The following is a 121,896-nucleotide window of genomic DNA, read 5'->3' as shown; positions in this document are numbered from 1 at the left end:
CCGCAGAGCAGGAGATTTTCCCTGAGCGTGTCTAGTCAACCGAATGTCTGTCGTTACCGACTGAACTCCGTCTCAAGTTACCCGTGACATTCCCTCGATGGCACGGCCCAGTCGGTGGTCTCTGTCTTCACTCCGCAAAGCAAGCCAGATCCTTAGCCGTGCACGTCGATGCGCACGAGGAGAGATTGCGTGTGTTTGTGTGTCGAGAGAGTAACGACTGCGTGGACCCCTCTGGTTTGGTTTCCGTCTCAAGGTGTCTTCATGCACCGTCAGTAGAAGCAGACATGGGCTAGTGGAGGGAGTGCACCGAGCAGATGGGTGGTCTTGGTAGGGGACTGAACAAACACTTGGCTAGGCTGTGTACCAAACATCTAATCAGTCAGGGCGAGTGAAAAGCGAGAGTGTCGAAGCTGATAGGTCTAATTTATGTTCACGGATGAATCACGCCTCACAGCCAGGGCATGCATGACTTGGCCCAAATGCGGCATTTCTGCCAGAGACTTGCATATTTGTCTTAGCTCGACAAGCCTCGCAGCTCTCTCGACAACAACAGAGCTCTCGAGCGTGGCCCTGCTAGTCTTACTCTGGTGTGCAATGCAGGTTTGTTGACATTAACACGAGTGACTGTCCAAACACGGAGGAATAGAACCTGGATTAATTCCAACCCTACCCATGTTTCTCTCTCTTTGCCTCTCATTGTCTCTCCTTTTCTTTCTCTTTCTCCACTCTGCTCCTGTCCTTCAAAGCAGTTAGGTTTAACTTAGGGCCAAACTAAGCTTGGCATTAGGCGTATCTCACAGCTTCAAGCCTGAAGCCTTCTCGCAATTTACGACTACTGTAATTCACTTCCTTTATGGACTACTGTATATATCATCATGAATCATGAATGTCTACTGTACTTTCAATTGGATTGGGTTGGCTGCCCAAGCTGCATTTAACCCACAGCTATGTATCCTTGCTTCAGCATATGACTTGACAAGGGCAGTCGATTTATCATGGAAAGTGAAATAGAGAAGAACCAAAATAGTTACTTTAAACTACAAGAATGAAATACATGGGACACAAAGAAAACCGGAAACAACTGTAATGTGTTTAATTGACCAGAGGGTGGCAGTCAAAGACCACTTGTCTTACTTTTGATTTGTTCCTTCTTGTAATCGTTTCATTGAAATCATTATTTTGGATATCCAGGATTGGCTGTCGATACATACTGAAACAATTATACATCCAACGATCAAACTCCCATGAATCCTTGGACGTTTGGAATCACAAATCCATGCTTCCTTTTTAAATCAGTTGATGTCAACAAATATAAACAGTAAAAAAACTGAACTACAGTGTGTTAATCTGTATTTAGGGAAAGTTTGGTTTACCATGATGAGATCCCTGATTCTTTAACCCTTGTGCTGCCTTCGGGTCACATGACCAAAAGGTTCATAACGAACCATCGTTGTGTTTACCCAATTTTACCCAATACAAAAGCAAATAAAAATAATTTTATTTTAACCTTCGCAATGTGGGGGGTCTGAGACAGCCCAACGGTTAAAAGAACATGCTTCACTTTGTTTTTGTATGCGGTAAAGTTGTCGCAAACGACGGTGGGTCACAATGACTAATGGGTCAGAATGACCCGAGGAGAACACAAGGGTTAAATATATTGATGGCATTTGATGTTGACTGTTCCCTGGTCATCTTCACTCCAATATTTCCGAGAACTACAACAGCCAGGGGTGGTTTGCTTCATAACTCAGACCTTTATTATAGTTAACAAAAAGCACATCTTTTGTTTTACACTCCATTCAAGTATACTGCTAGAATATGTAACATTTGCCATTCAGCCGTCAAAATGTAACTGAGCCCTCATAAAACAGAGGGGGCAGTTATGTAGCACCAATTTAAAAAAAAAAAATACAATGAAATAATCTCACACACATATGAAAGTAAAAACTAAAGAGAACAAAGTTCTATCAAAATCCCTGACTTTCACAACAATAAGTTACTAATAAGATGTTTGCTGGAAAATAAGAAATGATTTGGGAATGAAAGTAATCCAGAGGAGAAAAGAATAGCTTTATTTCTTTCACTGTAAGGCAGTGAGGCAACTTTAAATGAAGTTCTTCCTTTACCTTACTCGTTGTGGTGAGGAGTGCTCTGTGTGGAGGAGTAACCCCAACTCTTCTTCCGAGTTCTTACTGTCAGTCCCAGTCTTGAGTGAACATGAAAGTGAACTACTCTGGCACTTTGGTCTAATTTGGTCACAGATACTAGCACAGGAGAAAACACCATAAAATAACTTAAGGAAAATGTGTCAACCACAACAATGAAGAGTCTGACCTAAGATTTAAAAAGAATCATTAATGATGGTGTGATCGCCACACTTGTCTCCCTCACCAGTACGTTGTCACTAGAATGTTGTTATTTTTCTATGATTAAAAGAAGACAAAAAAGAAAAGAAAAAAGAGGAAATAATCATACACAAAAAAATGTATTTGAGAGCACTTCAGAACTACAATTGCATGAATCAGCTATTAGTTGCTGCATCCTTAAGCATCTTGAATAAGCTATTAATAGGGTCATTATAATAAGAGTTCCCAAATATCTGTCCTAACAATTCTGCAAAGTTATCAAAACTCAGTACAATGATCTTAGAAATGTGGTTCTGAATAGTGCAGCAGGATTCCCTTTGATGACTGCACTTCAAGGATACACTGAATGTATCCTCAAAGACAGTGGGGAACCACAAGAGACAATCTCATCACTAATTCACAAACGGTCTCCAAGTAGCGGGGGAGGGGAGACATAGAGAGAGGGGGGACGGGGGAGAGAAGAGAGAGAACGAGTTTGATCTCGATCTCACCTTGAGATCTGAAGCTGCAAAGCTGTTTTAGTACTGGAGTCGACCGCACGTGGGAGACTCGAGTGACAGAGGTGATGGCTGGGAGCGGTGAGACTGCTTCTCCTCTAGACATGTTCAATAGGTGCTGCTGCAGTCTTGGTGGAAGACGAAAGGGTTCACCCAGGCTTGCTTGCAGGGGCAGACACTGAGGAGTGTCTTAGTGGTTGGGGGGGGGGGGGTTGCGTTTCTCTTGGATCTCTTCGGGGGTGCTGCTGATGGCTGGTGGTTCATCTGATCTCGGTGGTCTTCAAGGTCATTTACCTGTGGACCACCTGGTTGTTTAGGAGGCCGGGGAACGTGTCCTCCGTCTCTGTGCTTAATGATCCACCTGGACAGGAGGGGAGGAGAGGAATAAGCCAGGCCCCATGTAGCCATGGATGGCACACACCACACACCAGCTTCTGGCATCGTGACCTACCGTTATGGCAACTGTACATCCATACGCGATGGCCGTCGTATCGACATCTGCATTTCATGACGTTGTTGGTGTAGTCCGACTCCGCCACCTCATAGTTGGGGTTGATAACCACCTGTAAGGGACAGCGAAATAGTTAGGGTCCTAACCAAACTGTCAAACACTAAGATAAACACATCAGAACTTCGCAGAACACAGCAGGACCAAAAAGTGAAGAACTACAAATGTAGAAAAAGACTGATGTTAGGGAAACCAGGGAGGTGACCTGGAAGATGTAGTCCCCAGGCTTGATGTCTGTGATGTCGACCCACTGGCAGTCGATGTCATGTCTGTAAGTATCCCAGCATCCCACCGTGATCCCTTGCTCTCCGAAGTTGGCACACTCGTATCGCTTCTCGATACCTGGTTATAACCCATAGTAAAGCCGTTTGATCAACTGATGACTGATTGTGGAAAAAAACGATGAAATTGCTTGATACTCCGTCATACATATTCAGTTACGTTTGAAGAGAAAATAAAGCGCTCTATTTAGTTCAAGCTATAATACACACTTAGAGGTACAATAGGTAAGATTTGTCAGTAAAAAATACGGGTTTTTTCCCCCTATAAACATGTTGTGCAAGCTAATGAGCTTACATAACAGGTAATAGTTTAGCAAAACAGGCAACTCAGTGCCAGTTGAATGTCAAATCAATTCAGCAATCATGTTCCTGCCAATCGCCTTGGGCAAGGCAGCACTTTCTCCATGATTTATTTTGTGAAAAAAAAGTCAATCCAACTCGAGCTGGAGGAAAGCACGGAACTTCAGACGAGAAGCGGGGGCGGTGTATCTGATATTTAAATACATGTTATGTTACCTATTACAGCTTTGTAAATACAAGTTATGCTCACCCTCGTCGCACTCCGAGTCCTCCAGACAGAAACTGGCTTTGTGCCCCTCTGCCACTTTTGTGCCGTTGAGACTGAGCAGATCATAGTGAGTAAACACCTCCATGCTGTGGTAATGTCTGAAGAGCGAGGAGAGACAGAATAGAGAGAGAGACATTGAGACAGAGAGAGAGAGAGAGAGAGAGAGACATTGAGACAGAGAGAGAGAGAGAGAGAGAGAGAGAGACATAGAGAGAGAGAGAGAGAGAGAGAGACATTTAGACAGAGAGAGAGAGAGAGACATTGAGACAGAGAGAGAGAGAGAGAGAGAGAAAAAAAATAAACATTACAGCACATCTCCCAAAATAGTGTATGTTCAGCCCTTCAAGGTGCAGTGCAAACCCGCAGGTCTCCTGGAGATGGGCCTGTATGATTGAGGGCTGGGCTAAATGATGCCAGGGTTCGGCCCTGATGAGAACTGCTCCCAGTTTGATGTGTGTTGAGCGGCTGAGTGTGCAAAGCTGCCAGCACAGCACCATTCGTCCAATGGTGCAACCACAAAAATCTAGGCCTTCTCTTCGCTCCAGTCTCCATGGTCAATTACAAGGCAGAGAACGTATGGAATGGAAAATTGCAGTGAAGAGGGATTTTTCTTGAGAGTTCATAAAGTTGTTTCTTTCTGCTGACTCTAGGACAAAAGCCCTTTCCCTTCAGGGTAGAACTATGAGTGAAACTATTAGAACTACGACTTACAGTAGTTATGTAACTACGGAATAATATTGAACATCAGTTGTGAATCTAGGTTTCCACTTTTGGGGGGGCTAAGCCCCTAGATAGGGCTCTAGCCCCCCCAAAATAGGGCTAGATACGCCCATGTTGAACATTGATATCCAGCGTCACAAATCGAAACGCCCAGAGAGGAGGTTCATGGAAACAAGCTAACTGTTGTGTCTCGCCTTCCAAGCACCTCTAAACCAGTTCAAACTCCAGGACTCTGCGCTCACCTGTGGCAATCGTGCCACACCCAAGAGTGGCGGCCAGCCTTGGGCCTGAAGTCGGACTGGCCGTTGTTGTGGATCTGCGAGGAGAAGCGGAGGAGTCGGCGGTAGGAGTTGGCCGGCACCTCGGTGGAGGTGGTGGCCAGGCAGTTCTCCTCGTAGGCACACTGCAGCATGAACATGGGCCGGTCCTCCATGTAGGTAGTCTGCTCCACCACCTGGGGGTTCAGCACCAAGTCTGGGGCAGCTGGGGGGTGGGAGGGGGGGGGGGGGGGGCAGGAGGGGGCAGGAGGGAGAAAGTCCGTTATGGATGCTGTGTCGCCAAGAGATGAAAGGAGAGAGGTGAGGAAGGAGGAGAGGGGAGAGGGGAGGGGAGAGAGGAGGGGGAGAGGGGAGGGGAGAGAGGGGAGAGTGAGTGGGGAGGGTTAGATGGAAGGGTGAGATGGAAGAGGGGAGGGTGAGAGGGGAAGGGGAGAGGGGAGGGGAGAGAGGAGGGGGAGAGGGGAGGGGGGGAGGGAGGGGGAGAGGGGAGGGGGAGAGTGAGTGGGGAGGGTCAGATGGAAGGGTGAGATGGAAGAGGGGAGGGTGAGAGGGGAAGGGGAGAGAGGAGGGGGAGAGGGGAGGGGGGGAGGGAGGGTGAGAGGGGAGGGGGAGAGTGAGTGGGGAGGGTCAGATGGAAGGGTGAGATGGAAGAGGGGAGGGTGAGAGGGGAAGGGGAGAGGGGAGGGGAGAGAGGAGGGGGAGAGGGGAGAGGGAGAGGGGAGAGGGGAGAGGGAGGGGGGAGGGAGGGGGAGAGGGGAGGGGGGAGGGAGGGGGAGAGGGGAGGGAGGGGGAGAGGAGAGGGGAAGGGGAGAGAGGAGGAGGAGAGGGGGAAAGGGAGGGGAGAGGGGAGGGCGGGTCGTACTCTCAGAGCAGGAGACCCCGGCAGCGTTGCGGCCCCCTCCTCTGGGGCAGGTCAGGTGTGCTCCGTGGTGCAGACAGTGGGACAGGGACATCTCCGTACCGGAGCAGCGCACCCCCGTCATCACCACAGCATCAGCGCTCACCTCCCCTGACCAGTACCATGTCTCCTGGGCAGACACGAAACAAACAGAGACAAACAGTTATACCTTCCGTGTTTCTTTCTAGGATAGCCTCAGTTTTATTGTCAGAAGATGAGTGAAAGGACAGTGTTGATGTGCCAGACTGTCGCAGAGGAGAAAGCCAGGCAGTTCACTGCACTGAACACAAGAGAGCGCACCCTGCTCATTAACACTATAACCTACCAAACCTACCAAAACGTTTTTTATGTAATGTCTATTACATAACCTTTGCGTCTAAAACTATCCATCAAGCACATCACATCTGTAGTGGTTGGTTTCAGTTTCCACTCAAGTCACAAGAATATGTATACTGGAAATACGAAAATGATCACAAAAAAGACTTTATACTAAATATTTGGTTTTGAGACTTCTAATATTTTGCTATCCAGGACAGACAGCAGTTCACTGTCACAGGGAGATGGTGAACTTGACAGCCTACAATAACACTAAATCCCTACATTTCAATTTCCACTCTTAAATCTCCCTTCTGCAAGGACGTCATTCCATTCCACAGTTAACAGACATTTTCCAAAGTCGTCAATGTGACCCCCCCCCCCCCCACAAGACTATTCCTGTTATCAAACAGCCCTTTAAACTCCCCTTAAACCTACAAATGCCTACTCCGTTTCTTGAAGAGGGTCTGTTCTGCTTAATGCCTCCCAGGTGTTGCTGTTTAGAAAGGGCCTGTAACTACCGGGGGGGCGGGGGCAACACCCCTGGCAACCACACATACAGACACATACAGTATTTCATACCTCAAGTAGGTAATATTAGGGAAACTGCTGGTTTAGTTCTGTAAAAATACAAGAGTGATGTAAAAACCAGGTTGGAGAAAGAAACCTGAGAGGTTTCTACTCTGAATAGGTTTGAACCCAAAAAGTTACGCAAAGTTGTGTGCAAGAACAGAAGCTTCTATTCCTGAAATAGGCCAATTACTTCAACCCACACAAAAAGCTTCCATCCCATCTGACATCACTCCCCAAAGCTCATAGATCTCGTGTAGGAGAGTGTGACGTTGGCAGAAAGTCAAAATAAACATCAGAAAAACACATCGTCTTTGAGGCACCTTCAATCAACACTTAAGCACTGACCGAGTTGCTTTGAACCCAAGCTCTGTCAGAATGGCACTCAATCAATGCAGACAGCTAACCCAGTCAATCATGGCCCAAGTGGCACTTCCTAGCATCTGTAGCTCTCTCACTGAGACTGAACACCTGAAGGTGTTTGTTCCAATACCCAATTCCAATACCCAATCACCACTTCAAGTTTCACTCTATTCCCCATTCTGTACTTTGTATACACTCTTCGAATCGTAAGCAGAGTCAGGTGGCTGAACGGTGAGGGAATTGGGCTAGTAATCTGAAGGTTGCAAGATCGATTCCCGGCCGTGCCAACTGACGTTGTGTCCTTGGGCAAGGCACTTCACCCTACTTGCTTCGGGGGGAATGTCCCTGTACTTACTGTAAGTCGCTCTGGATAAGAGCGTCTGCTAAATGACTAAATGTAAATGTAATGTCACAGCTGTACAAATTGCTCTCGTCCACGCCATAACTGCGCCCCAATCTTACCACCATGTTTTCACAGCTGAGACTTCCCGTAATGCTACTAAACTCAGGTAGGAAGTTGCAACAAGCTGAAATTAAGCTACACCCAATAGGCTACATATGAAGTATACTTCAGTATTCAAAAGATCCACCCTTCTACAGTTGGGCAAAAATGAATGATGTGTTGAAATTGCACTTGACCCTCGAAGGGAGAGAAGAGAAACGAGGAAGAAGAAAGAGGCGAGGAAGAAGCCATGAGCACAGCAGTCATTCCTTTAATTCCTCGTTGTGTGAAAGTGAATATGGCCCTGCTGCTTAGATCGAAAACATGAAACATGAAAAATACAAAATATGTATTGTATACACGGGTAAAACATGAACCGAGGATTGTCTTCTCTTTTTTTTTGTCCAGAGTTCACACTGCTTTTAATGTTGGATTCTGAAAGAAGAGGGGTGGAGGGGAGAGAGGAGGAAGAAACTGGAAGAGCAACAGAAGAGGGCAGTGGGAAGCCATCTTCCACCGACGGCTGTTGGGGAATGGTTTAAGCCGATGTACAGTGAGCCCTGCAACGTCTGAACAACCTCCCTCCCATCCCCCCGGTCCGAGCCCCCTCACCTGGAAGGCGTTACTGGCGAAGCCCAGGCCCAGCTGGCGACACACCACCATGGCCTCCATGGTGCCCCAGCCCTCGCTGCAGACCGTGCCCCACACCAGGGAGCCGTTCCTCTCCACCAGCACCTCCACGCGCCCCTCAAACGGGTTCCTCCCACCGCCCAGACGCAGCTGCAGGGAAAAGGGACAGACGTGTTCAGACGGGTCTTCTGGGAAACGCTGTTCCGAGTGTGAATGGGAGACTGCAACTGGAATACTGGCTGATTCAAAGATGAAGGTTTAAGAGAAAGTATCATTTCACATGATTTCTACAAGGAGGCCTGTTAAGGGCAGAGAGAGTGACAGTATGCTTGAGAAGGTGGAGAAGGAGGTGAAGGTTTAGAAGGTAGAAGGTGGAAGAGAAGGAGATGGAGAAGGAGGCGAGGGAGAATGCGGTGCAGGAGATGAAGGCAGAGCATGAGAAGGAGAACGTGAAGAAGGAGAAGTTGGAGGAGGTAGAGGTGGAGAAGGAGGAGGTGGAGAAAGGAGAAGGAGTGCAAGGTGGAAAAGGTGAAGGAGGCAAATGACAAGGTGGAGAAGGAGGAGATGGTTAAGAAGAGGAAGAGGAAGGTGAATGAGGTCAAGGAGGAGTAAGTGAAGGCGGAGGCAGAGATGGAGTCAGAGGAGAAGGTGGAGAAAGGTGGAGTAGGAGAAGGCGGAGGAGGAAAAAAAGTGTTGTGTGGGACGAGAAAGTGGATGAGGAAAAAGAGGCGTAGACAGAGAGAAGAAGGGGACGGCGGAGAAGGTAGGGAAAGCGGAGAAGGAGCTGAAGTCGGAGCAGAAGGTAAAGGAGGAGGAGAAAGAGTGGGGGAGGGGGAGAAGGTCCTCACCCTCTCCTGGAAGCCCATGGCGGGGACATTACACCTGACTGCTGCGTCCTCTTCATGACTGCAGCCCAGAGACTCCTTGTTGAAGAAACATTCTGTAATGGACTTCTCAAAGCCCGAGCACACCACCTCGTTCATATGAACCGGGCCCATCCCTGAAGAACACACACCAGACACACACACACACACATAGATACACACGCACACAAATACACACACAGTCACCCCCACACACACACACACACACGGTCACACAGACCCACACACAGACCAGATACATGAATACTGGGACGTCATAGTCGTAAAGCCACAGAATCTTTTGAATCTGTGACATTTGTGGAATTTTCTTTGAGGGCTGAATCAGCCAAAGCTGTAAATATTGATGACAAGTTGGATAACAATGCATGCCAAGATGTGTCTGTTCCGTTTCAGCCCTGGATGACGTCCTAATGCTTTATGGTTGTACTTCTCATCTCTCGGTGAGACGAGCACTTCTTTTCCCGGAACACAAAGTTACAGGGAGAGATCTCCCATTGATAGTAAATCAGGTCCTAATGTTTTTTTCTTCCCCAAAACGATGGCCCAGACTTCCTGCTCCATGCCTCTCCAATGTTCAAAGTGCCATAAGTGTGGAAAGTGCTTATTTTGCTCTCCATAGTAAGTTGTTACAGTTCAAATTGTTGTAAGTGTACGTTATAGGGAGCCCCATTTTACAAGGCCCCTCTTCCTTCAGAATGTCTCAGTAGAAGGGAGTTCTGTCGAAGCCTCCAGTTATTTCCGCAAGGGGATCCATCACTGTTAACTTGCTTTAAAAGCCTCCCTGACAACCCCTTAATAACCTGCAGGTAAGGTCCGGGAGGAAGGTCCTCCGCAAGGCTGTAAATCTTGTAGGAATGGAGGCTGTCACTGGGAGAACTGCTCAATAAAAAACATGCTCACAGGCTAAAACAAGCTTCGCAGAACATTAGTTATCCATTAGTTTTGCCTTCATTTTGGTGCATTATTGTTCATGTTTTTCTACCAGTTCGGAGCAGAGGAGCATTTGAGCTATGAATTGACTCTGGATATTGTTTGAGTCTTGGTGACTCAAATGCTATGAAAGGGGAGCGCCAAGGCTAAGTTGACATGGTCCATCGGAATGTCCTAATATCTATGGCCAGCAGTCTGTTGAGTTCATGCTTTCCAGGACAGAGCAAGTGGGCTGAGAAGACAAGGGAGATAGTATTACCTCCTAGGAGACCTCTGAGGGATTTACCTCCAGCAACATTTGGTGAGCAGATGTACTGCACATCCAAATAATATGCTTTTGTCGTGCCATGTTTCTTTCTCCTTCAATTTGTTTTAAAAATTGTATTTTATTTATATTTTTTCACAAATTTACAAACATATTCATCATCATATTTAATATCCCTTCAATAAGGGAAATGCTTGTGTTGCTACTCTGGATGATGTGCGTCCTTTGATTACTCTTCACTTACAAGACGGAACCATTTTTCCTTCCCTACAGAGCTTGTAATGAAGCAGTCACTAAAGTGCCTAAGGCCTTTGGGACTGCCTAGGTCCTGACATTGCCTGCCTCGCACTGCCGAGGAATTCAGAACACTACTTTACACGTAGGTCTCAAACCGCAGTCTGCCGCCTTCAGCCTGTGAGTTGAAAAGACAACCTTTAAAACTGTCATATCACTGAGTCAGGGGACGGGCGTCCTACCTTGCCCCAGCCGGCCACCAGACAGGGCCTCCTTGGCAGTCCCAAAGCCCAGCTCCCGACACACCACCGTGGCAGAGAGGAGGCTCCAGCTGTCGTCGCAGATGGTGCCCCACTCACCGTTCTTCAGCACCTCCACCCGGCCCTCGCCCACGATGGCCCCGCCACGGAGACGCACCAATGGTTGCTGCAGGAACGAAGAAGACAGATGCAGATGGATATAGAATACGAAACAAGGAGGATGCCTTTGTGGTCCATTAGACCAAATCCTATGTATCCTGTATTTAGCAGCCACCTTTTTATCTGGGGCGAAGTACAGGGGGGGGGAATTGAACTCGCAAACTCTGCATAGTTAGATGCTCTACCACAGAGCTATACATGAGCTGGAACAAGGATGAGACAAGGATCTGCTGGTTTAATATTCCATACCAGTTTTCCCTTTCCTGCCTACAGACCTAGCAGAAGACGGTGAGGGAGGTTTCAGACTAGGTGGCTCCATACTCACTTGGCAGTTAACTGCTACTCACCATAAAGGTTTGGGCAAATAGGAAGGGTTTCATTTTACAAGTGGGCACATGAGCAAAATAACTTCCATGACTAATTACAGGCAGATTATGCAGACTGGATTGCTTGCAGTGCAAGTGGTGCTTTATGGACAACACAACAGAATCCCAACATGAAACTGGACGAGAGTATTAGGGTTCCCACACTATGCTGGCACCACAGTGAAAGTTGTTTCCATTTACCAATTCAATGTTTTAGACTTCATAATCATAGGAAAAAGTCAGATTTTCCCCTTAGGGAGGTATGCTCGCATAAAACTGTCATAAATAGTTTTCTACTCGTGAAGGCATGAGGCATGTTTGGAGAGAATTTGTGATGTGGACGCCACCCTGGGTGACTAAACCCAAGTCCCGACGCTGCCCTGTGGAACGTGACGAGGATCAGCACACTGGAGTTTCTACAAGATGAGATCATCGTCATGACCGTCCGCAATCGTTCCCACAAGCTGTTTCCACTGGGCTGCCATCCACTCTCCCTCCCACTCCTCCAGCGATGAATCATACAACAACAAACACGCACTGCATCTATCTACATCTGGGCTGACAAACGTGCTGGGGACTGAACGCTAGTGGTACTTCAATTACATGTATTCCTAAAACATCTCTCATGGATCTCAATGTTATATCAAAGCATCTTCAATGTGTTCCCCAGATGTCCTCTAAACTCTTCTAACTCTTCGGGACCCTGTGCAACCCACCCTGGGACTCCTTCTCAAGAGAGGCTTAGGGAGACGGTTCTGCGTGGCCGTGGTTCCTACCTCCTGTCTGAAAGCCTTCCTGAAGCCTGTCATGGGGGTTGGGGCGAAGGCTCGGCCCGGGACACAGCTCACCACCACGGGCATGCTCCCTCCACACGTGCCGTTGGGCTTCTTCAGCTGGGCGTGGCCCAGCTTGCAGCTAGACAGGTGGGCCTCGTTCCCCGTGCAGTTCACCGAGAAGTCCCAGTAGTTGGGCTTCCTCCTGCGAGCGAACATCCTGTGAACAACACACGACATCAGAGGCGGATAAGGCTGCTAGCTACAGCTGTTTGTGGTGAAGGTTGGTTGCATGGTACAGTATACAATACAGGGGATTCTGAACATATTCAAAGGCACAAATATAAGGTACACTGTGATATGCCAAAAGTTATAGCAGTTTTAATGCTGTAAAACTGCATTAGCTGTAGCCAAGCCTCATTTTACGTCCATCTAACCAATTCAGTCTGTTTCTCAAAAACAACATTGCTGGCCACTTGAGGATACTGATGCCAACAATATGTCAACATTTTTCCATTTGGAAGCCTGTAGCTCTACTGACCACTTTCTTTTTTCATTCGAACAGATACTTCACTATTTATTTGAACAACAAACTGGTACCCAGTGTCAACGGTGAGTCAACTACTTTAAATGTACAGTATATCCCAAATATATAATGAGACTTCAGATAAGAATTTCAGAATGCAAAGCAAGCTGGCATGAGGTAAGGTCAGGTAAGTGCTGGGTTTCCCAGATTCGTTAAGAAGCTCTTAACGCTAAGAGCTTCTTAGGAGCGTTCTAAGAGCATTCTAGAGCGTTCTTAGAATGCTTCTAAGAAGCTCTGAGCGTCAAGAGCTTCTTAACAAATCTGGGAAACCCGACCAAGGTCAGTGAGGTAGCATGTTACAAATGTGCGCTCGCTTTCTTCCGGTCCACATGAGATAATTGCCGTCTTTAAGTCCCTGCAGGGGTGTTAATCTCTTCCTCTCTACTTTTATAACAACACTCTGTGTTCTCTGATGATCCTCATGAGAACAGCATGTTCTGTCTTTATAGCTGGAAGGAATACCAGACAGGATTGGGTCCAAGCGCAGAGCGCAGATTTAATTAGAATGGTCGGATAGGCAAAGATCTGTACACGCGTAGACAGGGCAATACAGGTGATCCAAAACGGAGAATATGAAAAGTAGCCAAGGTCAGGAACAGTACACAGATTTTAACAAGGCTCGGCCTGAACTAGAAACAAGATAAAGACTTTGCACCGGACAATACACAAACAGAGACTTAAATACTAAAACCCTAAACGAGACACAGGTGCAGACGATTGTCTTAATATTCCGGGGATGCCGAGCGTAGCAGTCAATTACCAGCTGCAGAAGGCTCTGGTGTTACAATAGCCCATATCTGATGTGTGTATGAAAGCAATTTAACAGAAACGGGCAACCCTTTGCTTTTCATTTAGGACCAGGTTTAAGAATCTTGCTAACTGAATGTTATCCAGTGGAAGCTATTGCAGTAGGATGAGTGGAGGTTTGACAGAGAGAGAGATGAAAAGTAGAATCTTTACATTTGCAAACGTGCTGGTCTTACGTAAGCTACACCAAGCACGGATCCTCCCCTTCTAAATCAAACACATGGCACACTGAAGTGACATAGACACATTTACATTTAGTCATTTAAAAGACGCTCTTATCCAGGGTGACTTACGGTAAGTACAGGGACATTACCCCGAGGCAAGTAGGGTGAAGTGCCTTGCCTAAGGACACAACATAATTTGGCACGGCCGGAAATTGAACCGCCAACCTTCTGATTAATAGCCCGATTCCCTAACCGCTCAGCCATCTGACTCCCTAGTCACCTGACTGACATGCCTGTACACAGACTTCAGGGTCTGACCTGAGTTTAAATTGCAGGGCACACAGAAGCCTCAGAGCAGAGAGGAAGCCAGAAGCCTTAGAACAGAGGAGCCGTGCCAAAGTCCAAAACCAGCCTTATAAAACAGAGACTGCACGCTTTACGGGGGTTTCAAGTGAGTGCAGGCAGACACGTAGCTGGAAACTTAGGAGACTGACTCTTCTGTGGTTACCCGAGCAGAGGAAACCGACAGTCAACTCAAGGTTCATTTCAACTCTGGAGGAACTGCAAAGGGGTTTGCAGTGATTAATTAACCGCCGGCTGGCTAATTCAGCACAGGTTTCCACATGTAAATAAGATTGAGATCCCCTCCGCAGCCAGTATGCCATTACGACTACTGTAAGGAATGTGAATCGATCTTGGATATTATATACAAAGGGAGCGGCTTGAAGAAGGGGGCTGCTTGAATCTTAAGATAGTGTACTAACATAAAGCTGGCAGTGCAAAAGAGTTTTACTGTTCCATACACTGCTGCAAATTCCAACCGAAAAAAGCAGTGGCCATAGGTAAAGATCTATGTTATCCTCAGATAAAAGATCAAATCTAAATGATCAAAGCCCTTGGTGGACTGAATATAACATCTGGACTGTACTCATCGTGGATATGTAACCAGCCACTTGGTTTAAATTTCATACACATTTGGGAGTTGACAACCTTTAGTACGTTCAAGAGTCAATGAGGCTTCATGTATCTAAATCTCCACAGAATAGATCCGGGCTGAAATATGATATGGGCTTGTCTATCTCACCCAGGGAGGACTAACTAACTATGCGTGGTGAATTGCTCTCTTTTCCTCAGGCTTAGTCCATGGCTTGATGTGACCGAGCCAAGCGAGAATCAATGTGATTTACATACACACATATCATCCGATGAGACATCTCTACCAGAGGTACTACGACAAACACATCGGAGGTTCTTTCCAAGATTCTTTGGAACTGAGGAACCTCCAGTCAACGAAAAGTTCCATTTCATGAAGCAAGCATAATACTACAATTGAGAACTATAGGAGAAAAGCATTTCAACGTAAATGTACAGTGCGAAGAAGAAAAACAACAAGTTTGCAGTTTAATAGTTTGAGTATATGAAATGTGTGAATATGACCTTTTTATATTATTTATTTGTTCAATGTAAATGTCACTATTCATGTATGTATGATGTATTATGCATTTTAGTTCAGATCAGCCTGCCCAGGGACTACGGGTGAAAATGAGCTCTTGAGCTAAAACCTGGTACTATGCATCTCTCCTCTTGAGGTGAATGTTTATTGTACGCTGTCCCTGTTTCTTTAAATAAATAAACAAACAAACAAACAGAATATTCGGACCATTTCCTTCCCTCCCATACTCACTTGTAGACTCTGGCGTTGTACTTCCTCTCCCCAGGGAAACCAAACATGCCACAGATGACTCTGCTGTTGAGCTGGGTCCAGTCGGCATCGCAGATCTGCTTCCATTTCCCCCCGTCCTTCACCTCCACGTAGCCCTCCGTCACGGGCACGCGCTTCCGGTAGGAGGACAGAATGGCGCGGATGCGCACGTCCTCCACCTGGATGTTCAGACTCTGTCCAGAAACACATGCATTCCTGTTAGACTGTTTGACTGTGGGCCAAGAGATGACAGGGTCAAATCCCGCTTCAAATCGGGTTTTGCGACTAAGACTGTAAATATGAAAACATGAACACATTCGGCGCCATGTTGAGCTGCACTAAGCCATGGAGCCATGGTTATCGCAAAATAAATATGCACACGTTTAGCACCAACGGGCACTGTCTAAAGACAGCCATCTCTGTCTGTGTGTGAGTCTGTGGCTCAATGAACACGCCAACCGGGCACTATATGAAATGTCATGGTGGACAGTTATGAATTCTGGTTACTGATTCTTAATCTCAGCAAAAAATACCGACCCACATTCACACATTCCCCCACACACACGTGCGCACACACACACACAACACACACTACTATCCCAAACCCCCTTTCACTCCAACCCCGAAGGAGATACTTTGTGTGTATTGCTGGTAAAACTTCTCTAACTACTCAAACACTTTTACAACCCATCACCTTTTTCATCCCAACGGCACAGCCATCTGTGCCACAACTGCCTGGTTGTTGAACAGCGAGCATAAAAGGGTGACCATGGCAACAAAGACAACATGTTTTACTACAGTGGGTGTCCCATGGAAAAGTTCTGGTAGGAAGGAAAAAGTGCAAAGGTAGCACTTTAGAAAAGTCCATAGGTGCTGTACTTCCTTTGTGGAGGGGGGAGAATCTGTGCAGATATCTTAGGGTATATTTCCAGATCTTATCTCTTCTCCAAACCTGACCCAGCAAGATGAGATCAATCCTGTAGTGAAATACGCCCTCTTCTGTTGGTCAGTGTCCATGAAGAGTTAGAAAACGTCTGCTGTGATTCTTCCGGGGATTTAAATAAACAGGTTCTCTCTCGGTGGAACAACCCTACATTCCTGTGCTATCTGACAGACCCCGGCATGACTGGAGAGGGACTGACTGGCTGTTGGACTGGAGGTGGAGGGGTGGGTGAGCTATGCTCAGCAGATGGACTGGGTAAGAAGTGTAATCATTGACTCTAGTCTATGTCGGAAGTAAAAGCACAACACCCTAGCCAATAAAAAAAAGAAAAGATTTGTTCTCCTAAAATGGCAAAAGGAACGGACAGATCACAGCACAGCAACAAAAGAGGGTGTCCTTGACTATGATTCCCCATAGGCAACCACAGAAACCAGTTGATCTGAGAAGGGATTCTGAATATTTAAGATAAAAAAGGATGTGTGTGTTCGAATTGCAGGGCATGAAGATGAATGTGAATGTGCTGACTGATAGCAGACATACACTTAGAATCAAATAAGTCTCAAAAACTGTAAGGTGTGTCATGTTTGTAGAAATTGACGAAAACCAATAATCCAGCAGAACTTTCTAAATACTTGCTTGAAGTAATAATACTTTACTGAATACTTTTTCGCACAACTTAATAACTGGCCACAGCTGACAATATTGCCTTAAACCTCAATTAAACATTTCAGACAGTTAACCAATACTCCACTGGATATAAAGATCAACTCAATAATCTCCCATAACAAACCCACTAAATGCCTTAAAGTTTCAATTACAGTGACAATACATGTTTGTGTATGACTATCTTTTCCAGGCAGACTGAGGACAAGACAAACAATACTACTGCCAAAAACCTTCAAGAGTGTTTATGAGTAGAGTTCAATGTGTCTTTCCCCTGCACTTGCAGAAGCCAGACACCAACATATTGAAGATTTTTCCCATCATTTGTTTGTATGTGCATCATGAAAGCTCAAAGTTGTTTCACTGCTTGTCGCACTCCTGCCCTCCCTCTCAGCTACAGGTTCGTAACTCCTCCAGCGTTTTCTTTCCTGTTTGGTGTTTTCATCTCAGGAATACACAGGCCTTTTGAGGTTGGTTGGAATATGACGGTTGGAGCAGAAAACCAGAAACACAGAGAGATTTGTCTAACACATGTGGCTTGTTTGGTGTGCACCCTGGGGAGGGTGGGGGCGGTGGCGGGGGGGGGAGGGAAACGGCCTAAGTAGGTGGCGGAGGAGGAGGGAAGGCCTGGGGAGGGGGCGGAGAGGGCAGTGGGAGGGACTGCACAGGGGGTGGAGGCGGGGTGGCCAGACTAGGGAGATGGCGGAGAGGCTCGGGGGTGGCCTGGGGAGGGGGCGTAGCGGAGAGGGGGGGTCTTGGCTGCCCGGGAGGAAGGTAGAAGCGGACGGAAAAGTCATTAGTGGGATGATGATGCCTCGCTCTGGAAAGGTTGAGTGAGGGAGAAATCAAGCCCCCACTGTCTCGACTGAGACACTGAGGCCTCCCCGACAGGATTCATTGGTACCGTGGTAAACCCATTACTTCCTATGGTGGACACCGTGGAACAGCACTGCAGTCATGGTTAATCAGCTGTGTGGCTACCGTCATAATATGGTGCGCTTTATTCCAAGCTGCAGACGTTGATATCATTTGCGTCGTAGTGAAAACAGTCTTGAATTGGAGTGTGGTGCAGTGCTTTTGCAACTTCCAACTTCCATGCGAAATACCCAACAAAAGAGGATGGACTCCCAATGTAGTCTTCGTTTAGTTTATCTCTTCTAGAAGAGCTTCACCTATATGTTCTCCCTGATACTCGAACCATGAATTTAGTTATGGTGAACCATGGTTTATTCAATGTATTCTGACTCTTGTAAACTCTTGGTACACAGCAATGTTCACTCGGCTTATTAGAAGCAGATGATGATTTTGTTTTCAATGTGTTAACTTGGACTCAAACGAAACTGAGTATCCTTCTCAACAGTACAGGGTAAAATGTATATTTGAACAAGATATCCCTGCCATGGCCTTAACCTGTCATTTTCTAGTGTCTTGTCATTATGATTTAGAGCTAACTAATTCATACAGACCTCAACAGAATCATTAAAGAAGATCTATCTAATTATTTCTTTGTTTTATGCCACAAGGTTTCACAACTGCTGTTTTATGCTGTGTAAAACGGTCTCATAACAAACTAGAGGTTGTGTGTATGTGTGTGTGTTCACCTCTGAGACTGCGGCCCATTTCATAATCTCAGGCCAAGGGGTGAACTCAAATCTCATCCAGACCACAAACCTATCATGTGTCTTAGCCTGCAAAACAAAGCCTGCAACATGGTTCCAATATAAAAATGGAACAGCATTCTGACCAGAAATGCTCCTGACACCTGGAAAAATGAGTGACAGAGAGGTTTTCACACTGCAAATACGTTTTTCTAATACATTGGTTTGTGAGTAGTTACTTTGTGCTGTAAATTTGTTGGGAATTGTTTTTGACATCTTTGTTCCCTGGTTACCACGCCTTGTGCTCCAAGAACATGTGTTCTGGTCCTGACCAGCCTCGTTTGGCTGCTGTTTATCCTGCAAGCCCACAACACAAATTGATGATTATCTCTTTCCTGAAATAGTGTTTATAGAGAGGCAGAGCATGACAAGCGTTCAGTGTCACTGTGTTACTTGTCCTAGCTCCTTTAAAAGAAATAAAGACAACCTTGGTCGACCAATTCAAAACAGACGTGAACTACACAAGTTGCTACACTTGAGGTAACTCGAAGCGAAATGATACAATTGTTTCTTGTACAGCTCTTCCATCTCAATAGCAAGCCATGTATGAGCAAGTCTGTGTGAGTTCAGTTGGGAAGGCTGTGCCCTGGGGAGTGAACTGCTGCTTCGCCTCACAATCTATCAGTTGTGTGAGAAGTTAATGAAATAGTTTAGTCCAATTAAAAACCCTGACCAAATGACATGGGCCTTTTCAAAGCGAAAACCAATCAGGTTGCCATGGCAAGTAGCAACAGCATGGCAACACAGAGGGTCTGACCCAGGGTGGCTGAAAAATGTATGTACAAATTCAACACCAGTAACCACATTTGCTTCATTTACTTGATGGCTCAAATGTATGCTCTAGTATGGTCATTTTTTGGTGTTTTGACCATTTGGCCATTTGTGCTGGGATGAAAAATATATAGAATTTATATGTTGTTAGATTTACCACTTTCTTATATTCTCCAACCATATGCAACCCAAAATGCCAGCACCTGTCACATTTGTGAACTACGTTAAGGTGAAACGGCCCCTACATCGCAATCCCCTAACTACATACTATTTAGGATGCCAGAAACATATTTAGTATGTCCCATGGCCCTGTCCTATTCTGATGATCTGCTCAGTGAAATATGTATCACACTGACTGAACTATCATTCATTACAAAGGAACAACAGCAGAGCTATGGTTGCCATCCAACAGTATGCACGTCTCTGGTTTGGACAAACTACTATGGGTGTATGAGCAAAAGGGTCGAGGTTCAAGACGCAATGTTATGATGTTATGGATGTGTAGGGACCTACCAGGGAGGAGGGACCTACCAGGGAGGAGGGACCTACCAGGGAGGAGGGACCTACCAGGGTGGTATACATAAGAGAAAGTGGAAGAGAGTGTACAGAGAGATAAGGGAGTGGGACAGACAGAGAGACCTACAATAGCTCACCTTTTACCTGTCAAGGCATGACATCTGTGAGAGAGATAATGGAGATAAATCTGAGAAATGTCAGAGAAGAACAAAGTTTCCTCTGAGGCTTGTGAGTTGTACTATGTGTTCTATCTTGTTTATCCATTCAAAATACTAATATAAATCCTCCTTCATGGCTAATATGGATTCTAATGTTAATTCCAGTATGGATTTTCCACAACCCAAATTCAACTTCAGCCCAAAGAGTGTTTCTTTTGATGAAATGTTGACAGGCATACATCTGAGAAAGTTATTCAGAAACTTCAAAGCATCAGCGCACATGAACATGAATACAGATCCTGCATTGATGCACACGTGAGAAGGTTGACCTGTACGTGTTGCCAGAAAACATTTCATAAACACTGAGGAATTTTCCATGTTGAGTTTGGTTTAAAGTGGAATGTCATGAATGTGCTTGACCACTAGTCAGACCTCTACAAAAAATATAGAAATTCACTTTTGGGCTCTCTCTAGTTAGCCAACAAGCTAAAAGGTTATAGGAGGACACGCTCACTCTCAGCCAATGACAGCGTAGTAAAAATACATGAAAACATATTGCCCAAGGCTCAGACATGCCTTATATAAGATATGACTAGAGACAGCTTGTTGTCTTTCTCTCCTGTTGACTGTCCAGCTGGGTGAGCTGGAAACCATACAAACCCATAAACTCCACCGACCACAAAGAAACAACTTGTTCAGTTCAAACACAAAGAAGGATTATGTTCCAGTTATACTCAACCTGTATTTAACGCTCATGTTACCAGTTATATTTAACCCTCATATCACTCTCATAGCGCTAATCCAATTTAGAGTAGAAATCTGGGTGGTGTGTACAAAACGTAAAAATGCAATATCTCCATTTGAGTTGCCAAGAGGACAAAGACATTCCCATCCCAGAGGAATGTGTTCAAAATAGCCTCCGAAACCAAAGGTCGATGACACGTGAGTGCAAGCTTCGAGTTGCACCTCTCTCTTAACTCCCAACTCTAACATTTGGGTTGACTGGCCAGGTATAGTTCTAAAGTCATCGCCATGTGTACGTACCAAACTGTGAAAGGGCAAGAGGGGCTCTAAAAATGGAGCAAATGTTGAATGACCTAATCCCCTACCCCTCATCGAGTACCCAGGTGCTATCCTTGTTGTCCTCCACAGAAACCACACCAGTCTGTCGTCATAGCCACCCCCACACCGCCCCCCCCCCACACACACACACACAACCGCCAAGATCTGCCACGGTGACTAACCCCTGTACCACTTCCAGATGATAAAGCGGGGTCTGCAGTAGAGGGCTGCGTGTGTGCACGTGTGTGTGTGTGCGCACGTGTCTGGCTGTGTTTTACAGTACTTCAGTGGAGCCCACATGTCCCCTGTTAGAAGATGGAAAAGTTGAGTTTTTCTCAGTAAGTGTCCCAGCTGGAGACACGAGAGAAGCTGCCTCCAGACGTCTAGACCTCTGGAGCTCTCTGGAGGACTGGAATCTCCACCTTTTGTCTTTTTCTAACCTCACTAGAGGAAGTGGGATGGAGGCATCATTTCCATCGCCATTGCACATAACTAGCTGCCATTTGGATACTAGACCCCCACACTGAGTACTTTCTAAGGTATGTTCTGAGAAAAATGGGTGAAGTTTTAATACACGTTCAGCTAGGCTAGGATATATTAACCAAAGTCACCCTGATCCAAGGAGTCAAAAGCCGTCAACCTCTTATCAGCTTTTAACTTTGCCGTGACATGTTTTGAGAGGCCTTTGGAAAACGTACTATTTCACCTGAGCAAAACCTCTCCTAGAAATCCCTGTCCAACAGCTCCCTCATAGCACTGGAATGTGGACATGAGGTCTGCAGAGAGCAGTAAGATAACATGCTGCAAGTGGTGGCTGCTGCCCCCAGGCTGATTGGATGGCCCACTATGTGGTGCTCACTGAAGCCTTAAAGAACCCAGCGAGGGAACTGAGTTATGAGAGTGACGCCTCACAGCTCCCAGTTAGCCTCACTCTCACTGGCAGACTTCAACTGCAGGCTATTTGGACATTTTGTGTGGTTGGACACACAAGTGGTTCAGCACACAGTGCCTGGAGGGGTACACTGGCAGTCTTTAAACAGCTGCTTCTAATACAAATACATGTTTTCATTATAATCTCTAAGATAAGAAACGGTGGTATAATTATGAGCAGTGTTGGGGGAAGTTACTCAAAAAAGTAATATATTAGTTATTACTTATTGTTCAGTAAGAGTAGTGTGATAAAGTTACATTATTACTTTCTGTACAAAGTAATATTATTACTTATTAAATTACTTTTACTCAGTGTGGGAATTACCTCATTAAGACTTGGACCCCCCTAAAAGAGGTCAAAACAACAGGTCGGGGGGGTCGATAAATTTATATATCGTTCTTACTTGTAATCGTGAATTTTACTTAATGCCCTGGAGAAGAAGTTGACCCCCCGATTGTCATTGTATAATTTGCACTCTGCTTTTACTATTACTTTTAGTAGCGAGTTGTGGAAACGGGTCGCCATCTGTCTTATGATTTAAAATTGATTTTTTGCTAGCTTCCAGCTTCGTTTCTCTGTGGACTATAAGGCTATTTAAGTCCTTTGTTGAATTCATGCAGTAACTTGGACAAGTAACGCAAGTTACTTAAATAAGTAACTGTAATAATATTACTCAATGTCAAACAGTAACGAGATTTATTACGTTGTTACTCAGTTAAGTAATAATATTATGTAACGCGTTATATTAGCTACATAACGCGTTACCCCCAACACTGATTATTATTAGACTACGAGAATGATTGTTAATGGAATGTCAATATGCCTGCATAACGCATAATAGAGACCGCAGGGCTTATCTGGTGAGGTGTTCACAATAAAGACCTAAATGCTTTGACTGTCTGTAGAGTCAAAATATCAGTTGACAATCACAACAAACTGAAATCCCAACTCAAAAGCAAGGGTGTACCGTTAAAAGAGGGGAATCAAGTTTACCTCCACATTGTTAGTCAAGGTGTTGATGAACTTAAATCCCGGAATCCTTTTGTCACTGCAGACCACGCCCACATCCTCTGTGTGCTTGCAGTCGGATACTCCTATCCCATTGGATGAACAGAGAGCCAGGGTCTTCTCTTTCCCAGAGCAGTGGACATTGTCAAACCAAATGCGCCCTGGAACAAAGAGAAGTTCTCAGCACAATGTGGAAACATCTGAAACTCCATTTGGAGAAGTCCCCACCTGAGACATGCAGAAAATCACAAGTCCTGGAAGACCAAGGATCAGACGATTAGCAGGTGGCACAATAAACCTTAACTAAAATCCCACACACAATTAATCCTAACCACTATAACCCCATCCATAACCGACCCTAACTACTAAAACTCCACCCCCAATTAACACTCCCCACTTAAACCCCACCCCCAACTGACCCTCACCACTACCACCCTACCAACAATGAACACCAACCACAACAACCCCAACCACTATTGACTCTGACCACAACAAACCCATCCCCAACTTACCATAACAACCCCACCTACAACTGACCCTGACCACGACATCTCTACTGCATCTGAATACGCTACAACTACTTCTTCTGAACAACTTGTTGAGGGGAATGAGTTGGAGCTTAGATAATTCATCTTAAACACCTTGTCAGTCATTGCAAAATTGCACCTAAGAATATAAATCGTAACAATTTCCAGATCATAAATGATAATAACTCCAAACATTTTAAAGATTTTGAATCAGGCTGAGGGAACAAGTCAGCCAATTTAGTATATGGCACATGCATTATGAATTGTGATTTAATAGACAATCCATCTTACCCTCTCCTTTTCCATATTTGGAGGATGGGGACCAGGAAATGGCTTCCAGGTAACCCATCTCTCGACACACCACCTGGGCAGCGTGGATGGAGAAGTCGTCATCACAGACCGTGCCCCACTCGCCATCGTAAAACACCTCCACGCGTCCCTCGTTGTGCTTGCGTTTGTCCCCTGCCAGACGGAGCTGGATTCTGGGCGTGTCAGGGGGCAGCTCTGGGGCAGAGTACAGCTCCTGTTCCGGGTCTGGGTAGCCAAGCGGGTAGCCAAGGTGCTCATACTGGCCGAGGCAGGGAGCTAGCAGGCCAAGTAGAGCGGCTAGGCAGCAGGGTAGCAACCAGGAGGTTTGCATGATGGGGCAGCTTAGAGGACAGCTGGCTGTATCTCCTGGAGAGCACACATCAGGAAGAGAGAAGTCTACTTATTAAAATTCCTCTGCTACTTGCAGGGTTCCTTCTTCAGGGTTTTTATGGGAAGACCATTTTTTTTGTTAGGTTTATGAAGTCCAAAACCATTAAAACTCATTAGACAGCGTTTCTGCACAAATTGTCTTTTTTTATTTGTTTACTGGAATAACAAACTTCCAAAGTTACACAAAACCCTGAATTCAAGGGGTTATAAGCACACTTAAGTTGTTTATGGGTACAATGTAATGACACATTCATTTAGCAAAATAATGGCTATCTCAGTCACCTCTGCTCCAACATGTCCCTTAGAACCTTTAGAATGTTCACGCTGCAAGTCGAACATATCTCTGATCCTCACTACACACTCAGGAAAAGTGGTGATTCTATTATTTCATTTTACAAGATGAACGTAGTCTGACGTGCGCTGAGCAGCTTCAATCAGATGGTATGTGTCCTTCTACGGTATAGCAGTACTTCTCTAGATTCACTGAAGCGTGTATTAGTGGCCTGTTCTGGCTTTCATATCAGCCACATGAGAACATTGAGTCGGGTGGAGAGGATGACTCTCCGTCTCCCCTGCATCTCCTCGCTCCTCATTGAGAACGTGGCAGCGGTCGTTGCACAAGTTACAAAACACACATTACAAAACCGAGAGCAAGAGCTGGGACTGAGTCCAGAGGCTTAGGATTTTCAAACACAGCAAGAGGACCCAGTCAAACCACACCACTGATTACATCTATAAACTGCAGAAGATGTGACAATAATGCATTGTACCAAGGTCAAGAACGTGTCGAATAATCTAGCCAAATACTGTCTGCTCGCTGGCATTTTAGACATGCTTGCACCCAGACTAGATTTAGAAGGGCAGCTGGGCATGTGATCCCCACAGTAAGCTGTTGTTCAGTGTCACAGATGTTTTTCGTTTTCCTTGAGGTACGGAGACAAGTCAAAGATCACCCCATGACCTGAGAACTGCCTCCTAGCAACAGTCTATCAACAAAGGGATGTATCCAGGAAACTCTAACTACCTTTGGGTCTAAGCGAAAACCAATTTGGTCAGAGGAACTCAAAGTTGAGATATATTTTCCCCATTTTAGCCATTTATGCAACCAAACAGATATAGACCTATTATGCTATAAAGGGAATTTACCACAACCACAAAAGTGCTCATACAGGTTTGAGAATGATGTCAATCACGCCTTTTGATAATGGTGATTTGTAAAACATTTGTATAGATTTTAGGGTTCAAGAATGGTTGCCAAGCGGGTCTTAACCATAATTTTAAATGACCCTTCCATGTTGAAAAATAATGCAGGATCAGTGGATCAGGTTCAAAGGTCAAAATGTCTGGTCAGATTACTAACTAACTACCCTTTGAATCTGCTTGCATATTCATCTTATTGATTAATAAAAAATTATACAAAAATGTAATACACCACGTTAACTTAGGCCATGTAATAGGCTGTACCTTTGTAGTGGACCAGCAATATGGTGAGACAAAGACAGTATTTCGTTTTATCTTACAGTCAATACATGGGTTTTTAAAAGTTAGCCTAATTCATAAAAACAGAGTCAACTCCACACTCCCTTAAACCGTACCATCAGGAATATCCCAAAATTATGTGACTAGTGTGGTTTTCTTTATAAAAGCCATAATCTCCATAAAACCTTAAAACTTATTGAAAAGCATTTTTACTGACCTGAAATGAGCTGATACGATCACTTTCTTAGAACACAATTCTATATTTTTTTTTTTATCGCAGTGATTCCCTTGTTTTAACTTGCCTTGATAAGTTTTCCCCTCTCCAAAATCGTCCTGAAATTCTGTGGATCCTAGTTTGAAAATGCACGATGTGACAATAGATGACGCTTGTAAATTCGCTTTTCCACGAAAGTCCCCAAAGACAGTAGAGCGCCTGTTAAAGAGGCTCCTCAGTTTAACTTTCACTAACCCTCCAATTTCAATGCCGCTTCCGACAAAGTTACGCCTCATGGTCATGCCCCTTCACGCCCACTCCTGCAATGACATCACAGGTGGACGGAGGACCATCGACATGAATTCCAAGGAGCATGATCATATAGCGTCGGTATCTTTATATCTCGGGTAGCGTACGCGTTTATACTTCAGTTCTGAACCGACCTAGCCAATTTCTTTTTGTTGGCTTTTGTGTTACAGCAGGCATCAAATACTTTTTTAAAGATGAAAACAACTTATGAGAATTGTTTAATAATTGTAGTATACTGCGCATGATCTGTAGATCAATACAATAAACCACCCGATTGTTGTGTGTTGATGACTGACTGAGTTCAATCTGCTGCCGCCTTGTGCAATGTTACTGATAGATGTGTTAAACATTTTTTAGAAATTGTATTCAACAGACCTTGACTTGCATACCAAATGACGGTGGGACACCAAGAAGAACACACACACTTTGAGCAGCACTACTGGAGCAGTTTAATTAGTCCCTTGATCAAGGACACAACCTATCCTCCTGAGTTCCAGCAATCAGAGTGCAGAGGGGAGAGGAGGAAGTATCTCTCCCACTTGCAGCTCTCACCAGTGGCACCCCCAGAATTTTTTCATAGGGGGGGCAACTGAAAATGATGGGGTGGCACTTCAAAATCAAAAGCTGTGACTGGATTTCAGGAATTCTATAATGCTGTTGTAGATGGAGGCCTGTTGAAGTCAACATGAGTTGAGGAATTGCACACTGATATACTTTGTTTTCTTATTTTTACAATTAATGTTTGTAATGACCTGATATGCATAGACTAATTCCGGTACAGTCAAACATTTTGAGTAATTTTGTTCTTTTTTCAGATGATATGTGACTTGGGAGGAGGAGGGGGTGGCAGTGGCACCTTAATGCATGTGCTTACCCCGGGGCACCCCTGAAGCTGCCAGGACTGTTTGAAGATGGACCAAGGTACTCAAGGCTCTCTCCATTCTCACAGAAACTTTAGTCTGCCAGTCGCTCCCTTTCTTCATCCTTAACTGTATGGTCCCTTTCTGTAATCCTGACCTACACCATCTTGGTCAGCTCCTATGTGTCACCTTCAACAGACTTCCACCATGCATTCTCCATGCTACTTGGATACAGACGGTTTTGTGTCAGATATACGGATCAAACTGTGAAATTACGCAATGGCATCTCATCACTGACACGACATCAGGAATCGCCAATATCTATACCATGCCTTAAGCCACGCATATCAACTGCCTCACATTGTCAAAGACATGTGGTTTGATGGTATATCGGACAGGGTCAAGGTGAAATGTCTGTTTCGGATCAAGAGACTGAATAGTCTCTTAAAAAGATAACCCCATCAACGTCTGTGGCAACTCCTCCTTGCATGGTCATGTAGCACACAGCAAGACATTAACTGCTCACATTCCTGGGATACCCTGAGACAATCTCAACCTGAACACCTGCCTTCTCAGTTAATGCAGTAGATCACTGTTTTCAAGACTATCTTGAAAAGTAGAATTTTGCCTTTGGACCACTCCTATTTATTATGGACACCCTCAGGGTGTGAGGTAACAGACTCAGAGGCTACATAAAAACTGCTGCAGATCCTAAACTTGTAAACAAACCTCCCCCAAAGAATATGTTAAATATATATATATATATATATATATATATATATATATATTTTTTTACAGAAGTTAGCCAGAAGTGCTGTTCAATCAGCTAAGGAAAAAGAAGCCACCAAAATCATTAACAAAGATCACAAAAATACACTCACAGACATATTTGTTATAATGCCCAGACAAGGCCTCATAATTCAGTATGTTGTCTTCTTTTATTGCATTTTTGAGTCCGTTCAAAGGAAAGTGTACCCTCAAGCACAATACTTGGTACTAAGTGGAATTGTTTAGACTGAATCTTTGATTTGGATGACGAATGTATTAAAGTGTATATTTAACAAGACAGTTTGGTATTTCTGCAGTACAGGCTCTTGGTAGGATCAGATAGCTTGGCCTTTTGTAAAAAAAACGACAAATGATTGAAGAAACATTTTAAACAAATAATTTACAATACTCTGAATGTATTTACTTGCACAAAAATCGTGTTATGGTAGACCAAATATTTAATAAATATGTATATCTAAATGAGACAAATATTTGCAGGATTGTCCAGAAAGGTGTAATAGTAGGAAGGTTAGCAGACTGCCAGAGATGTTCTGTATCCCTCATGTCTCTTCAGGTGTCTTCTTGAAGCAGTGGCTGTGGATAAGTTACATAGGACAATAATTTTCTCTGGCAGTTTTACATAATTATTTTCCCCAAAAACATTATTTTGATCAACAGTACCAGTTTTATTATGTACTACAAATTTGCTCTCACCCTGTAGGTTGCTTCATTACTTCTGGGCTCTGGACGCTGCCAATTGGGATTGGACAGGATTTTCAGGACAACCAAGCCAAAGGCTACAATCAAGACCCCCAGTGAATTGCCTAACATTGCCTCCGGTGGCAGCATTGCATATGGCTTGGTCTCATTGGTGTTGCCTTTCCTAAAGTAAAGAACACAATTTAAAAACAGTTTACATTTCTAAATCAACCTACCATATGCCATGACTAGCTATGCGTGTTTCAGTGTTCAATATAGACATTCAATATCAGATGAAAAAGAAGCTTAAATTCTGTAACACATTTGCAGGAATTTGAAACAAATCTATCTGGGTACAAACTATATGGAACCTCTTTCAAATAAGTATAGAACGTACAGTGCAAAGAATAGCTTTTCATTGATCCCTGAGATGCAGGACACGATGCTAAGGAGCAGTATGCTAGCTCCCAGCCACACATGGACAGGCTTCAGCAGCTTGCGGAATGACATCGGAGAACAGGGCAGAAGAAATCCAACGAGTCCTGCAACCCACTGAAGAAAAGCACCCAGGAACAGTCACACTCAGCGAACGTGTGTCCAGGCCCGACACCTGGTCACGACCAGTTCAGCGTGTGTGCAAGACAACAAACGAGAAGGGAAATAACAGGTTGTTGTTTGTGCTTGGATACTGTGGATACCTGTGTAGTGAAGAGGGCTGTGGTGCATATGCCGACCCAGCTGTGGAGGGAATACAGGTTGGGAATGTGATTGTGGTTGTGGTTTCCAAACACGGCACAGAGCCCCAGGACTGACAGGACCAAGGCCAGCAGCAATACCCCAGCGTGCAGAAGCTTCCAGGGCAGCTTGTTCTCGCCCCAGGTGAGGGGCACACGGTACAACACAGCTCCTATAGAATAGGGGGGGGACGGGGACGAGACAAAACGTTTAGAGGAAGGATTGTATGACCACCACACGCAGTGTTCAAATCTTCCGTTTTCACTTCTCTCTTCTGGGACTAGAATACACAAAAGCAGCTTCGACAGGTTATGAAACCGGCCACGACAGACGGTCTTACCGTTGCCATACAATACCACCAGACCTGTGACCATGAGGACAGGGTGCCAGTTGAACTGAAGGGCTGATCCATCCCAGGCAAAGCCCCCTCTCCACTTGGCGTTCCAGTAGCACACACATATCACGCAGGCCATTCCGAGGCACAGGCACAGCAGATAGCACAGGTAGAAAGACACCGTGGACTTCATCCTGGGGATATCTGTCGCCTAGTAGCAACAGTCAACAAAAGCTCCGAGAAATCAATCGAGTGACGATGGAAATGTCAATAAGACAGGGAGGCTTTACAGTATTGCCATTAAAAGTGACTTTAATGACAAACATTAGTGAGACTCGGAATGGTACCAGCATTCTATACTAGCAATTTCTTTATAATACTCAAGTCAGTTTATTTATAAAGCACATTTAAAAACAACCAACGCCAACCAAAGTGCTGTACAAAGTTATCAAATAAGGCAAACAACAAACAAACAAAACATTTAATCACGAGTGACCCTAAACTGACTTGAAAGCCAAAGAATAAAAATAAGTTAAGACATTTTAGCACCTTAAAATCATAACTTAATAACCCCAATTAGTTGCAATGATTCTAGTAATGAGGAAGCAGCAAATGTGCACTCTATCCAAAAGCTAATCAAATGAATGAAATTTACATTTTCTATTTCAAATGACATAAATAACTCTTAACTTACATCAACAGATCTGCATTACTTCCTTATACCAAAGTCACAACTGCAATTGTCACTAGTTAAACACCAATACAAGACTGATTTGTTTCCTTAAAATATCATAGTAAATTTTCCCTAAAAGTTTCCAAACCACACCTCCACGTAGCTCTTTGTATTTAGATGATACTTACAATGATGTGTGATTTCAGTTCTTGTATTAGTTTGCCAATTGCTCTTTCACTTCCACATTCTTCTACTCTTAGTTGGCTTTAAGGTAGAAAGTCATTTGTTTCAGAGCAGGTGGGAGATGGGGGAGACTGCATCCGTCCATCTGCCAGTGGAAGAAAACAGTGAAGCAGACCTTCATAACGGGAATGCTGCTAAAGCGACCAATGAGCCTAAGTGGAAAAACCTTGATAGGACAGGTGAAGGCCAAGTGGCACTGGCTTACTTTTAAAAATTGTTTTACCACAAGCACAAAGCATATACAACAGGGAAAACTAAAATGTTTAACAGGTGTACTGAAGAATCTCTCTCCCTCTCACAAACTCTCTCATTCACAGACCCGTAAAACAGTAAATCCTAGGGGATCATAGGGGAAGTTAAACTGCTAAAAGATCAGAGCCCTGATGTCCCCAAGCGATGTCTAATTTGCAAATCAAGGATGACTTGTGAGTTAATTGATTTTCAGATTACCCTTATAACAACCAAAGCAGCAAGAGGGCCTGTATATGGTGTCCCTGGCTGACCTTGTGCAAGGTTTATTTGAAGATAACCTATAATGTTGATAGCAGATCCAGCTCGCTAATAAAATATCACCGTAAAACAAGCTGATCGCAAATATTCCTACCTTGTTTACAAATCTGCCATAGGTACGGAATTATTTTTGGCGACTTCCAAATAACACTGTCTAAATCAAAGATTCTTAAACATGTTGATTAAACTCGGTACTCGTAAGTTTGCACTTCCTTATTGACGTCGCTATTCGCTAAGCATGGTGGGTAAAATAATTCCCACTCCAAAGTCACCTGTTTCGTGCTCGACGAATCCACGGAGCGTATGCTATGTCGGGTTGCGCATTCAGGCTCACGCGCTCATATAGAAAGCCATGTATGGAACGCCAGATTTCTGCCGCGCCCCCCCCCAAGCTCCTTCTGACTTCAGCCAAAATGGTTACATGTTGAAGCTATGAAAAAGTCTGTTAGTGCTTTCAGTAATATGCTTCTTTTTTTTTTTTTTTTACCAGTGATTGTCTGGTTTATAATGGGCAACGTATGTTAGAGCTCCGCATCCACGTTTACCGATAAAAGTTAAATCAACCTCGAATCTCTTGCCACTCACTTGTTCTCGAAGTTATTGTTTATCGGTCTTTTGTGGAGGGCTTTTGACGAATAGTAAAGTGTAGCATTGGTGTTTAATGTCAGACCCTGGAATTTCATACTTCTGTTTCAGTTGTAATCTTTATTTGAGATACACGGATTAAAGACGTTAACAGTGGTCGCTTCTTTTAGCTTCGTTAGCCATCGATTCTTGCGTGCGTGTTTGTACCTACAAAGAAAAACCTTTTATCATGCATCAATTTCTGATCCCAAACCATCTACTGCCCCATCGACAAGGGATATTAAACTCATACTTCAGAGCAAGCAGAGCGTGCTGGTCCGAGTGGAATCACTTCCCTGTCTTTCGGTACCAACGTTACCGCTGCTGGGTGAAGGCGAGCATGGTTTGAATCCAATGCGGCCTGTTCTGCAAACGTACCCCATGCGCATTTTCATCCAAGGTCCTATAGGCATCGCTCTCAAACTTGGTTAGAATACTCAGTCAAGCTACATGCATGTTTCTGCTTCCCCTGTCGACAATTTGGAGTCAGAAATGATAAAAACATCACCTTCATAGACAAAGTTTTTACCAATTGGAAAACAGCAGCAGTTTATTTTACATAGAGCTCAAAAAACTATTTTGCGCTCAAATGAATGCCCAACATTTTTTCTCGCGCGCTGCGCGCGCTCGCACTGTGAAGGATCCTGTCCAGAATCAGATCGAACCGAAGATATGTCATGGGTTTGGGTTAAGCCCCGAATGTGTATAACGTCTGGCTCAGAGCCTGATTAACACTCAGATCGTTAAATAGACTCAAAAATAAGAAAATAATGGTTATATAAATAATTATACGACCCCCTTCCGTACTCATAATGCCCCCCCAGAAATGTTCACTGCCCCCCAGTCAAAGCAGGCTGCATCCGGCCCTGGTTGACAACCGTCCCGAATTGTCCGGAACATCCCGAATTATGGTAGCCTGACGTTGTCATACTCATAATTCTAGTCAGATTATGAGTCTGAAAACTCTCCGTTGGGCTGTGACTACACACCGAACTCGTAAAACAAATGCCTCTTCGTTCAATTGGATAGACCTACAACCAATCAGAGCAACCTAATATGTTGTTTGTTTAAAACGAATTCAACCCAAGGGCTCTTTCGTGGCGTTGTTGATTACGTTACTGTTGATTATCTGTTCATCATCGTATAAAGCCCGCCCTGGCAATTTCATTGGTCCGTCCCGATCCTGGTTTTATATAGTTGTTCCCAATAGGCCTACTAAACCCTCCAGACCCAACTTCCCGACCCAATTTTTTTGTGGGCGGGAGAAGTTGGGCTGGCAGCCAGGCTAGAATTATGGGTGATTTCGATTTGTTCCGTCAGTGACAGCTCCAGTCCCGTATTCCAATCACAGCCTCACCAGACTGTAAATGCGCAAAAACTCACGCAACGTTCTTATCCACCTTATTCTCAGGGGGTCTACTGTAGAAATGATTATGGGTGCAACTTCCGGTGAGTAGCGGAAGTTGCGGTTTGCTATACGTTAGTCCCAGCCAGCCTTCAACAGTGATTCTTGGAAAAGTAATTTGCAAGAATATTGTCAGTGACACAGCCAGAGACAAATACACAAATAGCCCGAGCTAGATAGACAGAGCTATACAGATGTGAGATGTGAGAGAGTAAGCGTACACAAGCACATACATCTTTCTCTAGTTTTGCCAGCCTTTTAATGTGGCCATCCCTTTCCCGGTTGCAAAAGCATGTTCCAAAACCTACCAAAACCAAACCTGCTTATTCATCGAACATATACTTCCACTAAAAAAAAGTCAGAGTTTCGATCTCACTATTTTAGACTGTGGTGGGGCAGCGCTCTTCACACAAGGCCATACTCAACTTACCTCCATTACGTGAATAATGCAATTAGAACCTAAAAGTAAATGGTTGGTATATGTTATGATGTGTATTATGCGTACAGGTATTTAGAGGTTTAGTGTTATGTATTGAATATTGTATATTGTTTGTATTAGTTTATTTTAGCTTATCATAGATGTAATCTATGTTCAGTGTACTTATATGTTATGTTATACCAGGTTGCTTTGCGTTGTGTTGTCCAAAGAATTGCCCAGTCTGACCCTGTGTTGTTCTGTGCACCTGACAATAAAATACTTGAACTTGAAACATCTAACACATTTGACTGTTTGAACCTGGTTGTTTTGCCCACACAGCAGGGATTCTTCAACACAAGTTCCTTTTTCTTGTCTTATGCTCTGTCTCTAGTGTTAAACATCTGTATTAAGTTCTGCAACCTGTTTCTTTTTTTGCTTTCTTGCATATTGTTGAATTTGACAGACATGAACTATTGAACTGATTATGTAACTGTCTGGAACTACTGTTTAAAATTGTGCTCAGATCATGTCATTTTTAGAGAGCCCTTCTGATTGAAAACTATTGTAATGCTGTGTAATATATTTTTGCTGCTTGATTTTTCCACAGGTACCCTTTGGGCACTTTTTCGAGGTTCATGTTGTTTAATTGTATCTTGTTTAACTATGCTCTTATGGTTCTTCCCTTTGGGACTTATTCAGTTTTCACAATGTATGCTTCATGTTTTGGTTACCTGCAATGTTTGGGGCTATCTCGTTGTTATGATCAGTGACTTTTGTAAAGCTCTTTTGGAAGTCGCTTTGGATAACCGCGTCTGCTAAACGTAAAATGTAATGTAATGTTACAGACATGACTTTGGTACTGTTTTAGTCCTTGCTGCAAGAATAAACAGATAAGGGCAAATTATTCTGACCTCTAACTTTTAATGATATCCTAAAATGTACGTCACTGTTTAATTTTGTAGCACTGACGGTAACGGCAGTCTATGCTTAGGCCTATATCACGATATATGAGTTTTTCATAGAAGAAAAAGTATATTTGTTTCAATAGAAACAAACTGGGGTTGGGTGGAGTATGCTGGCAGGTTTGTCGCATGAATTACGTTTCATGTGTTGTCAATTTTGTATAATAAAAGTCTAACTTGTTTAGTTATGCACTTGTTTGTAGGAGTAAAGCGAGTTTTGGACAACATTATACGATCAGTGAGCTCCTGACCCTAGTAGTACTGTACAGACACGTTTCTTGCAGATTTATCTTAAACCTAAGTAGGCCTATGGTCTACCCTAAACAATTGAAGTGTACGATTTAATAAGAAATATAATGAAAACATTTTGACGAATGCATGCCTATCGTAGCCTTTTTACCGTGCTGGTGCCATCTGGTGTTTCAAATGTGCAACTGCATCTCGAGCGTTTGTATCCTTGACTTTTTTGTATCTACGGTTACGTGAGCTGTAAACCCATGTAGTTTGTCATACGTAAAGTGAAGTTTACTTACGTTTTAACATTTTCAGACTTAATGTATTAAAAGATCAAAGCTATGTTGCAGTTCTAACAACTATGAAGGTAAGTGCTAGCCTATGTAATGCTTTTGACGTTGTATCCAGGATTTGCAACGTTGTGCATGGTATAGGCTATTTAAACTCATTTCATTTCGGTGCTAGCTAGCTAGCTTTGCTACGATTGTGTTGTTAGCTAACTAGATTCAGTGTTTGTCTTCATTAATGGGTATATGTTAGTATGTTGTAAAATAGTTTGTAATATTTGTTGTGTGTTATTTAGATGCAGACAGGGTTGTGAGTCTCAAGGTACGTACGTTTGTGAACTTTAATTTGACCGCCCTCGTGGGCAGCATGAAGATAGTCTTCTGTATTGCTGCAATAGAGCCAATATAAGTTTGGCTGAGTGGTCATAAACATTCCGTGATTTATTTTCAGTGGCGGATCTAGAAATGTTTTACATGGGGTGGCAAAAGGGGGGCAAGAGGTCTTGGCAGGGTGGCATGGGTAAACGGTACGTGGTAATCCCTATATGTGAATGGTTTTAACAAAACAAAAACAGGACCTATTTTCAGCACGGGAATGTAATGGCCAAAACCAGCCCACCCCCACCAGGAGTCGAGCCATACTTAAACATTTGGGCCGGGGCTAAACCCGAACCTAGGACCTAGGTGCTGTTGATGACGTTATTTGAAATCAGAACTTCACAGTAGGGCTGCAACAACAAATCGATAAAAATTGATTATTAAAAGGAGTGTGATGGCTGAGCGGTGAGGGAGTCGGGCTAGTAATCAGAATGTTGCCGGATCGATTCCCCGCCGTGCCAAATGACGTGTCCTTGGGCAAGGCACTTCACCCTACTTGCCTCGGGGGGAATGTCCCTGTACTTACTGTAAGTCGCTCTGGATAAGAGCGTCTGCTAAATGTAAATGTTTTTAAAAAAGCGTTGGCAACAAATTTCATTATCAATTTGTTGTCTCGCGCGATTATTACACCACTCAATAAATCACAGAGATGTTGGGGGAAAAAAATTTTAGTTAAGCGCGGAGCAGAGCGGAGGTAGAGGAAAGACCATCGGAGCGATGTTGTTGAGTAACCTTGTTCTGAAACACATGGCGGAGAAATCAGTACAACTTAAGTCATCCAGGGTGTGCAGCATTTCACAGTAAATACGTCGAAAAGGTGTGTTAATTGACCGAGGTGGTGAAGTTAGTTTCATATTCGACCTTCGTTTCACATTTGGAAGATGCTACTTTGTCGCGTTAGGGACCGGGATCCGTTTTTAAATAGAAAATGAGACACATGCAATAGAGTATATTAATATTATTGGATTCAAAACTTTGCAATTCCAATCAAAAGTCATTGTATTGTGAATTTAGGCGTACATGCAATTCTTATTAAGAAAAAATTAAAGGCAGCTTAGGCCATGTTGTTGAGAAGTACTTTTTGCCATATTTGCCGAAATAACTCAATGTCTTGATAGCAACCAATATATAGGTTTGACGGTACTTTGAAATCATTCTGAGTCTGTGGACTTAGCAATACTGTCATAAACACAACCAATCATTAAGGGGTACCCTGACTAGTGATTGGACGGGCTACCTGTCTGTCTGTCTACCTACCTACCAGCACTCAATGCTCTTTACTATATAGTTTTGTGGGAGTGGCTTTTAAGGGAGGAGGTGGGATATTTTGGTTTGAATCGTGTCAAACAGAAACTAAATTTGCTAACTTTGCCTACCCTTCCTTTAATCATATAGGCTATTATTATTTTGAAGAAAACAAAATTACTATGAGGAGTTGTATGCCAGAGATTACATTTTTGTCATAGTGTTGTGTTTCTCCAGTAAAAATAAACCTGGGAAACATACACCTCTCACCAAATCATCAACATTACATATGCAAAGTGAACATTATGACAGACACAAGATTTCCTTTGAAGAGACAGAGAAGACATCTTAAAGATCCTGCAAAGTAAATTCCATGTTTTGCTTCCAAGTACACAATATACGTGTGAAATGACTGAGTTCCTGAAAGCATGTGCAAAGCGCTAAAACTTTGTCGCACTGAAAGGTGGAGTTAGACCAGAGAACAGTTTCTCTTCCGTTTTCAGATCAGGTTTTAATGGGCTGAGCCAAAAAACTACTTATCTTTCATTTTGCCCTATCTACGTCAGATCACTGAATGGCTCCTCCTGCTGTACTGTTATTGTAGTGTACATCAGCTAGCTAGCTAGCTTCAGGATGTCTCCCACCACCTGCAACTGCATCTTCCCTGGATGCAAGAACTCATGCTGCGCTGCAACGCCATTTAAGTTCCCTGTTGTTAATGAAAGGAAAAATAGGTGGATAGATTTTGTGAAGAGCCACGCTCATGGAAAGCTTTGGATAAACTCGAACAGCCGCCTTTGCACTGACCATTTCATGGTGGATAGTTTTAACATGGACGATGGACCAGAGACAGCCGGGGTTCACGACAGGGGCGTCGCTAGACCCCCCCCAGTATAAATCTGCTGTGCCCCAGTATAAATCTGCTGTGCCCCAGTAAAATCAAAAGTTTGAGTTTGAACAATTTACTTTATTAGTCAGTGCATTAATTTAGATAGATAATCCCGGATAAAATAAATGCAGTATCCCAATCCACGGTGATAAAATCTAAACAGTTGACTGAAAACACAAACCAATGCCGGCAGAATTCCATGTCAGCGCGCTCTTCTGAACTTGCCACATAGCCACTGCAGCACGCACGGGTGTCCAGGTGTCGGACCCGGAACACAAGTCAGAATTAAGGTAGGCTAAGAAAACATTACAAAACGAAAGAAAGTTTCTAAATGATAGGCCTACCGATCATCATATTTTGACTTTAATATAAAAACAATATTACATTAAGCCCAAAAAATAGTATTTGCGCTCAAATGAATGCAAAAAAAATGTGCGCGCTTGCATTAACTATTGATGTCCCTGCCAAAGCTGCTCAAACTTCGCGTCCCTGAACTGCTGTAGTGGGTTAAGCAAGGGAAATTGCAGAGTAGTGCATTGTGCGCTGCAAGCTTGAAAGAAAAAAAAGGCATAATGAATAGGGCTCCAGTAGAGTTTTATGTCTCTGGTTCACGGACACACGGCTTCTCTTGCAGTGCGGAGCCGTACCGAGCATTGCCCTCCTGGCCATTCATCCTCCGTTCGCATCTGGACCATCCACCGTAAATTCAGATTCTATACTGTTTTGTTCGGCTTGACGTAACTTCCACCATCTGGGTCGTAGGTAGCTTACTTGAGAGAGGTGGCGCCTTCCAGCGAGGGGGCCGAGCTTCAGCTCCTTCAGGCGACACGCCTTGCCAGTCTCAAGCAGAGAAGACTGCTGATTTGCTTACGATTTCAAAGCCTAATTTAACATACTTATTGGTGTTTTTTATTTATTTATTTGAATTTGGATGGATAGTTAATAACACTTTATTCTGTGATGTGGTGAACTTAAAACTCGTTTTTAATTCCACTTTACAGGATCTTTAAGGCTCCAGAGAGACTACAGAGACTCAACCAGAGAGACTACAGAAACTCAACCAGAGAGACTACAGAGAGAGAGACTCAATCAGAAACAGCAGTAACTAGACAGAGGATCAACCAGAGAGAAACAAGCTTCCAGAGACTAGATCCAGAGATATCAGAACAACAAAGAGAGAGCTGAGTTATGAAGACACATCACTGTGATACATGTGGGAAGAGCCTTTCCTCATCCAGTAAACTCAAGATGCACATGAGGATCCATACTGGAGAGAAGCCCTACAGCTGTGACCTCTGTGGTAAAACCTTTAGACAGGCTGGGGATTTAACATCTCACCGCAGAATCCACACTGGAGAGAAGCCCTATAGCTGTGACCTCTGTGGTCAAGCCTTTAGCAATAATAGAAGTTTTACAGCTCACCGCAGGATCCACAGTGGAGAGAAGCCCTACAGCTGTGACATCTGTGGTAAAACATTTAGCCAGGCTAGCCATTTCAGAGATCATAGCAGGATCCACACTGGAGAGAAGCCCTACAGCTGTGACCTCTGTGATAAAACCTTTAGCCGGGCTAGCAGTTTCACAGATCACCGCAGAATCCACACTGGAGAGAGGCCCTACAGCTGTGACCATTGTGGTAAAACCTTTAGCAGTAATAAAAGTTTCACAGTTCACCGCAGAATCCACACTGGGGAGAAGCCCTACATTTGTGACCTCTGTGGTAAAACTTTTCGCCAGGATGTCCATTTTAGACATCACAGGAGAATCCATACTGGAGAGAAGCCCTACAGTTGTGACCTCTGTGGTAAAACCTTTAGCAGTGGTAGCAGTTTGACAAATCACCGCAGAATCCACACTGGAGAGAAGCCCTACAGCTGTGACCATTGTGGTAAAACCTTTAGCAGTAATAAAAGTTTCACAGTTCACCGCAGGATCCACAATGGAGAGAAGCCCTACAGCTGTGACCTCTGTGGTCAAACCTGCAGCAGTGGTAGGAGTTTGACAATTCACCGCAGAATCCACACTGGAGAGAAGCCCTACAGCTGTGACCTCTGTGATAAAACCTTAAGCACTGGTAGCAGTTTGACAATTCACCGCAGAATCCACACTGGGGAGAAGCCCTACAGCTGTGACCTCTGTGATAAAACCTTTAGCAGAGCTAACCATTTCACAGTTCACCGCAGAATCCACACTGGAGAGAAGCCCTACGGCTGTGATCTCTGTGATAAAACATTTAGCTGTGATAGCAGTTTGACAGTTCACAGCAGAATCCACACTGGAGAGAAACCCTACAGCTGTGACCTCTGTGGTAAAACCTTTAGACAGACTGGGGATTTGACAGTTCACCGCAGGATCCACACTGGAGAGAAGCCCTACAGCTGTGACCTCTGTGGTAAAACCTTTAGCCAGGCTGGCCATTTTAGATCTCATAGCAGGATCCACACTGGAGAGAAGCCCTACAGCTGTGACCTCTGTGATGAAACCTTTATTATAGCTAACCATTTCACAGTTCACCGCAGAATCCACACTGGAGAGAAGCCCTACAGCTGTGACCTCTGTGGTAAAACCTTTAGCAGTGATAGCAGTTTGACAGTTCACAGCAGAATCCACACTGGAGAGAAGCCCTACAGCTGTGACCTCTGTGATAAAACCTACAGCAGCGGTAGCAGTTTGACAATTCACCGCAGATTCCACACTGGAGAGAAGCCCTACAGCTGTGACCTCTGTGGTAAAACATTTAGCAATGCTAGCAATTTCAAAGTTCACCACAGGATCCACACTGGAGAGAAGCCCTACAGCTGTGACCTCTGTGGTAAAACATTTAGCAATGCTAGCAATTTCACAGTTCACAGCAGGATCCACACTGGAGAGAAGCCCTACAGTTGTGACCTCTGTGACTACTCAGGTAAAACAAATGAACATCTGAAGAGTCACCTGCGTGTGCACCATAGGAAAAAACCCAAAGCAGTGATGTCTGAGGCCAATCTGTCCCAGCAGTCACCACCTGAGAGAACTTCTGTATGACCCACAGCTGGAAGAACTACCGGCCTACAACTACAACATCTAAAATCCTCTGCTGTTAAGACTGCTTCTTCCATTTTGTTCTAACTTTTATTGATGTAAGACTATTTAGCCTGTGTTACGAACCTTGTCTAGGGGGAAAGGAAGTAACACTGGACAAACACACAAGACAGAACACGCATGCAAACAAGACGGGGGACGTAACAGCCTGTGTTTTGCACCTCTCTTTCACCAACTGTCTTCGGAGGAGAGCACTGAACTGCTCCTCTCAAGGGTTCTTCTATTATTTCCTCAAATTTTCCTTGTCTTCCTTGAGGGTTTAGGCATACCTGCAAACTTGTCACTTTTCAGTGAAAATAGCCGTTTTGAATGAAAAAAATGTATTCCACAGGAAATCATCACAGGATCATTTAACGTTGATTTAATGCAGTTGGAGTTAGCCTTAACAAACGTTTATGATCATGAAAAAGTAGCCCTGGTCCAGCACGTAAAATATTGACAATATTGGGGGGGGGGGGGGGGCTGGGCTGTATAAAATGTGTCACCTTTTTCAGCCCTTCAGAGTTTGCAGGTATGTTTAGGTTGTTAGAGGGGCAGTTCTATGGGCGTATGTGAAGACCTCTGTGACATTGCTTGTAAAAAGACCTATACAAATAAATGTGATTTGAATAACATTCCTCCATTGCACACAGATGTTCATCCATTGTTGAAGAATACGGACGCACTTCTCTGTATTTACTTTTACTTTTTTAGGGTCAAGAGACTGGATGGTTCTGAAACAAAAGGGTTTATTGTCCTATTTTCACCCTTCTCTCCTACCTTACTAGAAGACAAAGACTGGAACAGAGATTTACATTGAACACAGAGGAACAGAGATGTGGTAAACAGGGCTGGGCGGTAGGCAAGGGTGTCGTTAGACCCTTTTTACTGTGGCACGTGCCCCAGTATAAATCTGCTTTGCCCCAGTAAAATCTAAAGTTTGAGTTTTAAAAATGTACTTTATCAGCCAGTGCATTCATTAAGATTGATAATCTCAGAAAAATTAAACGCAGTATCCCAATCTACGCCTGTAAAAAAAAAAAAAAACTATTTGCGTTCAAACGAATGCAGAGAAATGTGCGTGCTTGCATTAACTATTGATGTCCCTTCCAAAGCTGATATCCAGTTTGCGTCCCTGAACTGTTGTATAGTCATTTATTGTATAGTGGGTTAAGCAAGGGGAGTTTCTATAGCCTATCCACCTTATTCCTAGCTCCCATGATCCATTTCCTGAATTATGGGCACGATTTCCGCAGCCGGCGATTGTCATGGTAACGCTCATCAACAGTCATTGCGGTAAGCTAATTCTGATGCGAAATTAAACATGTGGGAACACAGCCTGTTACAACAGAATCTGGACAGTTTGATCATACCTCTGCCTTCTACTATCGAGGGATGGGAGGCCGACCTGAAAAAGTGGCCTCAAATAACGTACAATAGCATATTTAGCTACTTTATTAACTCTGTTGCTACGGACGGTGAAGCAATAAATAACCTGAAAAGCTGAGTCTTAGGCCTATCAGTAGCTAGGTACCTCCACAGCAATAAAGTTGGTCGCTTTAATAAAGGAGGTGGGCCACAACCTTATTTACCTTAAAGCAGACATAGAGCCTAATCAGAGCCTCAAAGATCACCGGTCTCGGGTTTTAGTTTCATAGTCAGGTTAAATAGAAACGGCTGGGTGCTCATGTGTAGCTGGACCAGCACACTACTACTAACCCACAAAAATTCCTATATATGAACACTTGCATCCCACCTTTACTGACAGTACCGCAACTAAATCTGTGGAGGTCTTTCGTAGCCTAAACACAAAGTAGGATGCGGATTTCCTCCGTCGGCTTTTTGTCCACAAAATGAAATGAGTACACATACGATAGTGTTTTGGGTGGTCTCTTCAAGGCTAGGTTTTTTAGCTACATTGTTTTGTAGTCCTCATCTGTTGGCAGGCGAAGGAAACTGTACCGTTTGTCACAAGAACAATCCCTTTTTGTTGTGGGTGTCTGTTCAACACTCTGTCGTTGAAGCTACAGATTTAGCTAAATCTGGTTGTTAGCTGGTAAAGCCGCGAACAGCACAACAGGTAGCCTACCAGAGCTCCGCAATGACATTTTATAACAATGATAATATCAATCAAATGACAACAAATGTTTAAAAACAAACCAGTTTTAATTAAATCACAGTTGAAATTACTTTCAAAAGAATCACTGTTGACGGCTGGCTGGGACTAACGTATGGCCAGAGCCTGTTTAAGGAGAGCCTTGCCACACCCTATTAAGCCCCATTGTACCGAATTTGGTTGCAGTTCCACCAGAGTACCACTGGGGGTGATCGCGAGCGAGTGCATGTTGAATGGGAGTCTATGGAGCTAAACGGCTAAATTTGTCTCTTTTGCCTGATTGTCGTTGTGAAATCTCCGATTTGATTGTAGTTTTTGCATGTTCAACATGGATTATAGGTCAAAAGTTGAATGAACGAGTACTTATGTCCTTTTGATTTCTTACAGGGTGAGTCGTTGTTGCCTATAACACGCTAGCATTCTGCTAATGAATGCTGATTGGTTAGTGAAGGACTGATACGACCAGAGCTCTTGCTTGATGGCATCCAAAGCGGAATCAGAATGTCAGAGCATTAGCAACATTAGCAACAACATAAGCAAGCCAAAACTCTTTCTAGCATGTGTATTGACAGGAAGAGCCTAACCTGTCAGCTGTGTTGTCGATGCCCTGAGAGAAAAAAGTCAGTGACCAAAGCTTGCCGTAAAGCAGTAGCTCTGGTCGTACGATGTGTATGACGTCAATTACATTTTCAAAAGCTTTTTAGAACAGAAAGGCGACTTTTAACAAATCTAACAGCCAGCAGTGTGTTTTTTTTTTTGCCTCCCCTTTTGAATTCAGAATTCAAATTACTAGACAAAAAATTATATCCTGAGAAAAGTGAATTTTGAGGGGTATAGCTCCATAGACCTCCATTCATTCTGCACTCGCTCGTTAGCGCCCTCACATGGAACTTCAACCAGTTCAGAACCCAGACGTTTCCCGAGAGTGGCAGTTCTCTCTACATTAGACATTCTCTGGTATGGCAAACCGCAACTTCCGCTACTCACCGGAAGTTGCACCCATAATCATTTCTACAGTAGACCCCCTGAGAATAAGGTGGATAGTGCATTGTGCGCAGCAAGCTTGACAGAAAAAAAGGAATACGAATAGGGGCCTGTGCCCCAGTAGAGTTTTATGTCTAACAACGCCTCTGGCGGTAGGCATATGTCCTAAAATTTTCATCACAATATAATTGTATAGCATGAATGATAACGGTAGGCTCGGACCCCCCCAAAAGAGGTAAAAACGACAGGTCGGGGGGGTCGATACATCGTTCTTACCTGTAATCGTAAATATCACAATATAGCTACCATATTCATTCAATAACAGGTTGGCGATACACAGAAATGTTGACTTTATGGCAGGGAATATCACTCACTATTACACTGACTGCCATAGTGATAATTTACTCAATAAACAACACGCGAGTGACCACTGGTCAACTAATGTCAAAGTACTCATTCGGTTTCATCTAACGTCAATAACCCTCGGCTTTATAACAGCCAAATGATATCGAATAAAAATAACAACTCTCAGGCAACCAAAAACGTTTTCAACAAACAACATTTTAATTACTTAGCTGAATTATTAAAAGGGGGGGAATCGTCCATTTCCATCTTACCTGCTTATTTCTGGTCTGTGGGAGTTGTTGGCAGTTAATTGAATTATCGCCCCTGTTGGTAGTCCTCCTTCATACACACGTGTAATGTTCACGCCTTGGCGAGGCAAAACGTGACACTCACACGCTTTCCCAAGTGGACCAACGTGACCATTACACGCTTTTGTGATACTGAGGTACTGGATCTTTACCTGTCCAAGTGCTTACTTGTTCTGGTGTCACTAATCTCAGGTCTGTGCCATCAAACATCAGAACTCGGTCCTCTTGAGCTTTGACGCTGGGTGTAAACGGCAACGGAAGACGGCTCAAAGCATCCGCGTTCCCGTGGTGCTTTCCTGCCTTGTATATGATCTCGTACTCATACCCCCTCAGAGTCACGGCCCATCTCTGGATTCTTGGAGAACCCATCTGTGGCACTGCCTTCATTTCATTAAAAAGAGCCAGTAACGGTTTGTGATCTGTGCATATGGTGAACTTCCTGCCATATATGTATTCGTGGAACCTTTGTACTCCAAACATTACAGCTAACCCCTCTTTGTCCAGCTGAGAGTAGTTCTTTTCTGCTTAATTCAGTGTCCTGGACATGAGCCCTATTGGTCTTTCTGTCCCGTCCAACATACAGTGTAACAGCACTGCCCCCACACCGTAGGGCGATGCGTCACAAGAGAGAATTAGGTATTTCCCTGCATCATAGTGAACCAACACCAATGCTGATGACTGCATTCCCCCCCACTGCCATTTTGTCTCCTTTCTCAGTAGCCTGTGAAGAGGAGCTAACACGGTGGACAGGTTTGGCAAAAACCTATTGTAATAGTTGAGAAGTCCCAAATAAGCCTTAAGCTCAGTCATATTTATAGGAGCTGGTGCATCTTGAATTGCTTGTACCTTGTCGTTCAGGGGATGGATCCCTGTTGCATCCACTCTATGTCCTAAGAACACAGCCTTGTTCCCCATGAAGGTACAAGTACTCCGCTTGAGACGCAAGCCTGCAGTCTCCAAGTTCTGCAGCACCTCAGTTAGTGCTCTCAGGTGCTCTTGATCCTGTTACCAGGATGTCATCCAGGTAAATGACCGCATGCGGAATTCCTTGGAGAACCCCCTCAATCGTTCTCTGGAAAATAGCAGGGCTGCTAGAGACACCAAAAGGTAAATGTTTATACATAAACAAACCCTTGTGTGTTTACTGTACAGTATGTCTTTGAGTCCTCGTCCAATGTGATCTGTTGATATGCATGGCTCACATCTAACTTTGTGAACTTCTGTCCTCCTGCAAGAGTTGCAAAAAGGTCTTCTGTTTTGGGGATTGGATATTGCTCTAACTTGGATGCCCTGTTAACTGTTAATTTGTAATCCCCGCAGATTCGTACTGTATTGTCTGGCTTCAACACAGGCACTATGGGTGCGTCCCATTCAGAAAATGTAACTGCTTCTATTATGTCTCCTTTCAAAAGTCTGTCAATCTCTGTCTCCACCTTTGTCTTCATAGCATAAGGCACAGGTGTTGGTTTGTAGAATCTTGGTGGTTCATCCTTGTCTACATATATATTTTTGCCGGGGGGGCTTTCAGTGTTCCAAGTTCCTCCTTGAACCCATTTTCATGTTTCATTAACGTTTCCTCCAATATCAACTGCTGTCCCTCCTGTACTTTATTTATTGTTTCCCAGCCCAACTGTCGTTCTTTTATCCAGCCCTGACCCAACAGATTTAGTCCAGTGCCTGATTCAACTACTACAGGCAGTTGTGTCAATGTCTCTTTGTGCTTAACTGTCACCTTAACTGTACCCAATGTGTCTACTCTCTCACCTGTATATGTTTTCAAATGTAAAGAGCAAGGCTTTAAGCTAGGAACTTTGACATTGCCCCACAACTTTGAGTACTCTGATCTGTTCATAATAGTAACAATGCATCCCGTATCCACCTCAAACTTCACATCCGACCCATTGAAGGTTATTTTGATGGGTGATACTTTCGGAATGTCCTCTGACATGCTATACATTGTAAACATATCTACTTCTTCCACATCGTTCTGTTCAGCTTCCCTGCTGATGTGATGTGCCCCATACTTGGTTTTCACTTTCCCTTGGTTTTGCCTTCCTTCCTCTCTTGGTTTAGACACTCCGGTAGATGATCTTGCCCTACACGCCCTTTTAAGTAACCTTGTTTACCACATTGATGGCACCTTTCCTCCCGAAAACGGCACTCATTTGCCATGTGATTTCCTGCACATCTGTAACACCGCCTTATGGACCCCTCTTGTGCTTGTGTATCACTCTGACGCGTGCCACACTGGAACACACCTCCTTGACCCGTCTCTGTCTTCCCTGTCATATGAATACATTTTTTTACAATATATATCTCGAAAGGTAAGAAGTTAGCTTAACGTGAAATCAGTAAATCAGCTGAAAACGTGATACGATCATTTTTATCAATATTTGAAGTGGCATTTTATCAGAATGTAAGCTAAAAACCGGTTGGGATTGGACACAGTGACGCTATACCGCAGACCAACCTATCTCTCAGCATCTCCTTTAATTGTCCCCATAAATGCAATCCTGTGCCAATCTACGCAGCACCGCTACATAGTCGCCCACACTTTCATCCCCGCTTGTGTTCCTTGAATTGAACTTAAACCGTTGCACAATTTCGCTTGGCTTCGGGTTGAAATGCGCCTTTAGCAAGTCCACTAGCTCAGAGAACTGCTTCACTCCCGGCCTAACAGGACTAAACAGATTCCTCATAAGACTGTAGGTTTGACCTCCATCTGAACTCAACAAAATTGCTCTTTTCTTGTCATCATGAAAAAATGGCCCAGCACTTCACAGTATTCTTCCCATGACTGTGTCTGATGATCAAAGGTTGATACTGATCCTACCGTGGCAGCCATGACTCCGCTAACAGCTAGCCAGCGTTAGCTTTCCAGAACCGAGTCTCCCGTCAGCTGTTCACCTCGTCGCCAATGTAATAATTCCAAAGGAACACTTGTGAGATGCAATAATTACCAGGGAATGTCTAGAACACGGGTGATTTATTGACTTCACATTCCAGTCTACATGTGTCGTTTCCATAGAGTTAATATAACTAGAGTAAGCTACTTTTGTCTTCCAAGATGGCGTCCCCATTAATTTCTAGGAAAAGTGCTCAGTGGCGCAGTGAGGCAAGCGAGAGCGCGAGACTGGACGCGGCAATCTTTCTACTTCCGTGTCTTCCGGTCGAGCTTTAAACAGTGGCTCTTTTTTCACCTAGCTCCGAGACCTCGTGCACACTTGCAACTAGCTGTACACGTCATTCTTTGCGACAACCAGTCGCGAGCATAGATTTATACGGTTACGAGCGTGTGAGCTAAGGCATTGCAGTTGCAGAATCTATGGGCAGAATGGGGTACAAGTGCGATAAGAATCAGACGCATGATGCAAACTTAACGGAAATGTATTCTGTCACTGTACTGTATTCCTTTCACTTGTTTTTTTAGAAATAGGCTATAGGGCTATTCTAGATGGAACTCATCACATATGTTGCTTTTTTTCTTCGTGATACGAGTATGATTTCCAACGCATTGTATCGGATGAAATAAACTGTTAACATGAACAGCTCCGTCATTGTTCTCGTCAGGCAAAGAAAGCTTAATAGTTATTTTGGTAACAGAAATCTTCCATAATGCAGACTTACCATAGCTCACAGTCAACTTTAATGTAATAAATAAAAGCTCGAGAAGTGTTTCTAATATATACTTTATTGAACATTTGCCTTTGAAAGGATATTCATAGAACCATATAGGCTGCAATATGTTTTCATCAAATGTAAGTGGGGGTGAAACATAGTCACTGAGGACCTTCATTGTCCCACAAAAGCAGTCTGGCTTGATGACACGATAAAAATAATAATAATGGGTATGTTTAACAAAAGCTTCTGAAGGCAAGACTAATATTATTTAAATATATATCATTTCCTCTTGTGGTTAACATTTTTAAGTATTAATCTTTGTCTTTGCTCCAGATAGACATGTCAACAGTCTATGCTCGCGCTTAACATAATATGTTTGCCATCATGTCATGAAAGTTTTTACGAAAAATCTAATCTGTTTTAAAATAACGGGAATAAACTATATTAACAACATTTCATGTAGGCCTATGTGTGACAACGATTTGCTAGACTTGCTACAACATGGCAGGCAACTCAAGCCACTTCTCCCTGTGCTCATTCAATATAAGTCTATAGCTCATTCAGCTCCATGTAAATCGGCTATCGGACAATGTGAACTTTTGTGCTGGTGCCCTGTTAGTATCCGCAAGCACATTTGCAGGCAACTTTTATTGACGTAGGCAAATAAATGGGGTGCTAGTTTACCCATTTCGGATTGGTTTCAAACTTAGCAAAAATCAGGAAAAATTAGGCTATTCTATGAAAAAGCTAGTAGTATGAGCCAGGTTCGAGAATCGAACAAAAAATATTGGGGCAGATAGTTTTGTAAATGTTGACTGGAGTTAATAGAATTAAAACGACCGGAAAACACGGGAACCTAACCGTAAATGCAATACCACCTACATCCACCGGGGCCGTTGCTTCAAGCCAAGGGGCGAGGGGTGGGGGCTTGGTCGTTTCTTACCCCCAAAAACAACTGCCAAACCAAGCTCGATAACATAACATCATTCCTATCAGCGCCACCTAGTGGCTCCTGTAGATAATGATTTGCCTGAGCCACATTATCACAGTACTCTTGAGTATTCTTTAGTTTTTCTTTGCGATGTAGGAAACTAAAGTGGTTATGGGAGTGAAGGCGAACAGCACCCGTGTGACAACAGCACTCGTCACGTCTTCGTCGTTAGCAGCTCAGACGGGAGCTCAGACCTGTTCTTTTAGACCGTGCCAACCATTCATGCATTTAGCAGACGCTTTTATCCAAAACGACTTCCAAGAGAGAATTTTACAAAAGTGCATGAGTCACTGATCATAACAACGAGATTTTTGCGGGTAGCCAAACATGAAGCATACATTGTGGAACCAAATAAGTCCCAAAGTGAAGAACTTTGAGAGGTTAAGTGCTTGGACTAGCAGCTGGGTGGAATGCTCAGACCTGTCTGAGCATTCCACCCAGCTGCTATGGTCATCAGAATCAGAAAGGGATTTCAGAATCAGAAAGGGATTTATTCGTCATGAAAGTTTGCACAGACAAGGAATTTGCTTTGGCAGGAAGGTGCATACATTAAACATATAGGAATCTTACATTTAAATATGTGGTCAACTATACTAAAGATACATAAACTAGCAATACTAAGTGGAATACAATTAAAATAAAATATACAATAAAATATAAGTTGCCAATTTACAATATAAAATACAATATAAATTACAAATATTACAGGAATTGAATGTAGTGCAAAATGTAAATAGTTTTTAAGACATTCAGTCAGTGTGAGCTCTTTGGCCTTGTTGAGGAGGCCAACAGCGGAAGGGAAGAAACTTTGTCTGGCGTGAAGTTTTGGTCCTGATGGACCGCAGCCTTCTGCCGGAGGGGAGTGTTTGAAAAAGGGAGTGTCCACAATCTTCTTCGCTCGTCTCAGGGTCCTCGAGGTGTGCAGGTCCTCGAGGGAAGGCAGATTGCAGCCAATCACCTTCTCTGCAGTGCGGATGATACGCTGCAGCCTGCTCTTGTCCTTGGCAGTGGCAGCAGCGTACCAGATGTCATGTTTCTCGTCATCATGAGGTTGCGTCCGAGTTCGTAAGAGGTGAATAAATTGTCGCAAGGGTGGCGGTGTCGTAATACACAACGCGAACACTGCAGGGGGGTCACAAGGAACAATAAAGAAAACGTTTCACTTTTTTTTTTTTTATCATGACAAGTTGTCACAACATAGCTGTGGGTCACAATCTCTGAACAATTATGAGAAAACTGACAAGAGGAACAGAATGTGATCAGACAACATAGATTCCTGCTGATTCAGGTTCTCTCTTGGCCATGAGGTCCATTTAATAGTTAACTCTTCTCAAGGTCCTGGGTTTGACCTATTTATTCTCATTTCCAGGTGTTTGAGTTCTCACGTGTGTGACCAACCTGGATGCATATAAAAACAGGGACTGAACACGGAGGGTGACAGCACTCTGCTAGCCCTTCAGGATGAAGATAGATACTGTGGTTCTGCTGCTCTGTCTGGCTGTGACACAGGCCCAGGGAGACCGCACAGGGGGCCCAGAGAACGACACCAAGAACAGTCTGGGTGTACTACCAACAGGAGGCAGCGTTAGCAATGGTTCCATCTTGAGGGCTCTGAGAGACATGGCGGTGGCTCAGAAGGTGGAGCTGACAAACATGGAGAACAGGATGATAGCTCGTCAGGGTCAAGTGGAGGAACTGAAGAGAGAGGTGGTGGACCAGAGGGTCCAGCTGAGCGTCACCCAGACTCAGTTACAGTTCTACAAGGACCAGCTGTCGGTCACGCAGAGTCAGGTGGAAGAGAAGAGAAAACACAAGTAATATTTGACCTGGTTGCATTACTGTATCATGCATTACTAAATATTACAAATTGGCTACTTGTCATGATAAATCAAAAAGAACAAGAAGGTTTTAAGAAGAAGACTTAATCCTGTCTTTGTACATGGATTTATAGGCCTTGTACATATATATATATATATATGTGTGTGTGTGTGTGTACAAGGCCTATAAATGTATATATTTATGAAGACATACATTCTACTTTCTGTTTCATGTTTGACCTTCAAGCCCAGGCTGCAGATATTGTCACCCTGAAGACCAGGCTGACGGCCAGTGAAGGAGAGGTCAAAGATCTACAGACAGAGAACTTGGGTAATGGTAAACATAGTTTTCAGACAATAATGGAAATAAATGTTGTTGAATCATACTTTAATAAATGCTTCATTCTGTATGCGTAGCCTAGGAAGCCAGACTAAGTCTCAGTGAACGCCACGTGGAAGAACTAAAGGCAGAAAATGAGGGTAAATACAGACTTGTTCTTCCCACACCAATATAATGCTGTATTACTTGGCTATCATATTCAGCATTTTCTACATGTTATTAACAGGCAGACCAAAGGTGGCATTCTACACAGCTCTAACTGATTCAGGACCTGTTGGACCCTACAGGACTGACACACCACTGGTCTATAGCAAAGTCTTCACCAACAAAGGCAACGCCTACAGCCCAGTAACAGGTACAGTTCTGGATATGCTCCCCTGGAGCACACACCTTGACATCAGAGTAGCTCCAACACTGGGGGTCTCCATTCATCAGTCAACATTTCAATGACAATGAAACAAAATGTTGTTTTTTCCTTTTGCTACTGCCCCTCTTCAGGTGTGTTCACAGCACCAGTGAGAGGAGTGTACTACTTCAGGTTTACTGCCGCGGACCACCGTCATTCTGAAACGATGGGAATTCTACTGTGCAAGAACCACCTCAGGATCATGCACAACGGTATCCACAATAACGACGGTAATTGGAAATATGTGGCAAATGCTGTCACTCTGGAGCTGGAGCAGGGTGATACGATTATGATGCGTCTTCCAGCAGGCTACGGCTTGTATGATTCTCACGACAACTTAAGCACCTTCAGCGGTTTCCTTCTCTTCCCCATGTAAAACACTTTCCCCAGGCTCATGACCCAGAGTTTAATAAAGCTGAAATTCCTCCTTTGACCCTTGTATTAATTCAAGAGTGAAGATGAGACTGGTGGAGAGATGGTGTGGTGATACATTTGTGGGCTGTCAGCATTGTTGACATGTTAATCTAGAGCAAAGACAAAGTTCATAAATTATGCCTGATAACCACAATATTGTTATGGTTATGTAACGTGTCAGTTAACACCACAATGATGGCACTAAAAATAACAGTGAGCTAGTAATTATAAATCAATACTCATCATCATAATATTAACATATACAGTATTTATATAAAACTTAGCCTGCTTTGCCAAACCAGAACAACGACGGAACCAGGTATTCAAGTTTACAGGTAATTTAATCCAACACAGTACGTAGGCAGTCATACTAAAAACACGAAGCAAAAAAAGCAATTTATGTTGTGAGTTTCATGTAGAATAGCTCTATAAATCTAAAAAAACAAGTGAAAAGAATACTTTACAGTACTGACAGCATTGGTTTTTTAAAAGTCTTGTGTGTTTTAGGTATTTTTTCCACGCTTGTTGTGTTTTCCCTCCTTTTCTTCCTCCGTCCAGTTGTCCAGGGCAGTTTGTCTTGACTCTGGGCCGGTTAACTCAGGGTTGCTGGGAGGGGTGTGGAGGTGAGTGGAGATGAGAGCGAGAGAATGTAAGAGGTTGAAAAGATACAGAAATTGAAAAAAGCGTGGATGCAGCAGGGTATTTTGACATTTCATCGTGTCATTCAGCACAAGGAAGTTTGAATTCATGAGATTCTCTGTCTGACATATTCACACGCACATTCACTTGTGAAACTGGATGAGTTACTTCATTATCACTTGTTATAGGCTCTGTCTGCTGTGTCTGTGTGTGTGTGGGGGGGGGAGTGTGTGGTGTGCGTGTGTGTGTGGTATGTATGTGTAGTGTGTGTGTGTGTATGCGTGTGTGTGTAAGGCTGGGGGCCAATCCCACACATGCTTTTTCTCCCACTGTGTTAACCATGAAAATCACCATCGGTTTTGGAAAACAGATTCCCCTGGCAACAGTGTCAGTGTGAGAGGTTATGACTTGGAGAGTCTCTGTGCTGTTTGTTTAATGTTTGCAGTGAAAACATTCTAGATATATTTTACTTAACGTCTCCCAAAAGCTTGTAGAGAAACTCAAACTGATCCAGGCTTCATAAGCATGTTACTCACCTGTGAGACATACCCCACCTCGGTCCAAAACAACACTTTCCCTTCAAGAAGAACTGGCACACACCCGCTCCTTCCTCCTCCTGGGGTCTGCTGCTCTGTCTGGCTGTGACACAAGCCCAGGGAGACCGCACCGGGGGCCCAGAGAACGACACCCCAAACAGTCTCGGTGAACCACAAACAGGAGGCAGCGTGAGCGATGATGCAATTCATTTCATCCTGACTGAACTGAGGGCTCTGCGAGACATGGTGGTGGTTCAGAAGGTGGAGCTGTTTGTCTACAAGGCCCAGCTGTCAGTCACCCAGACTCAGTTACAGTTCTTCAAGGACCATCTGTCTGTCACCCGGAGTCAGTGGAAGAGATGAGAAGAGACAATGCAGGTAATATTTGACCTGATTGTGTTACTGTATCATGCATTACTAAATATTACATGACAAATAGTGTTGCTTTCGTCAACGAAAATTATGACTAAATATCGTCGTCAACGGACCTTTATCAAGTGACGAAGACGAGACGCAGCGTAAATGCTGGTGATGTGACGATGACTATAATTAAATGTATAATGCAATATCGTTGACGAATAAAAACGAGACGAAATGTAGTTTACAAAATAAAAACGAGACAAAATGTTATAACGTTATTTTGACTCGTTTACTTGCGTTATTATTATTAGCTAACTCATGAGGCTGTGCTTAATGTGTCTCATTTTAACGTTAGCTTTAGACGTTAGCTTTAAACGTTAGCCACTGGAGCTGAAACCGACTGAGAGTCTGAGACAAACGTGTATGAGTAGCCTAGCGTGTGTGTTTGTGAGAGAGTGTAAAGTGTAAAGTGGGTTACCATGTGTGTGTATCACACTTTACACTCTCTCACAAACTTTACACTCTCTCGCTATAGCTACTGTGTGTGTGTGTGCGTGTGTATTTGTTTGTATGAGAGAGTCTAAAGTGGGTATACCTGACTGACTGCATGTGTACTAAGCATCCCTTGTTGGCCAAATACTGTAGCTAGTTTTGTCATTCACATAGCAATCACAGTGAACTGAATTTGGCATTGACAACATGACTTTGAATATCGTATTCTAGACTAATAGGCCTACATTAAACACATGGTTTTGGCATTGACATGCTTCTCGAGACTGCTTAGACTACTTCTGTTTTGATTAAAAAGAGACTACAATACTATTTTCATTAACTTAAACTAGACTAAAGGTCATCAGTTTTCGTAGACTAAAACTAGACGAAAATGTCATCAGTTTTCGACCACTAAAACTAGACGAAAATAGTCATGGATAAGTCTGATTAAAATAAGACTGAAATGCTCAGACTTTTAGTCAATTGAAACTTGACTAGACTAAAAGAGTATGAACGTGACTAAAACTAATAAAAACTTAAATGACAGCTTGACACAAAGACTAGAATAAAACTAAAATTAAAACAGGCCGCCAAAAACAACACTAATGACAAATCAAGAACACATAATCCTGTCTTTGTACATGGTTTTATATGCATTGTACCATTTCTTATATACACATATGATATTTATGATCGTTGACCTTCAAGCCCAGGCTGCAGATCTTGTCACCCTGAAGACCAGGCTGATGGCCAGTGAAGGAGAGGTGAAAGAACTACAGACAGAGATCTCTAATAACAATAATAGAGTAGGTAATGGTGAACATATTTTTGAGACAATAATGGGATGAATCTTACAGCATTTCTTACTTCAGGTTTACTGCCGCGGACATCCGTAGTTCAGGGAACATAGGAGTTAACATGTACAAGAACGACCTCCTGATCGTGGGCAACGGTGTCCCCAATACCGACGGTCATGCGAAATTTGTGGCAAATGCTGTCACTCTGGAGCTGGAGCAGGGAGATATGATTAGGATGCGTCTTCCATCAGGCTTTGGCCTGTAGCATTATTCACACAATTATAGCACCTTCAGTGGTTTCCTTCTCTTCCCTATGTAAAACACTGTGCCCAGGCTCGCGACCCAGAGCTTAACCCTCACGCTCTCCTAGTTGTCTGTATAGGCAGCCCATGTAATCCAGGTGGAACTGTCTGACTTGACAGCAAACCCCTCTCCGATGTACTCAGGTGTTGTCGTCTGTACACCCCCGTGTTGTCGTCGGGGTCAATGATGCATGGGAATGGGTCTCGGTGTAGAAATGGTGTGTTACAAGTCAATAGTATCGAATGCATTGTAGCAGTTCACATGACATGACAGTGCTTAGATTTCAGCCTAAAACAGGTCACACTGACTCTAATAAACTGTATTTCATCCTAGCCACATACTACTGACAAGGTTGAGACCTTTACTTTGTAAATGCTATAAAATAAAATGTGTATTTTGTGTATAAAGTCGTTGTGACGCTGCGGTGGGTCACAACGACCCAGAGACAGCGCGAGGGTTGCGCGATAGACAACGGGTGCAATGAGTTGGGTCACAACGACTTGGATACAGCACGAGAATGGCGTAACATACTAGGATCGGTGAGTCACAACGACTTGGTGCTCCGTCGATCCTGGCCTTCATCAGTCTGGACCGCTACCTAGCCGTGGTCAAAGCAACAGACACGCACACCTCAGGCATGAGATAGCTACTGGCACGGAGACTGGTGTTTGTAGGTGAGTGTCTCTTATCTTTCCCTTATCTCTCTCGTGCCCATGCCTCTGTACTTGGTACATCTTCAGTTCTCCATCTCCTGATCTAACCACCAAATCTCTTTGTCTCCTGTACCTCGTCTCTTTTTCCAGGAGCGTGGTTGCCTGTGGCTCTCTTGGCAGTGTCAGACATAGTGTTTGCTCAGGAAGCAGGAGATGGGGTGATGGTGTGCCAGCGATGGTGTGCCAGCGCTTATACCCAGCTGACAACGCTCCTCTCTGGGTGTCAGTGTTCCACCTGCAGCTGGTGTTGGTGGGCTTGGTGGTACCGGGCCTAGTTTTGCTGGTGTGTTACTGTGTCATCGTGTCCAGGCTGACCCGTCGCGGCCCTCTGGAGGGGCAGAGACAGAAGCTCAGAGCTGTCAGGATCACTGTGGCGTTGGTCCTGTGCTTCTTGCTGTGTTGGCTCCCGTATGGTGCTGGCATCACTGTGGATGCCCTCATACACCTACAGGTCCTTCCCAGGGGCTGGAGTATGGAGGTGGTGCTGAGGTGTGTGGCTAGTGGTGGCTGAACCAATGGCATTTGCCCACTGCTGTCTAAACCAACAGCTGTATGCCTTCCTGGGGGCGGACTTCAAGAGCTCTGCCAGAGGGGCGTTGACACTCTGTCGCGACGTCTGCAGTCTGAAGATTCTACCTTGTAGATGCCCAGGAACCTCTACTAGCACAGAGTCTGAGTCATTTAGTCTACACTCCAGCTGACAGAATATAGGTGTGGATGTAGGCGTGGGTTAGATGAGGGTGTAGATGTTTTCTCCTGTATATGAGTAGAGGGTAGTCTGCTGGTCCGTTGCTTGCCCTTGTCTGAAAGATGAACTTTTCTGTAAATATGATTTGTGCGTCACTGTTGTTTTTAAGTTTGATTATATACAATAACATTTCTAATGACGTTTTCTCACTTTTTGTGTTTCTCTTCCTGTCTCTCAGAGTTGTCAGTGTGTGTGTGTTTGTGTGTTAGTTTCAATTATTTGGGAGGTGTTCACCCCTATTCCCTCTCCAGTTAGTGATGGTAGTCTTGGATGTGTCTATATCACTGTCATCATTATCATCATCATCCATCATCACATGATTGTAATCTACTGACCTTCTGCTTGTTTAAGGTCCAGGGTGGCTCATTATTAACACACTTAGTGTGACAGTATGTAACGGACGTGGCCACGCTCCGTCACTGCAAGGCGTCGTTCGCCACTCGCCGGGCTCGAACGCACGACCTCTGACTTGCCAAGCGCGACCACTACCAGCTACGCCAAAGAAAAGCTAGCTATTCGTTGACGCGGGTAGCCCATTACATACCTGAGGAGTGAGTTTCACAGGTTCACACCCGTACATTAGCATATCATTAGACAAATTGAGTAATTCCAACCCTCTAAACTACTGGTAAGACAAGAGGTGCCCTACTACTTGATTCCGATGGGTGATTATTTGGTGATTTAGATCAGATAAATTGGTTGATTTGTTCTGTATTGGGTGCCAAAGGCAGCTGGGGAACCAGCCTAATAAAGCTGCCTTTCTGTGGAACCAATCACTACTTTCTACTCAGTCACCTGGCCCAATCACTACTCTCCACTCAGTCACCTGTACCAATCACTACTTTCTACTCAGTCACCTGGCCCAATCACTACTCTCCACTCAGTCACCTGGCCCAATCACTACTCTCCACTCAGTCACCTGGCCCAATCACTACTCTCCACTCAGTCACCTGTACCAATCACTACTCCCCACTCAGTCACCTGTACCAATCACTACTCTCTACTCAGTCCCCTGTACCAATCCCTTATCCTTGTACCGTGACACTGATCCCTAGGTGTGTATAAAATGTTTATTGTGCAGAATAAACAGAAACAAAGAAAAGCAACAACAACACAAACAACAAATGCATCCTATTTTTTTATTGAGAGAATCTGCAACAACATTTCACATCTGGAATACAGTGGTAAGGTCCTGCATTGTTACTGCTGTGGAGACGAGGAGGGAGAGAGGGGAGGGGAGAAGAAGAATGAGAGGCTGTAGTTCTTACTGTTTTCTTGGTTTGGTGGGAGGTGTGGGTATGTCTCGGAGGTGTGTGCGCAAGAGAGATGTGTATGTGTGCAGCTCACCTTGGCCTGGTTTTGAACAGGCAGGTACAGCTTGAAATCTGCAGGCAGTTCATCCTCTGAGTACAGTCTGTGAGAGGAATACACCCTCCGGATGCGACCGTTAGAATGGATCTGAGGAGGAGAGGAGACAGACATTAAACACACTCTCTTCTCACCTGGTGTGCGGCAGTGTGTGTGAGAGGGTGAAGGTGTATGTGTGTGCTTCCAGACGTCATCCAGTCTTATAGGCATGGTGCAGATGAAGGGCTTGACCCGGGTTGTGCTCTGGTAGGCACTGGCTCGGAACAGCCGCAGCACGTTTATGTCATCCAGGACCTGGGGGGACGGAATCGGACAATGTTCATCGGAAACTGTTAATTATAAGCTTAGTACAACTAATCCATCTCCCGACTATTTTCTTTCCCTTACCCTTTGAGATAAAAATTATTCATATCAACAGGGCACAAGTATAAACAAATACAAAGAAATCCTATTTAAATTTAGCAGGAATTAAATAGTAAATGAAAAGAGGCACTGTTTCTTTTAAATGTTTGTAAATGACATCTGACTAGTACTATAACAAAAGCTGACATCAGGCACTTGTGTGTCAGATATATATGATAGAGGTATTTATAAAAAAATATGTCTATCGTTCTAGAACATCCAGAGATGGAAATTATGTCAGAATTCAATTAAGTTACGTTAAATGATTTTGTTGTAAATAAAGCCCAATTTATACTTAGGTCGCAGACACTTTTGAAACGGTCGCCGACAGAAATGATGTAATGGTCGACACTTTTAACCGTCGCTTGGAAGTGTCGCCTACCAGAAGAAATTTCTACTGGCGCTGATGTCGTCACATAGTGAACATTTTAAAGCCTAAAAACAGAACCAATCCAAATGTATAATAACGAGCCCATAGGTGATATGTGGACAAGTATTAAAAAACCTAATGTCCCTTGGCAAAAAATAATAATCATCTTCATTTGAGCTGCCAACGGAACATTTATGAACAGTGTGGTGCTGAACTTGTCCATTTAAACGTGGATGTCCGCAAGTAAAAAATTATACAAGTTATTATTTGGGTTGTCAAATCTGGAAGTTATTCCACTTTGTGTTTTTGGTTCAGGGACGTGATAATGATAAAGTATAGAATTTGTCTGCTATTAATAGATGCTACATAGGAAGAGTGACAAGATATGACGCAGGTGCAGGTACTAAACACCGTCCTGTGCCAGAAATGGGTGTGGGATCAACAGACAAAGGTGTTTCCAATTGGATACTCAAACAAGATGTTTCTTCCTTATTGACTCAAAGCATATTTCTGTCAAGTGAATATGAAAAAATGTCATGAACTGCATACTTCACATATTCCTTTCTAAGTGAACATTTTTAAAATAATACATCATTCAGGAGGATTAACAGTTGTTGTTCAATAACTTGATGGTACAACTTGGAAACATTACCACTTGTATCTAACAGATATGTATTACAGGCTTTTAACAATTACATTGGTAAAAGACAACTTGCCCAAGAATAGTTTTGGTGTGTCAAGATGGACTGATGATGATAATGTGATGTCACAACACTGAAAGAGGAAGGGCATGGTAATGTCATGGCAATTCCACCCTGTTTTTCCCTTACATACTGTCAGTGTATTGCTTGTCTTGTTGTCTTTTGGCCTCTAGAGGTCCTTACGGTGCCCTCATACCCGGCTCACACAGCTTGTAATCAATGTTATCAGGTTCACATGGGTGTCGTTCACCTGTGTATATTTAAGTGACTCTGCCTCATAGCTTCCTTGCTTGGTGTTTAGTTGTTCTGAAGCCAGTTGCCTGGGTAAGTGTTCGCTAACTCTGAGCCATTGTATTTTCTGTCGCCAGCGGAGTATCCCTTTCTCAGGTTTGTTTTGTGTGTTTTTTTTCCTTTAGGAGTTATTTGTTTTAAGATTTTCTTAATCTTTGGAATATTTTAGTGGAATGCCCTTAATTTTTATTCTTAGGACTACTGTTCTTTGCTTCAGCTGTGGATCATGCTAGAACTCTTATAATATTCGTTAATACATTAAATATATTCTGCATCAAGTTATACAAAGTGCGTCTTACAGATGGGTTTACCATCCTCCAGTAGCTCCAGGAATGTGAGCCGGATTCTCACACTGGAGACCTGAGTTCGAGTCCCAGCTCTTGACACGTACTAAACTCTCTTCTGATGTCATACAGGTGGATACCTCCTCTATAAAGGCTCATGCTGAAGAGGACATGACAGACTTGATCGCTGCAGGAGAGAAGGAGCATCTCTGAATTTGCTGAGTGACTATTTAAACTTTTTTTTTTTTATATTGGTAAGTGTTTAAAACTGAATAGTTATCAAATGTAGAATTCTGATCAAATAAATTAATTCATGTTAAACATCTGTATTAATAATATAGTGTGTTTAAATGAATGAATACAAATTATTAATATTGAGCTAAAAGTTGAATAATGATCACCACTCCATGCCATCTTAAACTAACATTGAAATAACTACAATTTTGGAATTACTGGAATACAAGATGCTTATAAAATGTTGATTAATATTATTATGCTGAATATACAAAAACACTAGACTTGTGACTGACAAAGACAACTGCAACATTTCTCTTCAATTCAATGACGTTACGTACACTTACTTTCGATTCTTTCAGAATCGAAGGAAACATTTGAAAAATGATTGGACATAAAATGTTTCTGCTACTTCTGATTATTAGTAAGTGATTTTAATGTATTCTAATAGCATTGAACTGAGGTAAATCGTTAATATTTTCAATTTAAAACATTTGGAAAATAATGAGCATTGATCAACTAAATAGGTTTGGGGAGCTGTCAAATTACAACTCCTGCAACAACCACAGCTGTCCCAGCAACAACCACCACAGTGCCAACATCAACAGATGCTCCTGCAACAACCAAAGCTGTCCCAGCAACAACCACAACAGTGCCAACATCCACAGATGCTCCTGCAACCTCCGCAGCTGTCCCAGCAACAACCACAACAGTGCCAACATCAACAGATGCTCCTGCAACAACCACAACAGTGCCAACATCCACAGATGCTCCTGCAACAATCACGGCTGTCCCAGCAACAACCACAACAGTGCCAACATCCACAGATGCTCCTGCAACAACCACGGCTGTCCCAGCAACAACCACAACAGTGCCAACATCCACAGATGCTCCTGCAACAACCACGGCTGTCCCAGCAACAACCACGGCTGTCCCAGCAACAACCACAACAGCTGCTCCTGCAACCACAACAGCTGCTCCTGCAACAACCACAGCTGCTCCTGCAACAACCACAGCTGCCCCTGCAACAACCACAGCTGCCCCTGCAACAACCACAGCTGCCCCTGCAACAACCACAGCTGCCCCTGCAACAACCACAGCTGCCCCTGCAACAACAACCACAGCTGCCCCTGCAACAACAACCACAGCTGCCCCTGCAACAACAACCACAGCTGCCCCTGCAACAACAACCACAGCTGTCCCTGCAACAACAACCACAGCTGTCCCTGCAACAACAACCACAGCTGTCCCTGCAACAACAACCACAGCTGTCCCTGCAACAACCACAGCTGTCCCTGCAACAACAACCACAGCTGTCCCTGCAACAACCACAACAGTGCCAACATCCACAGATGCTCCTGCAACAACCACAACAGATGCTCCTAAAACAACCGCTTCTTCAACAACCACAGCTGCTTCAACCACTGCTAGTGCTGCAAGAACCACAACTGTCCCAGCTCCAACATCAACAGCTGCTGCTACTACAACATCTGCTGCTTCTTCTACAATAACAACCACAACTGGTGCCACAACTACTGCTGGCATCTCAAAAAAATCCACTGCTGTTTTCAAGACGACCACAGATTCAGCCTCAACTGGCATCAGCTACAAGTTTAGTATTCTCAAAATCTGTGTAGCTTTAATCATCCAAACAGCTTTCTAGAATGAGTTCCTCCCAAATTGGCATGTGTTTTATAGTCCTTGTATAGTAATCTATTATTAATTTAGAGTAATTATTTAATGTACTCATCAATTATAACTCTTTCAAAAAGCACAGTTGCGTTCATGGTATAGCGTATACCTTTCTCAGCACATTTAAGACTGGCTTTACTGTTTCACATGGTTCAGGTTTTTCTAGACCCTGTGCTGTACCCTAATGCACTTCACAGCTAAAATAATTAGTGTGTTTTCCAAAGAAAGGTGTGAGTCTTCTTAACCAAATGAATTATTGTGCTCATCTAGTTTTATTTCACTGACTGTCTTAACTAGGAGTATTTGTTTGTTCTTTATTCCTATTGAATGAATGTTAATTTGCAATTCACTTAATAAAATGTTACTTGGCATGTAGAAGTATCGGTCCTTCGTCTTTCTTTCACACTATGCTATGGTCAGAGCTAGTAAACCATTCAATTGATTTAATGAGTAAGGGTGTTGGGATAATCCAAAGGATTTAGTGCTGCAACCCAGGCGCATCTTGAGGACCGAGCCACCGTCAGCACCGCAGACAGCGGCCCCAGCAGGAACAGGGGCTTGTCATTGATGGGATTTCAATCAGAATCGGATTTATTCACCATGAAAGTTTGCACTGACAAGGAATTTACTGTGGCAGGAAGGTGCATACATTATCCCTGTATTAGGCAGCCCATGTCATTGGAGTGGCATTGTCTGACTTGAGCACCCCCCCCCCCACCCCCCCAGTCCGAGGTTGTGAAGGATAAAGAAAATGTTTCACTTTTTTTGAATGATGAAAAGTTGTCAATATAGCTGTGGGTCACAACGACCGGAGGACAGCTCAAGAAAAAAAAGTTTCACTATTTGTAGCATGAAAAGTTGTCACAACATGGCTGTGGGTTACAACAAACCGAAGACCTATCGGAGTTCACACTGGCTGTAACCCTGGTACCTAGTCCGTCCTCACAAAAAACACACCACACACACCTCAGGAATTAATATTTTCGCAGACCCACCACACACCTGGAATGTAACAGTCATATGTGTGATATGAAATGTAGCCAACTGCTAACTGTCTAACAAGGAGACAGATGTGGACATATATAGATACAAACATTCACACCTTGTTGCTATGATGTCACTTCTGTTCATACTCTGGTTTGTTGAGAAGGTTATGACTCAGACACCTCCTTCAAATCTCGTCTCGGTCAATAGACGTCACGTAGATAACAGATACCAGTGATTTTACTGATACTATATTTTCAGGTTTGACCCTCCTCTCCCTCTTCCCCTCTTCTTCTGCATCTCTTCTGTTTGTCCTCCCACCCTCTTTTCTCCTTCCTCTCTTTCCCCCCATCTCCTTCCATCCTTCCACTCTACTTCGCCCCCCCCCCCCACACACACACACACACCTTCTTCCTCCCCACCTCCCTTCCCCCACGCTGGATGTGGTCATAGGAGTCGCTGGAGGAGGGGCTGGAGGCACGGCAGGAGGCCTTCTGCAGCCTGCCGGTCCCCCGGCAGAAGGGTCTCAAGAAGGAGAAAGAGTTTCTGGATTGAGTCCCCTGCCCCCCAAAGGTCACTTTATGCTCTTTCAAATGTGCCAAGCTCACAAAGCTTTTACTTTGCAAGTCAGTCCCACTGTGCAGCTTTAGCATGGGGGCTGTGACCTTACACATTCTCCTGGAAACTGTTTTCAGATCCATCACCTGAGCATCGTAGGCGTGGTGTTGGAGCTGGTTCTGCTGGGCATGACAGAGTTTGACCGTCGCAGGCCGTCCGTCTCTGTGAGTGCCCCTCCTTCCCGGTCCTGCATCGCAGGGCTGCAGTGACATCACCATGTCTAGATAGGGACATGGAAGTCATGACCATCTACTCTAGGGGTTTTCAAAGTGGGTGCCGCGGAACCCTGGGGTGCCGTGACACATGCTCAGGGGTGCCGCGGAATGGCCCAAGGCTTGATCATTTAATGACATAAAAAAACATATCAATTTCAAAATTCATTTTATTGCAATATAAATTGTATTTGCAGCACAAACAACTATAGGCTACAGTTTACAGTTGATTCGGGGCGTAACGTCAACAACAGGTCTTTAGTTGACTTTGTTCGTTATTCCGTATTGACAGCAGATGGAGGAGTGCAGGTATGCGCAATGGATACGTTCTAAAGAGAGCGCATCCACCTCCATAGGTACAAACATCGGAATCGAAATCAGCAAAGAGAAAAGTGAGGCATTATAAGGACTCGTACCTCCAGTATGGGTTCATTTGGTGTGGCGAGGTAACCTGCCCGACACCAGTATGCCTGGTCTGAAGGGAGACGTTGGATAATGCAACCAGTTTTTTAGTTGCGAGTTGCTTGCTAAATCTAAAAAGCCACACACTTTAGCAGAGTTGCTCATATTACCGGAATGCAAAAAAATGGTTGAGGTAATGCTAGATAATGCTCTCTCTGTCTCTGTCTCTCTCTGTCTCTCTCTCTTTCTCTCTCTCTCTTTCCCCCTATTGGCTCTCCAGTCCACCCTGTCGGACAACATTGAATATTAAACCGAAGAAACCTAAGAAACCTGAATACATGCTCCCTCTCAAAACATTGGAGAGGGAGCACTGGTGATGCAAAACCGGTTATTTGGCATTAGCAGCTCCTCCAATAGAGAAGTATATTCTAAAAACAAAAGGTTCTACATTGAACCTTTTAGGGTTCTATAGCTTGGTACATATATGGCACCCTCAAAAGGTTCAATATAGAACCATTGCAGAGGGTTCAATATATGGCACCCTCAAAAAGTTAAATATCGTTTTTTTTATTTATTTTTTATCATATTTTAACACTTAATCATCAATAGTGAATAATACTGCAATTGTGATAATCAATCATTCTTGTATAACCATTTGGGAAAGTGCTGTAGGCTAAATGCAACTATTATTTTAATAAAATACCCAATAACTTGATAGCAAACCTTTGTTTACAGCTGTTGTTAAAGAAAGAGAGGAGAGGTGGATTAAAAAATGGACTGTAGTTTTTAATTAAAAAACTCAACAGTTACAGTGATGAACTAATCTGATTGTATAATTTCAGAACAGGGATGGACACTTTTAAAAATGTTGTAAAAAGATAATGCTCCTAAAAGCCACGGCAAAGACGAAGTACACCTCCAGCAGACATTGAATGGCATGTGCCACATCCATCTCGCCGCTTATGATGCTGACGCCATCCATCATAATAGATGCTCTCCTGGCAAGAAGGGGAGTCTCTGCATCGTGGAGGATGATGACTGGAAATGAGCTGGGTGGTTCCTATGAAAATGAGAAGTGATGGTTTGTGCGTTAGCTGTGCGTGTGTGGTCTTCTCCCTAGTGGATTGCTTGTGGAACTGCAGGTGACCGTGCTGCAGATGACAAACACATCTGGTCATTACTATTAAAAGTAGAACCCCTAGATCCAGTCATTATATATAACGCCCCTTCAAAGAGATTTGAAGAGTAATATATCACCCAGCAGTACTGCATCCTAACTTGTCATAGAAGCAGCAGATGACCAGTATGAGGGCCGAGGCCCAACTCCAACACGTTCATACTGGATGTGACTAACATACATAGGGGATCATCTGTTACCTGAGGGGACTGGTTGACGAGTTCATCAGAACAAGTACAACTTAATAATGTGTTCATTTACCAGCTTTTATTGAAAGTAACGTACAGGGTGACATGTGACCCTGCAACCTGCGAGTCAAATGCAGATCACCCACCAGGTCATCAACCATCAGATTCCACAGTGAACAGTCTCTATAAATCATCACTTTAACATCCTTCATGAGAGGTGGGATCTTCCTCCTGCATGTTCTACCATCATCATCATCATCATCATCATCAACAATCAGATTCAGTGTGAACAGGAATATGAAACCTGACCACTCAGGTGTTTAGAGGAGTGGGACTACAACTACCACACACCTCACTGGGATGACATCACAGACACCTCTGATTGGCTGATCTTTACATCAGGGTATTTGGCATCACCAGCTCTTCCAATAGAGAAGTATGGGTAGAGTTTCTCAGTGAAGGAGTCTTTCTGAGTGTGGATGTGAGTCATGTCTTCAGGGTGGTAGAAGGACACCTCCCCCCTGTCCCAGTCCAGCTGAACTCTGATCCTCTGGAGTCTCCTCTTCAGAGGGAGAGTCTTACCCAGGACATCAGTGTACTCACCCCTCCCCAGCAGTATACACCAGACTCCATACTCTGGGGATGCTTGTATCTCCCCCTTCCCGTCTGCTGACTCTCTGGCCACACCTATAGTCCAGTCAGGATGGTCCCCCACCTCCACCTCTCAGCTGTGCTTCCCTGAGCTGAACCCCTCAGAACCCAGAACATGGGGGTACTTGGTGTTCCTCACTGGGTTGTCAGGGAGCTGGTTTAAGCCAGTGTTAGAAACACCAGTCAGATCATCAGACAGAGGTAGCAAAGGCTATGTTGATTGGTATCCCCCTGACGTTTCTTGCAAGAGTAAAACCCCCATATTGTGATACTATTTAACTGCCCTGGTTCCTGTATTCATGGTCCAGTCTTCTGAGATAATCAACTTGAGTGTATCAGACACCCTGTAGATCTATAATACATGTGTTGATTTTGCCTTGAATTTGTTGCTTGTTGATTCACTTCATTAACTTTGTACTTTCACAGCAATTGGGTACTATCAAATACGTCTTCACCAGACACTGGGGAGGCAGGGCCAGGTGGGGAGGAGGGACTAGAGCTGCTGCCCCAGAGTCTCCCAGCACCAACAGGACAGGTGAGCAGAAGACACAGAGGCAGAGCTGAGCATGTCAGAACTGTAGAACTTATTGTAGAACTGGGCACTTCTGACCTTTAATCTTCTCCTGTACTTCCTATTGGCACTATTTGTACTTCAGTTTAGATGAAAGCATCTGCTGAATGGATCAAATGTCGAATGTGATGTAGAGATTTTAATGCCCCATGTCCGGCATTCTCAGATGGAGAGAGGGATGGAGAGAGAGACAGTGGGAGATAGGTGAGTGTCTCTCAGATGGAGAGAGGGATGGAGAGAGAGACAGTGGGAGAGAGGTGAGTGTCTCTCAGATGGAGAGAGGGATGGAGAGAGAGACAGTGGGAAAGAGGTGAGTGTCTCTCAGATGGAGAGAGGGATGGAGAGAGAGACAGTGGGAGAGAGGTGAGTGTCTCTCAGATGGAGAGAGGGATGGAGAGAGAGACAGTGGGAGAGAGGTGAGTGTCTCTCAGATGGAGAGAGAGACAGTGGGAGAGAGGTGAGTGTCTCTCAGATGGAGAGAGGGATGGAGAGAGAGACAGTGGGAGAGAGGTGAGTGTCTCTCAGAGCAGCCAGGGAAGCAGGTCTGTGGAGGACTCTAAGGGAGGGCTGGGCCCTGAGCTGGCCACAGTCACACCCACCACACCAGGCAGTGCAGCCTCAACTGAATGGGTTCAACAACAACCTGATATTGCTGTGGAGGTGGTTGCCATGCTAATGTTGTCAGCACTAACCAGCCCAACCAGAAATCTGCTTCAGGAGTTCCACTTTTGTCCAGTAGATGTCAGTCTAATACTGTGAAATACTTGTAGGCTGCCTTTAGTAAGTAACTGTTAAAGCTGCTTGAGAACACACTGAATCATCCATCAGTTTAGGAGACAGAACAGAACCCCCTGATATTAATAATCATATCCTACTGAAATGTGAACATTAGCGCCATACATTACATATAGATTTATCTAATTGTATCTTCTTAGCCATATGTTGTGGATTCATCAAAATCAACTAGATAAATTATATAATGAAATAAAAATGTAATAGATTGTTACATTTGTTATGTGTGGTGTTTCCTGTGTGTTTGTCTCTTTTCAGCTCCTGCTCTCAGGATCAAGTTTCAGCTCCTCCTCCTGTTTCCTATTGGCTCATATAGGAGGGTGAAAGTGAAAGTCAAAATATGTTTTACAGAATCCATTTTGTGACTACAAGAATGTGTAAGGCCAATTCTCAAACTGAAAAGCAGATTTTAAAGTAAGTCATTTTACAACATTCTTTCACAGCATCAATGTACACATACAGTAAAAGAGATGGGGAGGTTTCAGAGTTATGGCATCTTAGTACCAGAGGTTTCTAACAGGAAGTGAAACGGCCTTTTGCTCAGTCTAGGGGGGCGGGGGGGTACAGTGGTTTGTGCAATAGCCTAATGAAGAGAGACTGACGTTTGGGAATGGAAGGGAGAAAACATGACATTCTTTTTTTGCTGCGGGAAACCTTGATACATCCAGAGACATGTGACAGGTCCGTTAAGGGTTTTCTAAGAGGAAGTGAGGTAGTGCTCAGTGCTTGTCTTCTCTTATGTCAGTATCAGACTGAGATACTGAAGTCGTTTTAACAAAGCTGTTCTTGTCACATTGGTTTGTCATCAATGTTTATCAATGAACAGTTTTTGTTCTGTGTGTGTTTTACGTAATTGAGTTGTTTACATCATAGAGGGGTGTTAGGAATCAGGGTAAAGGGTAAGTTATCCTATCCTGCTTCTCTTGAGGAAGCAGTTTAATAAGGTTGGATTCTAACTTGTTTGTTTACAGGTCTACAGGTCTGGCTTCCAAATACTTCCTCTAATCAGACCCTGAAGAGGAACATTCTGTATTTTAGAGAGTGGAGGGAGAGAGGAGGGTAGTACTGCCTCTAAAATGAGTCTCTCCGGGGAGAAAGAGGAGGGGGTTCCTGCCTCTAAAATGAGTCTCCCTGGGGAACATGATATGGACACCAAAGCTAAGAGGTAAGAGGAGAATCCATAACTGTTCATGACTTTTCTCCATCTCAGAGCTCAACAATGATATTATGACATCATCATTAGTCAGAATAAATGAGAGACTGAAGGTCTGTCTCTGTTGTGTTGAAGCCCAATCCAGCAGGAGAGACCAGCCTCACCTGTACCCAGCTGTGTGTCCATGAAGAGTGACAGGTCTATGGGTCTACCTTTCAATTTCAGTGATGGAGGAGGACCTTCTAATGAGGAAGGGTATGTACTGACCACTGATGGTGTTCAATGTGAAAACTAATTTTCTGTAGTATAATGAAGTCATTAGATTTTTTACACAAATATTGTTACAAAGGATCAGTTTGGTCTACTTTAAATGATTGACTTTTGTAAAACCGTGTTTTACAAAAAAAAATGTGTTTGTTACAGTAACGGGATCAAACGGCAGAGAGCAGCCTCACCTGTACCCAGCTGTGTGTCCATGAAGAGTGACTGGTCCATGGATCCACCTCTCTTCTTCTGTGATGGAGGAGGACCTTCTAATGAGGATGGGTATGTACTGACGTGTACTGGTTTTTAATGTTAAGGTGATAAATACTTGGTATAATGTAATCACTAGATTCAGAATCATCATGTGATGTTCCTACTGGATGAAGGTTAGAACTCACAGCCTGGCTGATGTTCAGACCAGGTGGTAGAGGTACACAGTGACAGCTAGCTGTTATTTAACATGATGTCATTAACATGTTGAAGTGGTGCAAGTCTTCTTTGTAGTTATCAATGGTTTAACCTTTAGACCACCATCAGGCACATCAACACCTTTGACCACCTTGTTGTGTTTGATCAGTGAGAGACAGGACCACAACCTACCAGTCCACTGTGCTGCTTTAATGTTGGACTGACATTAACAGAGACACAAGCAAAACACAACCACAACAAACTGGCAAAAAAAGACTGCACAACACTGCAGCTTCCCCAGACAAAATACAATTATGCATGGCTACCATTTGGTCATTCTATATCTTTGCAGGACAATAACTCAAAGCTGCTCTCTCTAATTCAGTAGAGACTCGAGGGACCTCCAGGATAAGCCTGTGAGTGTGTTAGGTAGTTACAACCTCTCAATTTTAAAATACTTGACATACAGAATAATGTCAAGACAGAGTTTCTGTATAATAGCTTAACATACAATAAGAGAGATCAGTGACTGTTTGACAACAGCTCCCTCTCCCTACACACACATTCACACAAACACACATACACAAATGTATGGTCCTCCTAGTCATAACCTCCATGCATACACACACATACAGACACACAAACACACACACACACATACACACACACACAGCATGAGAGTCAAAGCCACGCAGGTACCAGGCCTGGTATGAGCACAGACTGGGCGGGGCTCAGCCCACTTAGACTGCTTGAGACCAGAAGGTCTTGCAGTTTTTTTTACAGTCGCTAGGACACATTTCTCAATACTTGAGTCACTTTTTCGAAACTCTTCACACAGTTCTCCTAACCAACTTTCAGCTCAGCACAGCAGTTAATTTCACATTCAAAATGCACTAAAACTACCAAATCACTTAATACAAGTCTCAAATCAACTCATTCTTCCATAACACTACCAAAGGTTGACAGCCAACAAACATACTTTGTCACCCATAAAACAATGACCTAAAAATCACTAACAACAGGTAGCATTATTCAATGTTGTCTTATGTAAAACAAAGACACCTCTCTACTGTTTGGAATTCACTGCAATATATGTTACTGGAATGAATCAGACACGATGCAGTATGCTTCAATATGTTGTATATCTTTCTTTTTTTCCAGAATACAACAATGTGTATACACATCATCCACTGATACAGATACAATAGGAATGCTACTGTAATCTTCTGCATTTGGCCATAGGTTTCTCATCCACATCACATCTTATGTCATCTAGGGCAATACACCTAGGAAAGAATCTTCTGGCATGCCTGATCCATCCCTGGCAATGTCCAGGCATTCATTGCGTCCAGGAGGGACATTTGATCATGTGGATGGTGGTCATACAGTAAACTTTCCACCTCCATGAGGAAAATTAGTATTCTATGGAGTTGAGAAATGGAGAGTAAGGTGGGAAGAAAAGTGACACCATTCTGGGATGGGCTGAACACCACTCAGTGACTGCACGGGAGTGGTGACATGCCACATTGTCCCATATAAATGTTGGCTTTCTTCTCTCTGCATCCCTTTCCTCACCTGGCACAACCTTTCCATAGAGATCATTTTATAGCATTACATTTTTAGATTCGAAATATATTTCATTACAATATTTCTGATTACAAATTTCTGCCTTATTCACTTATTCATTATTGTTTTGAACTGAAGTTTTACAGTTTTGAAAACAGTATGTTAGCATGTGCAAATTGGCCTGTAGGTACATAAAGTTTTGGCAGTTGTTGTGTCAAAGTGAGAAAAGAATGAATGTAATTTGAAAGATTTAGTCATTGAATGCATTTTGTGCCAAAACAATGATAAATGATCCACAGTTTAGCCCACATGTACTTCTGTTGTGTTCACTGTGTGAAGAGTTTTGAAAACGTGACTTAAGTATTGAGAAATGTGTCCTAGCGACTGTAAAAAACTGTAAACTCCTGGGTGGAGGAGTGCTGCAGTGTCTAAAGCAGACTGCTAGCAAACATGCAGCCCTGTGTGAGGTGGACCCTGATGTCATTCTTCAGTGTCTGGTTGAAAGACACTGTGGTGGAAATTCTGAGAATCAGTTGTAATAAAATGGTACATGTCTCTCCATACATATTTATTAACAAACAAACAATTGAACACAGAAACAGCCATCTTTAACACACAAACATTAAACAATACACATAACAATCTGCAGATCGGCTCAAACACGAGAGGGTCTAAAGTCATCAACTGTCTCCTGCATTTTATTCATCAGACAATAACACTAAACCATCTGGCTATGAAACATATGATCAGAGTCCACGTGCATCTAAAAGCACCTAAATACCTCAACAGATTCTGATGCCCAACACATCTTCAGCTGCAACATTTAAAGGAGTGACATTTAATTTGTCAGACGTATGGTTTAAGGAAATTATTGATTACTCAGACAGCTAGTAAACAGGAAACCCCCTCATGGAAAGGAATGAATCGGTGCTATCTAGTGGTATAGAAGATAGTTTACTCTGTATCACTCAAACAGTGTGTCTGTGTGTATGCAGGAATGGAGACAGTTCAGTATTTTAGTCTTAGATATTTAGCCCATGTGGTTCATGTGTTGTCATGTCTTGTCCACAGAGATCAACAGAAGTCAGACCAGAGTCACCATGACGACTTGTCATCTATATTCACAGTGGGTATAAAGTACAAACAAGACATAATCATTTTAATCCGATTGTACTACTGTGTACAGAGTTCCTGGTTCCTCTAATATCTTCCCTCCCTGTTTCAGGTGCTTGAGGAGACTGTCATCAGGTTTGTGAAGGAAGAGCTGAAGAGACTGAAGAGGATTCTGAGTTCAGATTTCCCAGAAGGCTTAGAGAGTCAGAGGGAGGACCAGGAAGTGGTGGACCCTGAATATCAGAAGCAGGAGAGCAGTGCCAGAGAGGGAGCTCTGAAGATCACACTGCACGTCCTGAGGAACATGAACCAGAAGGAGCTGGCTGATACTCTGGAGAAAAGTAAGAGACTCCATATTTAGTCTTAGTTGACCGACTGATGGTTTATGATGAAGATACAGGTTAAGAGAATCGGAGTAACTTTCAACTGGCAAAGTGCAATGATGGAAAATCAATGTTTATGTATAATCCATCAATATCTGTAATTATATTTAATGACAGATATTATATTTTACTTCTGAACTGTTAAGTAACTTTCTCTTGCAAACTAAAGCCCTGTTAGAATAACATCTGTGTTTGGTCATTCAGGAGAGCTTTCTCATCATAAACTCTCACGTCAACTCAAATCTAAACTGAAGACGAAGTTTCAGACTGTCTTTGAGGGCATAGCTCAACAAGGAAACCCAACTCTTCTCAATGACATCTACACAGACGTCTACATCATAGAGGGTGACAGTGCAGATGTCAATAAAGAACATGAGGTGAGACAGATTGAGACAGCATCCATAAAATCAGCAAGACCACAGACAGCCATCACATGCAACAACATCTTTAAACCCTCAGCTGGACGAGACACACCTATCAGAATTGTTCTGACAAAAGGAGTTGCTGGCATCGGAAAAACTGTCTCTGTGCAGAAGTTCATCATGGACTGGGCTGAGGAACTAGCCAATCAGGAAATCCAGTTCATCTTTCCTCTGCCGTTTCGAGAGCTGAATCTGTTGGATGGAGAAGAGTTCAGTCTGATGGAACTTGTCCATCACTTCTTCTCAGAAACCAGACAATCAGGAATCTCCAACTACGACAAGTACAACGTTCTGTTTGTCTTTGATGGTCTGGATGAGTGTCGACTGCCCTTAGCCTTCAAAAAGAACAAGAGCTGGTGTGATGTCACAGAGTCCACCTCAGTGGATGTGCTGCTGACCAACCTGATCAGAGGAAACCTGCTTCCCTCTGCTCTCATCTGGATCACCACTCGACCTGCAGCAGCCAATCAGATCCCTTCTGAGTGTGTTAATCTGGTGACAGAGGTACGAGGGTTCAATGACCCACAGAAGGATGAGTACATCATGAAGAGATGCAGTGATGAGATCCTGGCCAGCAGAATCATCTCACACATCAAGACATCAAGGACTCTCCACATCATGTGCCACATACCAGTCTTCTCCCTGATGTGTGTGACAGTCCTGGAGCACATGCTGAGAACAGAGAAGAAAGAAAAAATGCCCAAGACCCTGACTGAGATGTACACAGCCTTCCTGGTGTTACAGACCAAACAGAAGAAGGTGAAGTATCATGGGAAAACTGAGACAGATCCACACTGGGATGAAGAGAGCATTAAGAGCATTCTGTCACTGGGAAAACTGGCCTTCCACCAGCTGGACAAAGGCAACCTGATTTTCTATGAGAAAGACCTGACAGAGTGTGGCATTGATGTCCATGATGCCTCAGTGTACTCAGGAGTGTTCACACAGATCTTCAGACAGGATGGTAAAGTCTTCCAGGAGAAGGTGTTCTGCTTTGTCCATCTGAGCTTTCAGGAGTTTCTGGCTGCTGTGTTTGTGTTTATCTTATTCATCAACAACAATGAGAATCTGATGTCTCAGTCCACCTCAGACACATCTGACGTCCACCTCTACAAGACTGTTGTGGACAAGGCCTTGCAGAGTAAGAATGGACACCTGGACCTTTTCCTCCGCTTCTTCCTGGGCCTCTCAATGGAGTCCAATCAGTTAGACTTACGAGGCCTACTGACTCAGACAAGAAGCAACACACAGAGCCATGAGGAAACAGTCAAGTACATCAAGGAGATGATCAGAAAGGAGTCCTCTCCAGAGAGATGCATGAATCTGTTCCACTGTCTGAATGAACTGAATGACCATTCTCTGGTGGAGGAGATCCAACACTACCTGAGCTCAGGAAGTCTCTCCAGTGAGAACCTCTCATCTACACAGAGGTCAGCTCTGTTCTTTGTGTTGCTGACTTCAGAAGAGAAGATGGACGTGTTTGACCTGAAGATATACTCCAGATCAGAGGAAGGTCTTCTGAGGCTGCTGCCAGTGGTCAAAGACTCCAAAACTGCTCTGTATGTATAAAGCAATTTTAATGATGATATGATTTCGGTCATATTGTGATGTGATATTTGATTATCGTATGATCCTATTGTACAAACTATGACTCTGATGATGTGTCATGTTCTCCTTATGTCATGTAGGCTGAATGACTGTAACCTCTCAGAACGGTGCTGTGAAGCGCTGGCCTCAGCTCTCCCCTCCTCAGAGCTTACAGAGCTGGACTTGAGTGACAACAACCTGGGGGATTCAGGCATGAAGCTGCTCTCTGCTGGACTGGGGAATCCACTCTGCAAACTGGAGACACTGAGGTCTGTATTTATGTTCTACATGAGCCATTAGTAAAGTTATAATTGTACAATGTATTTGTGTGGGTGATTTAGACAACAGAGGTGAGTCTCAAGTTGGGTATAAACTTCATGCCAAGAATGAGATATGCCTTCTACTCTAGTCATCAGTGAGGACTAGTTTGATAAGAAACAGGCAGATTTGCTGCATCTGAAACACTAAAAAATATACTGTCAGAGGTGTCAAACTCATTTTCACCAAGGGTCACATCAGCAGGGGCGTTGTTAGACATAAAACTGTACTGGGGCACAGGCCCCTATTCATATCCCTTTTTTTTCTTCCAAGCTTCCTGCACACAATACACTACTAGGCTATAGAAACTCCCCTTGCTTAACCCACTATACAACAGTTCAGGGACGCAAGTTTGATATCAGCTTTGTTAGGGACATCTATAGTTAATGCAAGCGCACAATTTTTTTTTGCTTCATGTAATATTGTTTTATGTTTTAGTAAAAATAAGATGATCGGTAGGCCTATCATTTAGAAACTTTCTTTCGTTTTGTAATGTTTTCTTAGCCTACCTCAATTCTGACTTGTGTGCTGAGTCCGATACCTGGGGCCTCATGTATAAACGTTGCGTACGCACAAAAAGCTTGTGTACGCTGGTTTTCACGCACACTTTGTGATGTATAAAGATTTACTTGACGTGAGAATGTGCGGGCCGTCACAGAAACTTTTGAGCAGACGTGAGAATGTGCAGACCGTCCATAAAGTCTTGTCTGGCTCTGTAAAGTGCCAAATTCGAACAAAAAAAAGTGCAGAAACTCACCAAATATTACAGAATAAACTTTCCACTAATAAGCGGAGCAAGTTCAGGCATGGAACTTGGGCAGCGCGCGCCATATCACCCATCGCCGTGTTCTCAGCCCATAGGCTTGGCTTGATAGGCGGCGCTATAAAATCGCACACATGCACACACACGCGTCCTCGCCCCTTGTGTTCTGCGCTGCTGCCACTGCTGGTCGCGCCCCGTTCTCTGTGTTGTGTTGGCCTGTCTGTCGTTCGCGTTTCCTTGTCCGTCCCTTCGGCTCCGGACGCCGTGTGTGTGTTTTGGGGATCTGAACGAAGGTTTCGGGCTGCTTCCCGATGATTCTCCATCCGAGGAGCCCTGCACCTATGGGGTCGATGAAATTCGGGGCGCCGAGTCAGGCGCAGTACCCATTTGGCCTTGTCGGCCAACAAAGGACTGTCCGTTGTACAACATGGGGTTCGGCCACTAGGAGCTGTTTGTTCCTCGAGTGCGGCGAGGCCGTTCCATCCGCTCCCCTGCATGCTGCCCGGGGAAGGCTCCGGCGAAGGGCGGCTCCGTTTCCCGTGCTGCTGTTGTGCTGTCCGAAGGGGGCTCGCGTTCAGGAGCCGACCACGAGCACTCGCGGCATATCTGGCATATCCGAGGAGCGACATTTGCAGGTACCATCGTGAATCACGTTCAGGTTTTCTTGATGCTTTATGCAGGCCGTAGCGGTCCCCTAATATTGTAGCCTATCTGCATGTTGTCTTGTGACATCCTAAGAGGAACATGTTCAATTGGGAGCATTGAGCTGCGTTTTCTCAAGGCAGAGAAGAATACCCTGGCCCGGTTACACCTGTAGATATACCAATGTGTACTGACAAAGCTGAACGTGTGTCTGATGTAATCAATGTGTCAGAAAATGAGTAACGATAATGATGAACCAAGGAGCTTGTGAGACGGTCCGCAGAAGCCAGCTATACTGATTGCAATAGGTATCTGCATGCTGCAGGTAGCCTGCAGGGACGCTTCCCCGATCTGTGCCCTCGTCAAAGGGCAAGTGAATACCGTCAATTCAGAGAGGTGCAAAGCATAATCATGTATCAAGAGTAGAGATAACAATAAAATGTGCACATGGATGTTAAACACAGATATTCAGAGTTCCAACTCAGTGCGCTGAGTTGGCATGTGTCATTTTGGGCAGTGATAGCCACTGGGCTGGGCCAGCCTCCCTGATTGAAACATGAAGTCTGTTCCAAAGGAGAGAAGCTCTATATGAAAACACCATTTCCACCTGTTGTTTACAGCTTACACTTACATTACATTTAGTCATTTAGCAGACACTCTTATCCAGAGCAACTTACTGTAAGTATAGGGACATTCTCCCTGAGGCAAGTAGGTAGTAGTAAAAAGGACACAACATCATTTGGCAAGATCGGGAATCAAACTAGCAACCTTCTGATGAATAGCCTGACTCCCTAACCGCCCAGACATCTGACCCGCTTGCAATAGTTACTCGCTACAACACTCATGGAAAATGATCAGACTGATATTCTTGATGTCCCTGTACTTACTGTAAGTCGCTCTGGAAAAGAGCGTCTGCTAAATGACTAAATGTAAATGTAAGATGGGAGACACCTGGAGGGGTGGAGACAAACATGACACAGGTGAAACAGATCAGGGTATGACAGGAATCTGTATAAGACAAACTACTCCATGATATTATTGTAGGTTGACCTGGGCAGTATGTTTTGTATTGTTCTGCTAATGTACTGCTTCACATGTGGTTAACACCCTAACTCTGCATTAAAGGTTATGGGTCAGAAAAGATGCCTTGTATACTGAGAGACCTGCTCCTGGATGTAGTATGTAATACATTCTTGGAATACTGTTCTACTATGTAACTGAATGTACAATGTTCTACATATTAAAGGATGATATTGCATTTAAGATAAAGGGAAAGTTGACCAACCAGGACAGACAGTCATCTGACGGATCAAACCTTCGTGTTTGAGAGGAAAATTATCAGACTGATATTCTTTATTTCTACCTCTAGAGGGTAGCAGTGTTTGTGATCCCTCCCTAATGATAACCTTCTACAGGCTGTCAGGCTGTCACATCACAGAGGAAGGCTGTGCTTCTCTGAGCTCAGCTCTGAAGTCAGCCTCCTTCCTGAGACAACTAGATCTAAGTAACAATGATCTGAAGGATACCGGCATGAAGCTGCTCTCTGCTGGACTGGGGAACCCACTCTGCAAACTGGAGACACTGAGGTATGCATTTATGTTCTACATGAGCCATTAGTAAAGTTACCATCATCAATTTGGGTAACAACTTAATGCCAAGAATGAGATCTAGTCATCAGTGAGGACTAGTTTGATAAAAAAAAATAAAAAAAAGATTTGCTGCATCTGAAACACTCTAAAACATGCTGTACATAATGATTGGCTTATATTTTATTTTATGTTTTTGTTTATTTTAGACAGAATGGACATGTTGATGCAACTGTTTCTGAATGTGCAACATGATTGTAGTCTCTTTGTGTAATGTTAACAATCTGTATGGCCTTGCCCAAAGGGTAATAAAATACAGCTTAATTTAATTTTCAACCTTAAACCTATTTCGCATTGAAACACAACCTGTCATTCATCAAACTGAACATATGGGGTTTCCCTCTTCACAGTGGAAATACAATGACTTTAATCTGTGAGCACCATTTGTTTTATTACAACACTGAAATGTGCAGTCATGGCTTTCGCAAAGAGAGAAATGGAGGTACTGTCATCTTCAGCACCTTTATAGACTCAGTAACCTAAATCAGTAGCACACATGATCTCAATTTCTTATTGTGTACGTGTGTGTCTGTGGTTGTTGTGATGTATTTTTATGAATGTTAGGGTCAATAGGAAAAGTAAGACATTTGAAGTTAAAAAAATAACTATTTGATGGTTTTCTCTGCTGTTAAATATAATAGCAGTCATGTTTGACCCTGAAGACAACACAAGGGTTAAGATATACAATTCATCATATTATTGTACATTTACCTGGGCAGTGAGTTTGGCATCTGGCAGCTGTTGTTCTGGTGGTTGACGCCTCTTCCACTACATGAAGGGTTTCAAATTAGGAATGGCAAGAAAAGTGTGCTTGATGTATAATACTACTGTATATACTGTATATGTATGGAACTGGTTATTCACACTTATTCTGACATACTTTACTTCATAGGATGGTAGTATTCCATCTGAGAGTCAGCCAAATGCCCCATACTGAGTGAGATTTCAAACACATATGTGCTCTTTAAAAAAGGGAACAAAGAAAGTTGAACACATAACGTCAGTCTTTTATTAGTCCTTTGCACAGATCACAAAAGGTGACATTGGCCATTGAATTTATTGAGGTTGGCCCTGCTAATGCATCCTAACATTAAAGCAAAAAGAGCACAGAATGCAAACATGACTGTTACAACTTTAAACTAGAATTTTGGAAATAATATAAAATGTTGAAATAGCCTATATAAAGACATGGGCATGATGGTGTTAAATGATTATCTGTAATCCATGAACAGCATACTAATATAGCAGTTCCTCTTCTCGCAGGGGGTGCAGAGCCAACAGGCAGTCAGGTTATTTAATGACTCAACATAGTTAAATAAATACTGACAGGCATTCTCTGTTATTTAAAAACAAATATTTAGTTGCTAGGTTTTTGAATACTTTTGGTTAATGTCACTTCCTTGTGTTATCTTCGGGTCATTCTGACCCATCAGTCATTGTGACCCACCGTCGTTGGAAACAACTTTACCGCATACAAAAACAAAGTGAAGCATTTTCTTTTAACCGTTGGGCTGTCTCAGACCCCCGACATTGTGAAGGTTAAAAGAAAATTATTTATTTGCTTTTGTATTGGGTAAAATTGGGTAAACACAACGATGGTTCGTTATGAACCTTTTGGTCATGTGATCCTTTGTTCTAAGTTCATATAAGGCAGTGCATGTGTGATAGTTCTCCATCATTCTTGCGAACGATTTGTGACTAGCACACTAGGGATGGGAAGATTGACCGGTTCGCATCTATGCATCGGCATAAAAGCTCACGATGCGATGGCCCGGTGTTGTATCACCCGATGCATGACTCTCTGGATTGGCACCCCCTCGCGGGAGAGCGCGCGATTCAAAGAGTGAAGGATTTCGTCTTGATATCGCATCCAAAAGAAGGGGAGACAGAAGTCTTACATTAAACAGTCTTTGTTGTTGAATTCAGGAGAAGGATGTCTGTTATCTGTGTAAATATCAGATGCTATTTTCAACACAAAATCCTTAAAATTCGTCATTCAAACGGTATACGCGAACCAACATTCTTGCTCCACGACATCGCATTCTGAGGAAATATACCCCAGTATGATCATGATTATTGCTACACAAAATGTATTTTGTGTAGCAGGTTCAAAGTATTTCACATGGCATAGCTCTTCATACTAATGTATAGGTTCAAAGGCATGCGATTTTAATGCAGTTATCCTGTGCGTAGGGTGGGTTACTCATACAGGTCGAAAACAACAACCTTCTGATCCAGAATAGGCTATCAGCTGTCCTGAAAAGGGACCAAAGGTTCACATGCCTAGCCTACAAAAGACAAGTACTAAAAACAATGTATCAACATCAAAAGAACCATCAAATCATTTTTTAAAGATAGGAAATATTATTCTTATTGTTTGAGTCAATGAAATAAATGAAAAAATGAAACATAATAATCCCTCACCTACCATGGACTATTCTGTTTTCAGACCTGTCCACCCTATACATACACATGTATTGGTATTCAATTGATGCTATTAAATGTACATAATGCTGGCGTAGAAGGATAGAAACGTATGCGGGGGGAGAACATTTCATGGCAGGTTTTCCATTAGATGTAAGTGCAATGAACCCCCTGTTAACCCTGACTAGGACAGTGTGACATGCCTGAAACTTACTGTGGTTAATCAAACTAGTGCCCTCAGTGTACAGTAAGAATTATTTGATGCTGGGATATACAGAACAGACAATAGAGGGGGGGGGGGAGGTGCATTTTACAACAGGCTTAATGCACCCCCTGCTAACCCTGACTAGGAAAGTGTCACAGGCCTGAAACTTACTGTGCTTACTCATGCTAGTGCCCTCAGTGTACAGTAAGAATCATTTGATGCTGGGATATACAGAACAGACAATAGAGGGGGGGTGCATCTCACGACAGGCTTAATGCACCCTCAGCTAACCCTGACTAGGAAAGTGTTACATGCCTGAAACTTACTGTGCTTACTCATACTAGCCCCATCTTGTGCAATGCACACACTGAATAATAGACACTATAAAATTAAAGATTTTGAATACAATTAAATAATATAAACCTTTTATTATTTGCAATGCTGTTGCAGTCCCATATTACCTGCTGGTAGGTATTTTGATCTTGGGAAACAGTACAAATGAGCTGACAGGACAACAACTGTCCTGTTGTAGTTATATGCATAACCAATACAATCTAGTGTATGATAAATACGTGACTCCTTTTGTGTTATTTTCTTTGTTACTAATGTTTATTGAGGTACATCTTCACAAAGTACTTCTTTATGTCAAGGCAGTTCTGTATATCCCAGCATCAAATGATTCTTACTGTACACTGAGAGCACTAATATGAGTAAGCACAGTACGTTTCAGGCATGTCACACTGTCCTAGTCAGGGTTAAGTGCATTGCACTTACATCCCATGAAAACCTGCCATGAAATGCTCTCCCCCCACATACGTTTCTATCCTTCTACGCCAGTATTATGTACATTTAATAGCATAAATTGAATACCAATACATGTGTATGTATAGGGTGGATAGGTCTGAAAACAGAATAGTCCATGGTAGGTGAGGGATTATTATGTTTTATTTTTTCATTTATTTCATTGACTTAAACAATAAGAATAATATTTCCTATCTTAAAAAAGGATTCGATGGTTCTTTTGATGTTGATACATGGTTGATACATTGTTTTTAGTACTTGTCTTTTGTAGGCTAGGCATTTGGTCCCTTTTCAGGACAGCTGATTCTGTATCAGAAGCCTGTTGTTTTCGACCTGTATGAGTAACCCACCCTACGCACAGGATAACTGCATTAAAATCGCATGCCTTTGAACCTATACATTAGTATGAAGAGCTATGCCGTGTGAAATACTTTGAACCTGCTACACAAAATACATTTTGTGTAGCAATAATCATGATCATACTGGGGTATATTTCCTCAGAATGCGATGTCGTGGAGCAAGAATGTTGGTTCGCGTATACCGTTTGAATGACGAATTTTAAGGATTTTGTGTTGAAAATAGCATCTGATATTTACACAGATAACAGACATCCTTCTCCTGAATTCAACAACAAAGACTGTTTAATGTAAGACTTCTGTCTCCCCTTCTTTTGGATGCGATATCAAGACGAAATCCTTCACTCTTTGAATCGCGCGCTCTCCCGCGAGGGGGTGCCAATCCAGAGAGTCATGCATCGGGTGATACAACACCTGTTCAAAAAAGTGTGCATCGGATACAATGTGGGAGGAATAGCGATGCATCGTTTCTAACATTTTTGCATCGGTATAATCCGATGTATAGAATTGTGTGTAGGCAAAAACCAGTTTGTATTTAGAAATGTGACCAATGATTTGTGACCAATAATATTATATTTAGATTCCTCCTCTAACTGTTTCTTAAGCGCGCTCCCGTCTCCACTGCTGTCCGTGGCCAATTCTCGTAAAGTCTCTCAGCCAAGTTTCACGGGAGTTGGAGGCGTGTTTGGGCGAGTGTTATCATGGCCAATTACACGTCCCTACGAATTGCAATAAATCCATGGTTTGGCAACACTTCGGATTTTACAAGAAAGATGGGCAATTTGACAAGACCCATGCAATTGGCAAGATATGTCGTGCTGCTATAAAGTACACAGGCAGCACGGCTAATTTAGCTAGTCACCTGAAGAGGCTACATGGTATTTGTGTGGAGATGTCTGCCTCCCCCTCGGATTCAGCTATGGCTACAGTCAGTGGCTAGCTCCACCGGTACCCCTAGCAAGAATAGGAAGCTATTCTCCGACAAAACAAATCCCTGTTGTGTACGACAAAGTAAGACGAGAGATAGCTGAGTCATTGAGAAAAACTTTAAAGTAAGACGTATGAGTTCAATTTAGTGTGTGGTGTTATGACAGTGTTTACAGCAGCTTGTGTATGCCAATAATAGTTTACCCTTTTTTATATTCAGAGAACACATACAACAGGAAAGAAGGACTGGTTTAAGGCAAGGTCCAGGCCTGATGTTATTTTATCTTTTGTCAGATACTTTGTTTAATATGTGAAGTAAACCTGTCACTTGTTTAGTTAATTGATGATTTGCTGTCTGACAAAGATCAATCATTATGTACTATATTAAATTGCATAGCATCATAATCTTTTGCATCTCATTGAATCGCATCGTGTTGAATTGCACTGCATCGCAATAACCTAGGGGTGAATCGTATCGCATTAGTAGTTGCTTTTCTGTATCTTTAATGTATCGGATCATTGGCAGTACATCGAGATGTGTATCGCATCGTCCTCAGTGATGGAGATGCACATCCCTATATAGCACACCCTTCGTAATGACTGATCACAAAGTACTTTGTTTAATCTTAAGTTTGTGCAAACGAAATAAATTATATTGAAACCACCATTTTGACTATGTTCAAATGTACACAGTGCCGCTATGAATTCTTTCACAGGGGAAAGGTCACTGTTAAATGAGAGGGAGGAGCAGCTATCACAGCACCTCCCAAATGAACCCCTCTGTGCTGACTCGCTCTGGAGGCCCAGATGGATTCTGTCCCAACATTCATCCTCTTTCTACAGGCTGTCAGGCTGTCTGGTCACAGAGGAAGGCTGTGCTTCTCTGGCCTCAGCTCTGAGGTCCAACCCCTTCCACCTGAGGGAACTGGACCTGAGCTACAATCATCCAGGAGAAAAAGGATTGAAGCTGCTGTCTGCTGGACTGGAGGATCCACACTGCAGACTGGAGAAACTCAAGTAAGGAGATGTTTGTGTTTTTATATACCTCTTCATGTAGTTTTGCTTAACACTGAATATATATGTAAGTATGTTAATAGGCCTTGCATTTCATGATGATACAATTACAGACTGCATGTTTTTTAGGACAGTGGGTTAGGAAGAGAGAAGCCCTATATCATCTACAATAGCCTTTAGTGCAGCTGGGGTCTATTGCAGAAAGGTGGTTTAAGTGAAAATAGTGAGTTTGTTAACCCTGAGATGAGGGAAACTCTGGGCCTTCTGTTCCAGAAAGAGTGGAAACACAAACTCTGGTCACGTTACCACGCTAACTGATGGTAACTAACCTAACCTGCTTGCTGGCAGCTTTTGTTTTACAAACCATGAATTTCTTTCTCTCTCCTCCCTCATGCCGAGCCTGAAGCAACTATCAGACATGGGGTGTCCTTTCCTCATCCAGGGCTCCAGACTAACTTGTTTTACTAGGAGCACTGTAGCCCCTAACTGAACATGTTGGGGGCACAGGCAGAACATGTAGGGGCCTACACCTTCAATTGACCTGCAAATCAATTATTCACATTTTCCCCATTTTAAAAGTATTACTGATAATGTGCTGTTGTATTTTAGTTTGCAGTAGGGCTGTGCGATATGACCAACATCTCATATCCATTAAACAACATGTTTACTTAAGTCACTTAGCAACAGGTGAGGTGTCATTTCCTCATCATTCCTCTGCTTCTCCCTACAGTGTGGATCATGGTGGAGAGTGCAGGATCAAACCTGGTCTTAGGAAATGTGAGTATTGACTGATACTTAGTTCTAGTGCACAGGGTCCCCTCCCCCCTCTCCTCCACCCTCCCTCTCCCCGTCCCTCCCTCACTCCTCGCTTCCTTCCCTCTGCACTCCCCTACCCTCTCCTCCTCCTTCCCCTCCACCCCTCTATTCTCCCCTCACCTCCCTTCATCTCCTTGGTGGGGGGGAGAGTTGATAAGGGGGGTGGGGGTAGAGGAGGTGGGGGCAGAGTACATTTACATTTCTTCATTTAGACGCTTTTATCCAAAGCGACTACCAAGAGAGAGCTTTACAAAGGGGCACAGGTCACTGATCATAAACAACGAGACGCCCAAAAAACATTGTGGGGAGCCAAAACATGAAGCAGACATTGTGAAAAGCAAATAAGTGCCAATGGGAAAAACCAGAAGAGCATGTAGTTAAACAAGTTACAGTCAAACAACATGAACCTCAAAAGTGCAAGAGTGTACCTGTAGAAAAGCAACAAGAATAGAATTCACAGCGAGTACAAGAAGTTAAATCAGTTCCAGCTAACCAACAAGAGCAACAAGTCCCTCAATAAGAGTCATTGTGTTCCTGGTGGAAACTCGCATCAGGTCCAGCAAATCATTCCTGTACCATTGTACAGCAGTAGATAAGGGAGGTGTGGGGGGGGGGGGGGAATGAAAGGGGGGGCAGGAAGAGGGAGACATTCTAATGTGAATGATGATGATCAGTAATATATTGTGTCTTGGTCTCCCCCATCAGATGCCTGTGAGCTCACACTGGACCCAAACACAGCACAAAGAGAACTCTCTCTGTCTGAGGAGAACAGAAAGGTGACAAGGAGAGAGGAGCAGCCGTATCCTGATCACCCAGAGAGATTTGACTACTATGAACAGGTGCTGTGTAGAGAGGGTCTGTCTGGGCGCTGTTACTGGGAGGCAGAGAGGAGTGGAGGGCTGGTTTGTATAGCAGTGACATGTAAAGGAATCAGCAGGAGAGGAAGGGCTGATGACTCTATACTTGGATACAATAACATTTCCTGGAGTCTGGAGTGTGATGATAACAGTTACTCTGCCAGGCACAATAAGAAGGGCACTCTCATACCTGCCCCCCCCTCCAGCTCCCTCAGAGTAGGAGTGTATCTGGACTGGCCGGCCGGCACTCTGTCCTTCTACACAGTCTCCTCTGACACACTGACCCACCTGCACACATTCCACAGCACATTCACTGAGCCCCTCTATCCTGGGTTCTTTGTTTGGTTAGAGTCAGGGTCAGTGTCCCTGTGTCAGGTAGAATAGCCCACACACACTCTCACACACTGTGCTCACATACTGTAGATGTGATTGAAGATTGAACTGTATACAGTTGTAATTGATATTCCAGAGTGTTTGTAAATATTGGTGTGTGTGTAGAATGTTTGTTTTGTTTACATTGTTGACAAACAACAATCCTGTCTTTGATCTCAGTTCCACTGAATGTGATGAACTAAATAGTGTCTGACTGCCTAAATAAGGAGAAATAAAGATGTTTTATACAGGATGATAGAACTGTGTGTGTCTAGTGTGATCCCCTCTCCACCTGACCTCCTCTTCCCATGTGAAGGGGGGGTGGGGTCTAACTTGCTGTGTGTTCATCATAATGGGATGAATACTGTTTCTGTGGCTCCACCGTTGCTTCGGCAATATGAACATTTGTTTCTTAATGCTAAAAAAGCCAATTGAATAGAATTGATAGAGGGGTGTTGGAAGGGGGGGGTCTAACTCACTGAGTGATAGAGGGGTGATGCGGGGGGGGGGGGGTGTCTAACTCACTGAGTTTTAAAGAGGGGTGATGGGAGGGGGGGGGGGGGTCTAATTCACTGTAGTGAACAGCCTGAAGGAGAAACTGAAAGGTGACTTACAGTCTCTGCAGGACAAATACAAACATATGGAGGAGACGTACCAGGAAGTAGTGCAGCACTCTAAGAAGCAGCTGGTCACCACGGAGACACAGATCAGGGTTCAGTTTGAGAAGCTGCACCGGTTCCTGAGAGAGGAAGAGGAGGCCAGACTGGCAGCTGTGAGGGAGGAAGAGGAGGAGAAGGGGAAGACCATCTCCAGAGAGATGAAGAAGATTCAGGCCCAGATCTCCTCTCTCTCCGTCAGCATCTCTGCTGTGGAACGGCAGCTGCAGAACCACAAGGTGTCGTTTCTCAGCAGCTATAAACACACTCAGTCCAGCACCAGAGCCCAGGTCACACTGCCGGATCCACAGCTGGTCTCAGGAGCGCTGATAGACGTGGCCAAACACCTGGGCAACCTGACCTTCAGAGTGTGGGAGAAGATGAGGCGGGTGGTCAGCTTCACTCCTGTCATTCTGGACCCCAACACTGCACATTCCTGTCTCTCTCTGTCTGATGATCTGACCAGTGTTAGAAACACTTTGAAACAGGCTTCAGCTTCAGCTGTACACATAGGTATGTGAAATCCTGATGGTTCAAGTTTGTTCTCATGTTTGAACTTACTCATTTGGTTTGACCGTAACATACCACTTAGTTTACTTAGGAAAGGCTGATTGTATTATCATTCTAATCACAGCTTATGTATTATTATAGAGTCACATGTGGATAGTCAAGATGAAAGACCCTCAACATCACATACACATCAGGGTATGTATGAATTGACCTTCTTTAAAACATTATGTGCATTGATTCGAACTGGGATATTAAATATTTTGCCCAAAGAGTCTTATTTATTTTTATTTTGTTGGCACTTTATACAGAAAGTGCATTGTCTTTTTTGTATGTACTGTATATCATACCTTGGAAGGTTGTTTTAAAGTTAGAATAAAGTATGGTCGTTTTCAATCACATTCGTATGTTGCCTTTTCCTGAATGTTGTGACTAGTAGGTCTGTTCTTGCTTGCAGTGTTAGTAAGTGAAGTAGATATGGGTTATGGATACAAAAATGGTCAATTAATGCTATGCCGACACCTGGGTGTGGGTGTGTATTTTCTTGTGTGTGTGTGTGTGTGTGTGTGTGTGTGTGTGCGTGCACACGTGAGTGTATATGTCTGCGCAGGCACTCCTGCTCACACTTCATGCCACCCCTGCATACGTCAGTGCCCCACTGGTGCCACCCCTATCAAGAGTGTCTGGACACGCCCCTGGTTCAAGTGTTGAGCATGAAATTAGCTGCATGGTCTGTAGAGATCTTGGGACGAAGCTGCAATAGCGTACATGACAGAAAGTGTTTCATTTTGTAGGAAATTGTGTAAATGTTTTGTGTAGTTAGATGGTCCGAGGAGAATGAGTGGAGTTGGTGAAGCGTCCTGGTGAGTCGCAGTCATTCGCCATAGTTCTAGTCCTAATCTGAGTCTATTCTCCATAGATATCTATATTATGTCTATGGATATCTATGCCACGTCTCCTCCACATCTCCCCAACGTGTCATCGCCAAATTGCGCTACTATGCTAATGCTAACACCAAAAATGACAAAAACTGGTCTTTAACACCATTTAGAGACACCATTTGGAGATTCTTTAAATGATATACATATTTTGAGTGCTTCATGTACCAATTTAACAACAGTGATGTTCAACCTGCAATATGGCCTTTAAGTCACGCTCAGAAATGTGTCATTTGCATATTAAAATCACAGAACAATCGAGCCGGGGGCATGGCCGCGGGAACTAGGGGTGCTGACGGTGCTGCAGCACCCCCTGACAGCACGAGCATTTAAATAGATATGACTTAAAAATCCACCACCGTGGCACAGCTCCGCAGTAGCGGACTGGCCATCGGGAGCACCGGGAGAAGAAGAACGATGGAAAACCAGGCTAAGAAACGTAGGGTGGGGCTGAAAAATGAAGAGACAAAGAAATCACCTTCACTAGACAAGGTTTTATTTTTTATTTTTTTATTGAAAAATAGTTATGTTTATTTTACATAAAGCTCAACCATTTTGCGCTCAAATAAAGGCCCAACAATGTGGCTTGCGTGCTCGCATTAAGGATAGAACTCCCAAACTTGCATCACATCGAACACTGAATATGCTTGCATTAGCAGGGCAGCTGTGGTGGCGTATATGGGGGCCAGTTCTGGTGGGCCGGTCTGGATCAAAGTCCAGGGCCTATTTTTACTCCCAGTCCGTCCCTGCCGCCCCGCAACATTAAGCCGCCCCCAGCACCCCCCTGATAAAATATGTTCCTGCGGCTATGGCCGGGGGCACGACCCCCCGCGACACTGTCAGCTTTTTTACTCTGAGGAGTTTGCAAGTCTGGAGCTTGCATAGGCAACCAGCATCAGAAAAACCTGAACAACAAGCAAGGCAGGCATGAGACAGAGTCCCCTAAATACACCTGACAGAACGAGGCCCAGGTGAACCTAATAACAACAATCAGAGCTGAGCAAGCCGGGCATGAGGACCTCTAGTGTCCGCACCAAAGTGTACAAGTGGTATAGTTGTACGGCCTACTGCAGGGGTGTCAAACTCATTTTAATTAAGGGGCCACATACTGCCCACTTTGATCTCAAGTGGGCCAGACCAGTAAAATGATAGCATAATAACGCTTACATGACAATATTTCTCAGTGTTTAAATCATTGGTGAGGGTTTTTTGATGATAAACCCTATTTTGGTCTTTCTACAAGACCAGTGTCCCAGTCCTGGAGGTTCAGTTCCCCCCGCTTGCCCCCCAAAGCCAAGAGCCTCCAGCCTGGAGAGGGAGGTACGACGGGGGGAGACGAGAGAGGAAGACACACGAGCCGTCAGCACCACCCACGACCTGGCAACAGGAAGTAAGGACCCCCACTCCTCTACTGAGACCACCGCCGCCCCGGAGACCGTGTACCATGACCCGGCGGCCGTTGCTACGGGAACAGAGACGGAGAGTCGAGCTGTTTGGTGTCTGCTGGTGAGAGCAGCATGGTGACAAGCATGTCTTTGGTGTGTTTCAGTGTGTGTGTGTATATATGTTTCATTGTGTGTCTGTGTGTGTTTTAGTTTGTGTGTATGTGTGGCCTCCTCTGTATGTTGGAGCTCAGACATTTATACCCACAAGTCTAGTGTTGCAGTAACTACAACCACTACACCACCTGCATGCTGGATCCTCCTTCCTGCAGGCAGCATCACACCCCCGGGCTATCAGCAGGAAGTACAGGAAGTCTCTGCAGTCTTGAAACCATCCTCACCCCCCCATGACAGCTGCTGGGAGGACGTCCAGGGGCGACGGACACATGGATCAGGTCCTGCTGTGTGCTGCTGGAGGGGCATCAGCACCCACACACTCTCCCATGTCCACACCTTCAATCACTGGCCTGACACGGGGGAACTGGGAGCTTGTTGGGCTCCCCAGGAGCTGGAGGGGACCATCTAACAGGAGACCCTCCACAAGGCCATGAATGAGCGAAGCAGGTTCAGGCATGGCACTCGGGCAGCGCGCGTCAGATCACCCATCGCCGTGCGCTCAGGCCATAGGCTGAGCTCAATAGGTGGCGCTATAAAAATCGCTCATGCATGCACACGCATTGTCGAACCTGCTGTCTGCGTTGCTGCCGACTGTTGTGCGGTCCGCGGTTTCGATCGGCTGTGTGTTGCCTTTACTTATTTACCCTTTCGTCCTCCTCGGATCTGGACGATGCGGGCGTTTCTGGGGATCTGGTGGACTGTGTCAATCTGCCCCCTGAGGAGTCTCCATCGGAGGATCTCTACGTGGATGGCGAGGACTCGGGGACCCGAGTCAGACGTAGTTTGCGGTTAGCAGGGGATGTTGGCAGCCAACATGAAGGACTGGCCGGTGTACAGGATCCTGGACGCCCTGTATAACAAAGGAATAACGCCGCCCTTTGGATGCAGCCACGAGGAGTTGTTCAGGTTCTTCCTGGAACACGACTCGTCTGCCCCATCTGCACCCCTGGGTGCTCCCCCGGCTAAAGCGTTGGCAAAAGGGAAGCGGGGATCCGCTTCCCATCATACTGCCGTGCTGCCTGCGAAGAGGGCTCTCTTCCAGGAGCCAATCCCGTCCACAAGCGCCCCCCGTGATCCCGTGCTGGCCGCCCTTTCGGACATTCAGCTGTCCCTCGGCATCATGAGTTCCCGCATCGCCGTCCTGGAAGCCGGGGCGTCAAGGGATCCCGTTCCGACCATTTCCGGGTTCGTGGGTGCCCCTGCGGCCTCCGACCGAGACGTGGCGCCCCCGAGGAGCCTGGCCTCGGCTGTACCGGCTGCGGCCTCCGGTGTACCGTTCCTGTCCCCCATGGCTGGCGTGACCGCTCAACTAAGGAGCCAAATCATTTCAGGTATGGATATCAACCTGGTTCAAATATTGCTTGGTGCGACTAACCTCCTGGACCGGTGTATGGTCGACTGCGGGGAAGTGTCCGTGTTTCTCAAGGGCAGCGACCCCAGAATGTCCAAGAACTTGACTTTGGCCGAATTCTGCGTGGCATTCGGGGTGTACCGTGACACGCCATGCGAGGTGTACCCCGAGTGTTGCGTCGAACTAGATGACTACCTGGCTGTTATTTGTGATCTGGCCCTGCGCTACGGTGGTAGTTTATTTTATGAGTACCACAAATGTTTGTCCGCTAAGGCCGCCTTGCACCTCCAGAAATGGAATCATCGGCTGGACTGGTCAGTGAGAGACCTAGATTTGGTGAGCCGTGTATTTACCGGGCACATGCCGCTTTCTTGCTCCGTGTGCAGATCTCTGGCTCACACAGTCAACCTGTGTCCCAGAACCGCATTTGCGCCCAGGGCTACACCTGAGGCGACCCTGCAGGGTGGTCTAGAGGTGGTCGGAGGAAGTTACTGCGGGGACGCTCATCCACGAGCTGTGTGCCCTCGTCGGGCCTGCCCGGCCCCAAAGAGCAAGTGAATAAACTGGTGTCAACCCCTATTAACATCAAGAGACTCAGTGTTCTTCTGGACAGGCATCCAGATCGTTGTTTTGTAATGTATCTTTTGGATGGTCTGACTCATGGGTTTCGTGCTGGTTTATCCGAGCTGCCGTCTGGCAAACATGTATGCAACAACCTGCAGAGCGCACTTCGTGAGCCGGGCGATTATTATATTATCAAAGAGTAAACCCAGCTGTAACACAGTAGGCATTTGGCAACCACACAACTTGGTTCTGAATTAGTCTAGATCTGTTTTAGTTTGGTGTTTTGATGGTTTGTCGTGTTTATGGATGTGAGTAGCAGAGTTCTATGGATGTGAGTAGCAGAGTTCTATGGATGTGAGTAGCAGAGTTCTATGGATGTGAGTAGCAGCCTTGGGAGCATCCTTCCCTCAGTGGAAGGATGCTCTCCCAAGCCAGAGGCACGGTGAAGAGCCCAGCTGTGATGGGAGGTCCTCTCATGGCTTGGCTACTGAGAGGGACCTGTTAGAACACAGAGGTCTGTCTGAGGCTGTCATCCAGCCTGTACAGAGCACACGCACCTGATCCACTGGGAGGGGTCATGTGATCCACTGTGAGGGGTCATGTGACTCGCTGGCAGACGTTCTCTCAGTGGTGTGAAGGACAAAACATTGTTTTACTTTTTACACTCACTGTGTGGTAAAAGACTAGCCGCAGGTACTGTAAGGGTATACTCAACAGCCGTCTCAGCTTGTCATGAAGGTGTTGCCAGGACGACTCTGGTCAGCCACCTGTTGGTTAAAGGTTTCCTGTCTGGTACGTACAGACTCAGACCCCCTCAGAGAGCATCAGCACCCTGATGGGACCTGTCCGTGGTGCTGGAGGCTCTGTGTAAGCACAGACCAAACCAGAGTCTGGTTATGTAAGACTCTGTTTGACCCAGCTGCTACCTGTTCTATTCCAAGACCTCTATAAACACCCAGACCTGCCCGGGAGCCCCACTCTCCTGCCTGCTTGATCCCTCTCCAAACCTGTCCTGGACCCCCACTCTCCTGCCTGCTTGATCCCTCTCCAGACCTGTCCTGGACCCCCACTCTCCTGCCTGCTTGATCCCTCTCCAGACCTGCCCTGGACCCCCATTCTCCTGCCTGCTTGATCCCTCTACAGACCTGCCCGGGAGCCCCACTCTCATGCCTGCTTGATCCCTCTCCAGACCTGCCCTGGACCCCCACTCTCCTGCCTGCTTGATCCCTCTCCAGACCTGCCCTGGACCCCCATTCTCCTGCCTGCTTGATCCCTCTACAGACCTGCCCTGGACCCCCCTCTTCTGCCTGCTTGATCCCTCTCCAGACCTGTCCTGGACCCCCACTCTCCTGCCTGCTTGATCCCTCTCCAGACCTGCCCTGGACCCCCCTCTTCTGCCTGCTTGATCCCTCTCCAGACCGGCCCTGGACCCCCATTCTCCTGCCTGCTTGATCCCTCTACAGACCTGCCCGGGAGCCCCACTCTCCTGCCTGCTTGATCCCTCTCCAGACCTGCCCTGGACCCCCCTCTTCTGCCTGCTTGATCCCTCTCCAGACCTGCCCTGGACCCCCACTCTCCTGCCTGCTTGATCCCTCTCCTGACCTGCCCTGGACCCCCCTCTTCTGCCTGCTTGATCCCTCTCCAGACCTGCCCTGGACCCCCACTCTCCTGCCTGCTTGATCCCTCTCCTGACCTGCCCTGGACCCCCACTCTCCTGCCTGCTTGATCCCTCTCCTGACCTGCCCTGGACCCCCCTCTTCTGCCTGCTTGATCCCTCTCCAGACCCACCCCGCCCCTACTCCTCTTCAGACACTGCTACCATGTCTGTAAAAAGGTTACATGCATCTAACATTAGTCAGGATTGACCCCTGGTTATAGCTACTCATATACAGACATCTAACATTATCCTGTATTCCATCAGGTAAAACACACCAAAGGCTGCCCACAATGTGTTCCTGACAATAAAGGCCTTGTTTACTGTGAACGTGTTGTGACTAGTCTTAGTGGTGATGTATTGAGACATCACCCTGGTCTCCGCTCCCAGTCCAGTCAGCATCATTATAGGCCTCATCAAGTTTCACTTCCTGAAATACCGTCCCTGTCAGAAGATTTAAGTGAGAACTGCAGGAACTGATAAGACTACAACAGGAAGTCACAACATTCTCAGAGAACGGTACATTTGATCTTTTTTGTTTTGTTCACTATAAGTTAAGCACACCTCACCTGCTCATAACTTTGTATCTGTTGTGAATCTGAAGGTGATCGTCTCATTGTGTTCCCTAGTTATGTATAATCAAGTCATGAGTTGCCGTACATTCTGCCAGCCTCTGGTATTACTGTAATGTAGTGCCTCAGCAACACTACAGGAACACAGTGTGAGATCTCCCTCATACACAAACACAGACAGTAAACACACTTCACCCTGACATGATGATGACAGATGATCTGCTGTCTGAGCAGCATGTTCTGTGCAGGAGTCAGGACACACAGGCTTCACAGTTATTCAGCAGAGATCTAGATCCTCCTGACACCCAGGGAAAGCTCTTTAGAGGTTTACATTTTGCATGACGTGTGTTTGGGTTTGGTTAATGAACATATTTGAAGGATAACCTTTGTATCTGTTATTATTATGCATATAACTTATTTACCTAACTGATATTCTTGATGTTATTTACATTTGTGACATCCTTGGAAAGCCTTAGATAAAATAAATACAATGGGCAGTATGGTTGCAAAGTCGGTAGTCCAAAACCAACATCAATGACAGAGTAGACCAAAGACAAACTATTTCCAGACAGCACCATTGTGTCAACCTTTCTAACTGGACAAATCCCTCAGTGTTTAACCCTGGTCTCATATTGTGTTCTTTCTGTGGGTTTCGCTCTTCCTTTTTATGTTGTTCATCAGTTTGAGTAACACAGCTCAATGAGATAAGTGTTTCTCAACAGGAAAGGTCCACTCCCAGCCTGCACTCATGAAGAGAAGACGCAGTACAGTAAGTGTAATGTACGTTATTTATTGACAGAGCAACAGAGGAGGTTTACTGAAATAATTTACAGAATTCTATGCACCTCAATCAATTGAATTGGTGAACAGCACTGTTGGGTGCTTGTTGTTTACTGTGCTGATTCACTATGATGGGCAGTAACCTGCTGTAGACATTCAGACCTTCAGTCAACATGGATCTAGTTCAGACTCACATTCTGGTGGGTAAACAGGCCAAAAGACTGACTTTACCAGACTATGGTGTGTGTGTGAAATATTTACTTTTTCTTATATTTATCAATGAAAGCGGTGGTAGCTGATCGTTCAAAAGTTGTTCAAAAGTGAACCACGTCTATTCCACAGGAGTCTTTAGGTTACCTCCCATCTTGGTCACTGTTCAAACCTATTTGTAGATCTAGCATGTTCTGAAGAAGTATCATTTGATATGACAACAGAAAAAAAACTGACTAAATACCTTTGGAGTGACATGCTGTATGCCACTTTAGTATTGGCATTGAAAGGAAATAAATAAATAAAAACTGACTGTGCATGAATCATTAATGTACAGGGCAGATACATCAGACAATATATATATATATATATATATATATATATATATATATATATATAATCACACTTATCAAAGAGAGAATTATAAAACAACATTATAATCTTGAGTCATCTTATGTGCCTGACACTGTCATTTATCAGTATCAGTTATCTCCCTTGACAACACAGTCTATATGGTAGAACCCTCACTAATATCATTAGTAGTCCAGAATCAGTCTGTATGGTAGAACCCTCACTGATAGCATTAGTATCATTAGTGTATAGCATATAGTAGGGCGTGTTTGTTAAGTGTATAGTATATGATGGGTCTGTGTAGTGTGTAGTATATAGTTGGGCTATGTAGTGTGTAGTGTATAGTGGTTCTATGTAGTGTATAGTATATAGTGGGTCTATGTAGTGTATAGTGTATAGTGGGTCTATGTAGTGTATAGTGTATAGTGGGTCTATGTAGTGTATAGTGTATAGTGGTTCTATGTAGTGTATAGTATATAGTGGGTCTATGTAGTGTATAGTGTATAGTGGGTCTATGTAGTGTATAGTGTATAGTGGGTCTATGTAGTGTATAGTGTATAGTGGGTCTATGTAGTGTATAGTATATAGTGGGTCTATGTAGTGTATAGTATATAGTGGGTCTATGTAGTGTATAGTATATAGTGGGTCTATGTAGTGTGTAGCGGGGTCTCGTCGTGTTAAAATAGAAATACTTAATTTATCATAAAGTTCGGGGCACCACCCTAATATTGGTTTAGGACATAAGGGAATCCTATATTTAACATGTAATATTCAGTCTCATCTTTAGGAATGAATTCGTTCTAAGTGTAGAGCCAATCGTAACATCAGTGAACACGCACGTCAAAATATCTTTACAATGAATTTATTCAAGTAAGGTAAACGGATCTTATGAACAAGTTAGATTATGGATTTAATATGAGTTATTGGTTTCAATGAACAGAATGAAATGGACTAACTTAAAGAAATACAGAAATGGTAAGTCAATGATTACATCCTTACAAATCATAAACAGAGCTCACGCCAATGTCATGTCTGGGAGGAAAGAGCGTTAGCCATAGTTACGTTTGATCAGGGGTTGATCAATGAGGTTGAGGGCGGTTTGCGCCAAAGGTTCATTTGAAGAATCGGAGGTGAAAGCGCGGCTGCGCTGCCGGGTCATGTGGCTGAGTCTGGGGGATCTCAGTCAAGTCGCAATGATAATTGCGTTTTTGGTTCTTCTGTTGAAACGTCCAGATAGTGTCGCGATCACTATAAAGTTGAATCTCAGGAGAAGCTTGGAGACGTCCTTTGGAACGCCAATCCCAATGGCGTTCATGCCATGGTTGGTTTCGCTGGAGTCCTTGATTGATGGTCATCTCAGATATTTATACAGTTCAGAGTTTGAGGGAGGACCTGTCTGGGGTCAGACGTTGATTGGGGGAAGCTGGGTTGTCAACTCCCCCCTCCTTCCTTCACACCTACCAAAGGTGTGATCTGGTCTCTGGCTGGTTCAAAAGATCATTCAAATATTGTTCTGGACATCTTGGTACAGTTACAAAATATAGTTGAATGATTGTTTTATTAAGAGAGCTTTGTGTCGATACCAAGAATGACATGGTTATCTTTCAGGAAGAAGGAGTAGTTACTAGAATCAAGATTTCAGTGAACACAACATTAAAACAAAGTAAAAACATGACACAAATATCCCTCTCGTAATTCTCCACCTTGTACTCTCGTGGTAAAGGTGAAGTCTGAAGAACTTTCCTCAAAAGTTCTGATTAAGGTATGTTCTTTGTTCAAATGCCGCCAAAACGGATGCAAATGGTTGCTGGAGACGTGTCGTCTCAAGCACGCCCTTTGAAGCTTGCAAGCTAGCAGGAGGGCTGAGATTGGGGAGGTCCTCCCCCCCAATTCTATGGTTCCTTTGCATCGGCGTTTGGTGGGTAATCAGCATACTGAGGGTGTCACAAGGGCTGATTAGGTTTGTCTGATGTGATTGAATCACTCTTCAGGTGTGGCAAGATGTTGGCTCCGTGTGGTCTTGCTTACCTCACTACATCCCCCCGGATGTCAACTTTCATAGACCGTCGTCGATGAAACTGTTGACATGAAGACAAGAGAAGAAAGACCACAGCAGTGTAACGGCATGTCACCCCCCCTCCCCAGACATTGGCATGGCTATGAGTGATTAAGCTATGACATGACATAGGGAAAAGGTTGAAAGAAAACAATTGAAATAAAAGGAGGCACTTGAAGTGGCTTACAATGGCCGTGGCAATTGAAGCTTTGTGACTAGGGGTCTAGATGAAGGAAAAGTTGTCGGCTTTTCAATCTTTTTAAATCAAACTAGTTTCAATAAACTCATTTAGGTTATGGTTACATTTGACTGCCAAAGACGTACACAAATAGGCAAATAAAGGTGCAAGGTAATTATAGTACATACTTTAACACAATTATAGTTACTAAGTAGCTTCTTGAAGTCAACTTAACTAAACCACATTGACGAACTGCATTTAACAATGTAACTTTAGTTTGGCAACCACTGTTTAAGACACAGTTAGCTGCGGGAATAGTCAATGCTTTTTCCGAAAAGCTATCGTGGCGGCATAATAGGTTACGTGTAGAAACTGCGTTGTTTAGTTGCTTCTAAACAAAAAGTCCTTCGGGACTAATCACTGTCTGTTTCCCTGAACTAGACATGTGCACCAACGTATTAGTTGGTTGGTTAATTCACTTAACCAAATAGCTACACTATTAAAATAGAGGCTATAATAAAGGCTCCTATGCTACTTTCCTTGAAGAGCTGGCCGAGGCAGATTACAACGTAAATGTCGGGGCAGCGGTGTTTCTGAGCACGCGCCTACCTCCGGTCAAACCTAGCTGCTTCCTTTGAGCTAGCTGGTCCCACGCACATACACATTAAAAGCTTGGCCCTATTTTACAAAACAATTGAATACGCACACAGCCACTGTAGCCCAGGCACAGTGGTATTAAAAACATGATGTTACATATAGTTAGAGCTAGCTCTATTTTAACAGTTCGTTTCACAAAAGTTACGATTGCTCATTTCAATCTATCTTAGCCTCACACGGGGCGCCATTATGTAGCGTGGTTTGCTCGTTTAAGATTAGTAATACTTAATTTCTAATAAAGTATAGTAGTTCTTGGGGCACCACCTCTGATTCGTGAAAGGGACAGAGGAAACCTTGTTTAATAGTATCGAATAATAGCACTCGTAATAATCAGTCTAATCTTAAGTAGTAAATTCTATGAAAGTAGAGCAGATCATATAACGTGAGAGATAAGCGAGTATTATACACAATGATTTATTTAAGAGAATGTAATTATAGTGAACACATACCAGACAAGTTATGGGTTAGTTGGGCTAAAGCAGTACAGTAGGCCTAAATTCTAATGAGAGCGCGCTACACAATGGTTGCGTAGAGCGCGTGTGGAGGGGAGGGGAGAAGTTGAGGAAGAGGTAGAGATAGGAAGAGGCTTTTATAGTAACAATGGACGATCAATGGAAACTGACCTAACGATGATTAAGTCAAATCATTTGTAGAATACAATCAAACATCAACAATTCAATCACAACATGCCAATATGTCACAAGTAAGAAATATTGCAAATCGCAGTTACTTTTGTCGGTTTGAAGAACGGAGTCAAATGGTTCGTTATGTCCAACGAACAGAATCGGAATCTCTCGTCAAAGTTCCGGGCGCTCAGTGAAGGTGCAGGTTAAGAGGAATAGGTTAGAGAGTGACGCGTTCACCCACAAGTTTATCCTACGAACAAGCGGGGGTGATTGTACGTTTGGGGGTTAAATACCCCAAAGAACAGGGGGTCATCCCTGTGAAGGTGACCTCTCTCATTGGTCAGTTACTTCCACCTGGGCGTTGTCCTGGGACCTGCCCAGAGGTGTGAAGTGGCTGATAGTTTTGAGTTCCATTATCTCAAATGTCCATGGAATGCTCAAACTTTAGAATATAACAATACAACGTTCATAACTGGTTTTGTTAGTATGATACAATTATTTTGATACCAAGATTGACTGATTTAACTATACCTGAAGGGAAGTTATAATCAAACATCAATTAACAACGTTCTAGGTAAATGAGACAAACACATTCTAACACATCGACTACTGTCCTTGAATTAGTGTCCATGAGCCATGTAGTCCTTTAGAAAATGTTTGTAAGTCCACACAAGTAAGTTCCTTCAAGTAATTCCTTTTGTTCTGACAATGTGAGACCATGGTCTCTGTTCCTGACCCCATGCTGGGTCAGGAATTTGAAGCTCCTACTCTGGGAGATAAGGACAAAAGGGGAAGGACCCTTCCCTTGTCGGGGGTAGGGGAAGGTGTGGATGGTACCATGCTTTGTCTGTGGACTCTCTGCTACAAGTGTATAGTATATAGTGGGTCTATGTAGTGTATAGTATATAGTGGGTCTATGTAGTGTATAGTATATAGTGGGTCTATGTAGTGTATAGTATATAGTGGGTCTATGTAGTGTATAGTATATAGTGGGTCTATGTAGTGTATAGTATATAGTGGGTCTATGTAGTGTATAGTATTGCAGCAACAGTCTGGTAGCTTCCTCTCCTCCTCTTCATCATCCCTGGTCAGAAAGAGTTGACAGGTGATAAGTAATTCCCAGTGTTTACATCTTCATTGCATGGACTTGGTAGTTAATGACTTCAGAACATGACTTACATATAGGAAACAAGCACCCAGAGGTCCTCAAGACTGAATCAGATATGATTCAAGTCAAATAAGGTTAGTGTGGTAATATTCCTGGGCCTGATTCACAGCAGCATATTGATTCTGGAAAAGGGTTCTGTAGTCAAAACAGCAAATCTTCAACATCCATGGGTGTAGATATGGGATTGTAATCATTTGTTGACGCCACAGCAATTTTTATTAAATAGGTGTTTTATGCTAGTGTTTTCACATGGTTGAAAATGACAAAAGCCACTGTATATGTGGTGAGTCAGACAATGTGGACAGTATAGACCCACCCTGCCATCCATTATCACACTGTTGTTGTTTTGCTGTTGTTGTCACTACTGTCATCGATATGTCATTGTTTGACTGTAGTTGAGGAATTGAGATGTTACTGTAATTGAGTTATAGCCAATTACCTACACCCAATGTAATTGTTGCACTAGTTATACTAGTTATTGCTAAATGTTCCTTGAATCTGGCCTCCACAATACTGCACAACTATACACTACTGATACTTGATATTCTTTGGGTATATATCCCTCTCATTGTGGAACTATACTGTCTGTAAACAATGACAAGTTTCCCTTCCTGATTCACTCAGCTCAAACTGAGAACTGCTTTTGAGCAGGAAATGTCCCCAAGAGACCACAACGCTTCCTCATAAAGAGAAGTTGGTGCCTTGCACAATTAAACCTGTCATGGCTGGCTTTTAGTCTGTGACAAAAAAGATCGCACACATGGGGTTGCTAAGTAATGCACGTATTCAACTAAACTGAGAAAAGCAGTAAACCATAATTAAGGGATGGGATGTGTCCATGAGTGACACAGCAGTGAAAGGAGTGTGAGTTTGAGTTAGGTTGGTTATAGGTGCTGATCTGTGGGCATCTGTGAAGCCCTCTGTGACATTGCTGATTAAAATCTTGCTTTTACATAGAGCTATACAAATGAATACATATATACTTCATAGAGACCTGTACAGGTGTGGTGGACTAGACTACATAGAGACCTGTACAGGTGTGGTGGATTAGACTACATAGAGACCTGTACAGGTGTGGTGGACTAGACTACATAGAGACCTGTACAGGTGTGGTGGATTAGACCACATAGAGACCTAAACACCCCACAGACATTAATGTACCTCCCAATCTACATTTACATCTAAATCCTCCCAATCTACATTTACATCTAAATCCTCCCAATCTACATTTACATCTAAATCCTCCCAATCTACATTTACATCTAAATCCTCCCAATCTACATTTACATCTAAATCCTCCCAATCTACATTTACATCTAAATCCTCCCAATCTACATTTATATCTAAATCCAAAAACATTTATAGTTCAGAATCCATTGTGAGTTTATCTAGGGCCTCCAATTAGAAAACAGTTACAAAAACAAACAAAAGTACATACCAACACTCACTATACAAGCCCACATAGGACCCCATCGATGGACTTAAACCATATGCACTGTGCACATGCTACAGAAACTGGCAGCAACTAATATACTGACCACAGCTGATTCTTTGAACTTGAACATCAAAGAGTAAACACAGGGGTAACACAGTAGGCATGTGACAACCAAACAACTTGGATCTGAATGATATAAATGTAAGATATTGTTTGAATAGCATGTCTTTATGTCTCCCCACTTTTTTTACCCTGGTAAATATGTGAACTTTAAGTTCCCATTCCACTTTAGTCTACTTCAGTCTTTAGGGGAGTCAGGTGGCTGAGCGGTTAGGGAATTGGGCTATTTATCAGAAGGTTGCCGGTTCAGTTCCTGGTCATGCCAAATGACGTTGTGTCCTTGGGCAAGGCACTTCACCCTGCTTGCCTCGGGGGAATGTCCCTGTATTTACTGTTAATCGCTCTGGATAAGAGCGTCTGCTAAGTGACTAAATGTAAATGTAGGGAGTAGGGGTGTCTGCCAGCCTACACATCACAATCATCCTCTCCTCTCTCATTTTCATTGGACATATTTCAAACATTGCTAAAATAACATTACTAAAATAAACATACAGCACACTTACCAACATGTACTTTTACATACATTTAAATACATACAAATGAACACATCCATGACACCCACACACACACACACACGCATGCACACACACGCACACACACGCACACACACACACACATCCTATACACACCCTCGACCCACAGCCTGTCTCATTCTTTACAGACAAGAGTGTATTTTGTGCAGAAGAAATAGAGGAGTGGAGGGAAACGAAGGATGAGCGAACGAAAGAGAAGCATGGAGAAAAGAGAGAGAAGGAGAGAGGGAAATATAATACTGTGTATACAGGACCATCTGTACAGTAGAATCTCCAGTAGAATTTCCAGTAGAGTCCTCCATTGTCTCAAACCTACAAAGTCAGAGATGCAGTGAAGCAAGCCATCTTCCATATGGAACAGCAGAGATCACCCACCTTGTAGGTGTTTGGCTCAGAGTCACATATGAGGACCAATAGAGGAGCCCACACTCCATTTACACCCATTCAGTTTGACTTGTTACAATCCTCTGTGGATTGTAACAAGGTTTGCAGACTCACACGTCCTGACTACCTCCACCTGTATCTCCCTCCAGCTCTCCTCCACCTGACTACCTAGACCTGGATCTCCCTCCAGCTCTGCTCCACCTTACATTGTGCGTGTGAGAGGTGTTCACTGTGGTATAAGAGAGGTTCTCTCTCATGAGTATGAGAGGTTTTCAGTTTTCATTGAGTGAGGTTCCATTTTCAATACGTAAGAGGTGTTCAGTAGTGAATGTGAGTGTATTCTAGGGAGGGGGGCCGGCACGCTTTCGTCGGCCGAATCTGGGGAAGAGCGAGACAGCAATATTACAGCACGTTTAGTCAATCCTTCGTCGTTCGGAACCGTGTGCTCAGTGCTCACAAGACCCCCCTGGGCTTGCTCTCTGTTCTCCCTTTATGGCACGGCTGACAAGGTCTAATCCTGTGCAGGTGTGTTTCCTCATGATCCCTCGCCAGCCGTGCATCACGGGAGGTGCACGCTCAGGAGGAGCTGTCCAGGGTGCTGGTGGTCCTTTGTGGTCAGCTGGACCCACGCTGATAACAGCCTTGATGTGGCTGCCCCTTCACAACAGTCAATCACCAATGCAACACACAGTCACTTATCATAACAACCTATGCAACACACAGTCACTTATCATAATGTAGCCGACGTGTAGTGTTGTGCCGACTACGCCACCTAGTTGTACGTCGAGGACCAAAGTAACCAAAGGAACAGTCGACAACCATGCCATATAAAATATTGTATTTTAATAAGTAAAAAAGGTATTTCCAGGTATTCGAAATGTCTAAAAGTTTAAAAGAGAGAATGTCTCAGTCTAACAGCGTCACCCGTGTGTGCTGATTGGTAGCCTCGTCCGTAGGGCCCGGTCCGTAGCTCTCTCTCCGTAATCCGGATCACTGTCTTTCGGTCCTCTGAGTTCCTCGGTCCCCGTCTCGTTCCCACCGCGTCGTCCGGGTGTGCCGACTGTTAGGCACGTCCTTAGATCTCCCTCCGGAATCCAGATCACTCCTTTGCGGTCCTCTAATTACCTCCGTTCCCTTGATTGTCCCGATCGGTTTCTACGTGACTTCATCGGTGGTCTATGACTTGCCTTTTCCCCTGTGACTTCCTTGTTTTATAGGCCAGGTAGCCCGCCCCCACTGCGCTCCAATTGCTCCCAACCCTTATTGTCAATCAGGCTCGGTGATTCCGGAGGTACAGCTCCGCTGTCAAAAGAGAAAAGCAAAACAACCACACAGCAACCAAACAAAGCACACTGCTGCAAACCAAATAACCCAATTAACTAAATATACAAATACACCCTGTACCTCACTTTCAAGCCTCTGACAATAACATCTATGTAGGACACAGTCACTCATCATAACACCCATGCAACACACAGTCACTCATCATAACACCCATGCAACACACAGTCACTCATCATAACACCCATGCAACACACAGTCACTCATCATAACACCCATGCAACACACAGTCACTCATCAAAACACCTATGTAGGACACAATTAAAATAGATAAGAATGCTTTGTTGTGAGAGGGAAGAGGAAGTGGTGACATGACTCATGGACCTAGGTGTTTGACAGGCTAAGGAGAACTCATCTCTGGTTTCATCTCCAGCAGGTCTTCATGGAGTGACTCTATCAGATAGAGAGTTACAACGAGGAAGAGACGGAGACAGAGAAAGAAGAAGAGTGAGAAACAGGGAACAACTGAATAGATGAATGGTGCACTGAGGACACCAGACCATGGGGAGCAATTGTTCTAAATGTAGGAGAGGTGAGGAGAAGGAGGAGAGAGAGGGGGAGTTAGTATATACTAGAAAAGAGATGGAGCCTGGAGAACATGAGGATGATGAAGGGGGCCTTAACATTAAAGAGAAGAGAAAAGAGGGAGAGACAGAAAAGAGAAGAAAACAGAAGGACACTGGAGCAGAATCACATCTGCAAAGAGACTCAAAGTAAGATCAAGTCAGCTGAACACATTCCATATTATTTCTGTATTGAAGTTCCAGATTGTGGGCATAGTGGGCAGTGTCATGAAGTACAAACCCACAGCTTCAGTCTTTAGATGCTGTAGGACTACAGTACTGTGTGGGCAAGCCCTGGCAGGAAGACATACTTGACCTCCTTCTCTTTCCCCCCTCAGCCCCTGCTCCCCTGATGACGGAGGGAGGGAGACACAAACAACAGGTGAGCTTGTGGATGTACACAGAGCCCTGTACTATTGTTGTTCATCTTGATGTTACAAGTAATGTGTGTGTGTGTGTGTGTGTGTATGAAGCAGCTACACATCAATTCTCCAACAAAGCTCAGGATGGCGGCATTGTCGTATCTCCAGTGTTAAAGGACACAACTGTTGGAGGCAATGTAACCCACAACATAACCAACGTAACCAACATAAACTACATGAAAATTGAGGAACCTCCGAAAAAAGGTGAAAACGTAATTATTTGACTGATTCTTTAGAAAATAAGAATGTGTTTTCACAGTCAGTTCAGAGCCTCACGGTAAGACACAATAGATACTGATAAGACAATAGATACTGACAGATACAATTGAGACTAATACGTATCAATTACAAAGTCTAAAAAACTAAATAAATGTCTAGGCTAAAATATATGATATACCTAACATATTTTTCCGTAAGCCATTCATCAGGAGAGCCTCCTTCTGTTCTGAACTCATGCTGCTGATACACGGTGGTGTCTCCGTCCAGTCAGACAAGTTAGACTGTTTGTTTCTGTTTGTTTCAGAGGATGCATCCCCGATCCCACAGACAAGCACTTCACCACAAACGTAAGACAGTAAACATATTGTATTGTGGAATCATAAGATATCACTATAAATAAGTGTAGATAATACAACCATGTTGACAGAAGAAACATTATTTGTATGCTTACAGTAGGTGAGGCAGTTCCTCGGTATCACTTTACAATAAAGGTGCATGAATTAGCATTCATTAATGCATTAAGTAATGCATGAATCATCATCAGTTAATACATAACTCAGAAAGTACTTAATGATGCACTGATCATGAACACATCATTTGGTAATAGGGAGTCACATATGATTTATTATTAATTAAATCTGGAATCATGTATCAATTCCTATTGACATTAACACATTAACTGATAGGTGAGTTACCTACTTTATCGTGCAAACTATGACTGTTAGTTAACTGTGTGAACCAAAACCCTGAGTTAACAGGGTAATTCAAGTGTTAATTACTACAATGGTGGTATCCATGGATTGAGACGGTAATTAATTATTTGTGAATTGTAATGTGCCTCCTCAAGTAAAGTCATAACATGAGTTACATTCACTAATCATTAACTAATTATTCACTCAACAAATACTTAGTTTTTTCAGAGAGACAACTTTTAGATAAACTCTATTATCTATTAGGCCTAACTCTAGAGTTGGCCTAATAGTCGAATGTAACTCATGTTATGACTTTACTTGAGGAGGCACATTACTATTAACAAATGATTAATTACCGTCTCAATCCATGGATACCGCCATTGTAGTAATTAACACATAAATTACCCTGTTAACTCAGGGTTTTGGTTCACACAGTAAACTAACAGTCATAGTTTGCACGATTAACTAAAGTAGTTAACTCACCTATCAGTTAATGTGTTAATGTCAATAGGAATTGATACATGATTCCAGATTTAATTAATAGTAAATCATATGTGACTCCCTATTACCAAATGATGTGTTCATGATCAGTGCATCATTAAGTATTTTCTGAGTTATGTATAAACTGATGATGACTCATGCATTAGTTAATGCATTGATGAATGCCAATTCATGCACCCTTATTGTAAAGTGTTACCAGTTCCTCAAAGAAACAAACTTGTCATGTTCATATCAAAAACAATGTTTACATTCACTTTTTTCAGGGACTGCATCTATGAAGACAGATGTAGAGAGACAAACAGGAGCGGGGAAGACAAGGGTGATCTTTTATTTTGAACTTGGTTTCTATTATTTTTTTTGTTAGCCTGCCTTTCAAAGCCATCAGCCAACAGCTTGATAAAGAGTAACAGCTCAGCCCCTCATGCTCAACAGTACAAACCATCTTTAGTCTCCCTGTTCATTACAGCCCAACATTAACATAAGGCTCAGAACTAAACCATATGATGTACTGTTAGTGTATGTCTTTATAGTCTATATTATACAGCAGGTACAACACTGTTCATACACTATGTCAGGGAAAAATGCACCTTGAGAAAATAACGTCTATCTCATCTTATCATTCATCATTTTGTAGTCGAGATGGGAGATTGCAGACATTGCTACAGGCAAACAAACACACACACACACACACACACAAAACAAAACTATTCAAGAACCTTCGTTTGACACAACCAGACTTCCTGTCTCTAACTACTGTATTCAAAATAAATATCTACTGCATATGTTGAGCTATGAAGGTATTAATAGTGGTACTATTACAGATTTAGGAGATATTCATTTCAGTTAGACAACCTGCATCTAAAGGCATGTTAATAAATATGAAATGTTTGTTGGTTAATCCAGGTGTTAGTGATCAAGTCAACCAAGTGATAAAAAAACTCAAATCTGAACTGAGGAAGACGTTTCAAACTGTGTTTGAGGGCATAGCTAAACAAGGAAATCCAACTCTTCTCAACGATATCTACACGGATCTCTTCATCACAGAGGGTGACAGTGGAGGGATCAGTAAAGAACATGAGGTGAGACAGATTGAGACAGCATCCAGGAAATCAGCAAGAACAGAAACAGCCATCACATGCAACAACATCTTTAAACCCTCAGCTGGACGACATACACCTATCAGAATTGTTCTGACAAAAGGAGTTGCTGGCATCGGAAAAACTGTCTCTGTCCAGAAGTTCATCATGGACTGGGCTGAGGGACTAGCCAATCAGGAAATCCAGTTCATCTTTCCACTGCCATTTCGAGAGATGAATCTGTTGGATGAAGAGTTCAGTCTGATGGAACTTTTACATTACTTCTCCATGGAAATGAGTGAATCTGGAATCTCCGACTACAACAAGTACAACGTTCTGTTTGTCTTTGACGGTCTGGATGAGTGTCGACTGCCCTTAGCCTTCAATAAGAATAAGAGATGCTATGATGTCACAAAGTCCACCTCAGTAGATGTGTTGCTGACCAACCTGATCAGAGGAAACCTGCTTCCCTCTGCTCTCATCTGGATCACCACTCGACCTGCAGCAGCCAATCAGATCCCTTCAGAGTGTGTTGACCTGGTGACAGAAGTACGAGGGTTCAATGATGAGCAGAAGGAGGAGTACATCATGAAGAGGTGCAGTGATGAGATCCTGGCCAGGAGAATCATCTCACACATCAAGTTATCTAGGACTCTCTACATCATGTGCCACATTCCAGTCTTCTCTTGGATTTGTTTTACAGTCCTTGAAGACATGCTGAGAACAGAGAAGACTGAGAATATCCCCAAGACCCTGACTGAGATGTACACAGCCTTCCTGGTGTTACAGACCAAACAGAAGAGGGTGAAGTATCATGGGAAAATTGAGACAGATCCACACTGGGATGAAGATAGCATTAAGAGCATTCTGTCACTTGGAAAACTGGCCTTTCACCAGCTGGACAAAGGCAACCTGATTTTCTATGAGAAAGACCTGACAGAGTGTGGCATTGATGTCCATGATGCCTCAGTGTACTCAGGAGTGTTCACACAGATCTTCAGACAGGATGGTAAAGTCTTCCAGGAGAAGGTGTTCTGCTTTGTCCATCTGAGCTTTCAGGAGTTTCTGGCTGCTGTGTTTGTGTTTCTCTCATTCATCAACAACAACGAGAATCTGATGTCTCAGTCCACTTCAGTCACATCTGATGTCCACCTCTACAAGACTGCTGTGGACAAGGCCTTGGAGAGTAAGAATGGACACCTGGACCTTTTCCTCCGCTTCTTTCTGGGCCTCTCAATGGAGTCCAATCAGACTGACTTACGAGGCCTACTGACTCAGACAAGAAGCAACACACAGAGCCATGAGGAAACAGTCAAGTACATCAAGGAGATGATCAGAAAGAATCCTTCTCCAGAGAGATGCATGAATCTGTTCCACTGTCTGAATGAACTGAATGACCATTCTCTGGTGGAGGAGATCCAACAGTACCTGAGCTCAGGAAGTCTCTCCCGTGAGAAGCTCTCATCTACACAGTGGTCAGCTCTGTTCTTTGTGTTACTGACTTCAGAGGAGAAGATGGATGTGTTTGACCTGAAGATATACTCCAGATCAGAGGAAGGTCTTCTGAGGCTGCTGCCAGTGGTCAAAGACTCCAAAACTGCTCTGTATGAAAAAAGGAATTTTAATAATAATATGATTCAGAACATATTGTGAAGTGATATTTGATTATCGTATGATCTTATCGTACAAACTATGACTCTGATGATGTTCTCCTTATGTCATGCAGACTGAATGACTGTAACCTCTCAGAATGGTGCTGTGAAGCGCTGGCCTCAGCTCTCCCCTCCTCAGAGCTTACAGAGCTGGACTTGAGTAACAACAACCTGGGGGATTCAGGCATGAAGCTGCTCTCTGCTGGACTGGGGAATCCACTCTGCAAACTGGAGACACTGAGGTCTGTATTTTTGTTCTACATGAGACAATAGCAAGGTTACAACAGCACAATGTCTTCATATGGTTGATTTCAGACAATGTAATTTATTCTCAAGTTTGGTATAAATATCATGCCAAGAATAAGATATGCTTTCTGTCAACAGTGAGGAGTAGTTTGATAAGTATTCGACGGTATTCTGCATACATTGGTTGTAACAAGTGATTATTTGAGTTATTGTTGCCTTTCCATCATCTCGAACTGGTCTGCTCATTCTCCTCTGACCACAACAAGGCATTTTGGTCCACACAATGGACGATGGTTGTGCGTGAAAATCCCAAATCAGCAGAAATACTCAGACCAGCCCGTCTGGCACCAACAACCATGCCACATTCAAGTTCAAGTCTTTTATTTTGAGATGCACAGAACACCACAAGGTCAGACTGGGCACTGACATTTTTAGGAAAAGACATCGCAAAGTCACTTATATCCTTTCTCCCCAATTCTGATGCTCGGTTTGAACTGCAGGAACTTGTCATCTACATGCCTAAATGTATTGAGTTGCTGCCATGTGATTGGCTAATTAGCCATTTCTGTTAACAAGCAGTGGCCGGTGAGTGTATTTGGGTAGCGTTAACAATCTGTCTGCCCTTGTCCAAAGGGTAATGAAACGCAGTTTAACTGAAATGTAAACTCAAAATCTATTTTGCATGAAGACACACTGTGTGAACATCTGGGGTTTCCCTCATCACAGCAGAAAGACTGAATTGAATCTGTGAACACCACTTGTTTTATTACACTGAAATGATCAGTCATGGCTTTAGCAAAGACAGAACAGGAGGTACTGTCATCTGCAGCACCTTTATAGACTATAACCTAAATCAGCAGCACTGCATGTAAAGGCCCTGTCACACCATAACGTTCTGGTCAACATTCTCTGAACGTTCTAATCGTTCAATTTAGAGTGTTCTAGGTCGAGGTGGACACATCTGGCGTGTGACTAACGTGTAACTAACGCATGACTAGCGTGGGACTGACGCATGAGGAGTGTGTAACAGCGACCAAGACACGATGAATAACAACCAAGTAACGCTAGGGTAACGCCGGAATAACGATAGCCAAACGCGTGCAACGTTCCACAAACGTTATTCAGCGTTTAAAATTGAACGTTGAACAACGCTGGTCTCCATGAGAACTTTTGTGCATGTTCCAAACTTTTTTTGGGGACCAGCGTTCTCCGCCGATCACCGCCGATTACCAGCGTTACCAGCGTCCACACAACGCTCTTCTGGCGCTATACCGGCAGCGACCATGGACGATTACCAACGTTTCCTCTAACGTCATAGAACGTTGACCAGAACGTTATGGTGTGACGGGGCCTTTAGAGTCAGCATGTTAGGGTCACTGAGAAAACACACACACGTAGAGAGGTATAGGCTTTGAGATGTTAATTAGGAACAACCATCTCTATGGTAACACTGGGCCCTTGGTGTCATCCCCAACAACTCAGATTGACACACAGAAGTAGCAAAAATCAACTGTACTTTATTGGATATACAATTCATAATAATGAAGCATTGACATGGTAAAAGCCAGGACTTCCCAAAAACAAAAAAGGATAAAATAGGAAAGTTTGCAGAAGTTCACTAGTTGCTATGGATGCAGAAAACACAGAAAATCGAATCTGATCCAAACTTTTTTTTGACTTAAATTTTTTTGTAGGCAGTGTGCAAGCGATTTTTTATGTAGCCTACATAATTATTAGGCTTCTAAACCTATACCAATTGTGAATTTGATACGCTGATAACAGGATTTACCTCTCAGAAATCTTCATATGAACAGTCTACATTAAGCTTATGTCAATTATCAATATGAAAGAATGCTCAATGCATCTCCATGTCTCCTGATATAGCCTAGGTGGTTGAGATTGAGAGTGAGTCAGAGGAAGGGGCAGCATACAGGGGCAGTGGAGACAGCTCTGTTGCTGAGGTGAGTGCTGAAAGGTAGTTGAAGATGCCCCACATCTTCCCAAGTTCCTAAGTTTAGTTTTCAAAATATTTAAATGTCCAGCCCCTCAGTATATGTATAACAACTATGGTAGTAATAGTGGTGGTAAATGCACCAGAATGCAGGAAATTACATCTACATCTGGGGGACAAACTCCCAGACCCCCCCGCAAAATGTGTCCCCCCCACTTTCAAAATGCTGCTGACACCCATGTATCTCATCTATAGCACTGATAATAGGAGATACTAAACGTAGTATGGATCCTAGTACCAAGGGAATTGTGATCTGATTTTATCGGCTTAGAAAGACACTAGACAGTCCAGAACAAAAGATTCACTGATGGCCTACATTTCACATTATATGATTTAGAAATACCTCAGGAAGACCACATGATGTCTCAGTATACATTAGACAGGATACATTTTTGGTATATTCCACAGGTACAATCCAGCTTAGTAAAATCAGCTTCTCAGGCAGGTTCATTTTTCACATTGGTTACTGGCTACTGTGTCATTGTGTTCAAGTCAAATGTTATTTGTAAAGCCCTTTTTCAAGCAATGTCGCAGAGGGCTTCACACACCCATAGAACTGCACCTAAACCAACCTAATCCCTCCAGAAGGACAAGGACAAACTCTCAGGGAAACTCATAGTTAAAACATTTAATAAAGCTTGGTAGGAGCAATTCAGTGAGAGTTCCACTCTTCCAGAGGTGGTCGGTGTTGAAAAAGAGGTACACAGACCATAAGCAAAGCATAATCATGCATCAATAGTAGAGATAACAAAAGTGTTTGTGATCCCTCCCTAATGATAACCTTCTACAGGCTGTCAGGCTGTCACATCACAGAGAAAGGCTGTGCTTCTCTGAGCTCAGTGCTGAAGTCAAACTCCTTCCTGAGACAATTAGATCTAAGTAACAATGATCTGAAGGATGTCGGCATGAAGCTGCTCTCTGCTGGACTGGGGAACCCACTCTGCAAACTGGAGACACTGAGGTATGTATTTATGTTCTACATGACCCTTTAGTAAAGTTATAATCGCACAATGTATTTGTGTGGATGATTTATACAACAGAGTTGAGTCTCAAGTTAGGTATAAACTTCATGCCAAGAATGAGATATGCCTTCTAGTCATCCGTGAGGACTAGTTTGATAAGAAAGGGGCAGATTTGCTGCATCTGAAACACTCTAAAACATACTGTAAATAATGATTGGGTTATATTTTATTTTTTATTTTATTTCATGTTTTTGTTTATTTTAGACAGAATGAAAATGTTAATGCAACGTTTCTGAATGTGCAACATGATTGCAGTCTCTTTGGGTAGTGTTAACAATCTGTATGCCCTCGCCCAAAGGGTAATAAAATACTTCTTAATTACATTTTCAACCTTAAACCTATTTCGCATTGAAACACAACCTGTCATTCATCAAACATCTGGTGTTTCCCTCTTCACAGTGGAAAAACATTGACTTAAACTGTGAACACCACTTGTTTTATTACAACACGGAAATGTGCAGTCATGGCTTTTGCAAAGAGAGAAATGGAGTTAGGCTACTGTCATCTTCAGCACCTCAAGTTTCAAGTGTTGTGTTTGTCAGATACACAGAACAACACAAGGTTAGACTGGGCACTGAAATTCTTAAGACAAGACAACGCAAGCACCTGGCATAACATAACATAAAGGTACACGGAACACAATTTACATCAATGCTGAGCTTAAATAAGTGAAACTTCCTAAATATACAGATACCAATAAATATCGTCTATACTAACCCTAATACTAAAACTTCCTAAATTATAGATAACAATAAATAGTACACTATACTAACCCTAAATGCACGAAAAACCTGATCCAACCCTATAACCTATTCTAACCTAAGTGGAGTACAGTAAAATAGTGCAAATTTGTAGATCAATGACAGGATATACAGGAGCCTGGTGGCGAGGTACAGTGAGGTACAGTAGTGCAGAGTTACTGATAGTGCAACCAGTAGCTGAAAGTAACAGTGTATAAGTGACTAGTGTGCAGTAATCAATGTCCATATCAGTGTCCATTCAGAAGCCTGATGGCCCTTGGGTAGAAGCTGTTGTCCAGTCTGCGTGTGCGCGACCGGATGCTAGCATCTAGGTTACAGCTCTGTAACCTAAATCAGTAGCACACATGATCTCAATTTCTTAGTGTGTCTGTGGTTGTTGAGATATATTTTTTTTTACCTTCCATGAATGTTAGGGTCACTAGGAAAAGTAAGACATTTGAAGTTAAAAAAATAACTATTTGAGGGTTTTCTCTGCTGTTAAATATAATAGCAGTCTTGTTGGACCCTGAAGACAACACAAGGGTTAAGATATACTATTCATCATATAATTGTACATTTACCTGGGCAGTTAGTTTAGCATCTGCCGGCTGTGGTTTTTGTAGTTGACGCCTCTTCCACTACATGACGGGTTTCAAATTATGAATGGCAAGAAAAGTGTGATTGATGTATAATCTGTCATGTGATCTCTGTCTGGATCAGCTAGCCGTGTTGCTAAAAAGAACAATGGGCCTCATTCACCAAATGTTCTTACGAACAAATTTGTTCTCAAACCCCACTTACGCAGTTTTCACGAAGATTCTGGCATTCACCAATGTTTTCTTATTTGGGATTTGTTCTTGGGTAAGAACAGAATTTACGCACACCCAAGAGCACTCTTACGCACAATTGAGAGCCGACATGTTTGCGCAAAATAAGTAGTTTTACCTTTTTCGTCCCTTCTAATTTCAAATGGAATATTTCTCTCCTTTATAATTTTCCAACTAATAATTGTCATAATTTTACACATATTTTTTGTTTTGTTTGAAAAAATACAAACTACACTTACACTTCTGCTCATGTGTTAAGCAAGTTTCCTAAACTCTTGACACAGTTAGCACAGCATCCGTCTGTGTTGGCTATACAATTAACACATTTCTTGTTGCTTTGACACAAAACGCATAGAATAAACACAAATCTTAAATGCTTGAACTTCTTTTACACACAAGCTCAACCAAGACCAAAACAATTGATTTTTACTGCCCAATTAACCAATGCTTTCACACTGTATGTCGGAACAGATAACATCATGTTCAAAACCTAACTTATTGGCTAAAGTGAAAGTGAACAGCTGTTCATATTGTAAATTGAAACACAAACATATCCCCTGTATTTTATTCCATTGCTACTGAGAAACAGCTGGTTGAAGTTATGCAAATACTGTAAATCACAGTTGATTCCCAACTAGGAAACACTCAGGTGTTGAAGTTCTTTCAATCGCATGACCGTAAGTTATATACAGTAAGAGGACCTCTTTGGGCTAATCTTATGATGAAAAAGTACAATACAGAGAAACACAAGAAATAATATGTAATGCCTGCATGAGGGAGAGGAAGACAAGTTACAGAACAAGGGAGAGGAGTGGGACAAGGGAGAGGAGTTGGACTGTGTGGTGGCGCTCAGAGAAGGGCCAGAGCTAGGGTAACTGATGAAATATTGTAAATGGCAGCTATATTGCATATTCTTGCAGTAATGTCCTGTTGCAACTGAAGCCTTTACTGCAGCAAACGTGTGTTAGTGTTTTGGTAGACATGGTGTATTGTTAGTGTATTTTTGCGTTATGAAAATGAGTGTTTGAGTTTAGTTTACAATGTGTGATTTTGAGCATGAAATTAACAGTTTTGCCAATTGTGTGTGGTAGGTGTGTTGGTGCATTAAGAGTAAGGAAACTTGTTAGATGTATTGAAAAGATTGTCATAGCGATTGTAAAAAACGTTACCATCAAATACTAAGTGACTTATCACTATATTTATCGGCCCAAAGTAGGGTTATTCCGCACACTAGGACTACACCACACAATGGCATATTTATTGCTGCTGCAATATGTTGCAGAGCGTTCCTTGAGGAGGGAACACATCTTCCTTGACCATACCAATTTATTTGCTGAGAGCGACGAGTAGGCTACCTGTTGGAACGCGTTATATATATAGCAGTCCTGTAACAGCTGACTGATTTCTAGGCTATGTTTTTTTGCTTAAGAATTCAGATCAAGACTTCATCAGTTCTGCGCACTTCTCCAGATACAGCATTCACTGCATGAATAATTGCATTCCAATTTGTATCCACAGCTGACGCTATTAAATATGATGTGTCGTTTGTTGCTAACTTCTTGCAGCTGTACCTCCACTTCAGAATTATTATTACGTTTCACACGGCCCTGCCATATCATGCCCTTTTAAGGGAATTAACGGGGCGTTTACCTATGCTAAATAGGAGCAACGGTGCACAAGCTTTCAATTTACGAAATATTGGGATTCATCATTCTAAGAACACACCTCCGAACAATTCTGCTGTTTAAGAACGCTTCATGAATCACACATAGATTTTTCTTAGGAACTTTCTTAAGAACACATTTAAGAAATAACTTAGGAAGATATTGGTGAATGAGGCCCAATGTTAACCCCTTCTTATTCCTGTTAAATGTGCCCAAAAACGCCTAAACAGCATACCCAAACTAAACTGCTGACTGCTGTTCTTGAACCATTTGGAGTACATGTATGTAAATGGACTCTTTTGAAGGCTGACACTCTGAAGTTATGTTCCTTGTTGTCAGGACCCCTGTCAGTCCTACTGGTGTTGAGTAATAGAAGCTTGAACACAAGGAAAGTGAAAGTTTCTATTTCCGCCTAGATTTTGTGTTGAAAACAGAGGCCTGAAGAGGCCTACAGGTGGTAGGTATTAGCTGGAAGACAGCATTGGACCACAGGTTGAAGCCTTACCCAATTCAGATCAAAAGTCAAACATAATACCACAATATATTCATATTTGACACATGTTTTTATAAGAATACATCCATGCGTTTTCTAAAAGGGCCTTTTGGAGACTCCAGAAAAGCCTTGTAACCAAGGTCAAAATCTTAGGATAAAAAGGTATAATTGTTATCTCTAATGAAAGGTGGTACTTAGAACTATCATATATAACAGCTAAATCGCTCATTAGTATTACTGAAACACAAAAACTGAAGCATGAACACATTGGAGTGCTTTATCTGATTCCCAGGATTGGCGCACAAAGAACACTGACATATTGCGCAATCGACTTTTATTTTGAAGGCTCCACAAAACCTGGCATATGGGGTATCGCCATTTTCAGCTAGCTCTAAGCTACAAGGATCACTAGCTCATTTCATAGCCATTGTAAGCCAGTTAGAAAAAATTGTGTAGAGGGGGCGGTGGGGGGGTGCAGGGGGGGGGGCGGGACACACAGACCTGGTTGGCTTTAGAGGGCTGTCACCCCAGCATGGGGCAGCTCCTATTGGGTCAACCAAGATGTCTATCAAAAGGTCATAGTGTAGCTGCCATTTTAAGACTATTCCCGGGTTTATACTCTACTCACATGAGTAGCTATTAGCAACTGTTTATGACACTTCGTAAAAAAATGTTTTTGATTTGTAAGAATGAAGCAAAAAGATTGTGGCTATGTGTGGATATAATTCATTGTTTGGACAACTACTCGACATTTGATACTTTGGACCCTTGGGAATGTAAGCAGATGAGGTTTTGATGAGTTGTGTGCATAGCTGGAGCATTCCTAAGTAATCGTAGGTAAGTACAACTTTTTTCTCTGGCATTGTTGAATGAACGGTCACCGGACAAAGACGTTGACGGTACTTTCTGTTGCGAGTTGAGCTTGAATTGGTTTATTTCAATGGAAGCACAAGAATCGTAGCTTTCCAACGAGGTATCATATGTGTAGCCATCAAAAAAAATATTATTTTGAATTTGAGTGCGTTCTCACTGAGGGAGGGGGGCGCAGCATTTCTGTATCGCGGGCAATACAGGACCTATATCTGTTAACTGAAGGCGTCTGAAGGGAACCCTAACCCTAAAAATGTACCATCTGAAAGTTCAAGTCTATCAGTAGCCGGTCCAGAACAAATAAGTTCACTGAGGCTTTTTACAGTAATTTAGAAGCAAATTTCCTCAGGTTTACCACAGAAAATTCTCAGGGTATAAACCAGGACGTTTTAGCTAATAGGCTTCAGAGTGACTGAAGTGGGATATTCTTCGATTGGAATCCATCTCAGTAAAATAAGTTCGGCAGGTAGGCTGATATTTTACAAATTTTTATATGTATAAATTATGTTCAGTTGCTCATCCTCCTCAATATCGTAATATTTAATACGATTCTGAAGCAGGCGGCAATAATTTACGCTACTTCGAACTGTCGTAGAACTCGGTTTAGACAGAACTTATTAAAGGGAGAGGTCATGTGGCCGTGAACGTTGCTTTCTGCAATGGTGGAAAGATGATCCATGTTCTATGTCTCGACTCGGACTGCTTAAGAATAGGGGCTATAGCCCCAACTCATTTGTTGTGTTCATTAAAGTCAAGTCTGGGATTTGTTTCATTTTTTTTTTGGAGCGGGCTTTATGTCGTAGACGTCCTGATGTTTCATAGAACTACTACCACCAAACTGAACACAAACCTAACCTTCCTGAACTGGGGGGAAAGGTCACTCTGTCTAATGAGGGGGAGGAGCAGCTATGACAGCACCTGCCAAATGAACCCCTCTGTGCTGACTCACTCTGGAGGCCCAGATGGATTCTGTCCCAACACTGATCCTCTTTCTACAGGCTGTCAGGCTGTCTGGTCACAGAGGAAGGCTGTGCTTCTCTGGCCTCAGCTCTGAGGTCCAACCCCTTCCACCTGAGGGAACTGGACCTGAGCTACAATCATCCAGGAGAAAAAGGATTGAAGCTGCTCTCTGCTGGACTGGAGGATCCACACTGCAGACTGGAAAAACTCAAGTAAGGAGATGTTTGTTTTTATATACCTCTTAATGTAATGTTGCTTAACACTGAATAGACATCTTATATACATCAAGTATGTTAATAGGCCTTGCATTTCATGATGATACAATTACAGACTGCATGTTTATTTAGGACAGTGGGTTAGGAAGAGGGAAGCCCTATATCATCTACAATAGCCTTTAGTGCAATTATGATTATATAGCTAATATCATAAATGCATTTCCTGGGGTCTATTCCAGAAAGTGGGTTTAAGTGAAAACAGTGAGTTTGTTAACCATGAGATGAGGGAAACTCTGGGTTTTCTGTTCCAGAAAGAGAGGAAACACAAACTCTGGTTATGTTACCACGGTAACTGATGGTAACTTACCTAACCTGCTTGCTGGCATCTTTTGTTTAACAAACCATGAATTTCTCCCTCTCTCCTCCCTCATGCCAAGCCTGAAGCAACTATCAGACATGGGGTGTCCTTTCCTCATCCAGGGCTCCAGACTAACTTGTTTTACTAGGAGCACTGTAGCCCCTAACTGAACATGTTGGGGGCACAGGCAGAACATGTAGGGGCCTACACCAGTCTGCGTGTGCGTGACCGGATGCTGCGGTAACGCCTGCCAGAAGGCAACGGAGTAAAGAGACTGAAGGATGGGTCTCTTAGAATCCTGCCGGCTTTCCCTAGGCAACGTGTGTGGTAGGTGTCCTGTAGGGCTGGGAGCTTCCTGCCGATGATGCTCTCGATAGTGCATCTGTAAAAGTTAGTGAGGATGACTGAGTCCATACCAAACTTCTTCAGTCTCCTCAGATAACTACCAGTTGCTACCATACATAATTCTCTGCAACCATTTCTGCGGCAGCAGTCATTAATGTCTCTTCGTCATCTTAATCATCATCATCCTTTGATAAAAAGCATTCTGTTGAGGGGAACTGCTAGCCTGGTCCTAACCAGACCCTCGTACATTTCATTTGTACAGAGGGTCTGGGATCGCTCCATTGACAAACGTTAACTTCCTTGAAGGCGGGTCCTCTGTTGATTTGCCATAACCAATCGCAAGCATTCTTCTTAGCCAACTTTTTCACCACTGAGCTAGCTGCCGTAGCTGGAAAATCAAACTTTTCCCGAACCCCGTGGGGAGGAGGGCCACAACATCATGGCCACCAACAAAACTCAGCAAGGAATGTTCTTGCTCCGGCTTTAACCTATAGATATTCAGCAGCGTTGCCACAACCGCAGAATAGCTTTGTTCGCATCTTTCTCCGCCGCAATTACTGAACTACTCAAACTAGTGCACGACATTAACGTCATCGTTCTCAGCCACTCCTTCTGTTTGCTGATTGGACCTACAAAAAATGTGTTTCTGAAAACCGACTTCAAAGTCAAACTCCTAGACGTAGTACAGAAGCAAAATCCAAATTGAGCGGAAGTACGTAGGAAGGCAGAGCCAGGCTAGGGAACTGCTACTACAAGTTGAAATAGGCACCAATTGATATTTAAACTTTGTATCATGTCGAATGTGATTAAAACCATGGTGACGTAGACGCTACAATGACAAGCATAGCCTATAAGCAAAATATGCATTACCTGTTCGTAGTATGTTTTTATATGTAATATAACATTGAAAATGCTATTTTATTAAGTCCACCACTTTTTCTCCTGTAATATTAACGGACAGTGGGGTTAAATGTTCAATGTATGAACTGGCTATTGCATTCAAATAGTAAACTGACTCTGCAGCAATTGTATCCCACGCCAATTGTAGCTAAAGGCTACGCTGCTACAGCCGTGTTGCTTTTTTCCAGAATATGTCCTCAGATTGACCATGAACACTAAATAAAACTTATATCTAAAGTGTGGTGAAGTATGACAACGTTTTTTGTTGTTGGTTGCCATGGTGAATCCTAGTATCGGAGCTCCATAGATGTTGGCTTTTGGTAGTATTCATGCACGCGCTAAACTCAGAGTTGCCGTACTCCGAGTTGAGTTAACAAATTTATATCAGCTTTTCTGCAACCAAATTTTCTGAGTTTCCCATGTTAGAGTAACTCAACTCAGAGTTCATGGTTAGTCTCAGAGTTTGTTAAACCCGCTACCTGGAATACCCCCCTGCTGTCTTTTGCTGTTGCAGTTGTTGTTTATCTTTCAGAAAATATTTGCATACTCACCTGCACGCATGAGAATGTCTAATTCCAGTGAATTAGAATCAAACTAACTCTGATCAGCTTTTCTGGAACCGATAACTCTGTGCTTCCCATCTCAGGGTTCATCGAGTTTGTAAAACCTGCTTTCTGGAATACATCTCTGATGATAAACATAGAAACAACATGTTTACTTTAGTCACTTAGCAACAGGTGAGGTGTCATTTCCTCATCATTCCTCTGCTTCTCCCTACAGTGTGGATCATGGTGGAGAGTGCAGGATCAAACCTGGTCTTAGGACATGTGAGTAGTGACTGCTACTTAGTTCTAGTACACAGGGTCATACAGGGACTATACCATTACTGACTTTGACACTGTCAGAAATGGACACACGTATGTGCCCTCCCTTCACTCTCCTTTCTCCTCCCTCCTCCTTCCCCTCCCTTCTCATCTTCCCTGTCCACCTCCCCTCTCTCCTCCTCCACCCTTCTCCCCTTCCCAGTTCCCCTCCTCTGTCCCACTGGGGGGCGGAGAGTAGATAATGGGGGTGTCGGAAGAGGTCAGGGGGATAAGGGGAGAGGATGTGGGGGGGCTGGGGGGAAAGAGTCGATAAGCGGGGTGGGGGGAGAAGAGGTGGGGGGGGGGGGTCAGGGGCTGGGGGAAGAGGAGGTGGGGGGGAGAATCGATAAGGTTGGTGGCGGGAGAGTGAGGAGGTGGGTGGAGAGGAGGTCAGGGGGGGAGTACATTTAAATTTCTTCATTTAGCAGACGCTTTTATCCAAAGCGACTTCCAAGAGAGAGCTTTACAAAGAGCACAGGTCACTGATCATAAACAACGAGACGCCCCAAAAACATTGTGGGGAGCCAAAACATGAAGCAGACATTGTGAAAAGCAAATAAGTGCCAATGGGAAGAACCAGAAGAGCATGTAGTTAAACAAGTTACAATGAAACAACATGAACCTCAAAAGTGCAAGAGTGTACCTGTAGAAAAGCAACAAGAATAGAATTCACAGCGAGTACAAGAAGTTAAATCAGTTCCAACTAACCAACAAGAGCAACAAGTCCCTCAATAAGAGTCATTGTGTTCCTGGAGGAAACTCACATCAGGTCCAGCCAATCATCCCTAAGTACCGTAGTACAGGAGTAGATAAGGGAGGTGTGGGGGGGGGGGGGAATGAAAGGGGGAGGGCAGGAAGAGGGAGACATTCTAATGTGAATGATGATGATCAGTAATATATTGTGTCTTGGTCTCCCCCATCAGATGCCTGTGAGCTCACACTGGACCCAAACACAGCATACAGACGCCTCTCTCTGTCTGAGGAGAACAGAAGGGTGACACAGAGGAGAGAGGAGCAGCCGTATCCTGATCACCCAGAGAGATTTGACTTCTACTCACAGGTGCTGTGTAGAGAGGGTCTGTCTGGGCGCTGTTACTGGGAGGCAGAGTGGAGTGGAGGACTGGTTTATATAGCAGTGACATATAAAGGAATCAGCAGGAGAGGAGTGGGTGATGACTGTCTGCTTGGACACAATAACAAGTCCTGGAGTCTGAGGTGTCATGATAATAGTTACTATGCCTGGCACAATAATAAGATCACTGACATACTTGTCCCCCCCTCCAGCTCCCACAGAGTAGGAGTGTATCTGGACTGGCCGGCCGGCACTCTGTCCTTCTACACAGTCTCCTCTGACACACTGACCCACCTGCACACATTCCACAGCACATTCACTGAGCCCCTCTATCCTGGGTTCTGGGTTTGGTCTGACTCCTCAGTGTCCCTGTGTCAGGTAGAATAGCCCACATACACTATCACACAATGTGCTCACATAGATGTGATTGAAGATTACCAGTTGTAATTGATATCCCAGAGTGTTTGTACATGTTGTTGTGTGTTGAATGTTTGCTTTGTTTTCATTGTTGACAAACGTGTCTGACTGCCTAAATAAGGAGAAATAAAGATGTTTTATACAGGATGATAGATGACATGTTGTGTGTTTGTTGGTGACCCAGTGGCCCTACATACACACATGTACACTGTGGGTGAGGTTTAATAGTTGTGTATAATCGTATCTTAGGTAAGGCTCAAAGGCTGTTTAGGAACTGTTCATATTTTATCATCGTACACGATCTGGAGTGTTGGCCAGAACACTGCTTTGGGGCCAGGATCTTCAGGGTAAGATAGGTGCACAGATAATTCAATGAAGAGACAAACTTGATTTAATC

General features: G+C 43.6%; 8 protein-coding genes, 3 long non-coding RNA genes and 1 pseudogene across 25 annotated transcripts; 7 read left to right on the top strand and 5 right to left on the bottom strand.

The window, feature by feature from the left end:
* Nucleotides 1–1,731: 1,731 nt before the first annotated feature.
* loxl2b (lysyl oxidase-like 2b) lies at nt 1,732–26,448 on the bottom strand. Of its 4 annotated transcripts, XR_014750987.1 has the most exons (16): nt 26,283–26,448; nt 24,094–24,477; nt 23,261–23,436; nt 15,548–15,759; nt 12,310–12,526; nt 10,992–11,175; nt 9,285–9,436; nt 8,419–8,586; nt 6,081–6,246; nt 5,183–5,423; nt 4,203–4,318; nt 3,577–3,713; nt 3,315–3,426; nt 2,858–3,224; nt 2,392–2,423; nt 1,732–2,264 (listed from the first exon to the last, which is right to left on the bottom strand). XR_014750987.1 is itself a non-coding variant. In XM_084694389.1 (14 exons), the coding sequence occupies exons 2-14, from the start codon at nt 24,440–24,442 to the stop codon at nt 3,154–3,156; spliced, it is 2,301 nt and encodes a 766-aa protein (XP_084550515.1). In that variant the 5' UTR covers nt 24,443–24,477; nt 26,198–26,448; the 3' UTR covers nt 1,732–3,153. The 4 variants fall into 4 exon arrangements, 2 of the variants coding, with proteins under 2 accessions (XP_084550515.1, XP_084550514.1); XR_014750986.1 differs by having other exon boundaries at nt 1,732–2,423; XM_084694389.1 differs by having other exon boundaries at nt 1,732–3,224; nt 26,198–26,448.
* On the top strand, nt 12,802–15,949 carry LOC146219540 (uncharacterized). 2 transcript variants are annotated; one of them, XR_014750988.1, is made up of 3 exons: nt 12,802–12,918; nt 14,998–15,452; nt 15,582–15,949. It is a non-coding gene; the product is annotated as an uncharacterized LOC146219540 (long non-coding RNA). The 2 variants fall into 2 exon arrangements; XR_014750989.1 differs by lacking the exon at nt 12,802–12,918 and adding an exon at nt 14,118–14,314.
* Nucleotides 26,449–28,251: 1,803 nt separating the features above from the next.
* On the bottom strand, nt 28,252–31,575 carry cyb561a3a (cytochrome b561 family, member A3a). The gene is made up of 7 exons (XM_084695359.1): nt 31,420–31,575; nt 30,761–30,900; nt 29,906–30,110; nt 29,529–29,737; nt 29,228–29,382; nt 28,846–29,014; nt 28,252–28,725 (listed from the first exon to the last, which is right to left on the bottom strand). The coding sequence occupies exons 3-7, from the start codon at nt 30,090–30,092 to the stop codon at nt 28,702–28,704; spliced, it is 744 nt and encodes a 247-aa protein (XP_084551485.1). The 5' UTR covers nt 30,093–30,110; nt 30,761–30,900; nt 31,420–31,575; the 3' UTR covers nt 28,252–28,701.
* Nucleotides 31,576–35,176: 3,601 nt separating this feature from the next.
* Nucleotides 35,177–41,464, top strand: LOC146219537 (uncharacterized). 3 transcript variants are annotated; one of them, XM_084695064.1, is made up of 3 exons: nt 35,192–35,335; nt 35,552–35,577; nt 38,769–41,464. In XM_084695064.1, the coding sequence occupies exon 3, from the start codon at nt 38,956–38,958 to the stop codon at nt 40,789–40,791; it is 1,836 nt and encodes a 611-aa protein (XP_084551190.1). In that variant the 5' UTR covers nt 35,192–35,335; nt 35,552–35,577; nt 38,769–38,955; the 3' UTR covers nt 40,792–41,464. The 3 variants fall into 3 exon arrangements, with proteins under 3 accessions (XP_084551189.1, XP_084551190.1, XP_084551191.1); XM_084695063.1 differs by lacking the exon at nt 35,552–35,577 and having other exon boundaries at nt 35,177–35,335; XM_084695065.1 differs by lacking the exons at nt 35,192–35,335; nt 35,552–35,577 and adding an exon at nt 37,219–37,242.
* Nucleotides 41,465–50,653: 9,189 nt separating this feature from the next.
* LOC146219536 (uncharacterized) lies at nt 50,654–52,316 on the top strand. The gene is made up of 4 exons (XM_084695292.1): nt 50,654–50,983; nt 51,432–51,489; nt 51,576–51,704; nt 51,848–52,316. Exons 1-4 carry the CDS (start codon nt 50,654–50,656, stop codon nt 52,129–52,131), a joined length of 801 nt encoding a protein of 266 aa, XP_084551418.1. The 3' UTR covers nt 52,132–52,316.
* A 1,271-nt stretch (nt 52,317–53,587) lies between these two features.
* LOC146219535 (C-X-C chemokine receptor type 4-like) lies at nt 53,588–57,480 on the top strand (annotated as a pseudogene). Its single transcript, XR_014751088.1, has 4 exons — nt 53,588–53,676; nt 55,069–55,254; nt 55,822–55,970; nt 56,100–57,480. The product of XR_014751088.1 is annotated as a C-X-C chemokine receptor type 4-like (transcript).
* Nucleotides 53,589–62,477, top strand: LOC146219533 (uncharacterized). Of its 4 annotated transcripts, none has more exons than XM_084695070.1 (4): nt 53,589–53,722; nt 60,306–60,427; nt 60,770–60,831; nt 60,935–62,477. In XM_084695070.1, exons 3-4 carry the CDS (start codon nt 60,792–60,794, stop codon nt 62,068–62,070), a joined length of 1,176 nt encoding a protein of 391 aa, XP_084551196.1. In that variant the 5' UTR covers nt 53,589–53,722; nt 60,306–60,427; nt 60,770–60,791; the 3' UTR covers nt 62,071–62,477. The 4 variants fall into 4 exon arrangements, with proteins under 4 accessions (XP_084551196.1, XP_084551195.1, XP_084551194.1 ...); XM_084695069.1 differs by lacking the exon at nt 53,589–53,722 and adding an exon at nt 59,362–59,922; XM_084695068.1 differs by lacking the exon at nt 53,589–53,722 and adding an exon at nt 59,362–59,985.
* Nucleotides 57,958–60,203, bottom strand: LOC146219534 (cilia- and flagella-associated protein 20-like). The gene is made up of 4 exons (XM_084695291.1): nt 60,189–60,203; nt 58,315–58,419; nt 58,105–58,215; nt 57,958–57,963 (listed from the first exon to the last, which is right to left on the bottom strand). The coding sequence occupies exons 1-4, from the start codon at nt 60,201–60,203 to the stop codon at nt 57,958–57,960; spliced, it is 237 nt and encodes a 78-aa protein (XP_084551417.1).
* A 4,981-nt stretch (nt 62,478–67,458) lies between the features above and the next one.
* LOC146219531 (NACHT, LRR and PYD domains-containing protein 3-like) lies at nt 67,459–85,984 on the top strand. The gene is made up of 12 exons (XM_084695077.1): nt 67,459–68,108; nt 68,666–68,859; nt 68,983–69,102; nt 69,271–69,393; nt 72,157–72,211; nt 72,311–72,539; nt 72,786–74,562; nt 74,692–74,859; nt 77,729–77,899; nt 83,516–83,689; nt 84,417–84,463; nt 85,208–85,984. The coding sequence occupies exons 2-12, from the start codon at nt 68,771–68,773 to the stop codon at nt 85,741–85,743; spliced, it is 3,489 nt and encodes a 1,162-aa protein (XP_084551203.1). The 5' UTR covers nt 67,459–68,108; nt 68,666–68,770; the 3' UTR covers nt 85,744–85,984.
* Nucleotides 78,339–79,282, bottom strand: LOC146219532 (uncharacterized). Its single transcript, XR_014751066.1, has 3 exons — nt 79,197–79,282; nt 78,840–78,921; nt 78,339–78,727 (listed from the first exon to the last, which is right to left on the bottom strand). It is a non-coding gene; the product is annotated as an uncharacterized LOC146219532 (long non-coding RNA).
* A 9,735-nt stretch (nt 85,985–95,719) lies between the features above and the next one.
* On the bottom strand, nt 95,720–97,924 carry LOC146219530 (uncharacterized). Its single transcript, XR_014751065.1, has 2 exons — nt 96,902–97,924; nt 95,720–96,807 (listed from the first exon to the last, which is right to left on the bottom strand). It is a non-coding gene; the product is annotated as an uncharacterized LOC146219530 (long non-coding RNA).
* Nucleotides 97,925–103,736: 5,812 nt separating this feature from the next.
* On the top strand, nt 103,737–121,646 carry LOC146219529 (NACHT, LRR and PYD domains-containing protein 3-like). 5 transcript variants are annotated; one of them, XR_014751055.1, is made up of 12 exons: nt 103,737–104,084; nt 104,273–104,316; nt 104,408–104,560; nt 104,880–104,922; nt 106,032–106,087; nt 106,672–108,448; nt 108,571–108,738; nt 111,544–111,714; nt 117,368–117,541; nt 117,982–118,229; nt 119,928–119,974; nt 120,934–121,026. XR_014751055.1 is itself a non-coding variant. In XM_084695056.1 (11 exons), exons 1-11 carry the CDS (start codon nt 103,873–103,875, stop codon nt 121,467–121,469), a joined length of 3,378 nt encoding a protein of 1,125 aa, XP_084551182.1. In that variant the 5' UTR covers nt 103,756–103,872; the 3' UTR covers nt 121,470–121,646. The 5 variants fall into 5 exon arrangements, 3 of the variants coding, with proteins under 3 accessions (XP_084551182.1, XP_084551181.1, XP_084551183.1); XM_084695056.1 differs by lacking the exon at nt 117,982–118,229 and having other exon boundaries at nt 103,756–104,084; nt 104,411–104,560; nt 120,934–121,646; XM_084695055.1 differs by lacking the exon at nt 117,982–118,229 and having other exon boundaries at nt 103,756–104,084; nt 120,934–121,646.
* Nucleotides 121,647–121,896: the final 250 nt, after the last annotated feature.

Source organism: Hypomesus nipponensis, chromosome 28 (assembly GCF_054491055.1).
Source record: "Hypomesus nipponensis isolate SF chromosome 28, ASM5449105v1, whole genome shotgun sequence".
Lineage (NCBI taxonomy): Eukaryota > Metazoa > Chordata > Actinopteri > Osmeriformes > Osmeridae > Hypomesus > Hypomesus nipponensis.
This window is presented reverse-complemented; position numbering and strand designations above follow the sequence as displayed.

What these genes read in the sequence shown, in the direction of transcription:
- LOC146219536 (XM_084695292.1), top strand. Translation starts at nt 50,654, where the DNA reads ATGAAGATAGATACTGTGGTTCTGCTGCTCTGTCTGGCTGTGACACAG. An exon ending in TGTCGGTCACGCAGAGTCAG is followed by an intron (nt 50,984 to 51,431) that starts GTGGAAGAGAAG and finishes TGCGTAGCCTAG; the next exon opens with GAAGCCAGACTAAGTCTCAG. An exon ending in CGCCTACAGCCCAGTAACAG is followed by an intron (nt 51,705 to 51,847) that starts GTACAGTTCTGG and finishes GCCCCTCTTCAG; the next exon opens with GTGTGTTCACAGCACCAGTG.
- LOC146219529 (XM_084695055.1), top strand. Translation starts at nt 103,873, where the DNA reads ATGGGGAGCAATTGTTCTAAATGTAGGAGAGGTGAGGAGAAGGAGGAG. An exon ending in TGCAGACTGGAAAAACTCAA is followed by an intron (nt 117,542 to 119,927) that starts GTAAGGAGATGT and finishes TTCTCCCTACAG; the next exon opens with TGTGGATCATGGTGGAGAGT. An exon ending in CAAACCTGGTCTTAGGACAT is followed by an intron (nt 119,975 to 120,933) that starts GTGAGTAGTGAC and finishes CTCCCCCATCAG; the next exon opens with ATGCCTGTGAGCTCACACTG.
- LOC146219534 (XM_084695291.1), bottom strand. An exon ending in TGCCTATAAGACTGGATGAC is followed by an intron (nt 58,216 to 58,314) that starts GTCTGGAAGCAC and finishes TCTCCTCCTCAG; the next exon opens with ATCCATTCTAACGGTCGCAT.
- LOC146219537 (XM_084695063.1), top strand. Translation starts at nt 38,956, where the DNA reads ATGAAGACACATCACTGTGATACATGTGGGAAGAGCCTTTCCTCATCC.
- cyb561a3a (XM_084695359.1), bottom strand. Translation starts at nt 30,092, where the DNA reads ATGAAGTCCACGGTGTCTTTCTACCTGTGCTATCTGCTGTGCCTGTGC. An exon ending in GGTGGTATTGTATGGCAACG is followed by an intron (nt 29,738 to 29,905) that starts GTAAGACCGTCT and finishes CCTATTCTATAG; the next exon opens with GAGCTGTGTTGTACCGTGTG. An exon ending in CAGCCCTCTTCACTACACAG is followed by an intron (nt 29,383 to 29,528) that starts GTATCCACAGTA and finishes GCTTTTCTTCAG; the next exon opens with TGGGTTGCAGGACTCGTTGG.
- LOC146219531 (XM_084695077.1), top strand. Translation starts at nt 68,771, where the DNA reads ATGAGTCTCTCCGGGGAGAAAGAGGAGGGGGTTCCTGCCTCTAAAATG. An exon ending in GGACCTTCTAATGAGGATGG is followed by an intron (nt 69,394 to 72,156) that starts GTATGTACTGAC and finishes TCTTGTCCACAG; the next exon opens with AGATCAACAGAAGTCAGACC. An exon ending in GGCTGATACTCTGGAGAAAA is followed by an intron (nt 72,540 to 72,785) that starts GTAAGAGACTCC and finishes TTGGTCATTCAG; the next exon opens with GAGAGCTTTCTCATCATAAA.
- LOC146219533 (XM_084695070.1), top strand. Translation starts at nt 60,792, where the DNA reads ATGATTGGACATAAAATGTTTCTGCTACTTCTGATTATTA. An exon ending in TCTGCTACTTCTGATTATTA is followed by an intron (nt 60,832 to 60,934) that starts GTAAGTGATTTT and finishes TCAACTAAATAG; the next exon opens with GTTTGGGGAGCTGTCAAATT.
- loxl2b (XM_084694389.1), bottom strand. Translation starts at nt 24,442, where the DNA reads ATGCAAACCTCCTGGTTGCTACCCTGCTGCCTAGCCGCTCTACTTGGC. An exon ending in TCGCCAGTAACGCCTTCCAG is followed by an intron (nt 6,247 to 8,418) that starts GTGAGGGGGCTC and finishes GTGTCTGCCCAG; the next exon opens with GAGACATGGTACTGGTCAGG. An exon ending in CGGGGTCTCCTGCTCTGAGA is followed by an intron (nt 5,424 to 6,080) that starts GTACGACCCGCC and finishes CCCACCCCCCAG; the next exon opens with CTGCCCCAGACTTGGTGCTG.